We start from the raw sequence: 144,179 nt of genomic DNA, 5'->3' as shown, positions 1-144,179 counted from the left end.
CCACATGCGGACTTTGCACACCTTGCCCCGAACTACATGACTACTGGCTGCAGGTACACCGCATATTGGGCGACATTCTAGAATGTGACCTGCGGCCCATACCTGAGATTGCGCTGCTGGGATACGTTATTGAATTTCCCCGCACCACGCGGAAACTCGCTGCCATTGGCTTTTTGCTCGCGAAAAGGGAAATTGCTCTACTTTGGGGTTCCAGAAGACTTCCCACCTCCAAAGCATGGCCCCGCAGTCTGGCCCATTGCAATATCAAGAGTGTGGAATACTCCGCGCAGATCCCGACGGCCTCGCGCCCTGTGGATATCTGGGGCCTATATAGAAACTACATCAGCAGGTTAACACAGGCTGCACAGTCTCAGGCTGCGAGTTCTATTGTTCCGGAGGGGGTGGGATAGATACTGATTACCCGGCATGGGCGCATTGTTTGCTAGGTCGGGATTGTTTTGTTATTTTCTGCGCTGTGGTAGGGATGTGGAGGGATACTGCAGATTCCATTGTTGACGATGCCTGGAGAAGGGCTGTGTGGTTCCCTGTTTCTTTGCTTACTAGACCTCGAATGACAAGATTGTTCTATTCACATTTACCCATATACCACACCTGCATCCCACGAATGCCTATGCAGTCGCTATTACCCCCTTAGTCATGATTGATGTGTTGATTGTCGCTCTCTCTCTTGCTGGCATTTTTCTTTTTGTTGTGTTTTGAATTATGTATATCTCTTTGCATCATCCTCGCATGTGTGCGATTCACATACAGAACTGGAAAAAGGAAAATGAGGCTTCTAGAATGTGTTACACCATTTGTCATATCATTGGTCACGTCTTGCAGATGCTCATTTTGTATTGTTACTAATGAAGTTTTCAATGTAATTTACACACCATGTGATTGTATGCTTATATGGACCAATCTGATGCAAATAAAGAGATTTAAAAAAAAAAAAACATTTATTTGCAGTTTCTACTTCCTGTATTTTATTGTCTATCTTTCCCTGTAATCTCCCTCACTCGCCTTGCTTTTTTACCTGTTCTTACCATCTACAGAAGAATTGTTTAACTGATCGATGGAAAGGAATGTGGATCTGGAGTGAAAGGAGGGAGATTAAAGGATTCAGAACAGATTCTAAAACGTCCTGCGTGTCTTTACAGGCACAGTGTACCCGATAAAACCTACCACACTTTATATTCCAGTGCAATGCAGGGAAAAGGAGTAGTAGTGGTAAAAAAAAGAAATAATAACTTTGATTAAGTCTGTGGGACATAAAGAAAGACATTTATTGCTGCCACTCAAAGTAATACTCGCACCTTTTGTCTTGTCAAGCGCTATATAAATACAATTACAATAATTGAGGAGCCAGGTTTGAGTTCCGGAGCCGCGCTGGCATCCAGTGATTCTAGCAAGTTGTTTATCTCCCCATGCACACAAAACAGAACTGACTGTGTAACATTTTTGCAAGTAAAACGCTGTAATTGCCCAATGTCCCATTTGCACAGCATAAAAACTGTACATATAAATGTGATTGAGGCTGCAATGTGTTGGTTCCACAGAGCGATGCGCCGGGTTTTCCCTACGCAGTCGAGGGATGCGTCGATCTCTCAGAGCTGTTGTGGCAGTGATGGGAGGTTCCACTGTGTTGGGATCACTGGTAGCATTTTGAGTACAGGCCCTGGGTATATGGTATAACACATAACAAGGGACTTCTCAGTAATTCACAAAAATGTCAATCTAGAAAAAGCTACAAGTGCATTGTGTGTTTGTCAGTGTTGTGTGCCAGTGTATGCTAAAGAGTCATGTGGGTATATTAGAGATATTGTGAGAGTGCACTATTAACAATAAAAAAAAGCCAAATCTATGAGTTTTGGCACTGCTTGCTTTGATACTGCATCAAAAATAAATACCTTTTAGAAGCCATCACATTAGTCAGGAAGATACTGAAATGAGATATTTAGCATTATAAAATAATAACAAGCGAGAAAGTCAAACTATTGTCTGTGCCAGAAAGGCCCACAACTTATCTTCCGTATTTAAAGTCTATTTCAATTTGTACTCCATGTTATGTACATATGTTGAATGTGCTAGTAATTTTTCAAAACCATTGGAATAACGTGGTCTTTCTTAAAACCATTATATAATGACCTTGCACAGCTGCAAAGTGGAGTGTCATTTAAAGATCACAACAATTGTAGTTTTACTTGCCACGATACAGTTCCAACAATCACGTGATTCACCAGCTTGCTGTTTTGTTTCAAACAGTACCGAGTATAATGGGATGTTTGGGTGCTGCCATTGCCTACAAGAGGGTGAAGTCACTGGTTCAGGAAAAGGGCACTGTAAAGTATTTCCTTACAATGCTGAAAATCCAAAAGACCCACCAAGGACACTCTATACTATTGAATCTGATGTAAATGGTGACATCGCAAATATTGAGAGTGGACTTTCTGATTACAGTGTACGAGGAATCAAAGGTCCTATATGGGTCATGTTTCTGAAACATTTAGTGAAACCAAAGGATTTGTGATTGATTACATGCATGGTGTCTATAGTGGCATTATGAAATTGTTGATGACCATCTGGTTCACTAGAATATAAGAATCATTCATACTATTTTTATTAAAAAGTTTAAGTGTTAATGTCTATTTGAAACCGATGAAACCCACACTGGATGTTAGTCGAGTTCCAAGGTCAGTTGATGAACTACCATATTGGAAGGCAGCATAGGTTCGAAACGTTCTCTTTTTTTATGGAATGCTCGTGTTAAAACGTGTTTTAAATAGAACACCCTATTTACACTTTTGTGTACTTGTAAAAGCAATTCATAAGGCATTGAATTACATTACCTAGGAAGATTTAAATATAGCAGAACAGTGTTTGTGTTTGTGCAACTGTTTAATGGCTTATATGGAAAAAGATTTTTGACAATGAATGTTCAATTGGTCCATTTAGTAGACAGTGTAAGAGCAGAAGGGCCTTTGTTTATTGCTAATTGTTTTTGTTGTTGAAGATCTTAATGGTTTCCTTTTACATCATGTGTATGGTACAGTAGGCTTAGAAACACACATTCTAGATGCAGTAAATTTGATACAAGTAATACCTGTGTTAATGGAAAATCATTTGCCTCCTGCTAGTGCTGAGGGAGAATTTTACCAGATTATGATATGTTCATATAATAGAAATAGAAAACTATACTAAAAAATTGAAAATTGCATTTACAGTGTTGGTTCTACTTACCCCTTACAGCTTAACAGATAATAAATATATAACAGTAACTCAGATCACTCATATTATAGGATTTGGTGTAGTAGCCCCTAACAAAATATTTTTTAAACAAAGCAATCTTCTTGTTCACAGGTCAAATGACCTTGTATTCAGAAACCAAGTGTAATAAAATATGAAACAGAACCAGGAGTGTTTCCCTATGTCAAGGCCACTAGACTCATTCAGTGTAAGCAGGCAGACATGTCTATTAACCTGGCACTCATGGTTCCACTTAAGTATAAATCCTATGACACCAGGGAACCAGTTCATCTGATAGTAGTAGACATCACAGCTATCAGGATAGCAATTATAAAATGTGCCTGTTTTTACATTCAGGTATAAAATGAATCATTTGTAGGTGATATAAAGTTCTATTATATGCATGTCTAATCATATACCGCATTTGATTTGAAATCAGAGTTCTTAACCTGTGCTCCAGCGACTGCCGATAAAACATAATAATGTTGACCATATAATGAAGTGTTATATTGACATGTTAGTACCATATAGCGCAGCAGCTTATTTATTACATTGTCCTCACAAATAACATTTTCAGCTGTTACCTTTTGCACATGTTTGCGTGCAGGACAATGTTGGATTTGTTTCCTCAAAACTTGTTTACGCGCAACACTATCACAACACCCTGTACAAGGTTTTGTTTCGCACTATGTACAAATGTCATCTCTATCTTCATCCATGGGATGACAGTGCTATGTGCATATCCAGAACATCACTAATCTATACGCACATTGCAAGGATGCTCTCTATTAAAAGATGAGCATTGCAATAGATTACGAGAGGCACATCCGCTGACACCAAAGGTCCTTGCATGCTGAGACATCTCCACGCAGCTATCTGGCATCTCGTGAAGGGTGTCCAGTTCGTGAGCACGAGTGACTAAGCGAACAGTTCTGTACTTTTTCCATGATCCAAGGGGACAGGGCTGTCATGCTCAGTGGTTGCCAGAAACCATTCGCTCTCTGATAGGTTAGGGGGGATTACGGTGGCAATGTAAGCTAGCTAGTATAGAAAAGGCTAAAACTGGAGATCAGGCTAAATGCTATAAGTGTGGTAGCCTTGATTGTTTGGCATACAGTAAGAACTGTCCTGCTGCCAGACAGAAATGCAGAAATTGTGGGATCTTTGTACATTTTGCACAAGTATGCAGGAAAAAAATATGAGAGTAAAATATGTGGGAGAACTAGAAAACAATGCAAACAAATCTGATAACAGACAAAACGGAGGACAAGGGTTGAGGCAAACACAGAGACCGCACTTTGTCAGACAAGATTTAGGTTTGTACATGTTGTTTTAATTAATCAGGGATCCACGAGATGTTATCTTCGTATATTGCTACCTGTTTAGCAAAGAGAATGTCTTAAAATAATGACGGCGCCCCCCATGATCTTAATTTATTTGATGTCCGACAGATGTAAGGTAAACAAACTGCCTGCGCAATGTTTACTTCATTTGTATTTGGTAGCGAGATAATACACTGACAACTGTCATCGTGAGAAATTATATTGCAAATTTGAATTGACACCAACACTATACAATCGGGTCTGTCCAGTACTTCTCTTTGATTATGTGAAAGTAACCATTTGATTTTGTCACCATATTATCACAAATGTTTGCGTTAAGCATGCTTTGCTACCATTCGGTTAACCTTAAATAGGTCGTTTTATAATACAGACTTCATGTAGGATCTGAAATTTGCGTGCATATCTTAGGAGTGCATGTATTGCAAATACCTATATCTCCTTCTCTTCCTTTGGCTAATGAAGATTCCGTATCTCAAATAAACTGCGAATTAGAAACATAATTGAAACATATAACGATCGTCTAACAGAAAGAACCGCTTTTTCCAGGGTATACCTCTTCGATGCAATAATTACAAATGAAGTGCATGTTTCTAATTCTCATTTTTCTTGAAATGATACACAATGGGTCTTGATTACTGGAAATTAATAATGTGCTCAAAACATGGAGGTGATATGTGTACAAAGGCATTTCATTGGCATAAAGGATGCTCAAACAGTTTCCTTCAGTTTTTTATGGAGTTAGGGAATCTACAAAGATTTGAACATTTAATTAGTCTAAAATAAGACGCAGTTTCTAAAGTTCATAAATGTCGCAATGTACCTTTGTTAGTTAAGGGCGAAGTTGCTAAAGAATTGGAAAAGCTAAGGCATCGAAAGTAATCAAACCTATTGAAGCATCAGAGTGGATTTCTCTGGTGGTTATAATTGGTGAAGCAACGGAAAAATCAGACTTTGTGTGGACTTACGCCATTTAAACAATATAATTGTGGACAGGTTTCTTCTACCGAGGATTAATGAAATGGTGAGTTGTTTGAAGGGGGCAAAGTGGTTTTCCACTATTGACCTTTCATCAGCTTACCACCAGATCTCATTATCTCTAGATTCTAAAAAACTCACATCATTTATTACACCTTTTGGCTGCTATCAATTTAGTCGTATGCCTCTTGGCTTACCATTGGCTGCAGCTGTTTTTCAGCACCTCATATTTCAGTTATTCAACAAGGAAGAAGGTGTTAAGTTTTTTCAGGGCGATATTTTGATATTTGGCAAAAGTAAACTTGAACACGAGTCTAGGCTTCTCAAGGTGTTCAGGATTCTGGAAAAGAAAGGTCTCACCACTGAACACTCTAAAGGCAGCTTTGCAAGAGAGTGTTACATATTTTAGACATGTGATTGATGAGAAAGGAGCCAGACCTAAACCCACTCTTGTAACAGCTATTGAGAATGCATCCACACCATCAAACAAGGATGACATTAGGTCCTTCTTGGGTATGGCAGAATTGTGCGCGAAATATATTCCACATTGTCACTACTGATGCGAGCAACAAAGGTTTCGTACCCTTCTGTCCCAGGTGGATGAGAAGGATATGGAACACATTATTGCATACACCACAAGATCCTTATCTCTGTGTGAGGAAAAGTATCCTTATCTCCGTGTGAGGAAAAGTATCCTATCATAGAAAAGGAGGCATTAGCATGTTCTTGGGGTCTGGACCATTTTAAATCTTTCATATGGGAGAAGGTTTTTATCTTGAGATGCGATCAAAAGCCCTTGGTCAAAATGTTACCTTAAGAAGGTTCAGCCAATGTGTCTTCTAGACTGGCCAGAATATCAATGCATATGCAGAGCTTTACCTATAAGATTGTGTATTCTCCAGGAAAAGGCAATGTTGTGGTTGATATTCCTTCCAGAATGCCTGCACTGTTAAGAGGAATGGGAGGATGATAAATGCAACGACTTTCAGGTGGCCGTAATTCAGCTATTAAGACGGAGTGGGAGATAGAATTTCAAAAAGATAAGGTAGTGTCATATGGTTACTACGTTTCTATATATTGTGTTAAGTTAGCATGAGCTTATTAAATGTTTAAACGCAATATTTTATTTCAGCTTGAGTTTGCACACGGCACCTACTTGTTATTGTAGCTTTGAACCTAGACGAAAGATGTGATTTATTTGAGAATAATATGTTATTGCTTTAGTATCAGCCGTGCTTGGTACACTTGGTACAACTGTCTGCACACCGAGAACTGCACACTCTAAGAATAACCTAACACAAGGTTGCTGAAGGCCTGATCCTCGTACCACGTTAGACATAACACAAATAATGTTGCTGCCAACATTGGGCTCTACGCGGGTTTAAGATAGAGTTACAGGGAATGAATCGACACACTTGATGCTTCGCATGCAGAGAGCTGGTAGCTGTTGATGTGATCTACTCCTACTGAGAATTAGAGGTATGGGCCCGCCCAGCTAGAACCCAAAAGAGACCTTCTTAGATATAATATAATATACTGAATAGGGTGCGCGAAATATAGGTGATACAGAATTCTATAGATTTTTGCATCATAACATGCTATCACCTTTTGCTTATTATGGATTAGTGACTATGCTGCTAACTCTGATTTTTATAATATGTATGTTGATATTATACAAGATACTGCGTTTGAGAATGTTGCATTGAAAAAATAAACATTTCAAACTTGCACGTGTGTTTTTTGCCTCCCAGTTTTGGTTTGTAATGATTATATAACGAAAGAGTGTTCATGTGTTCCACGATACCTGAGGTACCCTAAGTTCATGTTCTGGATTGTCTAAGTCATTGGGAAGTAATTACTACCGATGAGACACTGTAGCTAGCTTGGTAAGGGGATTTCTGAAACAAAGGTGAGGTTTGGGTCACCCTAACTCACCCGGGTTCTAGATCTCTGTGCACAGTTCTGTGGGAGAACGGAAACCCTGCTACAGTAGTGCAAGAAGTAGTTCCATAGGTAATGAATGGTTGGCCTCGCAAAAATGCCCTTGGTAAAGCTGTGAGACCATTCTGGGATGTAAGATCGGAACTCACGGTTAATGATGGGTTTTTGTTAAGAGGAGAGAAAAGTATTTCTCCGCAAAGCTTGCATTCAGAGATTGTTGAATTATGGCATTCTGAAGTCACCAGAATCAAGTCTGTTTTGAAGAGCTTATTCTGGTGGCCTGGTCTTGACATAGTGGCTGAGAGAGCGGTAAGAGAGTGCAGTGCATGTGGTAAGGCAGATAAATCCTTGAGAACTTTAAGACCTCCGATGTGTGTCAGGATTATTTCAAAGGAGCCATGGGAAACTGACAATTGGAAGAGGTGTGGCGCAGCCGCCAGGGTGCCCGACTCCAGACTACAGGTTTCAAGGATCGATCATCGTTGCCTGCAGCAGGTTAGCCCAGCACCATGTGACTCTGGACAATAGCTTGCTTAATCTTCCAGAGGGCCCCCAGCGCGGGGAAACCACTTCGGAGGTAGCTGTGCGCTTTACAAATACTGGTATTTCATTTTTCATATCATGGGACCTGTACGTAATCAGTTTTGTGGTTCACAGAAGTATGTAATTGTACTCATGGACTTGTTTTCTTGTTTACCCGTTGTCAAGGTAGTAGACAGAGCTGATACTGAAGCAATTTTTGAGTCTTTGGATGAAATGTTCACTTCTGAAGGCATTCCTGCTTCTCTCGTAAGTGATAATGGAGTCCTGTCAAACAAAGCTAGAACTTACTTTAAGAGATTGGGCATTAGGCATAAAACCACGTCCTAGTACAATCTAGTGGGAACGGAATGGTGGAAAGATGTAATTGTGTTTTGAAGGTTATCATACAATTAGCTATGAGTGGATGTGAAGATTGGATCACTCAACTTGGCAAGATGGTTTGGGCCTACCGAATAACATGTACAGAGGCTACTGGGTTACCCCCCATTGTGATAATGTACAGTCGTAAAACGAGATCCAAGTTTAATCCGGACAGAAGCAAAATATATTTTTATTTTAAACATGGCACGAAACAACTCAAATTGAGGTAGGTGATTGGGTTTATGCTAAAAAAGCCCGTTTTGTTAGTAAAGGAGAGAGTGATTTTTTTATGGGGAACAGGTGGTTGAAATCTTGCATAATTCTGTTAGACTCAGGACTGAAGTTTGGAATCTTAAAAGGTGGCCAAAGAGAAACCAGGCTGTGAGAAGGATACTAATAGTTCCAGGGTAATTTTGATTGGATTGATGATGGTGCAGTTAATTAATCTAATTGCATTCCAGAAGGTAATTCGCCACCCCTCCTGGGGACACCTATGTTTTAGGGGGAGGAAAGGTTTCACCATCAGTCTTCTAATGGGTACGGTTCAGTCTTCTAATGAGGACACTGGGGCGGTTCCTTGTGGTGACCTAAGCCTAAAACAAAGATTGCTTAGGGAGAGGAATGCTCCTGGTTAAGGATTATGCTGTGAACAACTTGGAATTGTTTTTTTTCCGCAAGTTATGTATCCATTGTATTCCATTACGTGTTCATTGTATATTAAGGATTCCACTTTTATTTATTATTCCTTGTTCAACTGCAAAGGATTTTATTTTTTTTAAAGGGGGGGCGGGGGGAGTGTTGTGTTGCTTAGTTGCCAGAAATGCTTGGTTAGCAAGCATTCCTGGAATGTTTAGTATTGATAATGCAGATGCTTCTAGGGGTAGTTGGAAGGACAGTGGGAAGCTGGTTGTGTCCTTATGTGCTCCTCAGTTCAATAAAACAATTACTTGGAATTGCATCCAGTGCATCCTTGCAACAATAATCCTCGCCTCTGTGTCCTTAATAGAACTGAAACGTTCTTTCATGTTAACCAGGAAATGTTTCAGTCATCCTTAAAACATCAAGAATAATGACACCTACTGACTTCATCAGATAGATACTCATTATCAAGTCATCCTGTCGTACATGTTGTGTCAGCCATGGGACACTGGGTCATGTTAGTATGTTTTCTATGTTTATTATGCAGCGTCACCCAGCATCACCATGGAAACACCATTCTGTATATAGGTGATGTCACCGGTACTTGGTGACAGATGACAGCTGACACTCTTAACGCTAGTTGTTATCCCGCTACTGCGGGCCCTTGTTTGTTTAATAAATAATCTTAATTGCACCATACTATCTGTCTTCATTGGTGTATGCTACAATTGGCGACGAGGGTTGTTTCAACAAGGGCCAGCGGAAATAAATGAAGATCGGCGATGATTTGAGATCGTGGTCTAATTCATGAGAATAATTGCGGGAGAGAAATTGAAGGCGTCTAAACGGAGTGAGTACGCAAAGGAAGAGCAAGCGCTGACAAAAGAAAGCATTTTGAAGAAATGCTATTGTTCGGCAGCGCGTAAATTAATAAGCTCTGACTAATGTGCACGGGAAGATTGCGAAGAAGGAGTGCAGCGTAAATAATTGTGAATAAACTGAAGGCTATTAAGTCAGGCTGCAGCGTTGGGGAGGAGTCTGACCAAAAGTATTTTATAATCGGCGCGCTTCGTGACATATCAGCTGAGGCGTCAGTCAGTTACCTCAGCTGAGTCGCGTGAAGCATGCCGGTAGTGCAATCTGATTGGTAGGTGGATGCGCACGTCATCAACGTAAACAACGTGCGGCCATCTTTGGAGTTTTCCAGTCAGGAGATCGAGTGCATGAAACACAAAGAGCGCGCTGAAAGGAAAAATCGCGCACAAGTTAAAAGGATATCTGAGGAGAAGTGTGCAGGTGTTACAAGTAAGCCACTGAAATAAATCGGAAATAAAGAAAATTGGTCTACGACCTGTGCATTGGCATTATAGTCGACAAAGGAGAAAATAAATAGAATTTGGCATGGCAGAGTGTAACAATATATGTGCCCCTCCCCGTTTTCTGGATGAGCCCGGAAAACCCACTATGAAGTGGAAGAAGTGGGTAAGGGCTTTCGAGAATTACATCATTTCCATAGATGGGAAAGCTTTCGATGCTGAAAGGAAATGTTCCTTGTTGTTTGGACTATTGGGTAAAGCGGGACAAGACATTTTTGACAGTTTACCCGAGTATGAGAGTCCACCAGGAACATTCATACCAATGAATGAGTATCAGGAAGCGCTAAAAAGATTGGAGAGGCAATTTGATGAAGAAAATAATATAATGGTTGCCAGGCATAAATTTGCTCAAAGGAAGCAGCAGGAGGGGGAGTCTGTCGAAGACTATGTTGCATATCTAAGAGTTTTAGCAGTAGAATGCGAATATGAGGAAATGACTGATGTATACATAAAAGACCAGATAGTATTTTACTGCTACACGAGGAAGGTGCAGGAGAGATTGTTAGCTTGCAAAAGGCCAAGCTTGCAAGAAGTCATTGATATTGCTAGAGGTATCGAAAGATCCTTGACTTCTACCAAAGAATTGTCTACTACAGGAAATAACGCTAATGTATTTTACTTGCAGGAGAAGAAAAAGGGGATGGTAAGACAAATGAAAGAAATATGAACGAAAGAAAGGTGGGAGGTAAGCAGTTGTGCTGTTTTAGATGTGGTTCTAGTGAACACCTAGCTGACTTTAAGAACTGTCCTGCAGTAGGTAAAAAATGTATAAAATGCAAGAGGTATGGTCATTATTCCACCTTATGTAAAACCAAAAGGATTAGCAATAGCACAAGCATAAACACGGTAGGAAATTTTGATGAAGAAATGTGTGCGAATATCATGTTGTACATAGAAATGGAGGATGGGAAGATAAAGGGTCCCATTAGTGATGTAAAAATTGGGGAGGTTGAATTAAAGTTTACTGCTGATTCTGGTGCCCCAATAACTACTATATCTGATACCCTTTTCGAAGAAAAGTGGAAAGACGTGCAGTTGACTGAATCTGATATGAACCCAAAAGCCTTCGGAGAGAAGGATATAAATATGTTGGGGTATTTCATTGACACCGTAACCTTTAAGGGGAGAGTGATCGAGACAAAGGTCTATGTAGCAGAGAAGGGGAGAATACTTGTAGGATGGAGAGATTTAGCCCAGCTGGGGGTGGTATTGGTGCCGGGGGCAAAAGACCCTGTGATATTAAGAGAAGAATGGATGAACAGCATTTGTGTGGAGAGAGAAGAGAGTACATTGGGTACCATTTTGGAAAAGCATAAAGATGTATTTAAAAATGTAATTGGATGTGTAAAGGGATTCAGTCATGACATCAAACTAAAAGAAGGTGCGATTCCATGTAAGCACAAAGTAAGATCAGTGCCTTTGTCAGTGAAAAATGAGTTAAGGGAAGTGCTTGAAAAACTAAAGAGGGAAGGTGTGATTGAAGAAGCAGAAGAATCCGAATGGATTTCCGCTATAGTAGTATCAAAGAAGAAAAAGACAGGGGACATAAGGTTGTGTGTTGACCTGAGGTCGCTTAACCACTTGGCTGCTAAGGACTCTGAGGCTACATAATGAGATTTCCATTGAAATCAATGGAAACTCCATGACGAGTTACCCTTGTCATTAGCGCTGAAGAGGTTAACAAAAATATTGTAATAAACTGTCATCCCTTGCCAAAAATTAAGGACATTCTTCAGTCGACGTCCGGATCAAAATATTTTTCACTTATAGATTTAAGAGCTGCTTACCATCAGGTGTGCTTGTCTGAAAGGTCTAAACAACTAACGACTTTCATTACGCCATTTGGAGCATTTAGGTATGTGAGACTTCCTTTTGGTCTAGCATCATCTTCAGGAGTTTTCCAGAAACTCATGGATGTGTTGTTTGGGAAAATGAAAGGGGTGGAAGCCTTTCAGGACGACATTCTGTTACACTCTAAGACAGAAAGTGAACACATACAGTTGATTGGTATAGTTCTGGATGTGTTGAAAAACAAGGGCATGACAGTTGCAAAGGACAAATGCAAATTCATGACAAAAGAGATTGAATATTTAGGGCATGTTCTGTCTGCAGAGGGTATTTTGCCAAAAGATGATTTGGTTCGTGCAATAAGGGAGGCCCCTGAACCTAGAAATAAGGAGACCCTCAAGTCGTTCCTTGGCCTCAGTGAATATTATGCGAAGTTTATCAAGAAATATGCAGAAAAGGTGGAACCACTCAGGAGACTGCTAAAGAAAAATGTGAAATATGAATGGGGTGAGGAACAAGTTGATGCATTCAAATCTGTCAAAGAGGAAATAGCCAAAGCGCCAGCACTAAAACCATATGATCCGCAACTAGATAACATTGTAACTGTAGATGCTAGCAATGAGGGAATAGGTGCTGTGTTCTGCCAAAGGAAAGGAAATGAAGAGAACACAATCGCATTTATTTCCAGGAAGTTAAATGACACTGAGATCCATTACAGTACAATTGAACATGAGACTCTAGCCTGAGATTCCGTGACAATTGTAAGTGGTGTTTTCGACTCGTACGAATATGGTCGAGTCTGGTATCTATGAACCGCAAATGACGAGTTTAGTAAGTGTGCGCAGTTTCGCTGTGCTAACCTAAACCGTTCGTTTGTTTCGTGGGTTTCTTTATCCGAGCCCACGGGTTCCATCTTAGATACGGCATCCATTTTGTCTCTTGCCCTCAAGTAGCCAGCGAACGGACGGTGTCCGCTTCGCGACCCTGGGATTCCCAAGACGTTTGCGGAAGACACATGTTCCTTTGAAAGTGTCTTTATGACGAGGGGGATGATACTGTAAGGCAGATGGCCCCGCTCGAGACACATCTTGTCGTGCCGGTCTATTGTTTTAGCTGTGCATCTCATTAGGCGTATCCCTTTGATGCCTGTAGCTCGTGTTTCCCGAGGCCAACCCCCTTTTTACACCCTTTCCGATCTCCCCACTGTCCTGTCTTCCTCTGCACCTGTCCTTGTTCCTTCTTCGATCTGTTTATTGCTGATTGGAATGTACTAATGGTGGGAAGATGGGTTTTTACAGTTGGGAACTACCAAATGTTTCCGTACTTATGTTCCGGACCCTGAATACATCAAAGCGACCCCTCTCGGGGATAATGTTGGGAACCAAGTTGTAAACCTTTGTGTACCATGTTAACGTATGACAGAAATGTGTATAAAAGGAGCGACCTACAGTAGCAATTTGAAGCAGTCTCCTCGAACATACACACGCTGTACTTCCTGTGATTTCTGTGTTCCCTGCAGTAAATAAACCTCGAATCTTTGACGCCGAAGGAAGTGTCCCGTGTCTCTGTCACTTGTACGCCGGAACAGGTTACCCACGAAGGTTTTAGGTGTTGTCCCCTGGCACCGCTGGGTCTTAGAAAAACCCAGTCCTTCAGTTGGCGCCCAACGTGGGGCTGCATCAGCGGTACCGGTGCAAGCCCGACGATCGTGAGGAACTTCGTGTGAAATCTCCGAGGGAAGGTGCACCCCGCTTCATCGATCCTGTTGTCGAAATAAGTGGCCCGACGACTTTTCCCGCGAAGATTCCCGCCTCCTGACGGCTGCGACGGACTGCTGCCCTGACTGTAGACCTGTTTTGGCGCCCGGCGTAGACCTTGATACTGCGAGACGATTGACGGGCCTTCCTGGTGACGCCATCGATCTTTGAGTTAAGTGTTTGTGGGTCGCTCCCAGAGTCCTTAGTTGTGGTTGCTTAGTTGTTGCATGGTTCCATTGCATTTGTGGTTCTTAGTACTTGGTTCTTTGTTGTAATATTTGACGCCTGCAGACGCCAAAAACCGAGGGTTTTGTTCATTGCTGGGACTTGGTAAATCCCGTAACCCTTGAAGTTTGTGAAACTCAGCTAGTGTGCGAGATGCCTAGCCGTAGTACTTTGTTCAGTTGTTTTCGCCGTTGTGGTACGGATTCCCGACTGGAGGATTCATGTCCGATACCTCCGGTTGGAACTCCCACTTATGAGCTCTACAGCAAACACGGAATAGGTCCGATTACTTTTAATGAATACTGGATCCGTTATACCAAAAAAGATGGTGTCCTTAGTTGGCCACCTCATGGTAGTTTTGAGACCCCGATCTTAGATAATCTCGAGACTAAATTGTTTAAGAAAAAATCAAGGCCGGCCATGTTTGATGCTTTTCGGTTGTGGCGTAAAGAAGCCAAACAGAGAGAAATCAGACGTTTAAAACGTAGTCAGAGAGACGGTGTTGCTACCATTGTAAAGAAAGCAGAGCAGTTTCAGCGAGATAAGGAGGAAAAGGAAAAGGAAGTCTTTGATAGATTACAACGTATGTCTGTCGATAAGTGCTATCCTGCTTTACCGGCGGATACGGACAAAAAGGAGGATGGTACCGAGGACCCCTTAATGTCTTATCTCATGAAGTCACCACCTCCGTATGTACAGGGTACCGCAGTTCCTGTGGTTCCTCCTGTACCTGTTCCTCAACCAGCTCCTGTCCCTGCACTTCCCGCTGTCCCTGCTCCTCTATCTGCTTCTGTCCCTACTGCTCCTCCGCTTGTACTTCCTCATACTCCTGCTCCCGCTGCTTCTACTGTTCTGGTTTCCCCTGCTGTTCCTTCTGTTCCTGGTACTTCTCTTGTTACCCCTCTGGGCTATTCTTTGTCTCCGTCTGTTCGACGTCGTACTCCTTCTGTAGCTGCTAACTTCTTTACTTCTCTTGGTCCTATTCTTGAGTCCGCTGGTTCGGACGGTCCTCAAAGACGTAGTCAGCTTCCTGGTGGTAGGGAGCGCGACTCATTGTGTAATATGGCTATGGGTTGGGTGAGATGTCCTGCTAGGAATGCTCCACGTGCGGTATTGAAAACGTTTGAGCAATTCAATATACCGACACAAAGATTTGTTTTTGAAGAGATGTGCAAAGCTTTGCGTGACCTAATATCGGCTGACGCATCCGATGATGTGATGGCTGCCTTGACTAATCTACAGCTTCGGTTCTCAAGCGGAATGATCATAGGTACCAATGTTCGACGTGCAGTCGAGCAATTACTGTCCCTTCGTCCTACTATGATGCCTCGAGCGTTGTTTGTAGAAGACATTGAAGGACCGTTAGGAGCATCTGGTCAGTACCCCATGCGCGAAGTTCCACCAGTGTATATGCCTGGCGATCCTAATGCTAACCCCATTATTCTACCGTATTTCCAGAGAGTGTGGATACATCTCCCATGGAAACGATCGGAAGTGTTACAGGTTAAGCAATCTTTGCCTGACCCTCGCAAAAATCCTGCAGGGTATTATAAGGAATTGTCGCAGCTCGTAGATGCTACGATAATGAATCTTGCCGATATCGATATGCTGTTTGGCAATATCGTGCCGCAACCGGTATGGGCTAAGATTCGTCAGGAAGATCATGCAAACGAATTAGGTGGTGATTGGGCTACTCTCACTGCGGCGGATGCACGACAAATTGGTGGGGCTAAACCTGAACAGATTATTGCTGCTCTTCCTCAGAGAATAATTACCCTAATGAAAACTCTTATGCCAGCTATGAGGGTAAATTGGGACAAACTGTCCGCTTGCAAGCAAAAAAAGGATGAGAGTGTCTCGGATTTCTTCACGAGATTCGAGGAGGCTTTCATCTACCACAGTGGTCAAGATATGGGTACCGAAGGTGGTCAGAGGTTGTTTGTGGACAAATTTGTTTCCAATTTATTGCCTGACTTGAGCAACAAATTAAAAAATTCTGAAAGTGCGTGGGCTGTTTCTACTTCCGCTCAGATATTGGCTATGGCTCAATATTATGAGAATAGGGAGAAAGAGGAGAACGATCGTGCTGACAAAAAGACGAAAGAACTCAAAACTAAAGTGTTGTTACAACAGGCGTATCCTCCGCGTTCGAATCAGAATGATTCACAGCAACGTAATAGATCGCAGTCTCAATCGAATAGGTCACAACCACGAAATGATTCTTCCTCACAAAGATCGTCCCTAGGGTACAATCAGTGTGCCTATTGTAGACAAGAGGGTCACATAAAATTCAACTGTCCCGTTCTTAATGAGCGTAATGGTGGTAACACATCTAGAGGAGGTCGTGGTGGTTCTCAACAGACATCACGTGGTAGGGGTCGTGGTGCTCAGAACGATCGTTCCACTAACACTTCTGACTCCAATAATTGTTTTGATCAACGTGGATCGTCGCAAGGGCGATCTGCTCAGTACAATGTGGATGATTATTACGTCGATCAGGGAACTGACGACGGTAACTACTAGGACAGCCTTAGACAAGGAGAGGGAGTGGTATCAGTTCTGGTTGATCAGAGAGGGCCTTACGTCGCAGTTGCCACTTCGGGCGTCGTTGAGCCATTTCTGTTGGACACTGGTGCAGCGAAAAGTTCCATAATGCATTCGAAACTCCCTGGCGCACCTTTGTCTGGCTTAACAAATGTCTCCATTGGATTCTCTGGCGCCCCTGTTAGCAATCCAATTTCACGCCCTTTGCCTCTTACAATTGGGCCACGTGAGCTCGAAGCTCCGTTGATTTTAACCACTGGTTGTGGTGAAAATCTTTTGGGCCTGGATTTGCTAAAACGTCTGTATGCGACTTTGTATTGTTCTCCTGCGGGAGTGAAGCTTACTTTGGGTGAGAGAGTTATCTCTCCAATGTACTTGTCTCTCGATAAGCTTCCACCGGAATTGAGCTCTCTTCCTGCATCTTTGTGGGCAACAGGTCCCAATGACGTGGGCCTGCTTGACATCTCCCCTTATGTTGTCCATTTGAAGTCTAATGTGCGGTTGCCACGTATTCCCCAGTATCGTATTTCTCTTGATGGTGAACGAGCATTGTTGGCGATCATCTATGATTTGATCGAGAAAGACGTTATTGAGGAGACGCGGGGAAACGTGTGTAACAGTCTTGTGTTGCCTATTCTGAAACGAACTGATCCTTCGAAACCACCTGTCTATCGTTTTGTTATCGATTTACGGGAGGTAAATAAAATTGTGATTCCTCAGTTCCCTGTTGTGCCCGACATCACGGCGCTACTGACTCTGATTCCAGCATCGGCATCTTGGTTTTCGGTGATCGATCTGAAGAATGCATTCTTCAGTATTCCGATTGCTGAGGAGAGCAGAGACCTTTTCGGTTTCTCTCTTGGTGGACGCAGCTTCCGGTTCAAGCGTGCTCCCCAGGGCTACTGTGAAAGTCCATCGATATACAGTCAAGCCTTAAAAGGCCAGCTAGATGCGTTTATGTTGCCGGCTGGTGCAGCCTTGATCCAATATGTTGACGACTTATTGGTTGCTGCAGACACTCAGGACATTTGTAAAATTGCTACGGTGTCGTTATTGCAACATCTCTGTGACCTACATCATAAGGTGTCTCCTTCTAAACTTCAATATTGTTGTCAAGAAGTAACCTATCTAGGTCACTTATTGTCAAAGGAGGGGAGAAGGTTGACCCCAGAGAGAATTGCTGCGATTGCCCGGATGACTGTGCCAACAACTCAGAGAGATGTGCGTGCCTTTTTGGGCATTACGTCATACTGCAGACAGTGGATCCCGAATTTTTCACTGTTAGCGAAGCCATTGGTAGCTCTTACGTGTAAGGACGTTCCAACTCCTCTACCATGGACGGAAGAATGTCAGAAAAGTTTTTCTGAATTACGTGACGCGTTGTGTTCGGCCCCTGTGTTAGGTACCCCTGACTACAGTAAGCCGTTCACATTATACGTGCACGAGAGAGAAGGTTGTGCGTTGAGTGTTTTGACACAACCTTTTGGTGATAAGCAACGTCCATGTGCATATTTTTCCTCGACCTTGGACCCAGTAGCTAGAGCATTGCCGAGTTGTTTGAGAGCAACAGCGGCAGCTGCGGTGTCCATCCGACAATCAGCAGGATTGGTCATGGATAATATGCTTACGGTGATGGTTCCGCATGCAGTTGACAATCTCTTAAATCGTACGAAAACTCAGCACTTGACAAGTGCAAGATTGTCTGGGTACGAATTGACGCTTTTGGCAAGTCATATTCAGATAAAACGCTGTAATGTCCTAAACCCGGCGACTTTATTGCCAATTAGTACAGAGTCGGACGAAGTAACAGCTCATGACTGTTATTTAAGGACCGAGGAAGAAACAAAAGGTCGCGTGGACCTTAAAAACACTCCTTTGGATGATCCCGATGGGACTTTGTATGTGGATGGTTCATGTTTTAAATTACCGAATGGTGATGTCACGACTGCGTATGCTGTGGTAACCTTGAACACTGTTGTGGAGGCTGCGAGATTGAATCAAAATTCTGCTCAGGCTGCGGAGCTGATAGCTCTGACTAGAGCGTGTGTGTTGTCGAAAGGGAAACGGGTGAATGTGTTTACTGATAGTCAATACGCATTTGGCGTTGCGCATAGCTTTGGACGACTGCGGCGAGAGAGAGGTTTTATGACGTCGCATGGTACGAAGATTCAGCATGGACAACTTGTGAATGATCTTTTGGATGCACTTACTTTGCCTAAGCAGGTAGCGATTGTTAAATGTAGTGCGCATCGTAAGGTGACGGATGATGTCGGTCGTGGTAATGCGTTTGCGGATGAGACTGCTAAGGAGACTGCCCGGAACCTTAGCACTAGAATGTATGTGACGAGTTCGGTAAGGTGGCCTACAGAAACGAGTATGTGTGAGGATACTATCGAGAGTGTGAAAGCGATACAGAATGAGGCCACCGAGACTGAAAAGGCGAAGTGGAAAGAAAGTACGGGAAAGCTGGATGCGAATGGTTGTTGGATTGATTTGACGGAGCACAAGAGGTGGATGTTGCCGGACGCATATGTGCTAGCTGTTGTGACAATGGCACACGGGTTAGCACATATTAGTGCGAAAGGTATTTGTAAGTTGTTGTCCCCCGTGTGGAAGAATGATGGTATTACAAAGTGTGCTGAAAGATTGGTGAAGAATTGTATGATATGTATGATGTACAACCCTGGTAAGGGAACCCCTACACCCGCTGGCCATTTTGCACCCCCTTCATGTCTCTTTGAAGTGATCCAGCGAGACTTCATCCATATGGAGCGATGCAATAACCTGAAGTACGTTTTAGTTGTGGTTTGCGCATTCTCCCGATGGATTGAAGCCTACCCTCTTAAAGACAACACTGCTATGTCCACTGCGAAAATCCTACTGAAGGAATACTTTCCTCGGTATGGAATGCCGCGAATTGTATGGTCGGATAACGGAAGTGAGTTTGTAGGAAGTGTAATGAAGAGTGTGTGTAAGGGCCTTGGAATTACTCAGAAGTTCCATAGTGCCAATCATCCCCAGTCAGCAGGTTTGGTTGAAGGGTATAATGGCACCCTTAAACTCAAACTAGCGAAGATTCAGGCCACGACTGGTCTTTCTTGGCCTGACGCTTTGCCTTTAGCTTTGTTGTCAACAAGGGCGACTGTACACTCCCGAGTAGGGCTTAGTCCCTATGAAATAGTGTTCGGTCGTCCTGCGAATGTTTGGGGGGTCCCTAGACCAAGTGTGTTTTCTGATCTTGAGTACCCGATGTTGATTGATTATCTTTACGATCTGACTGCTAAACTGAGGTTAATTCATCAACAGGTCTTTGAAGCATTGCCGACGCAGACGGAGGGTCCAGGCCACCAGCTCCAACCGGGAGACTGGGTGGTTACCAGAAACTTCGCTCGCAAGAAGAATCTGGAACCTCGCTTCACTGGACCCTACCAGGTCCTCCTTGCCACGAGAACTGCTGTCCGCTTGGAGGGACGCAAACACTGGGTGCATGCCACCCACACTAAGAAGGTACCTATACTTTTACCGGCGGACTCGTGGGTGAGGAAGGGCATTGCTTCATCTGAAACCGAAGGACTGCGGACCTTTGTACCTTTTAGCGACGCACAGCCTGTTGGAGAGTCCTCAGTGCAGCAGAAAGACATTGTTGAACATTCATCATCACACGACTCAAGATCGGAACAATCGGCTGATCAACAGAACTCTGTTCCCTCATCGGATCCCTTGTTTGATGAACAGACACGTCCTGGAAAGAGGCGATACTTTTTGCGATCCAATCCTAAAGACTAATAAAAAGATTTGTTTCTATCCTTTTGAAATCTACGTAACCCCTTTTCCACGATCAGTCCAAACACACGTACTATTGTGATTTCTGTAAATATTGAGTTTTTCCACATGGGTTTTTGCTTCCACAGTTGAGAGACTTTTGTACATACTTGTATATAAACTACCTTACATTCAGGTGTACCGTAGGGCAGCGCGTGTACTTCCTTCTGGTTAGAAGGTCTTGACACTAGGTCAAAGGCCGTCGGTTCCTAGGAACTCCTAGGGATTGACTACTGCTACACAGAACGAAGTGCGTCAAGAAACGTTGCGGACGGTTTTAGGGAATGGCGTTCTCAAAAATTGTGGATTTGGAAAAAGCTCAGGCACAAAGATTCAAACTGCAACAAATTACCCGTACCAAATGCTTTATGTTTCAGGTGTTCCTCCTGTTTCTAATTGTTTCTTTGTTATTGGCGGGTGGGGTGTATTATATGATGTCGTACTTCTTATCTTCTGCCATACCTACTCCTACTTCTGAACCTAAACATACCTCCACTATATCCCCTCATTCCTTTCATATCTTACCCGAACACGAACAGGCTAGACGCGCAGAATTTCGAAATAATTCCTTTATTCAGCTCCTTCATCAGCACCAGTTAGTGGTTAACACTACTAATTGTTGGGTGTGTGGGTTAATGCCACATACAACGGAGAAGGGAATTCCATATCTGGTCCTTCCTTATAGTTCCCAGGGTTCAGCTCGAGCATTTCAAACAATGTTTCGAAGTGCACTAGATTCCTACCCCATTCGAGAGCCACGTTCTTCCTACCTCGGTCCTGGCTCGTATAACAAGCCTTTGGCTACAGCGATAGAGGATTTAGATAGGGATATCTATGACCCGTCGCTCATCCCAGAGGAAGAGGTACAAGCCTATAGGGTCCTGAGTAGGGTTGAGTATAGTGCGCTCGTGAGTGAAAAACAGCTTAGAAGCTCGCCCCCGATATGGGTCGTACCCCACCTTGGTAATCTTTGCTTAATGGGTCGTGGCCGAAGAGCGAGAGCTCGACTCGGAGAGAGTGCTTGCTCCGAGTTTTACATTCTGCCGATGTCCTCTTCCCCTGTGTTTCTGGCTGCCAAGGGTACATATTTTGTCTGTCATGATCGTGCATATACATGGTTGCCTTCTGACTTTGTGGGCTCATGGTATATTGCAAATTTGTTGCCTCCGACGTTCACTGTTGATGCAGACTATCACAAGACTAGAGTTGTGAAAGGCGTGATTAGCGAAGAAGACACTGCCGGTCAAGAGGCAGGAGACTTTTTCAAGGGTTTCTTTCCGTTTTGGGGACCTATGGTTAATAGTAGGAACCTGAGACAATTGACTCGAGTGGTGGAATCGACAGCTAATATCACTGCCAGTGCCGTTGGTAATATCACCACAGAACTTCAGGCGGATAGGCTCATGACGTTACAAAACCGTATGGTTTTAGACGTTGTATTAGCAGATCGAGGTGGAGTATGTAAGGTGATCCATTCGAGCTGCTGTATTTTCATTCCAGATAACGCTCCGACTGTCTATCAAGCCATCTCAAAGTTGCATAAGATCTCTGAGTCCATACACGTGGACGTAGGGGATTGGACGCTACTTGGGTGGTTTTGGGGCCTGATGTCGACTTGGGGTTGGAAGATTCTGATGATCATCGGAGTTGCTGCCGCGTTTCTGTTCACGTGTTGTCTTTGTGTGCAGTGTGGTCCTGCCTTATGTGGCCTCTGTGCTACAACGTGTATAAGACAGCCGCCTGTTACCAAAGCTGCTCAGTTGGATAGAATTATGTTGCAGCAACATCTAGACGGTTTGATGAATATCGAATATGATTCCGATTAGTGCTTGCCTACATGAGGGCAAAAGGAGCGTCTGAGGTTCCGTGACAATTGTAAGTGGTGTTTTCGACTTGTACGAATATGGTCGAGTTTGGTATCTATGAACCGCAAATGACGAGTTTAGTAAGTGTGCGCAGTTTCGCTGTGCTAACCTAAACCGTTCGTTTGTTTCTTGGGTTTCTTTATCCGAGCCCACGGGTTCCATCTTAGATACGGCATCCATTTTGTCTCTTGCCCTCAAGTAGCCAGCGAACGGATGGTGTCCGCTTCGCGACCCTGGGATTCCCAAGACGTTTGCGTAAGACACATGTTCCTTTGAAAGTGTCTTTATGACGAGGGGGATGATACTGTAAGGCAGATGGCCCCGCTCGAGACACATCTTGTCGTGCCGGTCTATTGTTTTAGCTGTGCATCTCATTAGGCGTATCCCTTTGATGCCTGTAGCTCGTGTTTCCCGAGGCCAACCCCCTTTTTACACCCTTTTCGATCTCCCCACTGTCCTGTCTTCCTCTGCACCTGTCCTTGTTCCTTCTTCGATCTGTTTATTGCTGATTGGAATGTACTAATGGTGGGAAGATGGGTTTTTACAGTTGGGAACTACCAAATGTTTCCGTACTTATGTTCCGGACCCTGAATACATCAAAGCGACCCCTCTCGGGGATAATGTTGGGAACCAAGTTGTAAACCTTTGTGTACCATGTTAACGTATGACAGAAATGTGTATAAAAGGAGCGACCTACAGTAGCAATTTGAAGCAGTCTCCTCGAACATACACACGCTGTACTTCCTGTGATTTCTGTGTTCCCTGCAGTAAATAAACCCCGAATCTTTGACGCCGAAGGAAGTGTCCCGTGTCTCTGTCACTTGTACGCCGGAACAGGTTACCCACGAAGGTTTTAGGTGTTGTCCCCTGGCACCGCTGGGTCTTAGAAAAACCCAGTCCTTCAAACCTGTGTGTGGGCTGTACACAAACTCAAAGATTATCTGTGGGGCAAGAGTTTCACGCTTGTGACCGACCATAAACCTCTTGTGTACATGATGGACGGAAATGGTCGAGGCAATGGCAACGCAAGTTCTAGGCTGATCAGACTTATGTCAAAGCTTCAGGAGTATAACTTCAGAATGGAACACATAAAAGGGGGAAAGAACAGTAGGGCAGATTGTCTATCCAGGTTACCGGTAAAGGGAAATATAGATGAGGAACTGGAGGACAACGAATGCGTGGTGGCACATATTGACGCAACAGTAATGTGTGGAGGATCCATAAATGATGAGGAATGGGAAGAATGTACAAAGAATGATACTGTTTTGGCCAAAGTGAAAGAGTATGTACAATCCAATTGGCCACATGTGAGGAATCTGCCAAAGGAGCTTAAAAATTATCAGCAAGTGAGCGATGAATTAACTCTAGAAAATGGTTTCTTGAAAAGGGGTGAAGTATTTGTGCCGCCATTAGGACTCAGACAGAAGATAATCCAGATGGCTCATAGAGGGCATCCTGGCACAACGGCCACAAGAAATGTTCTGAGAATGTACTATTGGTGGCCAGGAGTGGACAGCGAAGTTAGGAACCTTTTAGACAAGTGTGAGCAATGTCTGAAGTCAGACAAACATTGGAGAATGGAGAAAAATGAGCTGCAGATGGTGCAAATCCCTGATGGACCCTGGGCCAAAGTAGCAATAGATTTTGCTGGACCCTTCAATCTGCTACAAGATGAATGCAAATATTTAATAGTTTTAACGGACTACTACACTAAGTGGGTGTGTTATAAGTTTGTGAAGGTGGTTACAACCGAAGTGGTAATAAAATTTCTGGAGAAAACCTTTGAAAGAGAAGGGCAACCAAAAATTATAGTGTCTGATAATGGATCACAACTGGTATCACGAGTAATGGTAGAGTTCTTAGAAAAACGTGGTATAATACAGGAGAAAACACCTCTGTACAGCCCAAAGAGCAATGGTCAAGTAGAGAGAATCAACAGATTCTTTAAAGAAGGAATCCAGATGGCTATTGCGAATGACATGGATGTCAAGGAGTTTATTAAAGTAAAAATAAATGCATATAATAATACGCCCAAGGAAGCAACTGGGTTTACACCATTTTTCCTGATGAGAGGAAGGGTATGCAACAGTGTCATAACACCAAAAATAGGTGAATGGAAAGCAACAGCTGTTGAAGCAAGACAAGTATGTGAAAAAGAACTCAATGTGAGAGAGAGCATAATGTGTAAACAAATGAAGAATAAGGCTTATTCTGATAAAGTGAACAGAGCTAAAGATAAAGTCATAGCACCTGGCGATTGGGTGCTAGTAAGGAAGCCTGGGCTGGTTGGCAAAGGAGAGTCTAAGCTTAGCAGACCAATGAGAGTTGGCAGAGCGACTGGAGGAGCTGTGCTAGTTGAAGGTGAAGGATGGCGCAATAAAGACGATGTGGTAAAACTGAAACTTGGTCAAGAACAGATCATAATGAGAAGTGCAGAAAAAGGAGAAGGAAGCCTAAATGACAGTGTTCTAGAGTGGGATGATACGTCTAGTAACCCAGATAGGTCACATACCAGTGTCAGTCAAAGAGCATCTGATGTTTCAGATGAAGGTTTTACTAGATACTTTTCTGGTCACAAGGACACTGCTTTGGTTCAGGATGAGCCAAGGAGAGACAATGATGTGGAAGACAATGAGAGTACTGTAACAGGCATGTGTGATGTTGATGGCAGCCTAACCGGGGGACAGCTTTCCAGAACGGGCAGAGTGGTCAAATTGCCTACCAGGTTTAAAGACTATATTATGAAATGAGTTTTCAGGTTAAATGTTCATGGAGGAAGGGAGATGTCGTACATGTTGTGTCAGCCATGGGACACTGGGTCATGTTAGTATGTTTTCTATGTTGACTATGCAGCGTCACCCAGCATCACCATGGAAACACCATTCTGTATATAGGTGACGTCACCGGTACTTGGTGACAGATGACAGCTGACACTCTTAACGCTAGTTGTTATCCCGCTACTGCGGGCCCTTGTTTGTTTAATAAATAATCTTAATTGCACCATACTATCTGTCTTCTTTGGTGTATGCTACACATCCTTAAATTATCAGTGTAATGGCACCTTCAGAAGCCGTCAGATACACATTTTAAGTTTGCCGATGATTCAAGAACTTAATTATGTGAAAATGACTTCCAATGTAGTTGGGCGATCACTGGATGACTCTAGGGTGGCTTCTAGCAATCAGGTGTGTCCTGGGTATTCTAAATGGCTCGGGCCCTGCTCGGTCTGCCTCGCAGAGTCAAGCCAGACTGCTACCTTCCTTTTGACAAGCTCCTTGAATCAGTTCAGTCATGCAACAGAATACAATTTAAAGAATAATGAAGCCCGCAAAGGAGGTACTGCTTGGCGCGCGAGTGAACCGTTACAACTGAATGATAATGTTCTAGAGACTGGGAAAGGCGATATTTGTCTCAAGTTTCCTCTAACTGCCCCTGAGATTCGCCAGCCCGAAGAACGTGCGGATGAGGGTGGAGGGCTCCACCGTGGACTGCTAAAGGGCCGGAGCCACCTTCCTACCGACGAGAGGCTTCCCGTCCCCCTCCCTCCCGCAGGCCCGCTCCGAGAGGCTTCCCGTCCCCCTCCCTCTCGCAGGCCCGCTCCGAGAGGCTCCCCGTCCCCCTCCCTCCCGCAGGCCCGCTCCGAGAGGCTCCCCGTCCCCCACGCCCTCTCGCTTCCCCTCCCTCGGTATCTTTTCCTTTCTCCGCCCGCACGTTGCCGCCAGAGCCCCGTCTCCCCTCCCGCTGTATGTTTCCCCTTCCCCCTCTCCTACGGGGCAGGAGCCCGCACGCTGCCGCCTAGGCCCCGTCTCCCCTCCCCACGCCTCGCGCTGCGCCCGCCCGGAGCCGGACTAGGTGGAACTTTCTGCGGCTGCAAGCAACTCTAACTTAGTTCTACGTATTTCCGGTCTAAGACCCGCCCACCCCTTTAAAGCTATGCATCCAGTGACTGTAGCCCTCCAGTGTTTCAGCCGACCAATCCGAGAGCGGCAGAGCCCTGCGCATGCGTGAACCCTGAGTTCTACACGTCCCGCCCCTCTGTCACTTCCTGGGATGGGAATGAAGCCTGCAATGAGAGCCGAGGGGTGGAGGGAGCAGGTGAGGCCGGGGAGGGGCCTGGGGTGGAGGGCTGGGGCGGGGCTCCTTGGGGCGGGGGTCAGAGCGTCAGACACCGGAGGTGGCCTCACCAAGGGGCAGTCACACCCCGCATGGTGGCGGCCACTGCACAGTATCAGGGTGCGCAGAGCCGATGGTCAGGCTGGGCTGAGAGCCCCCTCACCAGTCTAGCCCTGGAACGGTTTGCCATTGAAGTATACAGCAGACATCACTGGTTATGATACAGTTTCCAAAATACAACAGCATTGACAATGGCAGTAGGCCTGCTTTTGTAATGAGAAGTGATACAAGTAAAGAGCATGGTAATGAATATAATAATATAAATATATATATATATTTTTTTCAACACCCCCTCCTCAGATACAGGAGGCACATACAATAAGAGACGGACTAAGACTCAGTTCAAGTCGTTGTCTTGTGACCAAGGAGCTCCGAAAAGTGTTTTTACTGCTTTAAATAAACAAAACAAGCTGAAAAGAATTGAGGTGCGGCCTGTCTCTTCTTTTATGTAACTCCTTGAGGGTATCCAGACCCTATGCACAGGGAGATGAAGTGATCTGCACCCCCCCCCCCCCCCCCCCGAATCACTGGGGGTCCGCAACAGGCACCACAGCCCCGTCGACTCTCCTACCGGGCGGAAAACCAGCAGATGGTCTTTCCCTCCGCCGCCCTGCCCCCCCCCCGGCCATGGTAATGTGGCGGGGGGGTTTACAGTGCGGGCGGAGGTTTTCTGCGGGCGGATCACCACCACCATACGGGCTGTGGCGATCCACCCGCAATCATAATGGGGTCCTTAGTTGGGTTGAAAATGATAATAGAGGGATAGAAGAAGGAAGAATCTAGAAAGGGTTTATTTGGAAAGCATAGTAGTTAGGAGGTCCTAGTAGTAAAATGAGGTCACATATGAGTCTAAGGAGGGATACACGAGGGAAGAATTTAGAAAGGGTTGTTTTTGACATCCTAATAGTAACATCAGGACCGGCTTTGGCCCTGGTGGCGCCCTGTGCGATAATGTCTGTTGCCACCCCCCTAATGACCACCTCTGCCACAGATTCCCTCACTAGCACCCTTTAACAGTGCCTCTCAAGTCTCCATAACCAGTGTCTCTCAGATTCATTTAGTTTTATAGCATCACTCACACACACACACACATTGCATAGAACCAATCAATCATGTATGTGTAAATCAGTGTATAGGAAATGTTACATCAGACAGGACTACAAGGTGTAGTGTAGGAGTGACATGTCATTGATACTGGTAGGCAATATATTTTGCGTCCTTATTCTGGAAAAGCACATTCAGAACTTGAAATGTAACACCATTGCTAGGGTTTCTCTTTAATAATAACAATTGTTGTCTACCCAAATTAAGCCTTTTCACAAGATTGGGATGATGAAAGACCAGGCAAAAACCATGTAGCTCTAACATATACCTTGCAGCAGCTCTTTGATGACAGTTAATAGCTCAATGTTCTATATTAGGATTTTGACTTATAAACGACAAGTAACAAAAGGAGCTCTCTTACAGAGGCAGTAATCCACTGACCTATTTACATTATATGCATTTCATTATCCGCATGGTGCACGTTCTTAGCAGCAGGCATCTTAACCCTCTGCACTACCTTAGTACAGAGGGTTAAAACTTCCACTAGACAAACCTCCTGTCTCGTCAGGAAGACGATTAATCACAGGAGTTATCGTGACATTTTAATGAATGCTTGATGATTGCTGAAGGCCAGGAACGCGGCAGCAGGTTCTTTTACAAAGATAACATACTTTAAAGAATGATGCCCCCTCCCCAAGTGAATGCCCGGTGCGGTCGCACCGATCGCCCGGCCCTGAGTAAAATTAGGATTGGGGTGATGCAAGGAGGGATAGAGGAAAGAAGAGTCAACTGTGAATTATGTACTTTTGTAACCTAATCGCTCCAACTTTAGTATGCAATGTGTAATATTCAGTAAATGTATACTCTGTAAATAAGTAACCATATCTGATCCTAAATACCTTGCTCTGTTGTAAAGTGCTCAGACACCTCTGAGTAAAGTATGCGCAATATAAAAACGCATACATAAATCCATTGGAAATCATAGTAGTAGAATGGTTTAGTTTAGTTTAGTTTATTGTACAGTTAATAAAATCTCACAATTTTAAAACGTACAAATGTTTAAAAGAAGTCAATGGCTACATTTAAAACGTAAAAAGAGCGGGTGTCTCACATATTTAAGATCATAAAAGTCTCATTTTGGATTTGATAAAGTCCTTTGGGGTTAGGGGGACAAAGTGCTTGCAGATTTAAGAGTCAAGGGTCTCCGGTGAGGTTAGCACTGTTGTGGTTTGGCTGGAGCTTCGAGTAAACCCTCTGGATGTTTCGTTTAGTCTGGTAGTCACTATGTCAAAAAATGTGTTATTCTGCAGTTTAGCTGCGTTTCTTCAGGATTAAAACAGAGCATCACAGCTTGCCTGCAGCTTGTTATGCCCTTCTCGTTCCATGGGACCCGTAGCAGAGAACGCCTTATATCCAAGAGGTTTGTGCAGATACAGATGATATGTATGAGGTCCTCCTTCCCAGAAAGACAGAGTCGGCAGCGGTTTGCTGAGTTTTCCCTTTTCCATGGTGCCAGGTGAGGTGCTATAGGTATGTTGCCGAGACGCATGTTGAGAAACTTGTTTTTTGTTTTCTGTGTGAGGCCCGTTGTTAAGTTCTCTTGTGGTTTTAGAGCACCGTAGCCTTTCAATACTGCCCATCCATGCGATCTCTTGGCTAAGGTGGCTTTATCCTCAATGGATGAAACCATCTTGGTGACTTTCAACACCACTTTTTTGAAGGTGCCAGGATCAGTTGATGACCCCCATAGGTTTGTTAATCCTAAGGTCTCCAGTGATTCCATTAGATAATTCCTTGCAGGTGAGTTGTCTCTGACGGACAGTTCAGTCCAGAGGTGGGCATTTAAGGATCCGCGGTCGAAGTCTCTGATTTTCCGCCAACTTTTTATGTATGCGCCTCTTCTCTCCACCGTTTGTTTCTGCAATCCGAATTCAAGACGGATTTGAGCGGGCGATGAGTAGGTGGGAAGATGGAATATTGCCCTGTATGCTCGACTGATGGTATTGTCTAATGTCGTTGCATCTTTGCCCGTGCATTAGTTGGGCTCCCAGTGGCTCATTAGTTGGGCTCCCAGTGGCTCAACTCGTCCTCTTGTGAGGGTATTCTGGGGAGACTCTTCTAATGGGGTTTTGGGGGTTGGTGGCTGGCGCCACTGTGTGGTTGCTTTTTGGGGGTCATTGCCGTTCCTGGTGCCCTTTTGTTGGGGACTGGACTGCCAGACCTGGCCTCTGTTGGGGGGAACTTTGTGGTGTTTGTCTTTATATCCTGCAAGAGGTTGCCCAGCATCATGAGTAGTGATGATAGTTTATCGATGATTGGTGAGCAGACGCAGTTTGTTCTTTCAATCTGAGCTAGTTTAACTAACTCTTGTCCTCTTTTTATGAGGTCGTTAAGATCTGCGAGTTTTCTGTCGATCCCCATGGTGGCCTCTGCTAGCTTTTGTAGGACAGTCAGTTGTAGGTCAAGTTTGTCTGATTGGTACTGAAGTGCTGTTGATGACAGCTGAATTGTGTTGAGTAAAGTTACCCAAAATGTGTTGACAGGGTCTCTAGTCCCCTCTGTGGCTGATGGAAGCTCTCTTCGCTAGTGCTGTTTGTTGATTGCTTGACATTGTATGCTGCCACTAGATCGCTCCATTCTTGTGATACCAAAAAGGTCATGTCCCCATTTACCATGATTGGAGATGAGTTTACGGGGTCGGATTTCGTTCCGTGTGTGGCGTGAGCCTCAGTTTCGCCTTAAGTTTTTACTTCTGCATTTAAGTAGGCTTTGTGTGCTTGAGGTGATACTGTTTCTTGGTTGTTTCTTACTTCTGCCGCTGCTTGCTGGATGAATGAGGAGGAATGAGTTGGGGATGATTGACAGCTTATTGTGTTGCTGCTGGGGTGCCCCGGGGACCCTTCCAGCTCTGAGGCGTATTTACTCTACGTGTCCTCCTTTGGCAGAGGGCTGTTTGGGTTTGACTCCTCGATGCCTCCCTTTATTAGTGGGGCTTGGCTGATGGCACCTTCTGATGGCATTGGCCTGTTAGCTTCTTGTGCCCGTTGTTCGCCAGCCCCTACTGCGCCACTGGTGTGATCCGTATTCACCCTTGGAGTCGGTGCCGTGTGTATTTCTGCTGCTGTTGTATAGCTTGTAGTTTGGGGCAAAGAGTTATTTGTGCCGGCAGGTTGCAGTGGGGATTGGAGGCCTGTGATAGAGTCTTTTGATGAGTAGATGGCGTTTCCTGTTTTTTTTAAAAAAAAGTGAACTTTGTGTACATTTTCGGCTGGTAGTTATATATTGTTTTCATTGGCTGGCCTGCTAAGTTAATTAAATTGTGGGCATTTTTCCTTATATAGCTTCTGGGTTGTTCTGGTGTTGGGGTTAGGCTGTGGTCTATGTCAGTTGGCAGACCTTCATTTATGCGAATGTTGGTTCCATTGGGGTAACTTTCCGGCAGGAGGGCTTTACTGGTGGTTTTGCCGGTTGCCTCGGTGCTGTTAGATGCTCGCTTGTTTTTTCCTGGTGACGCTGAGCTCGTGGCTGTGTTTTTTCTTTTGCGTTTAGTCAGTTGCTTTGTTGGAGGTTTTCTTTCTCTACCCGACCTCATGGTGGTCCTGCTGAGTATGTGGTCTCAAAGGCGTCTCCCCCTTCGTGGCTCCCCACAGCGACTCACAACAACTCGCGGCTGGGGTGGGTTTGCCCCCACCGCGCCGCACCTCGTCCCGCTCCTCGATGCCGACCGCTGGGAAATGTTTGAACTGAGCCCCGGCACACTGGTGCCTCTCCTCCTCTTCCACTCCTCCTCCTCCTCTCCTCTCTGCACCCCACGCCTCGGATCTTCAGCAGGTAAGGCTATTCCGCACACCCACGCTCGAGCTTCTCCAAGGTCCCGCTGTACACAGGGGGGGTACACTGCCCCCCCCCTGCTTGTCTGCTCGCTCCTGAGTGCCCAGCCCACAGCCGCCGATACCGTCAACCTCCGAGCTGAGGCGAGGCGAAGCAATGGCGGTGGGGCAGGTACTGCGAACAGCAGCTGTCGGGGTTTGACGGGTGAGGGTTAGCGGGTGGCGGTCTGGTGAAACAATCGGGTGAATCGGATGATGTGGCGATCTTTGGCGATCTTTGTGAGAGTGTGTGGGGATGGGAGCGGGAGTATTCGCTAGCCCGGTGGCGTGATCTGGGCAACCTCGGCATTCTGCGTGCTCGGCGGGTACGGGTGGGTACAGGTGGGTGCAGGTGCGGCTTTTCTGGGGCAGCTGGTAGATAAGTAAAATCGCTCCAGGGCAGTCACAGGCGGTCGGTCTCGCTGTGGGAGGGGGTTGGAACCAACAGCTCTCCTAGTACCTACTACCGCTCCACTACTAGAGCCAGCAATCTCGACGCCGACGGACGTCGCCGAATCCAGCTCAACACCGTGAGTGACGGCTCAAGTGTCCCGCTTCCTCGACGCCGGCCGCCGGGCCCGATCGACGCCAGCAGCAATGCCAGTGAGTAGTGAGTTCGGCTCCAGCTCCAAGGGACCTCGTGTCTGCACCGCTGCTGATCGCATCAACTGTGTGCCCTCTCGACGCCGTGAGCGCTGCTCACTCTTTGCAACCGCATCATCGACAACGACGCCTGCTGAGGCCTGATCGACACCGAAGACGCGACACCGGATTGCTCGACGCCGCTGATCATCGTGTGCTCCATTTTCCAAGGTACTGTTTTGTTGGGGGTCCGTGTGACTCCGGGCTCGACGTAGCGCTCCTCGCGGTCGACGCCGAACCTTTGGAATAACTTTGCCTCGACGTCGTGTAGCCCCCGTGTGGGTTACCTGGTTGCTAAGAACTGTGTTGCCAAGAAGAAGATTTGCTTTGATACTAAAGACTTTGTGCTAAAGAAGAAACTACCTTTGAACTATCATTTTTCCCTTCCCAGAGTATTTGTTAAGATTGTGTACATTTTTGTCGTTATTTGGTCTTGTGCTAAGCCTTATATAAAAATACTTATTTTTATAATACTACTGTGTCATGTCCATTTGTAGTGTATTCACTCTATTACTGTATGTGGTCATAATTGCTTAACACACAGCCTCTGAGATAAGCCTGTCTGCTCTGCCAAGCTACCAAGGGGGTGAGCATGGGTTATCGAAGGGTGTGATCCCCTTGCCCTGACTAGAAAAGGTGTGTCCCTATTTGTCAGAAGTGTATACCTCTGCCAACTAGAGACAGCCGGTTCTAACATTGGTGGCAGCGGTGGGATTTGAACCTTGCATTTATGACCCATGTGCAGTGATTAGTGTACGCTACGTAGTGAAAGCAGACCATAGCGCAGTCACAATCTAATTGGGAAGGATCCTATTTTTGGTTCTCCGCTTTTCTGAAGCTTGATTTTTTGAACACTGCCAGTTTTGACCATGAGTGACACCGGAGTCACTACCCCTGTTGTTGTTGTGGAGGAATTTGACAGAGCGAAGATAAACGACTACGGCTTGAAGGAGCTGAAGTCCTTTTGCAAGCAGTTGAAAGTGCCTACCAAAGGCATCTCGCGAAAAGAGGAATATCTCAAAGCATTGCAGGCCTGGTTGGAGGCCAGAGATCCCACTGATCCCGTGGTGGTACCGCCAGTGGAAGGGGATGAGGAAGCGCCAGCGAATGGGCCTGAGTCCTCTCCAGGAAGCAGTGTTTCCTCCAAAGGTCTTTCCCCTGAAGAACGAGAAGAAAGGGCGAAGGAGCTTGCATACAACATGGAAATGGCAAGGCTAAAGATAAATGGGCAGTTGGAGTTAGAAAATGCAAGAGGTAGAAGAGAAGCTGATTTGGAGACCAAAAGGTTAGATTTTGAAAGAGAGCTTTGGAGCGTGATACCAAGTTGAGGGAGTTGGACATCCAAGCTAAGAAGTTAGAATTGAATCCCTCTGGTGGCAGCATCCCATCTGGGCCTGCAGAAATTAAGTTTTACTTTCCCAAAGATGTGATAAAAGATTATCATAGGAACAAAGATATTGGTCAGTGGTTTAAAGCATATGAGTTAGCATTGTTGGCCCACCAGGTCCCTGAGAAGAATTGGGGAGCGGGGTTGTGGGGTCGCTTTGTGAATGAGGGGAGAGATACCCTGTTAGACATGCCTATTGCGGATAGGATGTCGTATGCTCATATGAAAGATGCTTTAATGTTGCGGTATGGCCTAACCCCCGAGAAGTACAGACAAGCTTTTAGAGAATGTAAGAAGTTGCCTGGTACGACGTGGGTTGAATATGTGTCTTATTTTTGCAGAGCCATGGATGGTTGGGTAAAGGGCAGCAAAGTGTAAAGTTATGAAGCTCTTTATGATTTGTTTGCTTGGGAGCATTTGTCTAATAACTGTTTTCCAGAGCTGCGCCAGCACCTTATTGATAGCAAGATATCTAACCCTAGAAAACTTGCTGAGGAGGCGGACCGCTGGGTTAGTACCAGGGTCCACAAGGGTCCAGTGGGAGACTCAGCCAAAGGTGGGCAGGGTCCCCAGCAGAAGAGTGGGGGGGACAAGGGTAAACAGAAGGAGTCTCAGAAAGGGCCCCAAAGTAATCCCCAAAAGAACCAAGGGAAAGGTTCCCAGCCTCCCCCTGAGAAGAAGCCAGGGGCCCCGACGGGTAAACCTGTTCATAGGGGCCCCCTAACCTGCTACGGTTGTGGGCAGGTGGGACACCGGTTTTATGACCCCCAGTGTCCCAAAAAGGATTTGAATACACCGCCGCGTGCACCCCCCCATCAGTTGGCGAGTGTAGCCCTGGGAGGGGAGGAGATGGTTGTCCATGGTGGGAGGGGTCCCGCAGAAATGTCCCTGGTCTCGCTAGGAGACATGCAAATGGTCCCTCCACCCCCTCTGCCTAGTAACATTAGTAAATATAGGCAGTGGGTGACCATTAATGGCCATAGAGTGGAAGCTCTCAGAGACACCGGAGCGAGTGTGACAGCTGTCAAGTGTCACTTGGTGTCCAGAGAGCAGGTGGTTCCCCACGCATTCTACCCTGTGATAGCTGCTGACAACTCCCAGAAAGAGTGTGAAGTAGCTCAGGTTTCCTTTGAATGGGGGGGAGTTTCAGGTACTCTTCAGGTTGCTGTGAGGCCCGCCATGCCTGTCGATTGTCTCCTGGGCAATGATTTAGAAGACTCCCCTTGGGCTAAGGTGGAGAGGGAGACGCACTTGAGAATGTTGGGCGTGCCAGAGTGGGTGTGTGCAACCACTCGATCAATGACAGCGAGTAAGGGTGTTGATGGGGCCCCGGAGCCTGAAAGTACGGCCCAGGACCCAGCTGTGAAGAGAAGAGGCAGGGGGCGCGGGAAACCGTCCCCCGTAGTTCCCGTGGTCCAGGAGGAGGTAGACCCTGAGGGGGATGCCCTGGAGCCCACAGGGGAACAAATTGCCGAACTGGGAGACCTGCCCGAGCTGACCCATTGGCAGCAGGATGGTGGTCCCTCCAGGGAGGAATTCTGTGCGGAACAGAAAGTGTGCCCTTCTCTTGTGGGCATGAGGCAGCAGGCCTCAGCCCAAACCTCAGGTGATCAGTCAGGGTCACATTTTGTGTACTGGGAGAACGACCTCCTGTATAGTGAGCCTAAGGCTGCTGAGCCTGGGTCAGCCCGTGTGCTGGTGGTACCCCAGCGCTTTAGAGCCTTCCTACTGGGTTTGGCTCATGACGTTCCGTTAGCTGGACATCTGGGGCAGGACAAGACCTATGACAGGCTTGTCACCCATTTTTATTGGCCTCAGATGCGTAGGGATGTAGACATCCATTGCAAGACTTGTCACACTTGCCAGGCAAGTGGAAAAAGCGGAAGGAAGCAGAAGGCTCCCCTCCAACCTTTTCCAGTGGTCAGTACCCCCTTTGACCGGGTGGGTATTGACATTGTTGGGCCCCTGGACCCCAAGACAGCCCTGGGCAACAGGTTTATCCTGGTCTTGGTGGACCATGCCACACGGTACCCGGAAGCCATCCCTCTCCGAACAGTGACGGCCCCCGTGGTGGGACGGGCACTGATGGGTGTTTTCTCCCGGATGGGGTTCCCCAGAGAGGTGGTGTCAGACCCGGGCACCAACTTAATTTCGAACTATATGAAGTCTCTGTGGAAGGAGTGTGGGGTAACCTACAAGTTCACCACTCCTTACCACCCTCAAGGAAATGTGCTGGTTGAGAGATTCAACCGGACCCTTAAAGGCATGATCATGGGTCTTGAAGAACCAATGAGGCGGAAATGGGACGTCCTCTTGCCATGCCTGTTGTTTGCTTACCGAGAGGTGCCGCAGAAGTCTCTAGGGTTCAGCCCCTTTGAGCTTTTGTACGGTCACCCGGTAAGAGGGCCTTTGAGTCTGGTCAAGGAAGGCTGGGAGCAATCTCCCAGGAAACCTCCCCAGGATGTATACAGCTACATGCTGGCCTTTCGGAACCAGACTCGGCGCTTCAGAGAACTTGCTCAGGCAAATCTGGAGGCCAGCCAGGAGGAGATGAAGCGTTGGTACGACCGGAATGCCACTCTGGTAGAGCTTCAGCCTGGTCAGGAAGTGTGGGTCATGTCCCCTGTGGAACCTTGTGCGCTCAAGGACAGGTGGACTGGACCGTTTAAGGTTGTGGAGAAGAAGAGCGATGTCACCTACTTGGTGGACTTGAAATCTCCCAGGAACCCCTTGCGGGTCCTGCATGTCAAACGTTTGAAGCCCCACTTAGAAAGGTCCGAAGTGGGCATGCTCCTAGCTACAGATGCTGGAATGGAGGAGGAGAGTGAGCCTCTTCCTGACCTCCTGTGTGCTAAAGAGCAAGACGGGTCAGTGGATGGTGTGGTCCTCTCTGACACACTGACCCTTGAGCAGAAACAGGATTGTTGCCATCTGTTGGGACAATTCCCGGATCTGTTTTCCTTGGTTCCGGGTGTCACTCATTGGTGTGTCCATGACGTTGACACCGGAGACAGCCCTCCTGTGAAGCACAAGGCTTACAGGGTGACTGACAAGGTTCGAGCATACATTAAGGAAGAGGTCTCTAAAATGTTTGCGTTAGGGGTGGTTGAGTCCTCTAGCAGTCCTTGGGCCAGCCCATTGGTCTTGGTCCCGAAGGCTGCAGCGCCTGGTGCTTCACCGGAACTTTGGTTCTGTGTGGATTACCGAGGACTCAATTCAGTCACGAAGACTGACGCGCACCCCATCCCCAGAGTTGATGAGCTCATCGATCGGTTGGGGGCTGCCCGGTACCTTAGTACGTTTGACCTAACGTCTGGGTACTGGCAGATCGCCTTAACTGATGGGGCAAAGGAGAGGTCCGCATTCTCCACACCAGATGGGCTATACCAGTTCCGGGTGATGCCCTTTGGGATGAAGAATGCCCCTGCCACCTTCCAGAGGTTGGTCAACCAGGTCTTGGCTGGACTGGAGGATTTCAGTGCCGCCTACCTGGACGACATCGCAGTGTTCAGCGCCAGCTGGGAGGAACACTTGCGCCACCTCCAGGAAGTGTTGTTGGCCCTGCGCAGAGCAGGCCTCACAATCAAAGCCAGTAAGTGCCAGATTGGGCAGGGTTCTGTGGTGTACTTGGGGCACCAAGTAGGGAGCGGCAAGGTGGCCCCCCTGCAACCCAAGATAGATACCATCCTGGCTTGGGCGCCGCCCAAAACCCAAACTCAGGTGAGAGCCTTCTTAGGACTCACAGGTTATTACAGGAGGTTTGTCAAGGATTACGGCAACATTGTGCACCCCTTGACTTCGCTGACTTCCAGGAAGCAGCCACGAAACGTGATCTGGACGGATGCCTGTCAAACGGCCTTCGACACCCTGAAAACTGCAATGTGCACAGCACCTATACTCCAGGCACCCAACCTCTCGAATGAATTTATTGTCCAGACGGACGCTTCAGAGCATGGCGTGGGGGCTGTTCTAGCTCAGGTAAATGAAGAGGGAGACTTGCCTGTAGCCTTCATCAGTAGGAGGTTACTTCCCAGGGAAACGAGGTGGAGTGCGATAGAGAGAGAAGCATTTGCTGTGGTCTGGGCGCTGAAGAAGCTAAGACCCTACCTGTTTGGGACTCACTTCCGGGTTCAGACAGACCACAGGCCCCTCAGATGGTTGATGCAGTTGAGGGGTGAGAATCCGAAACTGTTGAGGTGGTCCATTTCCCTACAGGGGATGGACTTTACGGTGGAACACCGCCCTGGTACCGATCACGCCAATGCTGATGGTCTGTCCAGATTTTTCCGCCTTAGTGAAGAGGACTCCCTAGGTCAAGGGTAGTTCTCCCCACATTTCAGCTGGAGGGGACACGTGTTAGACCTGACATCATTAGCTTGAGTCTCTTCTCCATTTTTTCTTTTTGCCTCCACAGTTTTACGATGTTTTGCTGGTATATGCTTTGGGCGCTGTGCCACTGCTGATCAGTGCCACAGCGCAAGTGCTCCCGATGTTAAATTGATGTATCTATTGTATCCATGTTTGGCCTATTTGGTTTACTGTCAGTCCCTAGTCTAGTGCACCAGGAGTGCCGGGGCTTGTAAATACAAATGCCGCTTGCAGCACGTGTTGTGCCACCCACAGGAGCGACCTCGTAAAAGAATGTCTACGGGTCGGTCATTGCGAGACCCACGTGCAGCCTAGTGCTGTCACGCAGGCTGCGCAAGTATACCTACTTGCCAGCCCCTCAAACCTTCCCTTGACTTCATGTTAGTCACCCCTATGGTAGGCCCGCGGACAGGGTGCATTGTAAGTATAAGGTAGGACACGCCTGACCAAGTTGGCATGTCCTAATAGTGAATTACAGCCATCTTCGTTCTTCACTATTGCGAGGTATTCTGCTCTCCATTGGTTAGAATGGGCCGCCGGGATTATTAATGCTATGATCCTAGCTGGCTCGGGGAGCATGGTGCAATGTTGAGTTTGGTATCCCTGAACTCGGGGTTTAATTACGCATCCGTTGGTGTGGATGGTTTTTGGACTCTGGGTTTGAAAATAGCACTTTTAGAAAGTGTCTATTTTCTTGTATAACCATATCTGGTTTCTGCTGGTCTTGCGTGTGTGTGACAGGAGCTGGGTGGCTCCACAGGTCTGGATGAGTCAGCGTGGGATGAGTGGGACATTGGCGTTGAGAGTAGGGGGAGAGTAGTTGCTGATAGTCTGCCCTGCCTGATACAATGCTGGCTCCACCTCCTGCCAAGCGGCTGATGGCTCTGTGCCTGCCATGGACGATCCTAGCCCCACCTCCTGCCAGGAGGCCGATAGCTCTGCTCCTGCCAGTGTCAATGCTGGCTCCACCTCCTGCTGGGCGTCTGAGGACCCAGCCCTGCGCAATGAATAGGCCAGGTGCTACTGCCTGGCTCCACCCACAACAGACCCAGGATATTGGGAAATTCCCCTGCATGGACAAAGGGATCAAAGCCGAAAAGGGGTATAAGAGAAGGACCCCTGAACCAAGAAATCAGATCACTTCTGACAAGGAACCCTGTAACCAAGGACAAGAGGCCTGCTGATCTAAGGACTTGCCTACCCCTTCTGCCAGTGTGCTGTTTGCTGGGGGGAATCCTGCAGTGCTTCTTTATTTTTGCCAAGGAACCAGGAGAGAGGAACTGTGTGTGTACTCTCACGCTTGCTAAGAAAATCTCCAAGGACTGGAAGAGTGCCAGTCTCCTGCTGAAGTCACAGGGCTAAAGGACTTCATCTGCTTAAAGTGCTATTTGCTGGAACCTGTGAATCCAGTACCTCTGAAAGAGCCAGCAATCTCGACGCCGACGGACGTCGCCGAATCCAGCTCGACACCGTGAGTGACGGCTCAAGTGTCCCGCTTCCTCGACGCCGGCCGCCGGGCCCGATCGACGCCAGCAGCAACGCCAGTGAGTAGTGAGTTCGGCTCCAGCTCCAAGGGACCTCGTGTCTGCACCGCTGCTGATCGCATCAACTGTGTGCCCTCTCGACGCAGTGAGCGCTGCTCACTCTTTGCAACCGCATCATCGACAACGACGCCTGCTGAGGCCTGATCGACACCGAAGACGCGACGCCGGATTGCTCGACGCCACTGATCATCGTGTGCTCCATTTTCTAAGGTACTGTGTTGTTGGGGGTCCGTGTGACTCCGGGCTCGACGTAGCGCTCCTCGCGGTCGACGCCGAACCTTTGGAATAACTTTGCCTCGACGTCGTGTAGCCCCCGTGTGGGTTACCCAGTTGCTAAGAACTGTGTTGCCAAGAAGAAGATTTGCTTTGATACTAAAGACTTTGTGCTAAAGAAGAAACTACCTTTGAACTATCATTTTTCCCTTCCCAGAGTATTTGTTAAGATTGTGTTCATTTTTGTCGTTATTTGGTCTTGTGCTAAGCCTTATATAAAAATACCTATTTTTATAATACTACTGTGTCGTGTCCATTCGTAGTGTATTCACTCTATTACTGTATGTGGTCATAATTGCTTAACACACAGCCTCTGAGATAAGCCTGTCTGCTCTGCCAAGCTACCAAGGGGGTGAGCAGGGGTTATCGAAGGGTGTGATCCCCTTGCCCTGACTAGAAAAGGTGTGTCCCTATTTGTCAGAAGTGTATACCTCTGCCAACTAGAGACAGCCGGTTCTAACAGTGGTCAACCTCGAATCTGGGGTACTGGGTTTGATTCTTGTCAATGACGTTGAACATCCTGTGATTCTGGGCAAATCACTTAATCTCCAGGTGCCTAAAAAAATTGAATTGTCCTCATGTCACGCAACTGGTGTACTCATGTAACGCTATGTAAAGCGCTCTGATACCTGATACCTTCGGGTAAAGTTCACGCTATATATAACTCTGTAAAAAAAAAGATATATTATTTGACTAGGATGAATCTGGTTGATTAATCCAACCCATGCTCCATCATGGTTAGTGTCAAATTGCGCCTAGATCCCAGGCTACCGTGATCATTGATTATCATAGGCACTGTGTGCTTGGTGGTGCTATTTCTACTTAAAACATAAACAATTCGTATATCTGTTTCCCCTCATTTGATTTTTGTAATGTTTAAAAATTAAATGTTACTCTATTTTTCTAATGCCTTTGGGGAATTTTATAATTTTGCATTTCAACTTTTATTGCTTTTATAGTACTGCATATATACTATACATTGCGTTTAAGTTAAGCTTGTCTGCTCCGTGCCATAGCTACCAGGAGGGCGAGGTTAGGTTTATTTAGTGACTGTAGTTGTTCACCCTTACAAGGGTTGTGATTATTACATGAGGTGAGTACTTATCCCGTCCACTTATAACTCAATTTCTTACACCCATGTTTTATTTTGTTTATAAGATATGTGATGCTTCGTTCGCTAGAGTAAAGATAACCCCAAATAACTTAAAACTAGTTTTCCTTTCATATTCCTATCTATAAGCTAAGCATGGATGGAGTCTGTCTTCTTCTTCAGGTGACCGTCACCTTCAAGGATGTTGCAGTACATTTCTCAGAGGAGGAGTGGGATTGTTTGCAAGAATGGCAGAAGGCGCTCTATAGGAACGCGATGAAGGAGATCCATGAGGCCCTCATATCCTTGGGTAAGTTACTCTGTCTCTGTCACTGAGACCTTATTTTCATCATTCCATTTTCCCTCGGTGCACTACTAATAGTTTAAAGAAAGGGCCAGAGGTTGGGTGAGGACATTGCACTTATGGAAGAGCAACGTGCTTAAGGTCTGTGGAGGATAACCCTTGTTAGCATGTAGCAGGTGAGGTTATGCAAAAATAGATGGTTGGTGCCATGCCGTAAAATCAAGTTGAGGATTTTAAAAAGAGCTTTGTATTTCATCCAGAGATACCTGCCCTTGTGACAGAAAGAAAGAATTGGGTATATGTCTGTGAAGATTAATATCTGTGCTGGTAGCCTCAATGATAGTTTTGGTCAGAGGGAAGATTGTACTCTGTGGGATGTTGACTAGGATGCTCTTGCTGTAATCAAGCTTGCTTATGGCCAGCATGTTGATCAGACATGTTGCAGTGTGGAAGGTAAGGTGGATACATTTTCCATGTCCGGTGTTCAGTAAGCCTGACATCAGTGAAAGCAGAAATGCTGAAGGATGCCAGCCTGATGCTGATGACATACTTCACTCTGATTTTGCTTGTTAAGTGTGATTCACCAGTGGGGGTGGAGGTTGGAAGAAGGCAGAGGAACCAAATAGTCAGGAAAGAGCATTCTGAAATTGTGGAAATACTTTAGTCAATGTGGAGTTGAACATAAAGGAACATAGGTCGATTCTGTACCGGATGGATGGGAAGGACTCACAGATTCTAAGTTGTAGGGGCTACATGAGGGACTGGGCGTTGAAGAATTTCTCAATGTAGTTGCTGAAGAGGTGTTAGTAGATACTGAAGGAGCTACTGCTCTTTGAGGATGATTTGAAATAAGGCAATGATGGTATTCTACTCACTAGATGAGACACCTTTTGAAGAAAAGCGCATTGCACAAGTATTACTATGTGTAACAAAATATAGGGAAAGATACAGAACCCCATTGAGAAATGACATACAAACCAATGGAGTAAATGAGAACTGTGTAAAATAGGGATGTTACTTACCTTGCATACTTTTACCACAAGTATAGCTTTACCACGCATGCCTTTGCGTTGTCATGGCATGCATGGTAAAAGCATACTCGTGGTAAAAGTATGCGATGTTATGGCATGCGATGTCATTGACATTGTGTACTAATACCCGCGTTGTAATGGCATGCTTGGTATTAGTATGCGAGGTAATGACATACATTCTTCTTCCACAGGACATAATGTCCTTGCCACTGGGCATATGTGCATACAAACTTCAGATCTGCATCTGAGTGAAGGAGAGGCAATCTTGAGCATCGCCCCTACCTATTCCATGCATTTAGCTTGTATATGGGGAGTATGGGGTCTTCACATATCTTCCTCGCCCAAGGATCTGGCAGGTACAAGGCTCTGAAAGAATATTAGGAATCATCATGGCACAATCCTTTCTTAGACTTTCAGAGTCAGCCCTGTACCTTTAGACATTCCTAATTGCAAAGCTGAATCAGCACCTATGCCCTCCTTCAATCAAACTTTGCATCTGCTTGAGATATATTGGGATCCCTACACCTGCACAACAAACTACTTCCACCCCTACACTGCCCCAACCCAAAAACACTGCCACACTATTACACTACCCACACTACTCCCACCCCTACACTACCCTAAACCCTACTACGCTACCCACACTACTCCTACCCCTACACTATTCCCACCCCTACACTACCCTAAACCCTAATATGCTACAATAAACAAGCACTACAACACTACACTACCCTAAAACCTAAATCACTACACTACACAAACACTACACTACCCTCCCCAATACACGACAACAAGACAACACACACTAAAACATTTTTAAAAAACACACACACTACACAAACATTAACACACTATTTTTAAACTACCCTAAACCCTACAAAAGTAACCCCCACCCCATGCACAAACCCCTTACCTCTCTCCTATCCAGCATCGACGTCGGATCCGGCTTTCTCCTTCCTGCTTCCTTGACGTCGTCGTGAGGAAACAGCCTAAGTTTCCTCACAACAAAGTGAATAGCCGCCCCCGCCATTACACATTACATTGCATGCATTGTAAAAGCCAAACAACATAATATCAAAACAACTTTACAGTTGAATAACTGTCCCAACGGGTGGGATAATCCTCGCCTCCTTGTCCTTAATAGAATCTAAAAATCTTGTCGCGATAGCTAGAAAATGTTGTATTCTATAGCAGGACCGGAGGCTTCTGATTATGCTGGTTCAAAGCTCATCAATCACAGCATCAGAAACATGAGAAATAGGTTTGTAATAAAATACTTTAAACATTGAGTCCGACGACCAATCACCTGCTTTAAGAATGTCCTCCAAGCGGGACCCTAGTAAATAGGCTTTAGAAGCCGTAGCTCCTCTAGCGGTGTGAGCGCCATAAACAGAAACATCAATGCCAGATTCAGACATAATCCATCTGACCCACCTAGCTAGAGTAGCAGCAGCGACTGGTTTGAATGGCTTTTGTAAAGAAATAACAACTGACCCAAAGGGTCCACCCTGTGAGAGATAGTTCGTTCTTCATACATTTTTAAACACTGCAAAACACATAACTTGCTATTGTGTGGAAAAGCAGGATACTCCACCGACCTAGACATGGTCTTAGTTCTTCTCGTGATAATGAAGGACACACCCTGTGGAGAAAACATCCTACCAGCTAGATCTAAGGCTCTAACATCAGACACCCTTCGACATGAAATAAGACAGAGCAACATGGTAAGCTTTCCAGAAAGCTGCTTCAAGGAAAGATCACCATTGTCGGGCCAGGATTCCAAAAGCGTAAGAACTTTCGTATTATCCCATAGCGTGGAATACCTAGGCTGAAGGGGGTTAGCCACACGGCCCCCTTTAAGTAACTTACATACCAAGGGATGCATCCCCACAGGCTTACCATCAACATGATCGTGATCAGCAGAAATAGCAGACCTGAAGTTATTAACTGACCTGTAAGCCAGTCCTGATTCAGCGCATTCCAACAAGAAATTCAGTACATCAGTTATAGATGATCCCACAAGATCCACCTGTTTTGAAAGGCGCCAACCAACTCATCTCTTCCAGGAAGCAGAATATCGTTTCCGGGTTGAAGGAGCCCACACCTGTTGCATAAACCTGGCAGCCGGCTGTGAAAGTCCAACAATGCTGTCATGTCGCTGGAGAGCGTCCATGCCATCAAGGTTAATTGGTTCTGTAGGACCAAGGGGTGGCATGACCCCACTGGGTCCAGGAGAAGCGTCGGGACTGTCGGGAGCAGGAAGGGAAGGTCCACAGACAACTCCAACAGTGTGGGAAACCATGATTGAGTCGACCAAAACGGGGTCACCAGGACCAGAGAAGCTCCCTGGCGCCGGACAAAGGCCGCCACTCTCGGTATCAATGCAAACAGAGGAAAACCATAAATCCTCTGTTGCCCCCAATGTTGTAGGAATGCATCCGTTCCCATCGCCATTGGGTCTGGTCTCCAACTGAAGAACTGGGGAAGTTGGGCATTGAGGCGAGATGCAAACAGATCTATCTGGCAAGGACCTCGCATATCCATGATCTGCGCAAAAAGCGAGGGAAGAAGCTTCCAATCGCTGAAGTCCCTCAGAAACCGGGAGTTCCAATCCGCCACTTGATTGAACTTCCCTGGACGATACTCCGCCACTACAGAGATCCTGCGATCGAGACAAAAATGCCAATACTCCGTCACAATGTGCACTAGCATGCTGGACCTCGTTCCCCCTAGACGGTTGATGTATCTCACCGCCGAGACATTGTCCATCCGAAGCAGGATGCAACAATTGCTTTTCAGCGGTGAGATAGACTTGATGGCAAAGGACCCTGCCAACAACTCTACTCAATTTATGTGCAGTTTTAGTTCATCTGCTGACCTTTTCCTCCTGTGGTAAACTCTCCACAGTGAGAGCCCCAACCCCACTGACTAGTGTACAAAATGAGGGTCCCTGTGAACTGCATAATCATTATTCACATTTATTAAAGCAATAGTAATAAGACAATCAACACACTGTAAATTAATCACAATGAGTAAATAATACAATTTATAAATGTTGGTAACAGTGCCCCAAAGGAAAAGAAGTGAAATAGCGTGATGCTGTGAAAAAGAAAGGAAGATTGAGAAATGTTAATAGTCGTGACAAATAAATATATCCAATTTCATTAAGAATTAAACACAATAATCGGCTTCAGGTCCCTGAGCCAAAGAAAGGGTTCATAACATATCCCATTATTTATAAAAATTGTCTATATTGACACTGGTATGTAAATATCCAAAGAAATGCGGGCGGTGTCAACTGAGGAAGAAAGGAGGTAGCCGTCGACGTTTCGACCCCATGCTACAGCAGTAGGCGTACTTGTGGCCTTACATCGGGGTCTTCATCAGGACAAAGGTGTAAACGGGGTGCACTACAATTTCATGGTTCGTAGAGGTATTTTCATACGATAACTCCAGGCAAACTTAAAGCGCAACACGCACTGGTAGCGGGCACACGGCAGGGAACGAAGCGGGCAGGGAAGGCCTTGCTCCGGTCCCGAGACGAATAGGAAGCGCAGCGCATCCTGCGTAGCAAAAGGCCCGAGCCCTGAGGGAAAAAACAAACAGAAGCCTAAAGGCAAAGCATAAGCAATTAGGGCAACATACACATATAATCAAAAAGGCATATCATAAACCCTTAGCAATATATGTAATCACAGAACAATTCATATAAGTAGAGAGGCACTTATCTGGGCTGCGGAGCAGCAAAGAAAGAGGAGGCAGGATTAGTGTCTCTCTAATTTGTATGCTTGTTCATGATGTGATTGGACGTTATATTGGAGGCGTGGTTCAAAGCCTCATGGATATTGTAGTTTTTTACATATGTAGTTTTACTTTCTTTGGCTGCTGTGTTTTGCAGTAATGAAATGAGAAAGCATAATCAGAAGCCTCCGGTCCTGCTATAAAATCCCACTTTGGAATGGAAAGCTCCAGGACAATCAAGAATCATCCAATTCAGCAAGAATCATCCAATTCAGCATTTCAACTTTTCTGAAACGTAGGATGTTGCTACCTGCCAAGACTTTGGTATCCATTCCTTTTGAGCGTTATACCATCCACTGGGAGTTGTGTGATGTTACCAATATTATTCTTGCACTGGACAGTTGCCTAACGTAAATGATGTTTCCAACAGGCTACGCAATTGTGAACCAAGACATCCTATTCCGGATTGAACCAGAGAAGGACTTGTCCTTCAAGAACAACCAGGATAGTGAGAGGACAGCAGAAAGCAAGGGGCCGTTATCCATCACAAGTAAGATAGGCTTAGTTTGCAGCAAAGCCTGATGTAATCTACTTTTTCATTGTTTAAAATAAAATTAGTAATCCATCCAAAAAATCTGATCAACATAACCGATGTAATGAAAAATGTATAATTCATCAAATTACTTAAAGTAAAGTACTTGGGCTAAATCAAGATTACTTGTATACCTGTAAAATCTGTATCCAAATCCTTGAGGTAAGACATAATAAACTAGCTTCTGATTCAATGGTTGCAAATGTCAGAAAAGTAGTTAATTCTAATATATTGCTTCTCTTAAGCATAGAAATTTGTCTCCAGAGTATTGTCTATAAGGCATAACCAGGATGAGCACAACTTAGCGCTTTCTTTTTTTATTGACTTTTTTTATTAATCAAACATTTTTTGCAACATTAAACATTCCATATTCATTTAAGGCCCTAATATGCACAGTTGCATTGGATTTATACCATCATTATGGTGATAGATTTTTACAGTGTTTCACATTAATTCTGTTGATCATTTAAATCAGTGTCTTCGGACTGGCACGTCAGGTATCGTATTCTAATTTGACAATATGATAATTGTGAATATTACATTGCTTTGTATTCTTTAGTACGTCCCAAAATCCAGGGCCATCTAACCCGCCTTCGTCCCTTTAGTTCCTGACGCCTGACCTGTTCTCTGTCTAGGCTCTTGGCACATTCCTTCGCCTGGGGGTTCTCAACAGCACACCATACCCATCAGGCTACTAGCAGAATACCCTCTGTGCCATACTCTGCATGCCCCATGGCTTTGGGCATCTTGCAGGGCAACTGTGTGGCAGCAGCAAAGTCAGTGGCCCCCACCTGATGAAGGTCAACCATCTGCAGGACCAGTCTTAAAAAGAACCAGGGGGACCCCCAGCACATCCATCCTTCTACTTTCCCTCAGAGAGTGCAAAGGGGCCACCGCCACTGGCCCTGGAGAAACACTCCTAGTCACTGGGTGTCAGCTGCACCCACAATTCGTTAGCTTCATCCTTGCACTGGTGTCATGTGGCTTCTCCTTTCATTGCTCTGGTGCCATTGCTCCCATGTCCAGAGAAGTCTCAACAGTGTCTAACTTGTACAGGGGTTTTTACATAGGGAGGGAAATTTTAGAAGGTAGTCATGTCTGTCCAAGCCTAGAATGTCCCATTATCACTCCATCCCTCCTCCAACCCTCCTACATAGCATTTTGGGGTAGTTCACTATGGTAGCTTGAGGTGATTTGTTGAAACACATACATTGAGACTCTCAGCCCTGCCCCAACTACCATAGCTGCGTGATCCCTGCCTTCAAACAGTTCAAAGGGGAGCCCATGCTGGGATTAGCTCCAGATATCTAGCTATGCTCCTTTGTTTTTTTGGGGGACTGAGCCTTCTCAGGTCAGGTGTAGTGTGAAAGGTTATTAGCATATGAAGATTCTATCTCCAACTTTTATTTTCCAATACTAGGAACATGCCCAAGCACTATCAAAAGGATCTATTCTGTATGAAAGCCCTTAATCCTATTGTCGGTGATCAGAGTAGTTAACTTGGCCCAGTATGGGTACAAAGGCTTGGAATCTAATTATGAGCTAAGCCAGAGACATATGACAAATCTCCGAATGCAATAGGGAGTGCAGATATCACAAAAATGACTTTGGTCTGCATTTGAGGTATATTAGCGTAACAGTTTGACACAACATTTTCTTCCTGAAATGCATATTTGTATATATGTTTTATTCTTCCCCAGGCTACCCTGCTGTTAGTCCTGACATTTTCTTGAGGATTAAGCAAGAAGAAGAAGAGAAGTTCGGGTACAATGAGTCACCAGAGGCAGGAGAAGGTTATAGTCATCCTAACACAAGTAAGTGTGAAATTATGCAATCGTTTTGCCCGGCCTGCTCGAACTCCCATATGTATTTCCTTTCACGCGTCTTTAAGAAAAAAAGCAGCAATTGCCGCATACTATTGCGTACTTTTTCTTTGAGTTTCTCGTAAATACCGGCAGGCAATAATACTTTCAATATTTTCATAATGTCTGGATAAGTATAATCACCCATGAGTAACATGTCTTTTATTTCACGGTGAAAACCTGCTGGATCCTTATCATGGCTGGGTACTAATTTTTTCATTTCCAATAATTCTATTTTAGTTATGGGCGTGTACACAAACACGCGTCTAAAAGTATTATCATCATTCTTAACTGGGTGCACTTCTCGTAAGGGATTCTGTCTGTCTATGTAATACATTTTTCTTTCCATAGAGTGTGCTGACTCAGGCTGTGGACACAGGAAGGCACTATATCTGTGCCGATGTTCTAGAATTACTTTAATTAGATCGGTACCTAGACCTCTCCATTTATTCATGAGTAGTTCTACTAATATATCAGGCAGGGGACCTGGATCGGAATGTTGGCTTCTATACAATATGAGTAGATGTTGTATCATATACATACCAGCTAAACGCTGTTCGCTTGGTGACATATTTAAAAACGTGTGTGCTAGCGCATCATCACTATATTTTTCAGAACTGTCAGCCCATTGTACTGCTGACCTGGCTAATTCTTGTTCGTCCATAGAATCGAGTACATGGTACCCCATTCGTTCTCGAAGTCTATTGTCAGTGGCCTGGAATAAGTGTTCAGGAGTTCTCGGATTAGACATGGCTGCCTGAAAAATTCTTTTACTTTCTGGACGTACTGGACGCATTGAATTATTAACCACTTGGCTGCTAAGGCAATATTTTACTCTTTATTGAATTTCCATTGAAATCAATGGAAACTCCATGACGAGTTACCCTTGTCATTAGCGGCGAAGAGGTTAAAGGATCTTCCTTTACCTGCATAAGCTATCATTTCTCTAGCTGGTAATTGTACTTGTCCTGTTGCCGTTTCTGGTGTTTCCTCCTCCCCTGAGGATTCAACTTTGTCTGAATCTATTTCTGGTTCTGGCTGTCTTATTTCATGTATTTTTATTACTGCATTTCTGATCCTTCGGTACATGTTTTCTATACAACTCTGTTTATCATGGTTCCCGTCTGCTATATTCTGACCCCATCTATTAAGTGCTTTCATTTCTTCCGGGTTTGCACCCGGCCTATCTTGTTCTCTTATTAGGCAGTTTATAAAAAACCGTAATATCTTGGCTTGAGTGTCAACTTTTTGGTAGGCCATGGCCTCGCCAATACTTTCAGGGCCTTCCCCTGTTTGAACAAAATGATATATTCTGTCTAGATGATCAACCATTCCGGGTAGTGTCAATAAAAAGTTTGTGACTCGTCGTAATCGTATTGATGCGAGCATCATTCTGTCGTCATTCTTTTTACCAGGTACTGGATCATATCTACAGTCTGCGAGACGTTCTTTATATATGTCATAATCGGCTGATTGAGGTGTACGTTGCTGCGCTAAATCCCTATAAGTCCATCGGTGTGCTTGGGGTGGCGTTTGGAAACCTGTCGCACCTCCTACCGCACCTCCTGAGGTGCCGGATCCAAAAGGATTCGTTGGGTGTAAAGTGGGGAGAATAGGTGCAGGAGGAAGAACGGGCGGAAGGTGTTGATCGGCAGGAGGAGCTTGTTGCTGTAGAAGTGGGGGCGGATTGTTTCGGGGCGGAGTGCCGTCAGCGGGTGGCGCCTGGACACGTGAATCTGTATATGCGGGAGCTACATCGTCTAAGTAGGATGAAAGGAAAATGTCCTTTGCGGTCTTATGGTGTAATTTAGTCGGGAGCAGTGGAGGTGGCAGATCTTTTGGTACTTCTGGGGTGGCTTTAGGTAAACCCTCGGTCAGAAGAGGATACATACCATTCATAAGGGTGTTTCGTTGTCTGTCTACTTGTTCTGTTTTTACTCGAATGCCTTCCTCAACTAATACATTTTCTCGGGCCTTGTCTGAATCCTCTCTACTTTTCTCTTCTTTTCTGAGTGCTTTTTCTGTGCGTCTATGCGATTCTTTACGCCATAATTCGATGGCATCTTTTTGTGACTGTCTGGCTTTCTTTTTCCATAATGCTTCTTCTACTCTCATGATGCAATCTGCATCCCATGTCCCAGCAGCGGGCCATCTCTGATTCTCTGCTAGATCCTTGGTGTAGTCCACCCATAAATCAAGATATAATACGGCATCTAGGCCATGTTTGTGGTACATAAAGTACCCTGGAGTGTCCCTAGGTGGAATAGGAACAGCTTCCTCGAGTACCCCTTTTCTGGTTTTTATCTGTCTTAATTTGGAGAACAGCGGCATCTTGAACCCTGATACTTGATATTTACTTGGGACTCGAACACAGTTAATACAATAAACACAATAATGAAGATCGAACAATCACTCATACCACGACATTTAAAACCACATTAAAACATTTTCAAAACGAACAATAATAATTAGAATAAAACTAGCTAACTGCATGATACTGGATGTACTGCTAAACAGTACAGATACACCGCTAAAAACAGTGCATACCGGGTCTGTGTACCCAAACCCGTCTTGACCGGCACAACTTAATGCGCACGTCTAGATGCGTCCCCAGCAACGGTACTCACCGGGAAGCACGGAACAGAAGGCCTCGGAAACTCGACACTGGACTGGACTGGACTCGACTTGTGACGCAGATACTTCGGAACTTCGGAACCTGGTGGGCCTCCGTATACCTCGGATCTTGCTCTCTCTCAGCTAGGCTCTGGTCGGGATCCTCCGCACTCCTTACCGCCTCGTCTGGGTGTTGATCGCAGCCTCAGTCACCTCCGTTGGCCTGAGGGAGATACAGGAAATCCTGCGGGTACGCGTAGTTGTCCGTCCGGCTGTGGCAGGGGGCTAGGCCTGCAACGCACCTCCGGCGCGTAAGGTGGGGGAGGGGTCCCTATTCGGGCGCCAATTATGTGGTAAATTTTAATTACCTATACTTAATTTATGCGGTAAAGTTCAATAAGAATAACTCAGTCAAAAAGGAGAGACAGAATCCGTGGTATTTGAGGTTTTAAAAGGGGTTTTATTCCTTAAAAAGGAATTGGTTATATGGTTCGAACCATGGCAAATCGATTTCCGTTGCCACTAAGGCTCGGGAAAGGATAGACAATACTTTATTGACAAGTTAACATATATATAGTCAATGCATTACAATAATGACAGATGCAGGAGGCGTAACAGCTGAGAGGAGAGATAAGAATACACATACGTAATGAAAGAGGCGTTACAATAGGCGTGCATGAGGGCAGGTACTAGAAACGTCATTATGTGATGTCACCGGTGGGTGGATCCACAAGAGAATCCTGCAGTATCAGCAGAAATATATGGCAGAGATGCGCGCGCAGCAGTATGACGTGTGATTGACGTGGGACTGGAGGGTGAAGGGGACTTGACATTTAGCCTTACATGAGGAGACAGAAGTCTGGGGTGTCAGAACAACCCAATCCCAAATCGTATCTAATATCTTGTGTTTAGGGAACTGTATTATCTGAAAGGAAAAGGTCTCTCGGGCAAAAGGCTATTCTATACTGACTGCTAGTGCGTGCATATGCGTCTACGTGTCTGCATGAGATGCGAGGGGGCATGGGCCTACCATGGTAACAGGAGCTATTAATTACTTTGCATGGAGACAGTAGGCCGGGCCCTTTGCTCTGCAGCTGGAAGGATGTTTTCCTAAACTACCAGACAGGAATGTATTCTCGAGGAGCGGAACAGATAACCCGAAAGCAAAATACCGTTTTGTCAGGCAACAGGCTGAGCCAGGCACCGTTAGCCGTGCAGGGAGTAAGACAAAGGTCATGGATACAGATGCTCATCCAAGCTGGAGCATTCAGAGGCAGAAAGCAGGAAAGAACTCTATGACAGGAATCAGGGCCTAACTCGCCTGAGCCAGGGAAAACGTGAAATGTGCACCATGAAAAGACGTTGGCAAGGCACACTTAGGAACGGAATATCTGACCCATTCATGGTGGATCTGAAAGAGGACATGTTAACGTTGGACGCAAATGTATTTGCGTCTTCATAGCTGATACAGGAGGGAAGTTACATGCACTTTAAGCTCGTACATGGAGACGGTGGGGTACACGTTAGGGAACATTTCTGACCATAAAATTTATATTTCCTCATTCCCTCCTTGTTCCCTAAGGACCCTTCATGATATATCGATACTCATAAGTCTGTCAATCTGCTCACGTAGTATCATTTGCTCTTCTTTCTTCTTATGACGTTTAGAAAGAGAATTTGAATGGGGAATACATGATGTGGCGCACAAGCCGCAAATCGCCGGCCCACATTGTAGACATAGGCAACAACTGAATACTATGAGAAGGGCTATACCTAGGAAGGATAGGATCTTCCATCCCCAGGCTGACAACGTAGTCCAGAACCAACCGGACCAAGTCCAGGTGCCTGGATTCTGGTGTATCTGACTTGCAATTTTATGAAGACGAGTAATGGCTCTATATACTGATGGCGCGTTTTCTGGAATGAAAACACAGCAACTCGAGCCGATGACTCTACAGGCTCCGCCCCTATCGGCCAGGATGACGTCAAGGACGAGACGATTTTGAAGAACAACAATCCGCATCGCAGACTGCTCCTCTGTTAAGTTACCTAGGGCGGAAGTAGTCTCATTCACTACTGCTTCGAGGGTTCTAGTTAACTTACGTATCAGTTTACTATTAAAGACAGCACCTAAGTAGGGAAAGAAACCTTTATTGAAGTCTGTGTATTGCTCCCATGCCGTTTCAGTATAGTCGACAATCGGGAGATCTCTCTGGGGTCTATTGTGTACTAGATGGGTATTCCTATGATAATCAGGAGGAGCTAGGAAAACAGGTGGCAAAAGGAATGCAATGTAACAGGTACCATCCCAATCTAGAGGTAAACGTATATATGCGGTATGACCACAAATGAAGTAGGAATGTTGTGAAGCTTTAAACGCAGACTTGCCCTTATCACTAAATTCGATCACAGTAGTACATTTACTATGACCCAGGTGTACTGAACCATTCTTTCTAACACATAGTTCACCCTTGACTGGTAATACTGACATAGCGGGCAAGACTGGCTCGGATTCGGATTCAACATTCAGAATCATGAGGTTAAGTGTAAAGTTACCTAATCCATATACTTCATTTTCTAGGTCAGTCCCTGTCCTTTTGGGGAGTCCTTCCTTGTCAGGGAAACATACTTTATGCAGAACTGTATTCAGGTTTCCCCATACCCAGTTGCCCTTGTAAACTACTGTATTTGAATCTAAAGAATTAATCAAACTGAACCATGCGCAGCAGGAACCATTATGTGTGAACGGATACGGGAATAGAGGCAGAACTCCCTTGTATTTCTGGTAGGGAGGGAGTCGGCCACATATCCAACAATTTGTAGCGTTGCTGGTCTGATGAGAGTGATGTAACATACTAATGAAGGTGTTGTTGCGCAGCGCAAGTCTGTAGGACAACTCATGCGGGGGTAATTCGCTAAAGGAATGTTCGGCAGTGACGTTGAAAGCAGAATGTGCACGCTTGAAAATAGGGTAATAAATGTGCAGTAGGATACTTGCAGCAATACTCAAAAGACTTAGAAAAAACATAATCAATAGTGTCACTATACAGTGACTACGAAGTGATTTACAATATTCATCTTTCTTGAGCTGTTTCTGTCTATCTCTCTCTCTATTTCGGTCTAGGGGATACATGTCAGAAACTAATTTAACCGATTCACCTAGGGGAGGACTTAAACAATTAAACTGTCTGACTTGCTAGACCTTAATTTTAGCTTATATTCTTGCGAAGCGGTTTTCTCAACCAGGGGGAGTTTTGAGTCAGTCTGTGGAGGAGGGCAGGGCTGAGAATTTAAGTCAGAAGGCAGTCCATGAAATTTCTTTATGTGGCTCGAGTGCAGCCACCCTTTCCGGCCCTCAACCTTCACAGCCGTCCTCGTCGTCAGAAGTACCAATTTCGGCGTTTGCCAGCGGGGCTCCAGCGGGCTCCGTCGGTCGAAATTTCTTATGAAAACATAATTTCCAGGAACCACTTCATGGGGCTTCACGTCGGTGTTGTCGGGAAAGGCTGCAGGTACCTGTGAACGACAAGATTGTAGTGCAGACATCAAGGAGGCAAGGTAATCTGTCAGCATATTACAATCAACATCCGTTATTTTACGAGGTATAGGCGTCCCCCACATATTTGTTGGCCTACCAAAGACCACCTCATACGGGGATAGCCCTGATCGAGAATGTGCTATCATTCTCATGTAGAAGAGCGCAACTGGCAAAGCTACTATCCAGTCAACGCCTTTCTCTCTGCAGATTTTAGCAAGTCGAATTTTCAGAGTCTGATTATGGCGCTCCACGAGACCTGCTGCCTCGGGATGCCGGACACAGTGGAATTTCCACTGATAGCCTAACAGGAGTGTAACTTGTTTCACCAGCTCAGATGAGAATGGCTGGCCGTTATCTGAGTATACGATACGGGGCAAGCCGTACCGTGGGAAGAATTCACGAACCAGCTGCTTGGCAGTGGTCGGAGCAGTGTAATCTGGGACTGGATATGCTTCTGTCCATCGGGAAAGTGCACATACAACTACGAGGACATATTTGAATCCTCGACAACGTTCCATCTGGATATAATCCATCTGGAGGACTTCAAAAGGGTGATCGGGAGGATGGAATCCACCTTGCTCTACAGGAATGCTTTTGCCTGGATTGAACTGACAACAGATCATGCAAGTACGCACTTTCTGTTTAGCTTCTGCTCGTAAGTGTTTGTTGAACCAGATGTGTTGAATACTGTCTAGCATAGCTTTTTCTCCTAGATGTGCGGGACTGTGTACTGTGTCGATGATAACTTGAGCCATAGAGTCGGGGAGAAACCATGTAGATTTTCCCTTCGTCATCCATCCCTGATCTGTTTGGATCCCTCCTAGTTCAGTCCATTTCTTTATTTCATCCGGTGTGGCATGTGTCTGTATGTCAATTACCTCATGTGCGGGATCCCTAACTGTCATGCAGTGAGTCGATGTCGGAACTACTGTCTTTGTCAGGTCAGTTGCGTGAGTCTGAGCTGTGTGCTTAGCTGTTCGGTCTGCCAGGTCGTTACCCTGGGAAACGATATCAGTGACTTTTGTATGTGCCTTGCACTTCATGATGGATATGGCAGTAGGCAGATGTATTGCATCTAACAGAGCTTGAATGAGGGGACTGTGTTGAATGTTGGCACCGTGAGAAGTTAAATAACCTCTCTCTCGCCAGAGGACTCCGAAGTCGTGAACGACTCCGAATGCATAACGTGAATCTGTGTATATGTTGACTTTCTTGTTTTTGGCTTGAATACAGGCTTGTGTCAGAGCGATGAGCTCTGCAGCTTGAGCTGACAGGGTGTCAATACAATTTGTTTCTATGACTTCAGTGTCTGTCGTGACTGCGTAAGCGGCCACTAACTCTCCTGTACTTGTTCTCATGCATGAACCATCCACATAAAGTGTCAGGTCTGGGTCTGGTAATGGAGTGTCTGTCAAGTCTTGTCTAGGCTTCGTTGTAATAGTAATTACTTCAATACAATCATGTGCCAATGGGTCTGTTCCACTTAATGGCAAGAGTGTAGCAGGATTTAATGTACTACAGCGTCTGATCTCTATGTGTGGCTGAAACAATGTCAATTCATAACCTGTCAGTCGTGCTATAGTCAAGTGCTGGGTCTGTGTTCGGTTTAAAAGAACTTCCACGGAGTGTGGAACTTGCACTGTCAACTGATGTCCTAACACTATAGAATCACTTTGTCTGATTGCTAGAGCTGTCGCTGCAACTGATTTCAAGCACGCAGGCAGAGCCTGGGCTACTGGATCTAATGTGCTAGAAAAGTAAGCACACGGTTTGTGTGAACCTGCTTGTTCCTGTGTGAGTACTGACAAGGCAGTACCTTCGCGTTCAGTAACAAAAAGTGTAAAAGGCTTATTGTAACATGGTGTTGCTAAAACAGGTGCTTGACATAAGGCTTTCTTTAAGTCTTCAAAAGCTTGTGTATGTTCCTGAGTCCAAGGGAGGACAGTCGAAGACGCTGCCTCCTGGGTTGTCAACTGAATGAGTGGCTTTGCTAGAAATGCATATTGTGGAATCCATTGTCTGCAGTAAGAAGTGAGGCCTATAAAGGCCCGTACCTCCTTTTGTGTTTTGGGTCGTGACATATTTACAATTAACTGGATGCGATCAGGTGTGAGCTGTCTCCCCCCTTTGGACAGCAAGTGCCCAAGGTAAACAACTTGCTGAACACAGAATTGTAGCTTCGAAGGGGACACCTTGTGCCCCTTGTCGGCCAGGAAATGTAAAACCGTCAGTGATGCTTTTTCACATTCAGGTTCGCTTCGGGCGGTGATCAGCAGATCATCGACATACTGAAGCAGGGCGGTGTTAACAGGCATGTGGATACTGTCAAGTTGTCTTTTCAGTGCTTGGCTATAGATGCTGGGGCTTTCTGTGAATCCTTGAGGTGCGCGTGCAAATTTGAAACTTCGTCCATTTAAACAGAATCCGAACAAGTATTGGCTTTCTGGGTCAATTGGAACACTAAAGAAAGCGTTCTTCAGGTCAATTACGGTAAAGAACGTTGCTTCTGGATCGATAGCTGTCAATAATGAAGAGATATCTGGAACCACGGGATATTGTGGTACAATGCATTTATTCAATTTGCGCAGATCAATAACTAATCGATAAACTGGTGGTGCATTTGAATCAGTACGTTTAAGAATTGGAATGATAGGAGAATTACATACATTGGAGTCGGTTTCCACGACCACTCCTTGTGCAATGAGCTCGTCAATGATTTGCAGTAAAGCCACTACAGCATCTGGGAGTAACTTGTATTGTCGCATTCGTGGTAATACCACTCCTGCTTTGAGTGTGACTCGATATGGTGTAATGTGCATACAACCTACATCAGTGGGGCCTTGTGCCCATAAATGTGCAGGGACATTCTGTAATCTGGGATCCATATCTCTCAATACATAGTGACCTTTAAAGTCGCGCAAGAATAATCGTACTCCTTCCGGAGAACAGCATATTATAGCTCCTAGAGCTTTCAGTGTTTTTATACCTAACAAGTTTTCTGGGCATGATTTTGTAAGCAATAAATCTGTAGTCCGTGTCAAAGGACCAACTGCAAGAGGAAGAGGTTGCGATACTTCGTTAATAATAGGCTTTCCTGAAAATCCAAGGGAAACATTCTGTGAGCCTGAGAGGGGTGCCCCTGGAACCTCGTCGTGACTGATGGTCGTCCTGCTTGCCCCTGTATCAATTAAAAACTTTCTGTCTTTCCCTAATACTTGACTATGTACATAAGGACCCTCTTGATCTACAGGAACCTCAATAAGAGGCAAGCCAACCTCCCTCTCTAGGCTGTTTCATGTGTATCGCTGATAATCGGGGTAGTCATTTTGTGCATATTGGTACATCTGTTGTGTCGTGTTTTGTGTTGCGGTGATAGGCTGTGGCTGTGGTACTGCTACGGTCTGTTGTGAAGCTGACATAGGCGGTATGTTCTGTATATTCTGGGGTACTTGTTGTTAGGCTTGATCTTGTCTAGGTGGACGCGGTCTCTCCTTGGTCTTACCCGTGGAGATATTGTGTTTCAGAACTGCACAATCGTTTATATAATGACCTGGCTGTTTGCAATAGTTACATGTCCCTTTAACAGGAGCCGTCGAATTACCTGGCTGTGTTGCACCCTTTTTATGACCGTCAGCTGGAACTGACTGGGCAACTAACATTTTCATTTTCGTGTCTTTCATACGTCTTTGTTCGTGTTCTTGTTCCTCTCTAATTCTATTCTGGTGGTACTGTAACATTTGTAACATTTGTGAAGGGGTATTAGCTTGCCAAGTGCTCTCGACTTTCAGTACTCTGTTCTTAACCTGGGGCAGGGAATTCTCGACTAATTTTGTTACAAAAAGATGTGGGTACGATTCGCTACTTGCTTTCAGGCCGCTGTTAATACCAAAACATTTTTCAAATCGGGAATAAAAATCACTAGTGTCTTCATCAGGTTTCTGTTTGCAAGCTGAGATTGCACCCCAGTCTTCCTTTTTCGTAGATAATAAACGTGGCAGTACTTGTACTAACAATCCTGGCAATGCTTTAACTTTGTCCCCAAGTCCTAGGCCTGCGACTCGGGTATTTTCTTCATTTTCTAATGCAGCCCAATCAATCTTTGCGTCTCCCACCTCCCATTCTTTTTCTTTGAGTTTCTCGTAAATACCGGCAGGCAATAATACTTTCAATATTTTCATAATGTCTGGATAAGTATAATCACCCATGAGTAACATGTCTTTTATTTCACGGTGAAAACCTGCTGGATCCTTATCATGGCTGGGTACTAATTTTTTCATTTCCAATAATTCTATTTTAGTTATGGGCGTGTACACAAACACGCGTCTAAAAGTATTATCATCATTCTTAACTGGGTGCACTTCTCGTAAGGGATTCTGTCTGTCTATGTAATACATTTTTCTTTCCATAGAGTGTGCTGACTCAGGCTGTGGACACAGGAAGGCACTATATCTGTGCCGATGTTCTAGAATTACTTTAATTAGATCGGTACCTAGACCTCTCCATTTATTCATGAGTAGTTCTACTAATATATCAGGCAGGGGACCTGGATCGGAATGTTGGCTTCTATACAATATGAGTAGATGTTGTATCATATACATACCAGCTAAACGCTGTTCGCTTGGTGACATATTCAAAAACGTGTGTGCTAGCGCATCATCACTATATTTTTCAGAACTGTCAGCCCATTGTACTGCTGACCTGGCTAATTCTTGTTCGTCCATAGAATCGAGTACATGGTACCCCATTCGTTCTCGAAGTCTATTGTCAGTGTCCTGGAATAAGTGTTCAGGAGTTCTCGGATTAGACATGGCTGCCTGAAAAATTCTTTTACTTTCTGGACGTACTGGACGCATTGAATTATTAAAGGATCTTCCTTTACCTGCATAAGCTATCATTTCTCTAGCTGGTAATTGTACTTGTCCTGTTGCCGTTTCTGGTGTTTCCTCCTCCCCTGAGGATTCAACTTTGTCTGAATCTATTTCTGGTTCTGGCTGTCTTCTTTCATGTATTTTTATTACTGCATTTCTGATCCTTCGGTACATGTTTTCTATACAACTCTGTTTATCATGGTTCCCGTCTGCTATATTCTGACCCCATCTATTAAGTGCTTTCATTTCTTCCGGGTTTGCACCCGGCCTATCTTGTTCTCTTATTAGGCAGTTTATAAAAAACCGTAATATCTTGGCTTGAGTGTCAACTTTTTGGTAGGCCATGGCTTCGCCAATACTTTCAGGGCCTTCCCCTGTTTGAACAAAATGATATATTCTGTCTAGATGATCAACCATTCCGGGTAGTGTCAATAAAAAGTTTGTGACTCGTCGTAATCGTATTGATGCGAGCATCATTCTATCGTCATTCTTTTTACCAGGTACTGGATCATATCTACAGTCTGCGAGACGTTCTTTATATATGTCATAATCGGCTGATTGAGGTGTACGTTGCTGCGCTAAATTCCTATAAGTCCATCGGTGTGCTTGGGGTGGCGTTTGGAAACCTGTCGCACCTCCTACCGCACCTCCTGAGGTGCCGTATCCAAAAGGATTCGTTGGGTGTAAAGTGGGGAGAATAGGTGCAGGAGGAAGAACGGGCGGAAGGTGTTGATCGGCAGGAGGAGCTTGTTGCTGTAGAAGTGGGGGCGGATTGTTTCGGGGCAGAGTGCCGTCAGCGGGTGGCGCCTGGACACGTGAATCTGTATATGCGGGAGCTACATCGTCTAAGTAGGATGAAAGGAAAATGTCCTTTGCGGTCTTATGGTGTAATTTAGTCGGGAGCAGTGGAGGTGGCAGATCTTTTGGTACTTCTGGGGTGGCTTTAGGTAAACCCTCGGTTAGAAGAGGATACATACCATTCATAAGGGTGTTTCGTTGTCTGTCTACTTGTTCTGTTTTTACTCGAATGCCTTCCTCAACTAATACATTTTCTCGGGCCTTGTCTGAATCCTCTCTACTTTTCTCTTCTTTTCTGAGTGCTTTTTCTGTGCGTCTATGCGATTCTTTACGCCATAATTCGATGGCATCTTTTTGTGACTGTCTGGCTTTCTTTTTCCATAATGCTTCTTCTACTCTCATGATGCAATCTGCATCCCATGTCCCAGCAGCGGGCCATCTCTGATTCTCTGCTAGATCCTTGGTGTAGTCCACCCATAAATCAAGATATAATACGGCATCTAGGCCATGTTTGTGGTACATAAAGTACCCTGGAGTGTCCCTAGGTGGAATAGGAACAGCTTCCTCGAGTACCCCTTTTCTGGTTTTTATCTGTCTTAATTTGGAGAACAGCGGCATCTTGAACCCTGATACTTGATATTTACTTGGGACTCGAACACAGTTAATACAAAAAACACAATAATGAAGATCGAACAATCACTCATACCACGACATTTAAAACCACATTAAAACATTTTCAAAACGAACAATAATAATTAGAATAAAACTAGCTAACTGCATGATACTGGATGTACTGCTAAACAGTACAGATACACCGCTAAAAACAGTGCATACCGGGTCTGTGTACCCAAACCCGTCTTGACCGGCACAACTTAATGCGCACGTCTAGATGCGTCCCCAGCAACGGTACTCACCGGGAAGCACGGAACAGAAGGCCTCGGAAACTCGACACTGGACTGGACTGGACTCGACTCGTGACGCAGATACTTCGGAACTTCGGAACCTGGTGGGCCTCCGTATACCTCGGATCTTGCTCTCTCTCAGCTAGGCTCTGGTCGGGATCCTCCGCACTCCTTACCGCCTCGTCTGGGTGTTGATCGCAGCCTCAGTCACCTCCGTTGGCCTGAGGGAGATACAGGAAATCCTGCGGGTACGCGTAGTTGTCCGTCCGGCTGTGGCAGGGGGCTAGGCCTGCAACGCACCTCCGGCGCGTAAGGTGGGCTAGGGGTCCCTATTCGGGCGCCAATTATGTGGTAAATTTTAATTACCTATACTTAATTTATGCGGTAAAGTTCAATAAGAATAACTCAGTCAAAAAGGAGAGACAGAATCCGTGGTATTTGAGGTTTTAAAAGGGGTTTTATTCCTTAAAAAGGAATTGGTTATATGGTTCGAACCATGGCAAATCGATTTCCGTTGCCACTAAGGCTCGGGAAAGGATAGACAATACTTTATTGACAAGTTAACATATATATAGTCAATGCATTACAATAATGACAGATGCAGGAGGCGTAACAGCTGAGAGGAGAGATAAGAATACACATACGTAATGAAAGAGGCGTTACAATAGGCGTGCATGAGGGCAGGTACTAGAAACGTCATTATGTGATGTCACAGGTGGGTGGATCCACAAGAGAATCCTGCAGTATCAGCAGAAATATATGGCAGAGATGCGCGTGCAGCAGTATGACGTGTGATTGACGTGGGACTGGAGGGTGAAGGGGACTTGACATTTAGCCTTACATGAGGAGACAGAAGTCTGGGGTGTCAGAACAACCCAATCCCAAATCGTATCTAATATCTTGTGTTTAGGGAACTGTATTATCTGAAAGGAAAAGGTCTCTTGGGCAAAAGGCTATTCTATACTGAATGCTAGTGCGTGCATATGCGTCTACGTGTCTGCATGAGATGCGAGGGGGCATGGGCCTACCATGGTAACAGGAGCTATGAATTACTTTGCATGGAGACAGTAGGCCGGGCCCTTTGCTCTGCAGCTGGAAGGATGTTTTCCTAAACTACCAGACAGGAATGTATTCTCGAGGAGCGGAACAGATAACTCGAAAGCAAAATACCGTTTTGGCAGGCAACAGGCTGAGCCAGGCACCGTTAGCCGTGCAGGGAGTAAGACAAAGGTCATGGATACAGATGCTCATCCAAGCTGGAGCATTCAGAGGCAGAAAGCAGGAAAGAACTCTATGACAGGAATCAGGGCCTAACTCGCCTGAGCCAGGGAAAACGTGAAATGTGCACCATGAAAAGACGTTGGCAAGGCACACTTAGGAACGGAATATCTGACCCATTCATGGTGGATCTGAAAGAGGACATGTTAACGTTGGACGCAAATGTATTTGCGTCTTCATAGCTGATACAGGAGGGAAGTTACATGCACTTTAAGCTCGTACATGGAGACGGTGGGGTACACGTTAGGGAACATTTCTGACCATAAAATTTATATTTCCTCAGGCTTGGTATTGTTTTTTGCATTACACAAAGTCTGCCAGTTGTATAGCCTTGTAGCACGTTTTGTAGTGCAGTAAATTGTCATGGTTTCTGGGTTACCGCTGCAAACAGTCTGGTTCTCCTGGTCATGATTTCCTATGGATAATGTGTTCTAGTCATATTCTTTTGTTCATTGAATTATGTGTTTATGATTTTGGTGTTTATGGAATAAGGGCCTAATTTGGTTTTCAGCAGACAAGTTACTCCATCACAAACATGACAGGTATCCCATCCACCGCATTACAAGTGCATTATAACCAATAGCACTTGTAATACAATGGGTAGGTTACCTGTTCTGTTTGTGACATAATGACTTGTCCGTGAATTCTAAGGGGCTGATTAGGATGGAGGATTTTCCGCATCCTCCGGGCCGGCGGAAGCCACCGCCGGCCTGGAGGATGCGGAAAAGCCTCTGCGGACCCACCAAGACCCACCGCCACATTAGGATGGCTGGTGGGTCCTGGTTTCCATCCGCAGCTTTTCCGCCGTGGCTGGCTTACAACCGCGGCGGAAAAGCACTAATATGGTGACGGTGTCTCTCAGACACCGTCAGCCAGATTAGGATGTGCTTGGAAACATGCTTTTCCGCGGCGGCTTTTCCGCCGTGGAAAAGCATGTGTAACTGCACTGCGGGGGCCCGTTGCGGGCCCCCTAGGTGAAGTGGGGGTGGGGGGTGCACATGGGGGGTACCTATGGTACCCCCCTGCATTTGTATGCAGAAAGCGGCAGGCACCGCGCGGTGCCTGCCACTTTCTACATACAAATGCAATGCGTTCATTTTTAACATTGCTGCGGGTGCAGCTTGAAGCTGCACCCGCCGCAATGTTAAAAATAGAGGATGTGACCGCCACCCTGGCGGTCACATCCTAATCTGCACAGAGGGAACGCCGCAGCCCATGCGGACGTTCCCTCCTACTCAGGGGTCGCGGACGTACTCAAGTCCGTCCGCGATCCTAATGACCCCCTAAATCTGGCCCTATGTCTGAAGGGCTTTGTCAGTTGCATAAGCATCTTCTAGGTCCCTAGTCATGCCTGTTGCTCGGTGGATAGAGTTATGTGTGTGTAGTGTTTCTTGGTGGTGGGTGCTTTTGGCTACTATGAAAGTTGACTATTTATAATAGGTGGGAAGAACTGGATATTTATTGGATATGTTGTATATTGTTCATGGAGTATAATGTTGGAAAGTGCTGCTGCAAATACAGTTATGGCCAACTACATGGCAAGTGTGTACTGTGTTGGATGTATGACAGATCTTTTATCATATTTTTTCCGTTGGATGTTAGTGTGTGTTTTTCTTATTGGTATCCATTTTTGATCTGTGCGGTTGGGTGGTGGTGTGTATTGTTTATAATATATGCTTCTTCTTGTAGATCCCTTACCTTCCAAATATGCTTAGGTTTCACTGGTGTGACTCACCATGACCTTACAATTTACAAAGTGAATCATGGTGCAAAATTGGTGCATGCCTGAATGCGTGTGTAAAGTTTATTTAGTAACTTTAATTATGGAAGGTGGAGAAACGTAATTGGGCTTTTTGTCCCTCTTGTACAAAGCATTAGCAATTCAGAAATCAGTTGCAAACTGTTTTGCAAACGCTAAATTAGGAATCCTTATTCACAAGTGTTAAAATAAGGATTTCTTAAATGTTCACAAGAAACTGAATATTTAAGGAATATCAAAATAAATGTTTGCGATGTGTTAAATATGAATTGCCCTTTCTGAATCGTTATTTTATGTACAAACCATTTTCAAATTGTGAATCGGAAAAAAAGCCAATTGGCATGTGCCAAATGCTATCAAGTGAAAGCAGGTGGTAACCAGGTGGCAGGTATAAAAGGCTGTTCAGCTAGGACACTGGACCCAATTGTAAATCAATGGGCAGTGTTAGATCACTCTCTCCTTCTTTATTTGGAGAGGGTAAATGTCATTTACATTAAATGGAGGTCTAGTGAGGCATATTGCTGCGGGTGACCAAGGCAGGGGTCATGGTCACAGAGGGCGCAGAGTTGCGTTTCCAAAATTGTCTCTCGGATGTTTTCCAGTGGCTTAACAAAAACCACTTAAAATGTAACAGTGCCAAGACCGAAATCATTCCGCTGAGCAGAGATCTATCTTTCTGCCCGAAAGAGTGGTGGCCCGTAGGATCTGAGGCCCCCCCCCCAGCGCGGTACCTTCAGCACGGAACCTGGGCGTGCAATTCGATTCATCTCTTTCTTTCGATGACCACGTCAGGATCACTGCTGGACGTTGTTTCGCACTTATAAAATCCCTAAAAAAATTCTTTGCTCTCCTCCCCATTGCAGCTCGAAAATCAGTCACGGTAGCTGTAATACTCTCCCGCCTTGACTACTGCAACTGATTAATGGCAGGAGTGAAAAAGTCCACCCTAAAAAAACTGCAAAGCATACAACATGCAGCTGCCAGACTGGTGCTGGGACTTCCTAGAAGGTCATCAGCTTCAGCGGCGCTGAATACCCTCCACTGGCTACCTCTACACAAAAGGATTCTTTTTAAACTTCTCCTCACTGTCTATAAAACCCTGAAAAACACAGGACCCCATTATTTTGCAAAGCGTTTTACACGTTACAACCCCTCGCGATGCCTGAGATCCTCCGGTACAAATCTTATCATTATTCCAAGATTTAAGTACAAAACCCGGGGTGGGAAAACCTTCACCGTACTGGCAGCAAGGGCATGGAACAACCTTCCAATCAATCTTAGACTAACTGATAAGGAGAGCCTTTTTAGAAAACTCCTAAAGACATGGGTGTACCAACAACCAGACACCTCTGTATTGGCAGCCATCTAGTCTCAGTTTCTTCATCACGTTTCATCTTCTACGCAACCACCCCCTGCACGTCAGCCAAGCGCCAAGATGCTCCCTTGGAGCGAATGTCTGCGCTCTATAAATATCCATAAATATCAAAATATCAAATATCATGGTCATACACAGTCATCTCATTTTAATGATGTTAACGCCAGATAGGGATCAAAATGAACTTGGATTGTATAAAGTCTTTTCAATTTAAAACCCATCTACACCTTTGGCTAATCGACTGCTCGGTCCACACAGACCACTGTGGTTTTGTTTCTCATAGGAGCACTTTCACGAATCTGCAGAGGTTCTCTTATGTCCTTCATCCCATTAACAGTTGCGGCTAGACGGTGCCCTTATTTCATTAGATATCACAAAAGCTTTCAATACCATTGGATGATCATAATTGCTGGAGGCAATGTGCATGGATCCCAACTTCCATAAATGGATGTGGATTGATCAGGGTGGATCTGTTCAATTTTGGAATATACTTCTGGTATCCACAATCAGTAAAATGGCAATAGCCAACAGCGTTCTCCTACCTTGCTGCCTGTACGCATTACAAAATTGGATGTATCCTATCTAGAGGTCAACCTTTAAACTCCAAGTTGTCTCCTGATTTTCCTGATTTCGCTAGTTTGGGTGAGTAAGAGAAGTAGAGTTTACCTGGAGACCCTAAATGTAGGTAAGGTGCCAGAAGATCTTGTTTTTCTAGACCTAGAATTCTAGTACATCGCAGCCCAGCTGCATCCAAAATGGTATACTGAGATGGACAACTGGGAGAAAAGTCTTCTTCATCATGATATCAACACATACCTTTAACAGCATACCTCGTGATGGAGGCACTCCCTAGCACTGCCCCACAGATAGTACATCAGGTGATGTGTACTTGGGAGGCGGCAATAAAAAAACTTGAAACGTCCATATTTTGCTTTATCACTACAGTTACAGTGGCTTATACTATTTACTAATATAGAGCATATGTTGTCTTTGGCCTGATGGAAAGAGAGATTTATATCTTATTGACTCATTTCTTCCAATCGTTTTGGACTGCAAGAGTATCTACTTAGATATGAACCGATTCCTGCAAGGCACCAAAATCAGTAACACAACGAGAGAGACATGGACAAACTTCCCAGAGACACCTCGGCCACCTGCCACGCGGTAGGTCATTCTGGAGAATGAACTAGGCTGGCACCTGATGTCTCGCATATAGAGGGCTTTGAAGACTGATTCACTTCAGATTCTGCTTTGAGCTCCAGGCAGATGGGAAGATGACTTGCAAGAACCATTCTCTTATTGAGAGTGGGAAAAAGGCCTGCTTCATGATTCAGGAAAGTTCTAGTAACACCATGTTCAAATTGATACACTTTCACCTTCTGCACTGAACCTATTATAGCCCTTCCAAACTCACAGCATCTACGCCACCTGATCTCCTGCTTGCTATAGATGTAGGAAAGGCAATGCTAACTTATAAGGACAGTGACCAATATTGGATTGGCGGAGTCAATCTTGGACTATTTGCTGGGGGTCAGTCACTAAGAACCACAACACCCAACATTGGTTTGCAGTAGTATCTTATCTGTTGGGTAAACGTAGACTAGTGATGCATTGGCTCACCTCCCACACTCCCATAAGCGGCATCCTGGATGCATGACATTGCAGAATGAGTAGAGGCAGAGTACTGATGAATGAAAGAGGTTAGAACAGACGACAAAATGATGGCTGATTTGTTGATATAGATGAACATGATTAATTAATCGGTAGACCCTCCACCCAAGTTTGGGTTGCACCCTAAGGAAAAGGGAAAATCCACTGCCACATACTGACCCCCTACAGTGACTCAGGGGTCTCCACTAACTTACATATAATGTGGAAATACACACCAAGTCAATGTGCTTCGATAATGGATATCAGTGTCCAAGCTGTGATATAATGCTGAATTACTGTTTTCCTTGAGCAGTGTCTTATCCATATCCAGCGGTACAAAAGGGGTGGTGATGGACGGAGCATATGAATCAATCAAACACTCACACCCAGTCAAAAGATCTGGGTTTAATCCATCACCGTTCTTTAGCCCACACTGCCACCCCAGTTCAGATATGGCTATATGCAAATCAGTCTGACCCTGTGCCTCATGGGAACAGTCCAGCCCGAACTGCCAAGCCATGTCTTCCCTGGACCGGAAACAAGCTTCCGAGACCGGTTTCTGGCATTCCAGCCGTCTTCAGCCCGGCTTGCTTGAATCCAGTGGCAAAGTGAGCAAGGGACTCACGTCTGAGCATACCCTGCCACACTTATGGCGGCCAAAAGCAGTAGAAAAGGGGGTGGTGATGGACGGAGCCTCTGAATCAATCAAACACTCACACCCAGTCAAAAGATCTGGGTTTACTCCATCACCGTTCTTTAGCCCACTCTGCCACCCCAGTTCAGACATGGCTATATGCAAATCAGTCTGACCCTGTGCCTCATGGGAACAGTCCAGCCCGAACTGCCAAGCCATCTTCCCTGGACCGGAAACAAGCTTCCGATACCGGTTTCTGGTATTCCAGCCGTCTTCAGCCCGGCTTGCTTGAAATCAGTGGCAAAGTGAGCAAGGGACTCAAGTCTGAGCATACCCTGCCACACTTATGGGGCCAAAAGCGGTACAAAAGGGGGTGGTGATGGACGGAGCATCTGAATCAATCAAACACTCACACTCAGTCAAAATATCTGGGTTTAATCCATCACTGTATCCATATCCAAGCAAATGTGTACAGATGATGTGTGTTGGAATGGGAGGTAGGTGGCAGAAGCAGTGGGGATCTTACTGAGAGAAAATCTCCTGATAGGACAAAGCTTGGCTAATGTAAGTTGTACTGTTAAAATCGAATATAGAAATGCAATGAAAAATGTAATTAGCAGACAGAATATGGAAAGAGCCTATTAGTTTAATTACAGCTCAAAGCTGTTGGCATCTAGAGAAGCGAGTGCTTGTGTTTCTTGTACAGGGAGTGCACGAAATTGTAGTATAAGTTGAAGGGGCAAGAACCCATCTCAAATAATAATTGCAATTCTTGTCAGGCAGAAATAATGACGTAACAACATTTGGGAGAGGGGGGGGGGGGCATTTGCATTACCATTCTAGGCAGCCCCCAGCCCTGAATTTTGAAAAACATTTACCCCTGGTAGCTAGTGGGCTTTCTGCCCCGACGAGGCATATCAGGGGTGATTGCCCCCATCTGCCTCCTGGGGGGCAGAAAGTCTTATTCCTTCTTTGGGTGGGTAGGGTGGTGGCTTTGGCATGCCTATCCTTGGCAGCCTCAACCCCTGGCGTATACAAAAAATCTCTGGCGTCTAGGGTGCTTTCTTCCCCGGGGGCAGATTGGCTGCTTGTGCCCCATGTCCCCCTGGGGGGGCAGAAAGGCTGTCTGGGAAAATTAAATGGGGGAAGCAAAGGCCCTTGCCCAAGGGGCAGCTCTCCCCTCCCTGGTGGCTAATGGGTGGATCCCTGCTTGGGGATTGCTCTTCTGGGGTGCAATGACGATAGCACACATCATTGCAAGAAAATCACAAAACAAGCCTGGGAAGGTTTGGGAAGCTCTTTCCCACCTCCAAAGGCAAACAAAAAAAGGGAAATCCCTCTGCTGTCTGCAGCAGAGGTATTTTCTGAGCATGTGCTCATGATGGAATGGTTCCACTATAAGCACAGGAGCACTGGTGCTTATGATGGAACCATTCCGTCATGAGCCTCCGAAGGGTTAAGTACAACCAGAGAGATGAATTTTTAAAGTGTTAATTAAAAATAGCACCAAAATGCACAAAACACCAACTGCAGTTATCTGGTCGCACTAGACCAGGTCGAAGTCAAAAGTTAACTAACTGCAAAGAAGTGTTGGTCAGATGCCAAGTTTGTCCGCGTGGAAGTCTACCTTCTGATTCTGAAAAATGTGTGGAGAAAAAGTGGTTGTTGACCAGTTGTTGGCAGGGCAATCTGGATTCGAAGCAGGGCTCAATGATTTAGGTTGCTGAAGAATTGGGTCCTAGTATGGTCATCAACAAAGGTTTGCAAAGGTCTAAGCGGGCAAAAGACAACGTCTTTGCATAGAAGGCCTCAAGATCTATCAGGTGCTGCTCGGCTTTCGTTCCAATGATGATCTCTCTACGGACATAGAAAACTTTCTGGAACCAATGATTCGACATTGACGGCCGCAGCTTCAATGGCGATCCTGGTCTCCGTCGGTTCTCCAGGAAGAAAGTTGGCAAACGTTTCTAAGTCTCACTTCTTGCAGTTTGGAGACAGGGGGAGTACAGTCTAACACCAGCCAAGCATCCAGGCCCTGCGGTGGGGCACCACTTGGGGGATAGGACTCACTCAAACAGAGGCCACCAGCAGGGGTCAGGGAAGGTCCATTCAGAACTGCCCAGCTGGGCAGGTGCAGGGAGAGAGGCCTCTGGAAGCTTTTTGTGTCCCTGTAGCTCAAACAGGAGATCAGCCAACTGACCCTTGGAGTCACTTCTGGACTCTAAGGTTCAAGGCAGGGAGGTTAAACCTCCTTAGATTCTTCAGAAAGCAAGGCATTCCTTCTTTTGACTCTTCATAGGTCCAGGAGTGTTCTGGAGAGAGGTCTGTGGGGTCCACTTTTATGCCCTGTGCCAGCCTGTAAGTGGAGAGCAAGTCTTTGTCCACTCCCTAAACCGGTTCAGGTCATTTACTCCCCTCCCTCTGGGTTAGATGCCAGTCTGACTAGAGAGAGAAAAGAAAGGCAGGCCTAGGTGTGAGCTATGTCTGCCAGTGATAAGTTAGGCATCGGTTGAAGCCCAGGAAGGGTCTGGAAACAGCCCCAAGCAATCCTGTCAAGTGAGGATTAATTCCCATCCCTCAAACCGAGAACCCCATGTCCGCTGTCTGGGAGCAGTAAACACCTCACCTCAGGGAGCCATTGGATTAGCTCGCAACTGGATACTAGCAAAAAAGGCATTTTTAGGCAGGAAAATTGCAACTTTCTAATAATGCCATTTCCAAAATAGTAAAGTAAAATCCAACTTTACCATTATGGTGGCATTTAAATTACTCTTAAATGAGCCCTTGAAACATTTTTCTAGCTGAATTTAGTGCTTATTAAGTAGAATACTGTAAACCAGTATTAATCTATGGGAGAACCAGCCTTGCCTTAGTGAAAAGCAACTTTAAAGGTGTTTCTCTTCCAGGACTGTTAAAATTAGTAATATACATATCCGACCTTTTAACACATGCAACCTACTCTGTGGGCTTTTAGGCCTACCTTAGAGGTGGCTTATAAGTATTAGAAAGGAAGTTTATTTAAGCAGTTTAAAACATCACACCCAGGCTGCAGTGGCAGGCCTGGAAATGTGGTACAGTGCTATTGTAGTTGCGTGCAGTGCTTAATTTGAGCCAGTGCTCAGTACCTGTACCTAATCCTTGGCACCAGCGCTTATAGCACCAGTTAATGAGACACTAATTTAGAAGGCACATGCTTTTCCCTAGAATCACAGAATGTTGAGCCACGCAGAGACTCGAACCCGGTTCCCCAGCTCCGAAGTGGGCGGCTCTAGCCATTAGCCAAGTCCTCTCCAGAATTATAAGTGCAAGGCTCTATTCAGGAGGCAGTTTGCACCAGCACATTTCTCCTTTTAGTGCTGCCTCCTGAGGAGTGCCCGGCACTTTTTATTTTACAAATTAACCAGTAGGTGGCACAATATTTACTGCAGCCCAATAGCAGCTTTTAAATTCCAGGCCTAGAGTACAGGTATACCAGAGACGTATATGCAAATTAACACCAACCACCAATTAAAGCCAACACAAATAGGATTCAATACAAGGCCACCAACGTCCCTGGTGACCCTGAAGGAAGAGCCTCAATGAAGTGGGATTCTCCTCAGGCAATGTATTTTAAAAATAAATATGCTCTTTATTTTGTAAAAATTAAATTAACAGAGCATCGATTTGATTGGTGCTGAGTGTGCAGATAGCCTTCAAACCACTCAGTACCAAGCAGCAATTCAGAGGTTGCGGGCAGGAAGGTAACAAAGTATGGGTTTTAACCGTAAAGTTTATTTATATTTAATACATTTTTTATGAAGTGGCTGGTTTCATCTTTATATTTAGGATTAATAAATATTTTAATAGAAGATCATGCAGAAATCATACAATCTATAGGTAATAAATGTGTAGATACCCAATGTGCTGTGGGCTAGCCCAAAATCATGATAAGCTACCCAGCCATCCTGTGTCTTAAGGGGGCGCGTGCAAACCAGCCATAGACTGAAAGGCGACCACCAAAAGCTCATTTCCCCATGTGTATGAATATCAAGTATGTATGTGTGGGGGATGCAGTTGTGAAAATAGGTCTTACGAGACAGCTAATGTCTGTGCCGAGACCTAAGAAAATTAAATAACCTAGAGTATGTATTTATAAAGTATGGTTCTTGATGCAGTTCCTAATAATTCCTTCTAATTCATTAGGCTCTTTGCACTATAGTTTAGAATGCTAAAACACTGCATGACCATTATTATGCCTCCATCTCCCAGACCCTGATATTTTAGATTACGAGAGGCCTTATATTTAGTGCCTGCACAAACTCCTGTTTGCACATGGATTGGAATTACAAGTTTGGTGGTAATTAACCACACACCCCTGAATTTTCTTCAAGTGAAAATGCCTCGTAAAATAGAGCTACATGTGGATTTAGGTGTTTCGAACATTTGCATGCTTTGCCCCATTTTAAAGGACTCCACTTATTACAGGGCTTAATTATCACACATCCTAAATTCCCAGTCCCAATGGTATCAAATTATAAAAGGTTTGATTATATCCTGAATTTAGTGACTCATAATATGATTATGAGTTAGGAGGTATACGAGGCATGACTTTCGCAGTAGCATCAGTCTCTTTAGTAGATGAATGATCATGAGTGCTCTCCTGTTAAATTCTGACGGGTTAATTAGCACATGCGATTTTTAATGCATGGTCCTCATTACAAGTTGGCCACAATTTCTCATACGTGTGGTATCTCCGGTTACCTCACATTTCAGAACTATACATTTTGCAATGAAATGGCATCCTTTAAGAAGTTTCAGCAGGTCAGCATAAAGCGCCAACTGCTGTCATCTGGTTGCGCTTGACTGGTACCTGGGTGCAAGTTAAGACCAGCCACGATGATGTGCAGACCGAATACAGAAACCAGGTTTAACCCTGTCAAAAGTTTTACCTTCTCTGAAATGGAAGTCAAAAATCCTCAGTGGGGTAAGGCGGAGTGGAGCAAAGCTGATTGTAGCTGGAGAGGCCTCCATGACGTTGGATAGCCGCTGGTTAAGGTCTGTTGGTGAAATAAATTCCAGTTAGAGGTAACTCTGAGGAGTCCTCGGAAACAGACACTTTTTCACCCTTGTTTGTAACGATTATTATTTGATCTGAATTGCAGCACTCTTAGACTAGCATCACTTTCATTGGATGAGGTGAACACCTTTGGATTTGCATGGCAAGTTGCTGTAACTTGGGCAGGTAAAGTAGTAGGATTGGCATGTTACATTAAGCTTCTGAGTGGGGCTTAGTAGAAAAGCTCTTTCTACTATGTAGTAGAAGATATGCACGCATAAGTCAAATACTGTATTTTGAGCTGACCATCTTAGTGCTGAGAGATGTTACAAACTATGGTGCTGTGCTGCAGAACAAGGGGTAGAACTGCAATTAAGAAATCTCAGTCATGATTATTTCAGGTATGTTCTCTTCTGTGGTAGACCGTCTGGCCTCTGCATCTGGTGCTTCACTGAATGTCAAGCAAGAACACCCTGAATACTATAAATTGGAGGAAGACTTCTATTCCAAACCTCTGCAGGAGCCCCAGAGGAGAAATGGTGCACACTGCTACAACCCAGGTGAGTGTGGCCAAGTGGTGGAATGTGACCTTCAGAGGTTAAGCTTCATAAATGAAAGATGACCCCCTCACGTGGCCAGGAGTTTGTCTTTGCCATAATGTTTTAATGATGTTCTCCATTTTATGGTAATTTTTGTGTTCCATGTTTTTGGTCAATGAATATATATTCCATGGAGACTTGCATAGCTCTAGCTTTTGTCCAATTCCTGTTCTGACAAAAAATACTATTCCCTAACCTCTAACTTTCAAGACTGCCGTCACTGTGTTTATTTCAGAAAACACTGTGTTAGCTTTTTGTATATTAAGAACAATGTGGGTGCATAAACAATGGTATGTTTTGCAGAAGTTAAAATAAAAGGAATACAATATATTTTTTAAAACAGTGATAAGAAAGAACTGAGCATAGCCTGGCCAAGATAAATCATGGCTGCAGGAGGACAATGGCATTTAGACCTTGCAAAGATGCAGGAGTCTTTCTCTGTTCTGATGCCCGCATGATGTACAATCGATCTCTCATTGACAGCCGGTTCTGGCCTTTAAATCCTTTTGTAGGAGTGGTGATTGGATGCAGCGTCATTCACCAAAAGTCATAGCAGCTGTACATAAAGTTGTAGATGTATTTGAGCTACATGGAAAATATGTACAAGTGTACAGACATTCATGTTTCTTCTGTTTGGCAGGCATCCCACAATGTCCATTAACGTGCTATAAATCAAGACTGACTGAAATTATTTATACGCAAGGCAGGATTAAAAGTTGAGTTAAAGGCAATGGGGCAACCCTGTATTCCTTTGGTAAATGTCAGTGTAAACAATAGTAGTTGTGTCAGAATTATTTAAAACATATCACATACAATGTATCTAAGGGTCTGCTATCAAACCCCTCCAGGTATTCAATACAGTATTAGAAAAGATCAGAGTCTGGATTGGAATATGATACCTAACTTTTCAGATAAAGTTAGAATAACATTCTTTACACATTTTAGCAACATTCTAGAGGGTACTCCAAAAGTTAAGCATAAAAGGCGAACACGCAGAGCTCACGAGTTGTGAACAGAGTGAGAACAAGGGAACCAAAACAATATAAAATGCAATGTTAAAGCAAATGGCTGCTATTTGCATAGTTCATATTAAAGGGTGTTTGTATACTTCGTTATCTATATCCAGTGAAGCAATATCCTTTAAATGGCCATCCGAACATTCTAATTTAGTTGGTGTTTCGACCCTTAGTAATTAGTTAAGTGGGGTCTTCATCAGGAAAGTAAATAGGCTGCTCCCTCCATCAAGTGAAGGAGTGATCAAAATCAATTTGAATCCAACCTAAAGAGGATTCAGGAAAAAGCCACTTAAATATATTCAGTTGCGCACTGAAACAAATGCATCATCTAGTTGTGAGAGGTACCAGAAACTTGACGATGCATTCATTTGAGCATGCAATTTGGAGATTCAGTTCACTGATATGAGTGGGAGATTAAGCCACTGTGGATACAAAAGAAATATACGCTGATAAGTATTAGCAAATATACATTTCTCCTACTAAAGGATAAAAAAATAGAGTTAGCTCTTGATTATTTTATTTAAAAATCACATTTTCTAATGACATTATATTAAGAATAATCTGGGACTATTTCTACCTCTAAGTAAGCAGTTGTAAAGTTATCGGAAGTGATTCTGTATTTGTGTGAGCAGAGTATCTTTCTATTTGAGGAATTTCTATGATTCAGTTATGAGTTTTTGGGGATGTTCCAGTTTTCTGTTTCCTGAGTAGTGATCTTTTTTGTAGTCATGACAGCGTAGAATTCACAGTTTTTTGTTTAAACTAATGTTGACCAGGTGAAGATGATAGTCACTGGCAAAGGCTGCCCTTTAGCTCACTCTATGGACATATACAAAAAAGTGCTTTAGGTGCCTTGATAACATAAACATCTAAAATTAGCTGCTAGACTTCGTTTTACTTTTTGTGTGGCGTGTGATATGGTTAGAAGACTAGCCCTTGTTGGGTATATGCCCTTTGTAGACTTGTACAAAGCTTTGAGGCATGTCTAGGGACTTTTTACCAGACTTGTGGTCTGGCCATCTCTAGCTCTGATTCTCAGTCTGTTCTACATTTACACATACTATGCAGAATATTGAAAATTATTTATGTGTGTTGAAAACATTACTGTATTTAAAATCATTTTTTAAGCCAGCTCTACAGCACTTAGCGATACTGTATCGTTCCCTTTCAGTTACATTAAATAAATAAATAAATAATATTTATAAAATGCAGAGCCTCCAACATAAGGTAATTCCAAATTTCTGATGCTGGCAGTAACCATTAACAAATATGGGTGTTAACCAAATATGGCATCAATCCTTGCAACATCATCTAAGAACCTAACCTATTCCATCAAACCTATTTATTCGGCTATACGATCAATTGGGGGAAGTCGGTGATCTTCCTGCTCTCAGGCCCTCCACCAAGAATCCCGACCCGGTGTCCCGCTTCTATCGCGGTGGACAGGTTTAAATACCTGGGACTCCACATCACCAGGGACAGGCCGACCTATAGGGTAGATCGATGGGCCATGCCGGGTGGTAATTGCGAGCCCCTGCTCTACGCTCGAAAACAGGGAAAGGATTGGCCGTCCCATGCCGTCCCATACTGAGGTGGTGGTTTAATGTTGGAGGGAGGCCAATAAGTTCTTGGGGTGGTCGGGCTCCCTGACGGGTAGAACCCCCCTGTGGCATGGAGACCAGCTGCGGGAGGTGACTCACTTGACAGGGTTCCGGGGTTGGAAACTCATAGGGATAGAATACCTGGGAGACGTTTGGAAAGGAGAATCCCCACGACCCTTTGCCTACCTTAAAAAGGAGTACGACCTGCATGACTCCCAACACTACAACTACATACGCATGACCATGCACTACTGGCTCATATAATGAGCAGCACGTCTATCCCAGAGCATTCCCCCATGGAAGACAGGTTACACCTGGACCCGATAGTAGAGAAGCCCACCTCCACAGTATATCGCAAACTCATAAACAATATGGCGGACCCACTGATGACACTGCGAGAGAGATGGGTGGGGGACATTGGAGACTTGGAGGATGACGACTGGTAGGAAGCCCTACAGAGCCCACGGGAGATAGCAATCCGCTGCAGGTTCCGGTTAATACAGCTTAAGATCCTGCACAGAGTGTACTATCCCGCACCCACCTATATGCTTGGGGGAAGAGTCAGCCGGCCCTCTGTGTACGGGGATGTGGGGAGGAGAGCACCTTCTTTCATATCCTATGGGAATGTACTGAGATAGTTCCCTTCTGGGCTAAGGTAGTCGACATAATGAAGGCGATAGTGGGCTCATCGGTCCCGCTAGAGCCCAGATGGCTACTTTTAATGATTAGAAGTGACTGGACTAGGCACAAGGAAATCTGGCTGGCACTGGCGGCAGGGGTGGCAAAAAGGAACACCGCAAGGGCCTGGGGCTCGCGGACTCCACCCCAGTGGGACCAATGTGTGTGAGACATGGACTGGTGCCAGAGGGCCGAGGAAACCATCTACAAAAGCAGAGGATGCGCCAAGAAATTGCGGAAAATTTGGGGCCATGGCGGAAATACAGGGAGAGAAGGGGTGGTCTGGGATTGTAGCACCAACTGTCATTTGTCTCACTTGTGCCATCAAGGGTCCGTTATTGTCCTGTAAATTGTGATCTCACTGCATGCACCATACTAAATGTCCTGTGTTGTTTGATGATATGAGCCATGTTAATAAAAAGATTTCCCCAAAAAAACCTATTTATTCTTCGTCATCCATAGGTACTAGACCTGCCATAGTTGTAATTGAAGAAGAAGGGTTGGATTCCATTGGCCTTCAGGAATCTGAGGGATCTAAGTCTCCAAGACGTCTGAACAACTGTAAGTATGGGGTATTTTAAACTTTGTGTAAGGGACAGTTATGTCGCGAAATAGTCCTTCTGTGCTGTGACTGACATTCTGTGCTGTGACTGACAGGCGAAGTTACCGCAGCAGAGTCTGAAAGCTATCCCACTGCTGATGTGGAAGGACACAAGCAGAGCACTACATTTCACAGCCAGCTGCAGTTCAGGAAAGCGACTCTCCCTTCAACGTGCGCAAGAGATGAAGCAGGAGAGATGCACAACAGAGATTATGAACGGATTAACCAATGCCAACACCATGCTGGTAAGACACTGTTTGAAAATACATGCTCTAAAATAAGGCTTGTTGGCAGCACATCCCTACAATCTCATATGGGCACATTTGCAGAGAATAGAGTCTTGATTTGCAATGAGTGTGGGAAAACCTTCAGGTAGACCTCTGACCTCTTAGCTTATATCCCACCACTGTATTCCCTCAGGAGACCAGCTAAACAAATATATAAACTGTGAGTAGAGCTTTACAAAAATATTGTGTCTTATTGTTCGCCTGAGAACCTAGCTGCAAAGACACCATTTAAGTGCAGAGATACACAATTCAGACATGTCAGCTCTTGCCAATCACCAGAAATATTTTTCTGCCCTGTATCCCTGGGCCACCGGTACAACGTTCAACCCTCTTGGAGTGTCAAATAACCCACACTAAATAGCAACCTAATAAATGTACAGTACAATCCTCCCTCTAATTACCACCAGAAAAAGAAAGCCAACCTTGTAAAACTGTGGAGGTATATCACTGGCATTGCCTTGGATGTTCCTGAGTAGGAAAGGACTACTTGCAATAACAGTAGAAGGAGTTGCAAGTAGAGCTCTATTAGAGAGAATTAAAGCTGAAGCATCCTTTAAGACAAACAATTGCTGGTTTTAGTTGTCTCTTATTATTGCAATATTGTTATGTATTATCATGGCATATCATTGTCTTGACGTTTCTCATGTGTGTACCCTTCGAACCGATGCATAGCTGTTTCCTGGAACTTCTTGCTTTAAAGACTGTCTTCCTCTTTGCAATTCCATCATCTAGTCACATAACCATACCAAGGACCAACAAGTGGACAATCAGATTTTTGTGTAGTTTTCTGGGGTGAAAAAAGGGAGGGCTATGTAGAAAAGGACCCAGTTTAAGCCGAGAGTGCTCTGTATTATGATCTGCTATGTATTGGTCAAGGTGAGCCCCCAGTAGGTCTGAGAACCCCTTTCCAAAGGGCTATGATTGCTTCCACTTCATTTGCACACAAGACCCTTTCCTTGATATTTCCAGGCTGCAACGGGGGCTTCAGTGCATACATTTACAAAGCATTACAGCTTTGGTAGGCAGGTCTGGCGGGAAAGAAATTTCACCCACACGGACTGTGAGAAGTTGGCCTGATATGTAGTGTTTCCAATTCTGGAACCACTTTGTATCAGTCCAAACAATTGCTTATGGTGTCTGGTTGTAAGTCAACCTTGTAGACAAGCTATCCTAGGGGTAGCATGGACTAAGCAGCCTTGAAGGCTTCACTTAAGAGGTCGTGTTAACGAGCTGTTTCACCACATACAATCCTGTAATACCAAATGAAAGGACACCACACAAGTATATATTATAAAAATATATGTGTTTATTTCTAAATTAATCCCCAGTACTCTTTATGAGGAAAGGGGCACAAGCGTTAAATCAAAAGCACAGTATAACATACAAAGTTGCACAATTATGGATGAGGGCGGGTGGCCACTCAAACCATATATTAAAAAAGTGGTATAAGAGATACCAATCGAACAGTGGTTAGGCCTAGGGCCTAGAGAATCGCTGGGAGCAGTCAGGACTAGCAATGCTGAAGTCGGGAGAAGCCCGCGGGATTCGGGTGCAGCACGTAAAGTGCGGCTTGCACCAATGCAAAGTCAATGGTGCGTAAAAGTTACACAAAGTTAGTTTAAAGATACTTCCGCTGAACCTAGAGGAACAAAACTTAAGACACAGACCCTAGAGGTGTGTACCAGTGTAGGGACACCGGCGTTGCAATGTTACCTCACCCACAGGAAGTGGGTGCACAGGGTCGAAGTGGCGTTGGGTTTTGACACGCAGGTTCTTGGTGCTTGGAGCTGGAGAAGCTGCAGGCGATGGGAAGCAGAAGTGTCCGGTGTGATCCAAGGGTGGATCGAAGTCGAGATGAATCTGAAAGCAAAGGGGACAGAGTCTGGGTCACTCAGCAGTGACCAGGGTGGAACCAGGCAATGTCGGGCGCAATCAGATGGTTGTCGAGAGGCTTCTCTCCGCTGTCACGTGGGCTCTGGGGCATCTGCGATGTCCAGGAGCAGGCCACGATCTGTCCCACGCAGGCTCTCGCCGTCAGCACCGTCGGCTTCAAGATTGCAGAAAACAGCACTTGGCAAAAGCAATCCACGCGGAACCGGGAGATTGCTTCTCACTCAGACCAGGAGGGTCAGAGTGGGGGCTCCTTTTCACAGGAGCTGGTGCAGATCTGGAGCAACCAGAAAAGCAAGTCGTTTTCAAGTTTTCGTCGGCACAGGGGCCACAAGCCAGCTGGCAAGTGACCGGGCCAACGCGTAGAGCCAACACAAGCAGAAGGGACCCACGTAGCACTCGTCGAGTGTGGAGGGGGTAGCTTTGGTGCAAGTGTAGCTCAGGGTTGGGGCTTCTCAAACCCCGGTGTACAGCTTCGAGGGTCACTCGTGGGCTGCACGGTCAGCGTCTCGTGGCCTTTTCAAGATGGCGTGCCCCACGCTTCCGGTCGCCTCCACGGGTCTCAGCTCTGCAGGGACTGTGGATCGGGCTGGGAGAAGGCAGGCAAGCTTGATCTCGTCGATCTCTGTCGCTCGAGTTCCGGCGGGAACTGTAACAAAGCAAGGGTCGAGGGCTGGATGTTGCCTGTTTGCACAGGGTGGTCACTCCTTGACCACAAGGGAGATTTTTCAGTCTTCTACGTTGAGTAGGATGTCGAAGGGTCCAGAATTAGTTTCTTATGTTTCTTCAGGATGATCTGAGTTGCATTGGCACTGCTCCCACTCTTATTCCAATCTGAGGGGTGGATCTCCTGCTAGGTCCCTCCCTATGGGTGGGACCAGGAAGGGGGGCGGTTACACCCCCTTTCCTTTGTCCAGGTCACACTGGAGCTGGGGCTGGTGTGCCCCAGAACCGGCTTGACCGGATTATGCAAGGGGAAGCCTTGTGCTCCCCAGGCACTGTCTGGTTTCTTTCAAACCTCCCTGCTACAATCCACTATCTCCTGTCTGGGGTGGTGTGACACCTCCCTGTGACAGGAAAGCCTTTGTCCAGGCCTCCTCTGCTTAGTTTCGGTCAGCAGCAGGAGGTCAGACATGTGTCTGTGGCAGAAGCATCCATTTTGTGGATCTGAGGCTCTTTTAAAAATCAACCGCGTTTTAGCAAAAGTAACATGTCGTCCCCTCTAGAGGGGTGGAATGCTACCCCCGTCGCCAGGACTGGCGAGGGGGTAGTATTCCAATTCGTATGACACCTTACACGACATGTTTTGATAAAGCCAAACCAAAGTTGACATATAACCGCGAGGATTATAATGCACTTAATAGTATATGGTTTGGCATTATCCCGAAACAGCTAAGGGAATTGGTCCCGACAGCTACAGACAGGCTCAGCTCATGCTAGAGCACCATCTCACATTAAACCACGCACTCTGCCTTCAGGATTGTTAAGGCCTGCCATAGGAGTGGCTCACAGGTTTATATGTGTCCCAATAGGTTTAGATATAGGCATACTATATCTAAGCAAGGGGTGATTACACCACCTTGCCCCAGCTGAGTGATCAGCCAGTTGTGTCAATTTTAGATAGCCAGCCAGGGGTGGCAAAAGATATGCTGCAGCCCCTGGTAGGCCTTGGATCCACCTATGCCCTGGGCACCTATAGTGCTCTGTACAGGGGTTGATAAGGTGACCCAAGCCAATCTAGTTATGCACCTAGGGTACATGGAATCCATTTTACAGAGAGAGCAGATAGCCTGGGGCCCTGATTAGCAGGGAACCAGGCCAACTAAGTCAAAAACCAGCTAAACACAAGGCAAAAAAATCTGGGGTAACCATAGTCAGGTAGCCACCTTCCTACACGGACCTGCAAGACTTTTGGTTAGAGTTTAGTCAAGAGACTCTGCCCCTGAGGAGGTATTGTTTTGGTATCTCATCTAAGATGAGTAATCTGCAGCAGTTAGAATTATCCTTCAGTAGAATACGTCAATTACATTTGGTAATGCTCTTTCTGGTGAATACTCTAACTGCAGTGTCCTCACCCCCCTCCCAACTCCCCATTCTATGGAGTGACCTCATTTTAACACCTATTGACGATTGTTCACGCTTTGTATCTGAGAGAGTGGAGATGGAGAAAAAAAAGAATCAGGTCACTGTAAATGCAGCTCCTTCCAGGGTGTTATTGAGTCACTGTGGAGATGCAAAATAGCTACTAGTGGCATACAAGAGCACTTCCATGGAAAGGTTTTCCTGATCCAGTCTGGTGCTTGAGGAGTATTGTATGGTAATATATAGAGTGTCCACCAGAAAGAGCATTACCGAAGGTAAGTGACTTGTTTGATTTGTTTTCTTGGCCTGAGTTAGTAAATCTTCAGTGGGCGCCAGATGTTTCTCTTCCGAATGTGGGATTAAGCAGTGAAAATTAGTAGAAAGTGGATTGGGTATCGTGCCATAGCCGGTTCACTGACAAAATATCGAAATCACAAATATTGTGGGAGCTAAATATTGTGTCAAAAATATCTAGCAAAAAATATAATAAACCTATACTCATAATGGAAATAACAGAAATATCGAAAGAAATATCATTATACACTAATATCGAACACAAAAATATTATTTTTAATATAAACATAGTAAACATTAAATATATAAAAGAGATTGAGATGGGGAGAAAGATCTTTCTCACACTTGGCTCCCTGACTGAGGAATTCCTTACCCAAAGAAATGGGATTGATAAGAGATCAACCCCGATAACTTCTCTTCTCCCTCACTTCACCTCTCTTCAGCGCTGGGAAGCCCTCGGGCAGCCATGAGCTCTGTAAATCCATAAACATAAAACAGTTATATAATGTAATTTAAATATCTTTAAAGAATGTAAAATTGTATATACTTTTTATACTTTTGTTTAAAAAACTCATATTTACATGTTTATTTCAACGTATATAATTTAAAACTATTATTCAAATAAGTATAATGTATATTACAATTGACTAAATAAGAAATTACACTTGACAAAAAAATATATTACATATTACAAACATTAATAAAAAAATATTATAATGTTAAATACACAGAAACATCATAATAATATACATTTAAACAATATAAACAAAACTATAAAATTGTAGGAATAATACATATACTATTCCTACTCCCATCTCTGCAACAGTAGGTGAAAGCATTGGACTCAGGAGAGGTACAAATTACTATTTCCACTCCATTCAATGTAACAGTAGGGAAAGTCTTGGATTGCGGAGGGGTAACATTTTCTATTCCCACTCCAGTCAGTGCAACAGTAGAGAAAGCGTTGAACTTAGGAGGGGTATAATTCAATATTCCAACTCCAGTCTGTGCAACACTAGGCAAAGCATTCACTCAGGAGGGGTTGAATTCAGTATTCCAACTCCAGTCGGTGCAACAGTAGGGAAAGCGTGTGATTGCCAAGGGGTAAAAAGCACTATTTCCTCTCCAGTCGGTGCAATAGTAAAGAGAGAATTGGATAGTGGAGGGGTAACATTTACCATTCCTACTCCAGTTTGTGCTGTAGTAGAGAGAGAGTAGTTCACTTAAAACAACATATTTTAACTACTACATAAATTAAAAAGCATAACACAATTAACAAAAAACATAATAAATGACTCAATTTTTAAACAATAAATAACCATTTTTAGGTCGAGCCTTGAGCCAGCGCGCAAGCTAGCACGTGAATTTATGAACCCACTAGTATTCAGACAGGTAAAACTTAACGTCCTTACAATGGCATAATGTAATTTGCAGTGAAACTCTTAAGCAAGAAACAAGCAACAGATTGTAACGGGAGCCATCTTTGTAGTGTATCAGTGGACCCCTTGAAGCAGTGCTTTAAATGTAAATTTAATAATGTAGCTACTCACTATTTAGAGCATTTGTTTTCTCCTGAGAACTGTCAGCACTCTCCCTTTAAATGTATTGCAGCGGGGGCGTGGCCAAGATGGCAGGGTGAGCGGATGCTTCCTCCCGTAGCTCCTCTGGCCCGGCTCAGCTCGAGCCCCGTTTTCTGCGCTTCTCTCCCCCCGCAGCTGCCCAGCGGGTGAGAGGCTTGTGCCGGAGCTCCTGGCGCACACATTGATACCACTTTGACTCTCATCGCCCCGGAGGAAGTACTTCGAAAGTTTGCTCAAAGATCGAAGCACGGAGGAGAGCCTAGGGGGCGGAGCGAACTGCAGTGCTGTCCAGGCGCCTCGGCTGGGCCTGGTGCTGAAAGCTGGCGATCCCGAGGGATCGGACCCACCGCGCTCCGAGGAACAACGGAGCCCTCCATCCGGTGTCTAAGTGGCCGGTGTCGCCGAGGCACAGCGGACTTTGGACCCGAGTTGGCGCTTTGGCCCCTCGCTAGCGACGACGGCACACGGTGTGGTGCGGACCCCCGACTTGGAGGCGAAGGCCGAAGGCATCCTCACGGCGGCCGGCCTATATGGGCCCTCCGGTGACATTGTGGGGCATTGGCTACGGACTTTCTTTGATTACTGTGCCCCGGGGGCCGCCGGTGGTCCTGCCGGCCCAGGCCGCTCTCCCTGGCCCCGCCCTGCCGCCATCTTGCCCCTGAAGAGCTGGCGCTGGCGACCTCCACCCGTGCCTCTGGCGGGCGGGTGCTCACTTTTGCCTCGGCTCTCGGACTAACTTCCCGAGGGGAGTACTACGGAAGGACCCTAACTTTGGCCCCCGGTCACCACCCTGGCTGGGTGTCGCGACTGGCTTTGCCCGGGCTGGACCGCCATTTTGTCGCTTGTGACGCAGCACCCCTGCTTTCGGTGCGGACTCCACATCTGGTGCCCACGGACGACTGGGCGCCTCTGCGGCGGCCGGACTTGAGCCTTACCCACTGCAGCGGTCAAGATGTCTGGAAGAGGAGGCTCGAGGAAGGGGGACCGCACCCTGCCGGACATGCTTGGCAGGGCCCAGCAGCTTCGGGACAGAACACAACCGTCGCCGGGATCCTCCCGGGCCTCGGCAGACGCCACTGGAGGCGAACCGCCGGTCACGAGGTCCTTTATGGAGGACTTATTTAGCTCCCTCAAGGAAGACTTCCAGACCTTAAAGAAGGAAGTGGCCAGCGAGGTCCGCGAGGTGCGCAGGGAGGTAGAGGGCCTCGGCGAGCGAGTTGACACGGTGGAAACAGCGGCCCAGCGCCGAGATGAAGAGATAGTTCATCTTCAACAGGACGTTCTCCGCCTCCGGGAGCAATGTGTCGAGCTCCAGGCCCACTCCGAAGACCTCGAGAACAGGTCCAGACAGAACAACATCCGGGTGCGGGGAGTCCCGTCTGCAGACGAGGGGACCGATTTGGTGGCCTATCTACAGGACTTGTTCCGTGAGATCTTGGGGGAAGATACAGATTTCCCGATTCGCATCGACAGAGCGCATAGAGTGGGCCGACAGCGCCAGTCATCGGCGCCCCCCCGGATATTTTGGCGCTCTTGCCCGACTTTCCTTTGAAGGAGCGCATCATGGCGGAGGCCCGAAAGAAGCAGCCTTTAACTTTCAGGGAGAGGCCTGTGGCGCTCTACCAAGATCTGTCCGCCATCACGCTGCAGAAGCGCAGGTCCTTCAGGATTGCCACTGACATTTTGCGTGAACATGAGACGCCCTACTCCTGGGGGCACCCCTTCCGTCTGATCTTTAGATGGAATGGAGCGCTCCACCAGCTGCGCTCCCTGCAAGACATTTGCGGAGTATTGGGACTCACAGCCACGGAGGAGGACGGTGCGATGCCGTCGTGGAGGCGCCCAGAGAGACGGAGTCGACGGAGATCGACGAGGCGACAATCACCGGCGAGTGCGAGTCGCCCTGATTCCCCCACCATCAGGGCGGATATGGCGGAAGCTTTGAGAACGGCGGCCAGGAACTTGCCTGACTCCAATGGCGTGGCCTTGACGGCCTAACTTCACTCCGGGGGGAGAGATTCTTAGCCTCTACGATGCTGGGTTGGGGCCGGGGGTTGGGAGGGAGCGGTTTGAGGTGAGTGGCTGAACGTCCACTTGGTTGGTTTCTACGGACTTGCCCGTTCGGGCTTGACTGAGACAATCGGGTGTTTCTACTTGTTTTTGGTTTTGGCTAGTTGCCATGAGTATGTTTTGGGAGGGTGTAAGAGTTGTTTTGTTGTTGGGGGGGTCCCGTCCGATGTTGCCCATGCACACGCTCGGCCTGTCTTGGCCTTTCCCGCGCGCCTGCCCCATGCGCCCCCCCCCGCTGATCCCTTGCTTGCTACATAGCGCTTCTGTTCCCCGGGTGGGATGCCATCCTTAAAGGTAGTGACCCTTAATGTTAAGGGTCTGAATAATCCAGTGAAACGCAGAGCGGTCCTATCCCTGTTGGAGGGGACGCAAGCGGACATATGCCTTCTGCAGGAGACTCATCTGCTGCCCAAGGATTGCCATAGGCTGCGCTCTGCCAAGTTCCCCACCCAACTCTTCTCCTCAGCGGCGACCAAGACTGCAGGCGTAGCCATTCTTTTAGCTAACTCTTTCAGGGGCGAGGTGCTGTATAAGTATGCCGAACAAAAGGGGAGGCTTCTAGCATACCGCATGCGACTTGGGGGAATTGCTTTCACGGTAGGCTCCGTTTATAGCCCGAATGATCACCAGGATCGCTTCCTGGATTCCGTATTGGTGGACGTCACTGCCTCGCCCGATCGCCATGTTGTCCTGGGGGGAGACCTGAACATCGTCTTCGACTCGGCTATGGATAGGTCTGCACAACCCTCCCCGCAGACGGGGGAACTTTCCCGCGCGGTGCAGGACCGGATTGCAGAGATGGATTTGCACGACCTCTTTCGCGCTATGCACCCCACCGATAGGGACTATTCCTATTTCTCCCACGCGCACCGCACTTACTCGCGGTTAGACTACCTCCTGGTGAGTGGCCCGCTACGCACGGCCGCCACGGCGGCGGACATCGGGGTCCTGTCCCTGTCCGACCATGCGCCGGTTTCCGGCGTTTTCGCATGGCCTGCGGCCTCCCCCTCTCGAGGGTTGTGGCGGCTTCGTGATACTCTTCTACATAAGAAGTCTGTTGTGAAGCGCGTAGGGGAGGTCATTCAGGATTATTTGGTCCACAATGGCAACTCCGACACGTCTCAGGCGACGCAGTGGGCGGCCTTGAAGGCGGTCCTCCGGGGGGAATTCATCTCCATCTCCTCGGCCGAGAATAGGGAGAGGCAGTGTAAGAGGGATGAACTGACTGCGCAGGTCAGAGAACTTGAGCAGGTTCACCGCCGCACAGGGGCTCCTCGAGTTTGGAGGCAGCTGAAAGCGGCGAGGAAACTCCTGTCTGCACTGGACCTAGATCGGGCGGAATATGCCGCTTTGCGCCTGAAGCATGCCTTTTACACGGGGGGAGACAGGTGTGGTAAGCTCCTGGCCCATCGGCTCAGGGTTGCACAGCAACGTAATGTGGTGAAGGAACTAGTGGGTGCGGACGGGGTTACTGTTTCTGGTGACGCGGAGGTGGCGGACTCCTTTCGTAGCTTCTACGAGGCGTTATATGCCGCGGAGCCCTCCTCACCGAGGGACGCCGAGGACTATTTGGAGTCAGTGGCCCTCCCGGTGTTAGAGCCCGCTCAGGCGGACCACCTAGAGAGGGACATCCATGTGGAGGAAGTCATCTCCGCTATAGCGCGACTGAAGCACGGTAAGGCCCCGGGCCCGGATGGCTACACGGCCTTGTTCTATAAGACCTTCTGCTCCGCTGTGGCACCAATCCTGACTCGCCTGTTCAACTCCTTCTCCGAACCGGGCGCTATCCCACCGGACCTTCTTGACGCGACTGTGTCGGTCATTCCGAAACCCGGGAAGGATCGGACCTTGTGTGGTTCGTACAGGCCTATTTCACTCTTGAATGTTGACCTTAAGCTCTACACGGGGATTCTAGCGTCCAGGCTTGGACTACACCTGCCGGGCCTAGTGGAGGCGGACCAAGCTGGCTTTGTACCCGGTAGACAGACGGTTGACAACACCAAGAGAGTGACGCACATACTGGAAAAGGCCTCACGCGTTCCGGGGGAGCGGATGTTGCTGTCGGTGGATGCGGAGAAGGCCTTTGACAGAGTTCATTGGCCGTACCTTGAGCTGGTTCTCAGGAAACTGGGAATCGGCGAGAAGTTCCGCACCGTGGTCTTCAACTGTTATAAAAGACCATCAGCGTCGGTGCGGGTCAATGGGCACAGCTCTGGCAGTTTTGTCATTGAGCGCGGTACGAGACAAGGCTGCCCCCTCTCGCCGCTTTTGTTCGCCCTCTATATGGAGCCGTTTGCCCAGAGGATTCGCAATAATCCTGACGCTATTGGGGTTAAGATGGGTCAATATGTCCATACTGTCAGCCTTTACGCGGACGATGTCCTGCTGACCCTGGACGACCCCAGGAGGTCACTCCCTGCTTGCGTCCAGGAACTGGACGCCTTTGCACGTGTGGCCGGCTTTAAAATGAATATGGCCAAGTCGGCGGCACTGGACGTGTCGCTAACCGCGGACACCAGGAGAGACCTTCAGCGTCTTTTCCCCATGCAGTGGTCCTCGTCTACGGTGCCATACCTGGGGATCCTGTTAGCGCCCTCGCTGCCTGAAATGGTTACAGCTAACTACTCTTCCCTCAGCAGGAAGATTAAAGAGGAACTCGGCCGATGGAGCAAGGGCCTGCTTTCGTGGCTGGGCCGTATCGCAGCGGTGAAAATGACGGTGCTGCCCCAGATCCTATACCTCTTTCGCGCTCTACCTCTCCAGCCCCCTATGGGTTGGATACAGCAAGCGCAGGCTGACATCTCCCGTTTTGTGTGGCAGGGTCGCAAACCACGGATGAAGAGGGTTCTCTCCACGCTTGCTCCGGAGGTGGGGGGTCTTGGTATCCCGGATCTCCGGAAGTACTTTCAGGCGGCGCAACTCCGATACTTGGTGGAGTGGAGCAGGTGGGAATCCGACAAGCACTGGCTCTTTCAGGACCAGGCGGTGGCGGGCCGTACCCTCCAGGAGGTTCCATTCCTGCGCCGCGCGCATCGCCCGACTAATCTTTATGCCTCTTATGTCACCCGGGTCCCCCTGCGGGTGTGGGATGCGGTCTGCGAGCCCCGTGAATTAACTACCTTCCCCTCACCGTTTACACCTATCGTTGGTAACCCAGACTTTGCCCCGGGCTTAGAGCCGGGAGCTTTTTCCCACTGGGTGAGTGCAGGCTGCAGGGCAATTTTCCAGATTTACGGGCCGGAGGGCGTGATTTCTTTCCAACAACTCCGACAGGACTTTGGCCTGACGGAGATGGACAGATTGCGCTACATGCAGGTCCGACACTGGGCTCTCCAACCCCAAGTGCGTGACGTCGCAGCCCGTCAAATCACACCTTATGAGCGGTGGCTGGTGACCCGGGCCTCGGACGCCAAGCTCATTACCGATCTGTATAAATTCCTCCAACCCCCGACGTTTCACTATCACAACCCGGGGAGGGAGCGCTGGCATAGAGAATTGGGCAGGACACTAAGCCACAAGGAGTGGGATAAGATTGCATATCGGGCGAGGCATTCTGCATACCACACTGGGCTTACGGAGACCTTTACTAAGGTGTCCACTTATTGGTATTACACCCCGGAGAGGCTATATGAAATGCACAAACATACTGACAAGGGATGCTGGCGGGGCTGTGGACAGGAGGGTACCCTGTCGCACATTCTTTGGGCTTGCCCAGTGCTGACTGCTTATTGGAAGGAAGTCTTAGATGAGGTAGATAGGCATTTCGAGATTGAGCTGCCGCGCTTCCCAGCGTATGTTTTGTTGGGCCTTCCCAATGACCTAATGTACCCGCTGAAGTCCCGCAGAGGTAGACAGATTGCTATTGCGCTAGGCTCAGCGGTCCAGAATATCCTTGTCCACTGGCGCACCCCCACTGTCCCCTCCATTACTGGTTGGCTACATAGACTCTGGCAGGTATTGGGTATGGAGAAGATGTCGCTTACAGTGGCTGGGAATGTAGATCAGTTCGAGGAACTATGGCAACCCTTCCTGGCGCTACTGTCCACGGAATTCCGGGAACTCACCTGCCCGAGGTACCTTCGTCTTCTTAGGCTGACGCCACCGGCAGCCCCGGCGGATTAGGACGAAGAGGGAATAGGGGATTAGGGGGCGGGGGTAGGCTGTTTGGGGCGGGTTATTCTACTACGGGCCATTGGACGGAGGGGTTGGGGTATTGTTTCCTTTCTCTTTTTTTTTTTCTTCTGGGGATGGGGGGCTCGAAGGGACTGAGTTGAGTTTTGTTGGATCGCTGTAAGCTACTCGCGCTCAGCTTTGGGTGGGGGGTTGGGGAACAAGAGAGGGTTATGTGCATTGCCTTATTGCCTTACAATTGATGTCTTCCCCTCCTGGACCTCCGACCTCCCCTTGATCAGAACGGTTGACACACGCTTCTTTTTCTTTTCATGGTGTTGTATGTAACCTTAACCTCCTACTCCCCCTTCCCCATGTTCCTTTTGTTTCAATAAAAATGCTTTAAACCTAAATGTATTGCAGCAGTGCTGAGAAGTGCAAGTAATCAATACTGGCTACCAGCTCATTTAAGCACTGCCGTGGAGGGATAAGTTAACTCAAGCATGCACTATGCATGAGAGGGGTGTAGAAAAATATTTGCAGTAGGAGAAGTATACTCTGAGCCATTATATAGTAAACGCAATATTGTGATTCATTCCAGTGTCCCATTATACTACACTGACGCGTTTTTTAAATTAAAAATATTTTTCCATATTTAAACGCACTGCATTCTTATTTAAACATGTTTTTTATTAGAACTGTTGTATCCTGATCTATAATTAATCAACGTATATAGGTAGAGAGATCCGAACCAGGCATATCCTGACCTTCTTCGCTCACTGAATTGTGCATTTGCAGTGTGCCCCATTCGTCTTTTTTCCTGCCGGAAAGAGGTGCTTCTATGTGTCCTATTAAATTAAAACACTGTAAACGAAATATGAAGACCCGTTTTAAAACGTGGATGGAGTGTGTATTATAAAAGAGTCACCTTTTCTGAAAGTGTGTGCATGTACTTTTGTCTTCTCTGTGTATTTAGCATGTTTTATGCCTTACCAAACTATTTTATTCGCACATGGAAGCACATCTACTTGGATTAGTATGACTTTGCCCTGAGTCCATGCAAGAGAAAGTTATTGTTGTTATCTCTCAGCCTGAAACCTGCTCTACAGCAGTAGTCAAGGGCGCTAGGCAGCAGGACCCAAATGTTTCCCTTGTGGTTTTTGTGGTAGTTGTCATGTCAAGCTTGCTGCACTTGGGGTTAATTTGTCTTCCAGGTGTTTTATCTTTCTCGGCCTGTGTGCCTGAATGTAAGAACTGACAAGAACGTCTGACAGGGATTAGGTATGTTAGGAGATGGGGAAAATAGTTTGTATGTTTTTTGTAAGATAGCAAAAACATCCAGATGAACTCTGTTCATGTTCCGTCTGCCTTGTAAAGAGCGCCCTCCTCACCCTTCTTTATTATCATCTTATGTGTGACGGGCCCAAAATTATTGTAAGCTTTTAACTACATTTCACCTCTTTGTAAGGAAAAAAGTGCTTGCAGTGTATTGGTTTTGTGAGTGTGTCTTTGCCACCTCCTTCACCTACATGCGCCATCGTACCTGCCTGTCCTTTCTGGTAGATTAATTTTAGGATCCGTTGAGTAGTGGCTAGCCAATGTACCCTGGGACTGGGTGAAAGAATGGAACTGGGCCCACCGACAGCTGTTTGAATTGTGAAATACAGCAATAAATAGGGTCCCTCTCTCTTTGGTGCCCCAGTGCCTCTGCACCTGATGCACCAATGAAAGCTACGCCCCTGTTGGTGATAGAAAAGCACATATGTAGCCATGTTGCAATTCTTGGGTGTATTGAGATTCTGTAAGAAGCAGCACATTACATATTTTTGCACTTTAAAGTCTATTAGATTCTTTTAACTTGAAGGTTTGCCTTTATTGTCTTATTTTCATGAGGAACAGTGCAACGGAGACGTCAGCCTGAACATTAAACTAATCTGTGATATCAGACCAATTGTCTAAACATACACCATTTTGTGCAAATGTAAGCACTTGAATTGAAAAGAAATAAAGGTTCCTGCAACATGGTTGGCAAAAGAGTAACTTAGTCTTGTACTGGTCAGATACCTCCATAACAGGTCTGTCCAAGCTATCTTAGTAGTGCATTCTTATGCTCTGGCGGGCATTCCCATGGTGCAGCAGCACCCTTTGTGCGCACGATTTGAAAAAATGCATTGCTGCCACTCCACACGTCAAAATACCATTCCACATAATTACACACCATTATATCCAGTCCCACTCCATATAATTCCTAAACGCTCAATACCACATAATTACTATCCATATATTTCAAATAGCTACCATACCACATGATTCCACTACATAAATTTACTCTACACCACACAATTCCACGCCACACAATTTGTTAACTAATTCCTTAACTAACAATACCAATACCAATCCAACTCACATTATTCCACTACACACCACATACATACACTCCAACATATAGGTAAAATCCATTATCGTTTAAAATGCCAATAGCTCTAACTAAAGCAAATGCGAGAGCTATTGCATTCCTTTTTGGAGCACAAAAGTAAAAAAGGCACATGTGTCATTTCACATGATAATGCATGCATGTGCTTACAAGTTCCCAAAGGCGAAACCTATTGGATATTCCAATGCTTGTTACATTTGATATCACTTAAATAACTTCCTACCCTGTACCGCTACAAAGTAATCAACACACACCTAAAATAAATCTTAAACATATAATTGCAAATTTGACTTAATTATCAATTAAAAATAGTAATTAATTCATGTAATAATTATATTTAATTAACTCCCCACCCTTTATCCTTACAAACCCAACAATTTGCATCCAATATCCTAATAATTATCAAGGAAAAAATCAGTAACAATTAACTAATAATAAAATAATTGACTTTAATTACCTTCCCAACCTTTAGCCCTACAAACACAATAACCCGCACCCCATATGTAACTTAAAGAATGACTTCATTACACAATTTACATAATATCAATTATATAATTTTTAATAATTACCATGAATTATTATTATTATTATTATTATTTTATTATTATTTTAATCCTCATTCTCCTCAGACCCCAGTTGACAAAAAAGTAGGGTTTGTTTACCGTTGCTCGGTTTTAAGGAGAAGTAGGCGATCGAGATGTACCCGAGGCGCAATGTCCACCTACCGGTATACAACAGTCCCACAGAACGTCACTGGCTCCTTTTTGGGAAGGGATGGTCTAACTCTCTTCCGGTTAACTATAGCCAAAGACTGTTTATGTTGGCCTACTGAAGATGGAAGCTGGGAGAGGGGCCCAACACAGTCAGAGAGTTTCCAAAGAGGCCCAATCATAGGATCCAAAATTATTTAAAGACAGCAAACATAACAACTCAAACCCCTAAATTATGCTCCACAAAAACTAGTGCTGAGACCAGTTTAATGAACAATCATATAATGCTTTCTTCTACCCAAATCAATCTTAGATGTTTTATTTAGGGAGGAGAGCCATTCCGCATGTGTGGGGGGTGTAACTTATACCCATCTGTTACAAATTTCTCTCTTGTCCATCAGGATTGCATAAAAGAGGAACCCCTAGCATGGCCCATTACCTCACTAGCTATGCTAAAGATGATCAAAGCGAGATACATTTGGACTGAGAATCCCAAAATGTCAGCTAAAGTTGCCCCTACTTTCCCCCAGTATTATGTTATCACTGGGCAATCTTTAAGCATGTGAATGTCTGAGACATTTACTAAATCGCACTTCTTGCAGCTGACTGGGGGACCCTTGGCTATTTTAGACAGTCTTAATGGAGATAAGTAAGCCCTGTGAGTAGTAAAGTAATGATTCCTCTAAGCTAGGCTGGTTTTACAGTAATAAACAAGATGGTAAAGGAAGTTTGTCACAACTCTTCCCATTGTTCATCTGGCAAGGAGGCTCCCCACAGTTCTTTGGCTAACTTAAAATCTCCATCAATAGCTTTCTCTGTGGACCAGTAAAAGAAGGAAACCTCTTTCTTTGACACCGGCCTTGACACTAATAGCTCCTCTAGGGTATTTCCTATCCCTATAGGTTTTTTAAAGTTCTGAAACCAACTCTGCAGTTGTAAATATTTAAACCAGGACATACCCTCCTTCAGCCTGTTGTGGAGTGACGACCATGATATAAGCGAACAATCCAATCCCAAATCACTCCACACCTTTAGTCCCGCTCTTCTAAGTGGTATAGCTAGTTTGTCTTTCAGGCAGTCTGGAACCCCTAGAGAATCCCACAGGGGAGCCAAACTTTAGAAGTAATTTAGGCCAGTGCACTGTTTAATTCTAGCCCGAGCCATCTCTAGCAGGACTTTCAACCTGATCTTTAAAAAAAAAACTTCTGATCTCCATATTTTAAAAAGAATCCCTCCTGCGTCAGCCTCACGCCCCTTAGCATAGCGGAGAACATGACCCCCATCCCTTAGTGAGCTGGGGATTTCAACAGCATTCTCGAGTGTACAACTGGAAGGCCCATGCATAGTACTGTAGGTCGGGGAGAGTAAGACCTCCTACGACTTAGCTTCTTCCAAGCTATCCTCGTGGCCCTATAGGCCGATACAAATTCGTTGATTGCTTGCTGAAGCTTGTCAATCGTCAGTTTTTCAAAATGTAAAGGAATAGTGTTAAACAAAAATGTGATTTTCTGTAATATGACAATTTTAATCAAATTAATCCTCCCCAGAATGGTCAGTGGGAGATGGGCCCAAGATTTCATAAGTTTCTAGCATTCCCTAGAAACGTTTGCCAGGTTAGTCCCTGTGATCTTATCAATATTCTGGACAATCCTGACACCCAGATACCTTATTTCACTCTTGGTCTGGTATCGGCACTCTGGTAGGTTCCACAACATGTTCTCTGTTTTTTTCAGCATCAACCTCGTAGCCAGAAACCTGCCCAAAGTGTTGTGCCAGCCTAATAACCTGAGGGAAAGAAGCCTCCAAATCAGATGAGAGGATCAGAACGTCATCTGCATACTCATCTCTCAAACGCTGAGCAAAAGGCTCGATATACAGGTCAAAGAGGAGCGGGGAGAGGGGGCAGCCCTGTCTGGTTCCCCTTGTGATCTTGAAAGTGTTGGTCAATTTACCATTTACCAGGAGTATTGCTGATGGATCATGGTATAAAAGCTGGATGGCTCAACAGGATTTCTCACCGAAATTAATTTTTTCCATTACTGCCGAGAGATATACCCAATTGACCCTATCAAAGATCTTGGTGGCATCTAGTGTCATTGCTGCAAGAGGGAGTGAAAAGGAGGAAGCCAAGTCTATTGCACTGATAAAATCATAGGTAAGATCCGACATGTTCCTACCTCTCACAAAACCCTTCTGATCAGAATGCAACAGACCGCCTGCTACGGCTTCCGGCCTGTCTGCCAGTATCCTTGTGAAGACATTATAATCTGTATTCAACAGTGAAATGGGTTTATAAGACCCACAGTTCACCTGATTCTTCCCTACTTTCAGAATCAATGAGATAGTGGCTTCTCCCCATAAAACAGGCAACCTGGCACCCTCCAATAGTATCTTATTAAAAAGTACTGTCATGGTCAGGGTTTTCGCCTTCCCCAACGATCTATACAATTCAGCTGGGAGCCCATCGGGCCCTGAAGCCTTTCCTCTCTTGCAGGCAGAGATGGCCATCCTGAAATCATGCTGGGATATATCTATTTTTATCCACTACGTTTTCTTCTTCGTATAGCTCCTGAAAGAAAGCGAAAAAAGCATCCCCAATTTCTTTGTCGGTGGATACAGTGATGGTCTTATCCTCGCTGTCAATTTGCTTTATCAAATTTCCCGTCCTATCAGACTTAGCTTTCCATGCTAAGAGTTTGCCATCCCTCTCTCCATACTCAAAATGGGCAAGCTTACTAGCCTCCCATCTTTTCGTGATCCTTGTCTGGATACTGGTATCCAACTGATCCTTTAGACTGCCTAATTTCACCAGATGTTCTTGGTGCCTTGCATGGCCAGTCTCCCTATTCAAGTTCGGCTCTACAACCTTTATCTTGGACTCCATATGAACCACCTCCTCTCTGTACGACCTGTTCTTTTAGCACACCCTACTTGTGATGGTACTTACCTCTTAAAAAAGCCTTCCAAGCATCCCACACCACTGAAATCTCAGTCAAACCAATGTTTGTGTTTAGAAAACACTCTGCTTCGTGGGATAGATACTTGACTTCAGATTCATCCAGGAGTAAGGAAGGTTCAAACGTCCACGCCTTAGAATGTTCTTTCTTTCCCAACACTAAGTCCATCCATATGGCTGCATGGTCTGACAAATAGGGAGCCAGATAGCCAATATCCTTGATTTTACCCCTTAGATCGTGGGTAACCAGAATGTAATCGATCCTTGACTTATGGCCATACTTGCTGTTGTAGAAAGAAACTCCTAGCTGGGAGCCTAACCTATCTCTCCAAATGTCACTGAGTCCGGTCTGTGCCATCATCATTTGAAGATGCGTCTGAGACTTGGACAGTGCATTTGCTCTACTGCTTGGAGACTTATGTAGCTTAGGGTTGAGGACTGTATTAAAGTCCCCCGCCATTATAATTGGTTCTGGAAATTCCAAGAGATTTGAGAAAATTGCTTTCAAAGAGGAGGAGTCATCTTGATTAGGACCATAATAGGCTACCACCGTCAGTAAAAAGCCTTGAATAGATAATTTGGCGATGACCTACTTGCCACATGGGTCAACCATTGAATTTAATATACACGCGTTTGCTTCTTTTTTATCAAAATAGCTACACCCCTGATGTTTGCACTCTGATCAGAACTAATAAGGTATTTCATTCAATTTTCCTTCCTAAAAATTCCAGACATTTCATCTTTTAAAAGATGAGTTTCCTGAAGGATAATGATCCGCGCCGGAGAGTCTTTAAGAAACTGCAAAATGTTCGCCCTCCTAGTTTTCACTCGAAGGCCATTAACGTTCCAGGATAAAAACTGGATAATACTCATGGAGGTTTAAACACGAGAACTTTAAGGGCCAGATGTAGGTAATCCTAGATTACCGATTCTTAAATACAGAATCATACCCATTCGATATTTAAGAACAGGCAAATGGGATGTAGGCAATTTTTCTTTAAAAATTACCGAATCGGTAAGTTTCGGTAATTACCGAATCGGTTTTTACCGATTCGGTAATTGCCATTCATTCCTAGAATGTCAATTACCGAATCGGTAAATACCGATTCGGTAATTGGGGGAAACATTGAAGGGTGGCAGGGTGTCACTTTGACACCCTGTTGCACCCCTCAATTGTGTATGGGTGCACATGTTGCAGACATACATGCCCTAAGGGCATGTATGTCTGCAACATGGCACTGTTTGAAAAGCAAAAAAAATGCCTTTTCAAGGGTTTTCATTATTTACCACCAACTTCTAGTAGGTGGTAAATAATGAATCCTTAACTGAGGAATGCACTAACTTGAGTGCTTCCTATATCCTGGATTCGGTAATTTACCGAATCGGTATGTTAAGAATTCGGTATTTTACCGAATCCTTGAATTACCGATTTGGCAAAATATAGAGTCCTTGAAAAATGCCACCTACATCTCAAAAACCCAATACCGGTCGGTAACGGCCGAAATTCGGTAATTTCGGCCGTTACCGACCGGTATTGGGCGACCTACATCCGGCCCTAAGTATGCTGAATCTCCCAGAGAACCGACCCCCAGACCAAACGTGACAAAACTAAACTGAAAGTCGAATGAGAATTTTTTTTGTTTTTTACCCCACTGCTTCCCATGCCGTGCTCCCCCCTTTCCCTACCACACCCCCTACCTCACCGTTCCCCCTGGAGAACCCTCCCCCATTTACCTGGACTGCTAGTCCAGATTCTGCCCACCAGGGCAACTTACCGTGTCCCTATATGCTCAAGTACTACAAAAAGGCAAGAGATAAAGGCCTTGCGACCCTGTCCCCAATTTTACACAGTTCTGCCTCTCTAAATGTGACCCCATAAACCTAAATTAACTGACAAGCCAGTATATCATGCCTCTTTCTCTAGCGTCTGATTTCACAAGGAACTCATGGCCTCAGGTAAGATTGAGACCTCCCCCAAGAATCTAGGGAACCTAATATAAGTGACCTGTGTGAGACTCCATTAGTAATCTGATTTGTAGCTTTGCCCTGACTATTCAAAAGCTCGTCTGCCTCCTGCACTGAATTTAAACTATACATCTTATTATTATGCATAACTTTTAGGAGTGTGGGGAATTGTAGTTGGGCAACCGCACCAAGTTTCTTAAAATTGTCAATTTTCTTGCCCAACTCCCATTGTCTGTGCAAAGTAATGCGGGCCAGGTCAGATCCAATTTCGTAGTCGAAGTCTCTGGGTTTCAGAGACTTCTGCTTTAAAGACACAGTTAAGGATCTTTTCCTTCAAGGAAAACGTTTATAAGGATCTTTCTCGGCTTTGTCCGATTGGGATTTTTCCTGAAGGGATCCCTGTGAAACCTCTGTATATCCTTCTTCAGGTCCTCCCCCTCCCTTCCTTCAGGAACATTCAAAAGACGCAGATTGTTCCTCCGTGAATTATTTTCTAGCATCTCAAGCCTGTCCCGGAGCATCACCTTCTCTCTCTTGAGCAATGCAATATCTGATCTAGCCGCTCCCAAGTCATCCCTAATTTCTCCCACTGCATTTCCCAGAACCTCTGTCCTGGAGTTTAGGAGATCGATTTTCCTCTCCAACGATTCGCCCAAAAAACGAATCTCCCCCTGGTTTGCCTCAGAGACAGGAAAACCCTTCTTGATATCTGCCGAGAGGGAAGAGAAAAGTGCCGCCAGGGAAGCCACTGAGGACCCACCACTTCACTGCTCCTCAGAAACATTGCCTTGCTCTGTGCTGTTGTTATTCACTGTGATTTAACAGCCTGAAATTGCTTCTCGCAGAGAGACAATATTTGTGTTCGAGGCCTTAATGTGGGACAGTCCAGCATTTGCAGATACATTTTCCATTTTGAGTAAAGTTTGTAAAACCAGGATTGGGCCACCCCTGCCTCTATCCTCTCAAAAGACTCAAAAGAGGGGGTTAACTCAAACTGCTCTTTCAAATGCTTCCTTAAACTCACCCCGCTTAACCACGTCGAACACTAGTGGTTGCACTTTGAAATATACCCGCAAGGAAGGTGTAATCTTAATTCTAGAGTCCAGAGCTATTACTTTTTTAAAGCTCCTGGCTTTAACCTCGCAATGCTGAAAAGTTGAACATCTACTATTGACCACTGTAACTGGGGTTGCGCAAGCCTTCCTCACCTTCTCCTGGCTAATACTGTCACTTATACCCGATTTCCTATTCCGGGGATTTTTAGTATTTTTACCTTCAGGCTTTACTTTTGCCACCCCCTGTGCCCACCACTATGTCTCTTGCCTCTCCTGCTACCTTTCGTTATAGGCTCTGTGTGCACAGTATTGGTTATAAGGGTACTACTAGGATTTTTTTCCCTCCTGCTGACCCTCCTGTACCTGCTCCAAATGATTTTGTTGTGACTATGGCTGCGGCTGTATGGGAATGAGCTCCAGCTTGCTACCCTCAGTAATCAGCGTAGCGTTGGCGGGGCTACAGTGGGATATACCCCTCTTCCTGCCCCCCGGACCTGTTCTTGCTGCAGTAATTGTCGTTGCGGCTGCGGGAGGGATTGCCAGGGTCCTCTGTCCTCATTGACCGAGAGCAGACTCGATTTCTTTGAAGGAGCAGCCTTCTCCAGTGTGGGAAAGAGTCATCCTGTACTGCCTCTGCCAGTATCGACCCGGGGAATCCCGCGCGCTGCGGCTCTGTGGCCCCTCATCAGCTCTAGGGCAGCAGCAGACTAACGCGGCAAGTCGGCAGACGCACCAACACACATCAACCAGAAAAAAAAACGGAAAAGAGGCAGTACTCCACTCTGGGACAGCAGAAAAGTAGAGAGGTAAGTGGAGAAAAGATCCTTAAAGCACACTAACAAGGTGCGCAAGAGAATACATCACAGGTCTTCCTCGCCTTGCCTCACATCAGAAGCGGGACGTAAGTGCCTCTGCCGGCAGCAGCAGCTCAACTAGGGGCCGCCATGTTCCCCTACCCTTGTCCGTCCTCGGAATGTTAACTTGCCCACCATGAATGATTAATTATTGTAATTAATTAATTTCTTTCACACCCTTTACCTCTACAAAAATCACAATCCACACAAAAAGTGTTAATAAAATATTATTGTTGTTACACAATTTACATAATTAACTATCAATGACATAATTAATATTAATTACACATTATTAAATCATTATTATTAAATGACGTCCTACTTTATACTCCCATCATACCACACAGCCCACACCTCCAACTTGACGTAATTAAAAAAAGAATTACACAATTAACATAATTATCAATGAAATAATTAATAATATTTATAAATAATTTACTTCCCACCCTGTACCCCTATTAACTCTACAACCTTCTACGGCACTAAAAATACAAATAAGCTATCAAATTATATTGAAAAACAACTACGAATTTACTAGATAGATAAAAAAAACATTAATGATAACTGTACAATTATAACATTTGCAATTAAACTATATACCAAAATACATAGGAATAATCAAAAAAAATAATAAAACAATATTAACCCCTTCCATGCGCAGAGAATTGTCTCGCTGTGCGGTCGTTTTTAAAAGTGGGCGGGATTCAGACGGCTCCCAGCCGTCCTCCGCACACGCCCACCATGACACATGACAGCCGGGGGCCGCCATGAGCATGCAAGGGGTTAACAATATTTTGCCCACCATGACACATGACGGCCGGGGGCGGTCGTTCATGAGCATGCAAGGGGTTAACAATATTTTTTGTAAATATTATTAACAACATAGGTATTTTCATCATCGATATTAACGACATCTATATTTTTACCACGATATTCTTGTCGATAATATTTTCACACACGAGTTTTGGGCACGATGATATTTAAAACTCAATATTTCTGCTCCTTGATATTTTAATATTTTGTCTGAATACCATAATAGGCACCATAGGGGAAGTTTTGCTAATTAGTTTGAAGTTCTTTGTCCAGTGGTTTGTTCAGGGGAAAGAGTTGCAGCAGGCTAAGAATAATAATCTTCTCTGTGTAAGCATGGAAATGGAGATAATGTAGATAATGGAGGCTTCTTGAGAGTAAACATTTGTGTTCAGTTCAGCAATTAGTGATGAGCCTCAATAAGAACAGGAAACATATAGTGACCAAGTGTCATTTGTAGCTCACCTATTTATAAGGTCCTTAGAACAATGCAATCTTCAACCGTGTAGGGTATATCAGTTTCAAACCTTTTAAATGAAGAGATACTGATCTGCGGTGATTAATACCTTGTCAAAATGTCACAGGAGGTATTTATAAAGTACAAGTAAAGTGTTGTAATGTTAAGTGATAGTTCATAGAGCTTGAAGGGATAACATGAGAGATTCAAACCTTCACACTTAGGAAGGGTAGAGGACCACTTATGCTAGTAATGCTGCTAGAGGAGGACAGAGATTAGGTCAAAAAGGGAAATTGCCCTTTATCACACTCATGCAAGGACATACTTTCTCAAGAAAAAATCGCCAGCAAACTTTCTGTCTCCCCTGTATTCAGCCTAACTGAGGGACTAGAGTACATGTCAGGAGAGCAGTTGTATGTGCGTGGTGACTGCACTGTCAGGAGTGTGTCCCCTGATTACTTGTGGTGACATGATTAATCTCGTCCCAGGTAACCACCAAGACTTTTTGTGATATAAGATATATGAATGTCACGCCAATATAGCAACAATATATGAATAGTGCCAACCCACGTCCTAGAGTGTCTGTGTATTTAGTTATTGCACATACATACAGAGGCAAAATAGCCTCATATCTGTATATAGAGATCTTGTTATTATTACATTAAAATGAAAGAGACATATGGGATGTTTCAATAGCATCAATAGTTTGTATTTTCTCCTAACACATCCCTTGCTTCTAATATTTATGTAAGAGCTACTCATATTTCTGGCGTCCACCTGGGAATGTCCTTATCCAGTTGTAGGGTGAATGTACCCAGTCATCTTCTGCAGTCTCCGGCATTTCAGATTCAAACCTTCAAATGAAGAGATACTCATCTACGTTCAACAATACCAGTTAGAAACGTAAGGTACCCAGGAACTCTTCTACAGACTAGAACATGTCATACTGAAACCTTTTAAATGAAGAGATACTCATCTATGGTGAACACTACCTGGTAGAAACGTAAAGTACCCAGGATTCTTCTCTAGTCTAGGGCATGTCATACTGAAACCTTTTATGGTTTAAATGTTTTTATTGATTTCAAAAAGGAACCCTCAAGATCAAAACTGTGCAATCGGGTAGAGTCCATTATAGACATGGGTTCAGTATTCAAGGTGGAATCAGTTAAGTGCTCGTACATGGTATGAAAAAGGTAAGAACAAGCAAAGGAAAATAGAAAAAACTAACCCCCCTATCCCAGGAACCCTCCCTCCTTCTCCTGTACATTGCTCCCTGCCCCCCCCTAACCCCCACCTCTCCTCCCAACTGTGCAGAGTCCTCAATGATTTACTTAACAGTTCGTCTTCCCTGGTTCAGTGAGCCTCAACAATCTAAGATATCTGGGACATGATATTTCCCGGAATTCAGCGGTCAAAAGTGACATGAATGGTTACCATAGGTCATCATATTTGTCTCCGTCTCCCGCCATAGTGAGTGATAGTTTTTCCATTCCGAGCACGTGCCATAACCGGTGCAGCAATCCTACAAAGGAGGGTGTGGTGGGAGTACGCCAATGTGTGAGTATGTTTTGTACTGCAGAGCCCAGTGCGATAGCCATTTGTCTGCCTCTGCGTGATCGTAAGGGGTAGGTCAGGGAATTGGGAAGACCTAATAGTATATAGGCCGGGAAGCGCGGGAGTTCTGTCTCAAAATGCTTGTCTATTTCATCCAGCACTTGCGCCCAGTAGGGTCGAATCTGTACACATTCCCACTACAAATGCACCAGGTTGCCAACCTGGCCACAGCCACGCCATTAGTTCGCCTCTCGGCTGTGGTCCATCGCATGTAGCCTTTCTGGGATATAATACCAGTATGTCACCACCTTCGTGAAAGTCATTGTGAGTCCCATATGATATGCAGAGTGTCGGGCCCTGTAATAGATCCCCTCTCATTCTTTGTGGCTAAGGGTCCTACCCAGTTCTCTCTCCCACCGCTCCCTACCCGGGTTGTGGATGTGCGCCTGTGTAGTCTGTAACATCTTGTAGAGGTCGGAAATGAGTTTGGCATCTGACGTGCGGGAGATGAGCCATTGTTCGTATGGGGATAAGCGTAAATCCTCGCTTGCGCGTACCTGCGGTTGCAATGCCCAATGCCTCACTTGGAAGTAGCGTAACCGTTCGGTCTCCCGGGGGCCATACTACTGCCTAAAGTGGGAAAACGGGACAACTCCCTCCACTCCATATATGTGATACAAGAAGTGGCAACTAGCAGGCATCCAATGTGCAAAAGTCTTTCCCACTGCACCCGGGGCAAAATCGGGATTGTCAACCAACGGAGTGAGTGGAGTGGGGAAGGTTGTAAGGCCGTGTGCGATGTTAGTGGCATCCCACACTTTTAGAGGGACCCGCGTTATATGCGAGGCATACAAGTTAGGGGGCCTGTGGGGCTTGCAGAGAAAAGAGATTTCCTGCAATGGTCTTGCCGCCACCGCCTGGTCTTGAAACAACCAGTGTTTCTCTGATTCCCATTTACTCCATTCGACTAGATATCGCAATTGTGACGCTTGATAATACAGGTGTAGATCAGGAACGCCCAGTCCTCCCAGCTCTGGGGTAAGCGTGACCAACGTTCTCTGCATTCGAGGCTTCCGGCCATGCCAGATAAATTCGGCCAGGTCAAATTGTGTCTGCCGGATCCACCCAGCAGGCGGTCGCAGAGGGAGGGCATGGAAAAGGTAGAGGATCTGGGGTAGAATGACCGCCGCGATCCTGCCTAACCAGGAAAGAGGGTAGTGTCTCCACCGGTTGATCTCACTTCGGACCTTCCCGCGGATGGTGGCATTTTTGGTGGTGACCATAGTGGGGAGCGAGGAGACCAGTTGGATCCCTAGATATGGGATTGTGTCCGTCGCCCATTGAATAGGAAACAGGCTCTGCAGTAAGCCCGGGTGTGAGGAGACAAAGACAGATCCAAGGCTATCGATTTGTCTGTGTTCATTTTGAATCCGGCAACCCGTGCAAAGGTGTCCAAATCTGCCATGCACACTGGCTAGGCTGTCGTTGGGGTAGCTAGTGATATCAGTACATCGTCTGCGTATAGACTGATTTTGTGGATGTAAGCACTAAATTTGATCCCTGTAATTGCTGGATTTTGTCGCATTTTCTGTGCCAGAGGTTCCATGTACAAGGCAAAGAGGAGGGACGATAGCGGGCACCCCTGCCTCGTGCCTCTCTCGATGGTAAAACGAGGGAAGGTTTCCGCTATCTCAGCGTCGTCTGAGACACAAGTCCCATCAGTCCTGACAATCTCTTTAACCCCTTGTTGCTTACGGGCCTCTTGTAGCCTGTTGGCCAACAGCCGGCCACACCTGTCGCCCCCAGTATAGGAAGCGTGTTCTAGGGCCGCAAACTCTGCCCTGTCTTGGTCAAGTGCCGCCAATTGGTGGCGCACGGCCTTAAGCTGTCGCCACACTCTCGGAGCTCTTGTCCTCTGGTGCATCTGCTCTAATTCACGAACGCATTGTGTGAGCTCATCGCGCTTGCACTGGCGTTCCCTGTTATCAGCCGTTGAGAGGGCAATAAACTCCCCCCTAACTACAGCCTTCAGAGCAGCCCACTGGGTTGCAGGGGTCGTATCTGGGTTGGCATTTTGAGAAAAGTAGTCGTCAATGGTGCCTTGTATGCGTTTCACAACATCAGCCCTGTGTAAGAGAGTGTCCCTAGGACGCCATACCCTGGAGGGGCGCGACCCGGATGGGAGAGTAAGAGTGGCGAGCACCGGGGCGTGGTCTGACAGCGAGGCTACCCCCATCTCAGCTGCGGTTGTGAACGCGCGCACGGGGCCCGAGAGCAGTAAATGATCAAGTCTAGCGTAGGTCTTGTGTGCATTAGAGTAATAAAAATATTCCTATCGTGGGGATGGAAACTGCGCCAAAGGTCGTGGAGGTCTAGGTCGTGCAATTGTCCGAATCCCTCTGCAGAGAGTGCGCCTACCTGGTGAGTGCGCTGGCTGGATCTGTCCAAGAGATTATCAAACACCAGGTTTAAGTCGCCCCCTAAGATAATATTACGGTCCGGCGTGTCTGTGACCTCAGTAAAGTAAAGCCCTGGCTTTCATTCGGGGCATATAGGGAGGCAATTGTAAACGTGAGACCGCCTAAGGCGAAACGATATGTCAGAAGCCTCCCTTTTTAAGTTCAGCACTTTTATGCAATACCTCCCCTTTGAACCGCTGTGCAACCAAAATTGCCACTCCCGCTGTCTTGGTAGAACAGGAGAAGAAGAACTGAGTAGGGAACTTGCGGGACCGCAGCCTATGGCATTCTTGCGCCAGCAAGTGGGTCTCTTGGAGTAAGCCTATGTCAGCCTGTGCATTCTCTAAGCAGGACAATACCACCCTTCGCTTTAGTAGGTTATTAAGACCCTCACATTGAGAGTCACAATCCTAAGGGTGGTAGCATGCATAATCAGTAATCCACTGGGTCAGGCTAGTGCTTGAAGACCTGAGTGTAGTGTCATCGGTGCAAACAAACTCTTGAGTATGGAGAGGCCACCTGTACATGTGAAGCTATGCTAGCAGTGGGTAGAAGTCAAACTTGGAGCACTGGACACCCTCCCTCCGCCCCCCTACAATTCCCAAACAGCAAAACCTGTAAAGAAATCAAAAAAGAACAATACCACATAGTTTATCAACCATAGTTGATCAGTAAAAGGATATCGAGGTGTGGTAGCAACAGGAAAGTTCTCTCACTCCCGCCATTGACCAGGGCCGTACGGAATCAAACAATCGGCCGGGTATAGTGTCCAGATTCAGCCGTGCTGAGTGCTGGAAAGATCTGTGGAAACAGCCTCTAAGGCCGACCTCCTGCCCTCCATCACTTCCGCGGTTTGGTGCTTCCTGAGTCAGCGTCTGCGGCCTGCTGCCACCACCGGGGCCTGGATTCATCCGTCCCCTCCTCGAGGTCCTCGTCGCCACCTTCAGACACCGGCAACTAAACACCCAGCAACCTGCTAGCCTCCGTCAGAGAACGCAGCTGGTATAACTTAATGTCTATGCGAAACCCCAGCCTGAACGGGTGGCTCCAGCTGCAGGTTATATTACGCTGTTAAAGGTGCAGAGTGATAGGCTTGAAGGTTCTCCTCCTCTGCAAGGTGAGAGCGGATAGGTCTTGATAAAGCACAGGGGAGCTCCCCTGAAACTGTAAAGGATGCAGCTGCCGTGCTTTTTGGAGGATGGCCTCTTTGGTGCGCAAGTCTTGGACACAGACTAGTATGTTCGGTGGTGCGGCTGACGTGGCTCTCGGGAGTCCTACTGTGTGCACTCGGTCCAGTCTCAGCTCTGTCTCCAATGGCCTGTCAAGTGTGATTGAAAAGGTTTGTGGAGTAGGAGAAGAGGTCCTTCAAGGCCTCATCGAGCTTCACCCCCGGATGCGTATATTGTGGCGCCGGGATCTTTTTTCCAAGTCCTCGACGTGTGCTTGGAGGTCCACGTGTTGGTCATGGATCCGGAGGATCTCCTGTTGCAGAGCCGCAATCTCTGTGTCCTTCCCGTCACTTTTACCTTCCAAGTCCGCTGCCCTTTCGCCAATACCATCCATCTCCCGTCTGACCTCTCAAATCTCCGATGTGAATTCTTGCTTGAGGGTATGGATATCATCCCGTAGGGCGGGAAACATAGATTTGAGGAAAGACTTAGTAATGGGCTCCGATCCATCTTTGGTCCCTGGCTTCGGGCCCGAGGACCCCGCCGATGCAGTGGAGGCCATGGAATCTACTTGTGTTTTGAGAAACAAGTCTTTAATGGTCTTATCTTTCCTGTTTCTGGAGGAGGACATAGCACTCTCCGGCTAGGCTCAGGTAAGGCGTAGATGATCCCCCTTTGCCGCTGTCGTTGGCCCTCCTTCAGCAGGTATCGCTAGTTAAGGACTCCTCCGGTCCACAAGAGAGGCGATAGGCCGGGCCAACTGCCAGCCCTACTGCTCCCAAGCTGCTCAATATGACTATGATGCTATATGGTGCTCCACATGATGACTGGTACTACTTAGCTCCCAAACACACAATGTCCTGTGAAGAGTCTCCAGCTACGTACACATTTATTGCTGCAACCTAGAGATTTATAACTATAAACTATTCCAGTCCCGCCGTGAGGTGATTGTGTTTGTAGAGCATGTGCACCATTGATAATAAAAATGTCTCTTTTTGTGTCTAGGTTTTACAGCAAACCATCCATGCAAATCTTTATGTAAACAAGAGGAAGAGGTCTATGGTTTAAAAGAGCCACAGCCTGAGGGGTCAGAATATACCAGCCACCCAAGGCAAAGTGAGTATAATGGGTTTCTTTCAGCTTGATAATCTGTTGATATATTTAGTGATTTGCTTGTGATCTAGTCTGACTGCATTTCCTCTCAACAGTGGATATCTCCAACGACCAAAACAAGACGCCGTTTGCTTTGTGTATGGAAGAAAATATGCCGCAGAAGAATCTTCCTGGAAGGCGCCACAAGCAATTTGTCAAGGATTTTAACTACATGGTGGACTGTAATATCCTTGCTAGAACTCAAACAACCACAGAAATTAAATATAAAGTTCATGATGGAGAAATATCTAAAGCATCCTGTGATGCACCAAAGCAAATTGTGCATCGATCAAGCATGTATAAATGCCCATCCTGTGAACGATACTTCAGTGACAGACCAACTTTACTTCTGCACATGAGGATTCACACAGGGGAGACCTTTTACACATGTCCTGCCTGCGGGAGATGTTTCAGTGACAGACAGCTTCTGCTCCTGCATCTCAAAGCTCACATCAGAGAGAGGCTGTACATGTGCACAGAATGTGGGAAAAGCTTCAGTCACGGTTCTAACCTCAGGTTTCATCAAAGGATCCACACTGGAGACAGACTATACAAATGTCCAAATTGTGCTAAAAACTTTACAAAATTGTACTACTTGAAAGTTCACCTTAGAACACACACCGGAGAAAGACCGTATGTATGTACTGATTGTGATAAGAGGTTCAGGGACAACTCTGCTCTCACAAAACATCAGAGAATACACACGGGAGAGAAGCCTTTTAAATGTAATGGATGTGAGAAAAGCTTCAGGGATAGCTCAACCCTCAACGTGCACCAGCGAATTCACACTGGGGAACGGCCTTATAAATGTACTGAATGTGAGAAAGGCTTTGGACGCAAGACAGCTTTGACCAAACACATGAGTACACACTTTGAAAGGGCAATAAACCAGTCATCTTACAAACATATTGCCCTCCTACCACATAATTAGTGATGTGGAATGGATAAAATGTTCACAGTGCTTTTCAGTTAGACTGTTGGAAAATCACGTTTGTGAGAGAAATTGTCACATGATTCTTGTTTTTGTCCCACGAGGTTCCCACAATTTTATCTCCCAAATCACAAACTTTTTAAATAGTCAACCCAATTCGTACTGTTCGAAGAGCGTGTTTGTCCTGGGAAAAACATTCTGTTATAGTTAAAAACCTCCAGATTTTTGGGTAATTTCAATTTTTCTGTATATGTGATGGGTGTTAAGGGTTCATATGTAATTTATTTATATTATTTATATTTATAAGGTGTAGTGTGGTATAGAAGGTGCATGCACAGTAGTGCAGCATCTTGTTTCTTTCTAAAGCCCTGAAAGTGATGGCAAGGCAGTGCCACTATTTTTGTTATTTTCGACACCCTCAAGGAAAGAAAAGAACTAAGGAGAATATTTTTTTTGTTGCTATTGTTAAGACCTTATTGTAAAGCGGAGGCGAGGTAAAGGTTAGCATTTTTTGCTTACCTTTGTTGACTTACATTGCTGCTGATATCTGTGAGCCCTGAAATTCACAAACCCAGATAAACATATTAAATACAGCATGCATTAGCTCTTCTATCTTTATAGCTGTGTATGTAGCTTTTACCTGTGATTGATTTAATGATCATGATCGTGCTATGGTTAAAGTATGAGTAGGAACTTGAGCACAAGGCTGCTTTTAACTTCAGCTATCTACTACATCAATATTATGAGAACTAACACTTTCTATGGCTATAACATAAAGAGTGGTAGTCTTTATTCTTAACCAGAAATTCGACTGGCATTTGCTAGTTATGTCCTGTAGGCATCCCTTGTGGAATTCTTTTCATTACCTATTCTGAGCCAAACCAGTCTGAGAATTTAAAAGTGCATTAAAAAATGAAAGAAAACTTTGCAGTTCCTACCCACAACCAGTGTTTAATTTTTTTCATTGACTGAGCTGTTATCTGTTCCTTCAAAAGTTATCTTCCCCTAAATGAGATAAAATGCATTCAAGAGGCTGAGAAATGTGGGTTCTAATGAGTTTGTAAAGTAGGAATAATCTGGAAAAATAAAAAAAGACTTTGCTGAATGTGTAAATGTGCAAGACTGGACATTTTGGGCTTTAGCAAAAAGAAATTGTGGCAAAAATGGCATAGACTAGGTCAGAAGAAAACTATTTAATCAACCGTTAAAACAGAATTAACATATTTTAAACATGTACCTTAAAAGTGATATTTTTGCATATGGAACTTTTTGCTTCATCATGTAAATGCAAATACGACCTTTACCCCTGCACGCTATGGGGTCGGGCGTCCAAATTCCCAGCTACGCACAGCAACTATGTCATGACAAGTTGTCATTTTAAGTTAGGAAGACCTACTGGCTTTGTCAAAGGGCCAGAGCACCAAAATATAAAGTAGGTGTAGTGGCTTTATCAAAAATTCAAACACAAGGAGATGATGGACGAAGGGCTGAAACTTTTCAGACACTCACCCCCAGTCACAGATTTGGGTTGAATCCATCATCTTTCTTTAGCTCACCTCACCACCCCAGTTCAGAAACAGCTGTATGCAAATCAGTCTTGACTCTGTGCCTCATGGGAACAGTCCGGCCTGAACTGCCAAGCCATATCTTCTCTGGACCGGAAACAAGCATCCTAGGACCGGTTTCGTCTAACAGCCCTCATCAGCCAGGCTAAGTTGAATCCAGTGGCAAAGTGTGCAAGGGACCCACGTCTGGGCATACCCTGCCAACTTAGGGTGAACAAAGCAAACACAAGGAGATGATGGACGGAGGGCTGACACTTTTCAGACACTCACCTCCAGTCACAGATTGGTTGAATCCATCATCTTTCTTTAGCTCACTTTGCCACCCCAGTTCAGACACAGCTATATGTAAATCAGTCTGGACCCTGTGCCTCATGGAAACAGTCCAGCCGAACTGCCAAGCCATGTCTTCCCTGGACCGTAAACAAGTTTGGAGCTAAAAGCCCTCATCAGCCAGGCTAGCTTGAATCCAGTGGCAAAGTGAGCAAGGGACGATGGATTTAGGCCCAGATCTCTGTACTGGGGTGAATGTATGACATTGTTCTGCATTCTGTCCATCAATTGTTCTTTTTTGGCATTTATCAAAATGTCCCCAATAACTATAATTAAATGTATATTTCATAAATGCGAATATTGCAGTGTTTAATAATAGTGATTCTCACGATATTTCCATTAAACCATTTTTATAAAATAAATTAATATGTCTTTTAAGTGTGTTTGCTACATCTCTCAGGCCATAATGCACAGTCACCATTGTTATACCTATACTCCAGCTAAAGACCATGCAGCTCAAGTTTGCTGTTCTTTTAAAAAATATGGTAAGCTCTCCTGGGGTCAGGGATTAAATGACCCAAAACACTTGCTATGTTTTTTTATTAATGCTGGGGTTCTGCTGCACTTCCAGCTACCCTCGACAGCATTAAAAAATGCTTGATGATATGCCTGCCCCTTCTAAGTGTTGCACCAGGATAAAAAAATTTAACACAAAATCCAGCACAGGGCATTGTGGAGTGCTCCTAGTGGAGCAGTAAATAATACATTGGTGGTACCTGCCGCTCATTTAATATTTATATATATTTTTTCTTATTTTTGGGTGTCCTGGGCCCCCTAGGACAACCACACCATAAACAAACTTTTGGGCCTTAGGAGGTGCCTCAGTGCCCAGCAACCCAGGCCAGCTCCAACTACAACCTGTATAGTGGGAGCCAGCTGCTAGTTTCACCGTGGGTGCCGATCTGGGGCACCCACAACATAACAAATCGTTGGGGCTCTTGGGGGGCTTCCCAAGGCCCCCTGCCAGCACCCTTCCTGGGTGCCAGTGAAAGCCAACTCCAATACTTTGCACCCATCTGGGCTCGGCACCTTATTTCACTGCTTCTTCCCGTGCTGGAGCAAAGTTGTTGGGAATGCCTGCACTCTATCGCATAGGAAACAACAGTGTCCCGGCCAACATGTGTGGCTCTGTGTGATTTGGTAAATCTGGAGTAACACAAGTTATTGCCTTCTGTTCCTCTGCCCCAGAGAGGCGTTACATGGGTGGAGAGTGGGCATTCCCACGCATCAACCCATGTATTTTGGTGCATTCACAGATTTACCAAGACAAGTAAACCTGGGATTGCGTCAAAATTGTAGGCCTTCCCGGTGGAGGCTGAATGAGGAGAAATATCTTTATTTCTCTCAGTTTTTTCTTCTATGTATGCTGCATTCTGCAGTTAATTCAGAGAGAAGAAAACACCTCCAAGGATTGTTCTTGTTGAGGAAGGTATCCCTTCTTGCACAAAAACAATGTTGTGTGCAATGCAGGAACCCTTGCACCGTGACTCAAGGTTGCCTGCGTTGGCACTAGGCAGCACGTAGTGCGCCAGCGCAGTTAGAGAGCAGGAATATTCCATACATTAGAAAATATTACACATTCCTGCCCTCTCCATTTGACGCAGTGCAACAAGTTGCCTTGCTGTGTTGCGCTGCCTCAGATACTGTTAAAACTGGTCCCCAGTTTGTCTGGTGTACTCCAAGGTCCTTGGGTCAGTCTGCAGGCAGAGGTTGCTGTCAGTGAAATAGAATTAAAATTCAGCATTACATGCATTTTTACACCTCACATTCAGAATCTCTATTTCTCAAAATCATTAATCTAATTATTGTTTTACATCTAAGCTAAACAGCCCCTTGTCCACATTTCAAAATCGCTATATAAATTTATTTGTCCAGCTATTTCCAATTTATTACAGGCGTGAGCTGTGGTTTTTCTCATTACAAGAATCAATCTATATGAAAATACCACCTTTTGGGACTTTTTTTGCTAAAATGCCACAAGTTTCATAGACTCCGAGAGAAAAAGAGGAGATTTCTTTGGTGTGAGACATTATTTCTCGCTTTGGATATTATTTCAAGATATGAAAGCTTTTCTCATCACCGAGGAAGTGTTATCTCATCCTCTGGAGCTCACATACCTTTAGCTACCAAGGTTTCACTCTGCTCATGTGTGACATGATTTCCATGTTCTCAGTGTGATCCTCAGATATTTCAAGGCCTTATGTGTGACACGTTTAGTGACACAAGTGCAGCAGAGCAGCCATGTCAGTGTACCTACACACATTTTCCCAATTCACCTTTTTGTAAACTGTAATGCTGTGTGAATGGACTCAAAATAACTGCAATGCTCCTCAAGTACTTATGCCTGATCTGTCGTCGTCATCCCTTGTCTAACACAATGGCTGAAAGTTTATATCGCTAGAATTAACTATGTTAAGGTAATTGCCTTACAGTGGATGTGTGGGCTCACAGTCTGAGAATACTACCAGAGTTCCGCTAAATTTGGTAAGGACAGTTTTTTTTATAGCGCTTAGAAATGGAAGACGTGCTGTATCAATCACTGGCAAAAAAGCAAAGAATTATTATATTGTGAGTCATTTTTCACATCACAAGTATTTCAGGTTATGAGCCGTGCATATTAAAGCTCATGCATCAATATGTGTGGCTCATGATTACATCATTATATATACAGTGATTAGCCCACACAGCTTATGTTTAAGGTACATTTAGAGCAAATACGGATACACACTGACAGAGGGTGTTGAAATAAATGAGGAAATTGCATACTGTGTGTAGCCAAGATATGATATGAAATGATATGATATGATATGATATGAAACCTGGCTGTTTAACATCTAGAACCTGAACTATTCAATGCATTGGATCATCAGCGCCGGAAAACCCTTTGTTGGGTAGCTGTAGCGCTATACAAATGAAATAAATAAAATAAATATAAATAAATATCAAATTTAATTTAGTCATACCTCCTTATATATCACCATCCCCTCCCTCCTATTGTCAGCCACCTGCATGTGCTCCCTGGTTAATTTCAGAGTGGGAAATTCAACTTCAAAATAAGTGCTGTCTTGGACAAGAAAGACCCTAACAATGGTATTCTTGCCATAGTCCCAACTGATCCCACTCTTGTGAACTGTGCCTTATCTCCTACTGATGAGTGGAGACCATGATCTATAAGTGAGGTTTATGGCCCAAATTGTATGTGTGTGTGTGTGTGTGTAAACCTTACTTAATCATGACTAAGTAGCCGGGTCAGAAAATTAAGCGCAGTAAACACAATTTAATTCTGATGGATACTTCTACCTGTAGATTCTCATCTAACAATATTCCACATTCCAGACTGGATCTGGAAATCTATGACATAGCTCTCCTGCACCAGAAGGGGCACTTGCTCTGCTTCGATGTCATAAGTGGAGTGGTGGTGAGGTTCCGTGACGATTTGAACCCGTGTTTTCAATATTGTCGGAAATACATAATATTAGTATCAGCGAACCGCAAATGATCCATTTAGCATACCCTGGTGTTTTCGCTATACTACGAGCAAGAGCACTCCTGTTATGAACACATTTCTGATCTACCCACGGCATCCATCTTAGATCATGGCCGCCATTTTGTGTTCCTTGCCCTCACATACGCAATAACCTCTGATCACTTCATTTCGATTAAGGACACGTAGCCTTAGCCGGAGATTCACCTCTTTCATGACACGTGCACCTTAAACCAGATCACGCTGTAGCTGCATGACTCAACAAAGGCCGCCTCCTCTGCCCGAGGCCAGCCCTGCTAAACTGGTCTTCGTGTCCATTGTCCTGATCATGATTAGGCGGCCGAAGCCGGTAGCCTTGCCCATTTACAACCCACAAACATCTCTTATCCCGCTTTCCTATCTTCTGCACCTGGCTCTGCTCCTTTCCTTCTGGGCCTTTATTAGGGGGAGGTAACGAACTTTACGATGAGGCGGTCCGGGTCTTGAATGCAATATTGACAAGGGATTGTGATGGACTAGTGGGAACCCCTCTTCGTGATGTTTGGCATCAGATATTATCGACAGTTCCTGTGTAACGCCAAATATTTATTGTTTTAGGACACAAAGGTTTGGGAATGTACTAACCTGTGAAATATTTGCCTGGAGCACAATTTTTAGTATATAAGGAGCAACCCTCTATGTACAAATCGAACAGGCTCCTAGACACTGCCCATGTGTAGTTTCTGTGACTTCTGTGTCCCTGCAGTAATAAACCTTTGGTCTTTGACGCCACCATCGAGAAGCCCGTGTTTCTGTTCATTTGCGCACCAAGGCAGGTGGAACTCCGGGGTCTTTGGGTGTTGTTCCCTGACACCTCTGGACGGAACCAAAAAGTCCAGAACTCCAATTGGCGCCCAACGTGGGGCGACGTCATTCGGTACCGGTCCAAAAGCCAGAAGAGTTCGAGAAGCTTCGTGTGAAGATTCCTGAGGGAGGCGCCCCACTTCATCGATCCCGGCATATCGCAAAAGTGGCCCGAAGTTCTCTTCCACGAGGGTTCCCGTTCAGGACGGCTGCAGTGGGCCGTTGCCTTGACCGTCGCCCTGTCTTGGACCCGAGGTGCAGCCCTTAGTACAGCGAAACGTGACGGGTTTCTCCTTGGTGACGTCTTCAGTGCCTCAGTTAAGTATTTAGTGGTAGCTAGCTGGTTACTTTGTGAGGGTTGTTAAAAATCCTTGATTGGTTCTTAGTTTGGTTTGGTTTCGTAGGATTATCACTTTTTGTTCTGGTCACGATAATCTATTTGGTTCAGTTTGGGTATCGATACATTAGTTTGGTTTTGGTAGGCCTAAATTCTTGGTTCAGGTGCACATATTTGTTTTGTGTTTTGTTTGTTTTGTGTTCCGGACTGAAAATGGTAAGTCGGAGAAATTGTATGTTGTCGTGCTTCAGTTGCAACAGTGACTCACGGTTGGAGGATTCCTGTCTGGTTCCTCCGATTGGGACTCCCCTTTATGACTTATATTGTAAACATGGTGTGGGTCCTATATCTTATAATGAGGTGTGGGTCCGCTACACCAAGAAAAACGGTGTCCTTAGTTGGCCACTGCATGGTAGTTTTGAGCCCGAAATTCTTGATAATTTAGAAGCGAAATTGTTTAGGAAGAAAGCCCGGCCGGCAATGTTTGATTCTTTCCGTTACTGGCGAAAAGAATCCAAACAGAGAGAAATGAAGAAATTTAAGAAAGAACAGAAAGAGAAAGAAGAGTTGACTCTAGAGCAAGCAACCAAACAGCTGCAAGATAGCGAGTGCGAGAAGGCTATAGAGGTGGCCATTAGAGAGCATAATTTAGCGATTGACAAGTGCTACCCTGCCTTGCCATCGAAAACAGCTAGGATACTAGAGGATCCCGAAAATGATCCTCTGTTGTCTTATTTGTTACGGTCACCTCCACCGTATGCACAAGGTGCTACGGCTCCACCTGTACCGAATGTTCAATTGCCGGTTGCTGGACAACCTGGCATTCCTGCTCCTGCCCCTCAGAATCAAGTTCCTGTACCTCCTGTAGTGAATGTGAATGTTCCTACGGCTCCTCCTCTTCCTGGGTTGCCGACTTCTATACCTGTATCTGTCTCGCTTACACCTACTACTTCACAAACTATTTTTCTCGATACTCCTACTGCTTCGCTATCTGTTCCTACTTCCACTGTGTTTTCTACGTCTGCGAGTGTGTTAACTCCACTTTCTGTACGTCGAAGAATCACTGATTCTGTTACTAATATACTGTCTCCTTTCTATAAAACTTTAATCAAGACTCCTACTTCTGACTCTGTTCAGAGACGGAGTCAGCATCCAAGTACTGAGGAACGGGGAATTTTAGATTCCACGGCTCTCAGATGGATTTCGAAGAGTAGGAGATATAGTACGAGAGATGTACTAGAAACATTTATGCAGTGGAAGGAACCAACGCAGCGGTACGTCTTTGACGAGATGTGCTCGTTGTTACGTGATGAAATAGAGGAAGATGATGTTGAATCGAATTTAGAAGACTTAATTAAGGTTCAGAAAGAGTTTGCTGCTGGAATGATAGTGGGTGAAAATATAGAAGAAGCAATGGAACTGATCTTAAGTTTTAGGAATGATCCATCTCTTTGTTCACCGAGAGATTTAGAAAAAGGTAAGACGAAACTGAGTCGCCAATATCCAATGAGGGAGGTTCCTCCGATTTGGCGCGATGCTGTGCAAGCTGATGCTGTTGCTGGTATTGCGGCCGCTCCAGCGCAATTCCAGAGAGTGTGGATACACATTCCGTGGAAGCGAGCTGAAGTGCTAGCAGTGAAACAGGCCTTGCCAGATCCGCGTAAAAATCCTGCTGGATATTACAAGGAATTAACGTAGACAGTTGAGGCTTGTATAATGAACTTAGCCGACATCGATATGTTATTTGGGAATGTAGTTCCTCAACCAGTGTGGGCTAAAATTCGTAGAGAGGATCATCAAGTTGCCTTAGGTGGTGATTGGGCAGCTATCACTGCAGCGGATGGTCAGCAAATAGGTGGTGCAAAACCTGAACCCCTAATTGCTAATCTTCCAGGTAGAATAATTGACTTAATGAAGACCCTGATGCCAGCATTGCGTGTTAATTGGGACAAATTATCCGCATGCAAGCAAAAGAAAGACGAAAGTGTCTCTGACTTCTTTACGAGGTTCGAAGAGACTTTTGTAGATCATAGTGGTCAGGACATGAGCACAGAAGGAGGACAGAGACTGTTTGTCGATAAATTTGTGCATAATTTGTTACCTGAATTATGCAATAAGTTAAAAGATTCAGAGAGTGCGTGGGCTGTTTCTACAACTGCGCAAATACTTGCGACTGCACAGTACTACGAAAATAGGGATAAAGAGGAAAAGGAGAAATCAGAGAAGAAAACGAAAGATTTAAAGACTAAAGTTCTTTTGCAACAGGCGTATCCGCCTCGCACGAATCAGTCTAATATGCAACAGGGTTCCTATCAGAGGACAGATTATAGTTCACCGAGGCCTCAATATCAGTGGAACCAATGTGCGTACTGTAAGAAAGAGGGTCACTACAAAAATGAATGTCCGATCTTAGCGCAAAATAATGCAGCAGCAGCTCAGAGAGGTCGTGGTGGTTTTGTGCAGAATTCTAGAGGTCAAGGGCGAGGTGCTATGCCTCCACAGACGAATGATCGTCCCTCCAATCACTTTGATCAGAGAAATGGACAGCCTGCCCAGCAAAATAGATCTCAGCAATATCTTGTTGAAGACTATTGTGAAGCGGATGAGGGATTTCAGCAAAATGGGTACTAGGACAGCCATGGACAGAGAGAGGGAGTAGTATCAGTTCCAGTAGATCAGAGTGGGCCTTATGTCGCAGTAGCAACATCAGGTGTAGTCGAACCGTTTCTGTTGGATACTGGTGCCGCAAAAAGTTCTATCATTCATGCGAAACTCCCTGGCGCACCTTTGTCCGGCTCAACAAATGTTTCCGTAGGTTTTTCAGGCGCCCCTGTTTACAACCCGATATCTGGCCCTTTGTCTATTTCTGTTGGACCATGTCAATTGAGAGCACCCTTGATTTTGACGACGGGTTGTAATGAAAATCTGCTTGGTTTAGACTTGTTAAAACGACTATATGCGACATTGTACTGTTCTCCAGAAGGGGTACAGCTTACGTTGGGTAAAAGAATCACTTCTCCGATGTACTTGTCAATGGATGCACTCCCGCCAGAGCTGCGCTCACTCCCTGATTCTCTTTGGGCGACTGGTCCTAATGATGTAGGCCTTTTAGAAATACCACCATATGTAGTCACTTTGAAAGCAAATGTAAAATTTCCAAGAATTCCTCAATATAAAATATCTAGTGAAGGAGAACGTGCACTTTTATTGATTGTGCAAGATTTGATTAAAAAAGGTGTGGTTGAAGAAACTAGAGGAAATGTTTGTAACAGTCCTGTACTACCGATTCTGAAACGAACTGATCCTACAAAACCTCCAGTGTACAGGTTTGTCATTGACCTTAGAGAAGTTAATAAGATTGTGGTTCCGCAGTTTCCTGTGGTTCCCGACATTACTGCCTTGTTAACATTGATTCCTGCTACGGCCACTTGGTTCTCAGTCATCGACTTGAAGAATGCCTTTTTCAGCATTCCGATAGCTGAGGAAAGCAGAGATATTTTTGGCTTCTGTCTAGGAGGTCGAAGTTTCAGATTTAAACGCGCTCCACAGGGCTACTGTGAGAGCCCATCTATTCATAGTCAAGCATTAAAAAGCCAGTTAGATTCCTTTGTCCTTCCTCCAGGTTCTGCCCTAGTACAGTACGTAGATGATCTTCTAGTGGCTGCCGATGACAAGGAAACTTGCAAAGCAGCTACAGTTTCGTTATTGCATCACTTGTCTAATCTGAATCATAAGGTGTCACCTTCCAAGATGCAATACTGCTGCCAAGAAGTGACCTACCTAGGTCATCTCTTGTCAAAGGAGGGAAGGAAGTTGACCCCAGAAAGAATAAAAGCAATTACGCAAATGAGTGTTCCACGCACACAGAGAGAAGTACGTGCCTTTTTAGGTATTACCTCTTACTGTAGGCAGTGGATCCCGAATTTTTCTCTTTTAGCGAAACCATTGGTAGCTTTGACTGGGAAAAATGTTCCGAGTCCGGTGCCATGGTCTGATGAATGTCAAGAGAGTTTTACTGAATTACGAAAAGCATTGTGTTCAGCTCCTGTATTGGGTACACCCGATTACAGTAAGCCATTCACGCTCTACGTTCACGAGAGAGAAGGTTGCGCGTTGAGTGTCCTGACACAGAAATTTGGTGATAAACAACGCCCTTGTGCGTATTTTTCATCAACATTAGATCCGGTAGCTAGAGCGTTACCCAGTTGTTTGAGAGCTACAGCGGCAGCTGCGGTTTCCATTCGACAATCTGCTGGTCTGGTGATGAACAACATGCTAGTGGTTATGGTTCCTCATGCAGTGGATACACTCATGAATCGAACGAAGACACAACACCTTACTAGTGCGAGACTATCTGGTTACGAGCTGACATTACTAGCGAGTCATATTCAGATTAAAAGATGTAATGTATTGAATCCAGCAACGTTGTTGCCGGCTAATCAAGAGTCGAGTGATTCCGAGCCACATGATTGCTGTTTTAAAACGGAGGAAGAGACAAAAGGACGCATTGACTTGAGGGATACTCCATTATCAGATCCAGATGGTACGCTGTATGTGGACGGGTCATGTTTTAAATTGGAGAATGGTGATGTGACTGCTGCCTATGCAGTAACGACTTTGAAGACGATTGTGGAAACTGCAAGAGTGAGTCAGAATTCTGCCCAAGCTGCAGAATTAATAGCTCTAACGAGAGCGTGTGTTTTAGCTAAGGGAAAGAGAGTGAATATCTTTACAGACAGTCAGTACGCATTTGGCGTGGCCCATAGTTTTGGCCGTTTGTGGAGAGAAAGAGGTTTCATTACGTCCCATGGGACTAAGATTCAACATGGTCAGCTAGTTAACAACTTGTTGGAATCTCTAACCTTGCCGACTGAAGTTGCGATTGTTAAATGCAGTGCTCATAAAGCAATCACGGATGATGTTGGTCGTGGGAATGCTTTTGCTGACGAAATTGCTAAACAGACAGCTAGAGACATAATGAGTAGAATGTATGTTGCAACGTCTGCAAGATGGATCGCTGAGTCTGGAATGTGTGAGGATACTATGGAAAGTGTGAAAGAGATTCAGAAAGAAGCAACTGAGGAGGAGAAACGTGTATGGAGAGAAAGTACGGGCAAGTTGGACTCGAATGGGTGTTGGATTGATTTGACTGAACAGCAGCGTTGGATGTTGCCTGATGCGTATGTGCTTGCAGTGGTGACAATGGCGCATGGAGTAGTGCACATAAGTTCTAAAGGTATCTGTAAGATGTTGGCTCCAGTCTGGAAGAATGATGGAATCAGTAAGTGTGCAGAGAGAGTGGTGAAAAATTGTATGATATGCCTGATGCATAATCCTGGCAAGGGAACTCCAACTCCTGCTGGTCATTTCGCTCCTCCTTCCTGCCCTTTTGAAGTAATTCAGTTAGATTTCATTCACATGGACCGCTGTAATAATTTAAAATATGTCCTGGTGGTGATCTGTGCTTTTTCCAGATGGATAGAAGCGTACCCACTGAAGGACAATACTGCCTTATCAACTGCCAAAATTCTTCTCAAGGAATATTTCCCTAGATTTGGAATGCCACGGATTGTATGGTCAGATAACGGAAGTGAGTTTATAGGGAAAGTTATGCAGAGTGTGTGTGCCGGCCTAGGGCTGAAACAGAAATTCCACAGTGCGAACCACCCCCAGTCAGCTGGTTTAGTGGAGGGTTACAATGGCACCCTCAAACTGAAGATAGCTAAAATACAAGCATCCACGGGTTTAGCCTGGCCAGACGCACTTCCTTTGGCCTTGTTATCAACGAGAGCAACTGTACATTCTAGAGTGGGGCTTAGCCCTTATGAAATAGTCTTTGGCCGCCCGGCAAATATCTGGGGTGTGCCAAGGCCTAAGGAATTTAGTTCTCTAGAATATCCTATGTTGATAGACTACCTTTACGACTTGACTGCTAAATTGAGTCTTATTCATCAACAGGTTTTCGATGCTTTGCCAAAACCTCCGGAGAGTCCAGGGCATCAGCTGAAACCGGGAGAATTTGTCGTCATCAGGAACTTCGCGAGGACAAAGAATCTTCAGCCACGCTACGTCGGTCCTTTCCAGGTCCTACTTTCAACGAGGACAGCAGTTCGTGTGGCTGGACGCAAGCACTGGGTGCACGCGTCCCATGTTAAGCGTGTCCCTTTGCCGCTTCCTTACGACGACTGGGTGAAGAAGGGAATTGGTTCCTCCGAATTTGAAAGCACTCCGAAGTTCATCCCTTTCAGCGATGCCGAATTAATAACTGACACTCCAAGCTCTGACTCTCCTTCAGAAAAGACTCTTTTGAACACTGAACATTTGTCTCCAGCATCAGAAGAAACTCTGTCATCTGCGAACCTGAACACTGCAACAACTACCAGTGAAACACTTTTTTTCTGATCAGACAGTACCTGCGAAGCAGAGATATAACTTGAGAAGCCGTAATATGGACAAATAAAGCAGGCAACTGCATACTGTGATGTTTTGAAATTTTGAACTTTTGCATCCAGCCAGGAAGTTTGCTATTTGTTTTTATTGTTTTAAAATTGCCTTGCCGTCTGGGTAGCCGTAGGGTCGTGGCTGTGTGCCTAGTTGGATTTGCAGGGGTCTGACACAAGGTCGATCTTTCTGTTGGTTCTGGGAACTCCCAGGGCTGATAGAGGCATTTTCATCTACGTACACATCATCAGTGGTCGCGAGCGGATTGTAGAAGATGGAGCTTCCTGCGCTGCAACGAGAAAATGTGATTTACGTTCGCAGAAACAGACTTTATAGAATTTTTCATAACAAATGCTTTTTGATGCAATGTGTCATTACCTTCTTGATTATTTTAGCAACATTGGTGGGTGGAACTATTTTCAGTATAAATTTGATTTTTGTGCCAGTTACTACAGTACCTCCCCTTGATCCTGCTATTTCTACTGTTTCTTCTATACACTCTTTTCACTCGTTTCCGGAACATGAGCAAGCCCGACGCTCAGAGTTCATTAACAACACTTTTGTACAGCTCTTGCATCAACACCAACTAGTAGTTAACACTACAGACTGCTGGGTGTGTGGCTTGATACCCCACACTATGGATAAAGGTATTCCCTATTTGGTTTTGCCTTTCAGCTACAATGGATCATTTCAGGCCCTTCAAACCATCTTTGCTTATGCCCTTGAAACCTATCCTCCACGTCCACCACGTTCCACTAAATATAACTCTGCCAACAAAGCTTTAGTCCAGGGAATTATTGACATGATTAAGGATGTCAATAATACTCCATCATACCCTAGAGACGAACTGTGAGTGTATTTAAGTTGGAATACTTCAGAATATCGCCTTAGTTTAGGAGAAAGCAAGCGTAAAAGCTCAACTCCAATCTGGGTCGTACCACACCGAGGTCAGGTCTGTTTGCAAGGTAATGGGAGAAATCCAAGAGCTCAGCTAGGGAGGAGTGAGTGCGTTGAGACTTATGTGTTTCCGGCTAACTCTTCCCCTGCCTTCCTTACTGCTAGGGGTACCTACTTCATTTGTCGAGACCGGGCATATACATGGTTACCTGCTGACTTTTCAGGTTCATGCTATATTGCTCGATTGTTGCCTCCAACATACACTGCTTCATCTGATTACCACAGAACCAGAGTAGCGAGAGGTGTCTTCAGCAAGGAAGATACCGCTGGTCAGGAAGCTGGAGACTTCTTCAAAGGCTTGCTTCCGTTCTGGGGGCCTATGGCCAATAGTAGAAACATACGTCAGCTAACACGGGTAGTTGAATCTACTATTACCGAAACTGCTGGTGCCCTTAGTAATTTGACAGCTGAGCTTCAGGCGGATAGACTCATGACGTTGCAGAACCGTATGGTTCTAGATGTTATACTTGCAGATCGAGGTGGGGTATGTAGAATGATCCAATCGAGCTGCTGTGTCTTTATTCCTAATAATGCTCCAACAGTCTATGAGGCGATCTCTAAGCTACACAAGATCTCCGACTCTATACACGTAGATAAGGGAAACTGGTCCTTTATGGAATGGTTTTGGACTCTGATCTCAGCGTGGGGATAGAAAGTTCTAATGGTCATTGGTGTCATCTTGGTATTCCTATTCTCATGCTGCCTGATTATCCAGTGTGGTCCCGCTGTGTGTAGTCTTTGTGCTGCAACCTGTTTTAGAAAACCACCTGCAGTTGGAGAAAAGGCGCGAGAAAGGATGATGATACAACAGCATGTCACTGATCTGATGAGTATAGAACTAGACTCTGACATAGACTGAGTAATTGCCTATGTAAGGGCAAAAGGAGGGTCTGAGGTTCCGTGACGATTTGAACCCGTGTTTTCAATATTGTCGGAAATACATAATATTAGTATCAGCGAACCGCAAATGATCCATTTAGCATACCCTGGTGTTTTCGCTATACTACGAGCAAGAGCACTCCTGTTATGAACACATTTCTGATCTACCCACGGCATCCATCTTAGATCATGGCCGCCATTTTGTGTTCCTTGCCCTCACATACGCAATAACCTCTGATCACTTCATTTCGATTAAGGACACGTAGCCTTAGCCCGAGATTCACCTCTTTCATGACACGTGCACCTTAAACCAGATCACGCTGTAGCTGCATGACTCAACAAAGGCCGCCTCCTCTGCCCGAGGCCAGCCCTGCTAAACTGGTCTTCGTGTCCATTGTCCTGATCATGATTAGGCGGCCGAAGCCGGTAGCCTTGCCCATTTACAACCCACAAACATCTCTTATCCCGCTTTCCTATCTTCTGCACCTGGCTCTGCTCCTTTCCTTCTGGGCCTTTATTAGGGGGAGGTAACGAACTTTACGATGAGGCGGTCCGGGTCTTGAATGCAATATTGACAAGGGATTGTGATGGACTAGTGGGAACCCCTCTTCGTGATGTTTGGCATCAGATATTATCGACAGTTCCTGTGTAACGCCAAATATTTATTGTTTTAGGACACAAAGGTTTGGGAATGTACTAACCTGTGAAATATTTGCCTGGAGCACAATTTTTAGTATATAAGGAGCAACCCTCTATGTACAAATCGAACAGGCTCCTAGACACTGCCCATGTGTAGTTTCTGTGACTTCTGTGTCCCTGCAGTAATAAACCTTTGGTCTTTGACGCCACCATCGAGAAGCCCGTGTTTCTGTTCATTTGCGCACCAAGGCAGGTGGAACTCCGGGGTCTTTGGGTGTTGTTCCCTGACACCTCTGGACGGAACCAAAAAGTCCAGAACTCCAGTGGTGGCTCACCCGGGGCTCAACATCAGTTCTTTTTTTTCAATGCTTTTTAACACGGCCTGGAGCTTCTCTCCACAATTCTGAAGTGAAGAGATTTTTGCTCTTCAAAGGTTATTTGCCGCACTGCTAGGAAAATATGCCTCGCAAAAGAAGTCAGGGTTCAATCCCAGCCTCAGGCGGATGTCCTCTATCCACTAGCTCTCGTTTGGCTCTGTGACACATTTTTGTCCGTTTAAATGTAGCTATCAGCAGTGGCCCAAAGCAACATTAGGTTCTCGTGAACAAGAAGCGAAGGCTTTGAAACACTTTGGCTGTTATTTTTTCGATGCCTTTGAGGAAATTAAACACGTTGAAGTAATTTGAGTCCTGGCTGTCTCTTTCCTTTGGCTTGAACATTGTGGGGAAGGAGAAGAGTGTGAAGAATATATGTGTGCATATATATAGATACAAACATACATGCATTCATAAAATGGTTTTGCAGAGCAGGGTCTTTAATTTCTCTATGTTCACTGAAATTATTGCTATATTATTCTATGCACATTTATTTAGAAATATGCATAATTCCCTGCAGGATCCCACATTTAACACAAGAGATTTTTTAGGTCTCGTAGCGAAAACAGCGCGTAAGCGCTGTGTCTCGCCAGAGATCTTTTGTTACTGACTCAGCTTCCCAGGAGACAGCACCTGGCGCGCGCATCTCGCAAAAGGCGATCGGCGCAGGCCACGCGTGCGCGAACGCGCCCGTGGCTGTCTCCTGGGAAGCGCAACAAACATACACAGGCATACTTCCCCCTGCACGCATGCGCACACACAGAGACACACACACGAGCGCACATACACGCACACATACAGAGACCCCCATCGCACACACACACACACCTTCCCCTGCACGCATGCGCACACACATACACAAGCACACATACACGCACGGAGAGACATCCCCCCACCCCTCCCACCCCTCCGCCGTCGCAACCACAGACACACACACACGCACACATACAGGCATCCCCCCCTCCCCACTCACCGGTCACCGGCACTCCGGACTTGTGCAGCCTCCGACCGCGGGGCTCTCCCACGGTGCTCCTCCAGGCACTCCGTGGGCGCGGGCTTCACAAAACGGAAGTCCCGCCCCACGATAGGTTTCGTTTTGCGCGCGCACTTCCACTGGCCAGAAACTTGAGCACGTTACGTGACCCGCGAGTATTAAGAAACAAGATAGGGGGGGACAGCAATGGACCACAGCGCTGCACTACAAAGTAAGTGGGCACGGAAAGCTGGGGCGGAGGTAAGCCGAGAGAATAAGCTGAACCAACAATTGATTGTTCCGGCTTACAGTGAGAAAGATTTAATGTCTACTCCAGGCTCAGACTCGGTAGGCACAGGATGGCTACAAGACACTGCTGAATCGGCAAGGTGTAGGGAGAAAAAAACAGTTCTTTCGAACACCGTGGCTGTATTCCTTATTTATTTCACAGTCCAGAGTGATCCAGCGGACGATAATGTTTGCTCCTCCGTACAGAAAGGCATTAAGGGCACTTTGTACCACCAATGTGTGAAGTTACATGTACGCGATTGGCACGCTCGTAGCTCGCCTCTTGTACATAACCTTTGTTGGCTCTGAACGCGAGCGAGAGACTGACTCACCTGCCACAGCATTTAGCGGCTGCACGCCCCGCTGCTCGTTAAGTGGGCGGGTTTCACAGGATCAAAACAAGTGATGCCGAGTATTTACGGAGTATGTATATAGGAAATGGTGTTGCCTATCCAGCCTCGTCTGTATGCGTGCCTAAGAGCCCAGCCCTGGCAGGAAACACAGTCTTCGAGCCCTGTTGAATGGGATTAGTGCTGGTAAATAGCTCTGTCACCTAGGTAAAATAATCCTAACTTTACTACGCAGCAGTCTGGTCTCCCCTGTTTCCTGAAGGCGCTCTATGCAGCTGTGACCACTTTCAGTGCGACAGGTTCCCTCCCACCTTCGGAGAGAGGCTGACCGAGGAGATTACCTGCCGAGGGAGGTCGCCAAATGACACCTGGGCAGCGCCTAGGTCTTCGCTCCTTTCACAACCCGAGTAGGTGACCAGTAGCTGAAACCTTAAGCACGAGTTTGGGTCTGTGGGGCGGGTCCTTTCTGGTGCCTCTTCCTCTGTTTTTGTTTTCCATGACGCGTACTTCGCTTTTCATTTTCATTATTGCTATTCAGTTCTGGGCTGCTCCCTCAGACGCTGAGTAATGTGTACAGAGGTGTGCTCTGTAGGTGAAGGGAGGGAACAATAAAATGCCATGAGCAGCCCCTGGGGGCCTGGAGAGGAGAGTTTGAAACCGGAGAGTTTCTGCACGACCATGTGACCTGAAAGGAATTCCAGCTTCATATAGGAGATACCATGCAGGCGTGCCGGTGGTGAGTGTTTTACTCTTACACTGTCCATATATGGCCCAGGGCGGTAAGGCTATTCCACCAAGACTTGGGTGCCAAGTAACACTACTGCAAAATGTAGAATGGTGAAGCAATACGTCCAAGAAAGACTACACATGCTCAGTCCTCTGTGATGATGTACATTTACCCCACTCACATAGGGGCTCAATGCTGTTGCTAATAAAGGAGTAATCCTTAAGGTTGCAGACGGAAATCTGAGCCAAAATATGCTTGCTTCTAGAGACCTATTTGGTTTCGGAGTACTGGAGCAGGTTGAGTTCCAGTTGGTTCCCTTACTAATGCTTGGTCTCAGATACTACCAAAACAAGCATTTGCAATGCAATTGGTCTCGCAGCATTAAAGTTTGAGTTACTGGCATTGTCTCTGACAATGCTTTGCATAACTTTTTTGTTAATTTACAATTGGTATATAAACATTGTTTATGAGTGGTTAGCTGTTGCTAACAGACACCCTCACAGACCTAGAGCACTGCACGGCTCATATACTCGAATTTGCACTGAAATCGGAAGGCTGCAATGCTGATTGAATGCATAGGGCCCAGGGCCCATGCACTCCTGATGTGCAGTTGAGGCCTACCTTACAGAGGGCCCCACCAATTGTAAATTAAAAAAAAAAGTTATGCAAAGCATTGTCAGAGACAATGCCAGTAACTCAAACGTTAATGCTGCGAGACCTATTGCATTGCAAATGCTTGTTTTTTATGGTAGGAGCTTCCGTTTGGTGTGACCAGTATTTTTACCAGGGTTGACTGGCAGCCAACGAAATCTACCAGTCAGTTCTTGTAGCCTGTGTGAATTTCAGCATATTTTATTATAAATAATGCCCTATAAATTCAAAGATCTCGAGAAATATAGCAGATTTGCTTCACTTTTCAGTCTCACAGACAGCACCTGCTAGGGAGCATGTGGATCAATAATAATATGCAGGTCAAGTTGATGTCCCACCTCAGGATGGGTGGCCACATGGATTTTCCCTACAATTTGTTGTGACTTGAACACAGTGGGAGTACCCCAACACCTCGATTATCTCTCCCTGGTACCCCCAGGATAAATTTCTTTGGGGAGAAGAGAAACATGTGGCTACTCTCTTTCCAACAACTTCTTACGTACAATGGTATATAAAGAGCCCGAGTCCACCATGAGTTCCAACCATTTGTCCAAAATCTGGAACGATGCCTTAGGTCGAATACTCCTAACTAGATCGAATAATCCTAACCTCTTCCTCAGAACCAGGAAGCACCATCAATACCCGATCTTCGTTCTCATCTTCCCATATAGAATCATCAGTGACAGCCACATGAAAATTTGCAGACTCTTTGCATACCCGGGCATGATGTCCTAAGCCCACATTTCCTGCAATCCTTGTTTGAACCAAAACACCACTTAAAGTCACTTGAATGATACGTGCTTCCACACCTAGAGCATCCTCTATATCTTGGCCCTCTCTGGGCCTTATCATCAAATGTACTAGTAGTAGCTTTAAATGGTTCCTCCTTTTTCCCAAATGCAACAACCTCTCCTTCCACAGTTTCTTTCCTACTCATTTCCTTCATGCACCGCTTTGACTCTTTCACCTCCTTGGCAATGGAAATGGCATCCTTCAAAGAAGGATTCTCTGCTGCCCACTAATGCTCTTGTGTTTTTATTACTAAAACACTGAACTTGAAGCTGATTTCTGATTAACTCATCAGTCATTTGCCCAAACTTATATTTAATAGACAGTTCTCGTAAACCTGAAACAAACTCATCCAGAGATTCACCTGACTTTTGCTGTCTACTGTAAAATTTGTTTCATGGCATAACAATGTTTTCCTCCTTGGCAACCTTTTTTCTAAACACAATTTAGCTTCTTGGAACACATCCTCAACAGGCTGATTGTCATTGCCTAACAGATGGGGTAAATATTTGAAGATATGATACACTTCTTTGCCAATTGTGCCCAACAACGACGCTTTCTAACACTCTGGAGTGAATTGTAACCCATCCATAGCAATGATGTAATTATTAAATAGATCAATCCATTCTTCCCACTGCATGGATGGTTGACCCTGTTTTGACAGGAATGGGGGTGGGATCACTATAGAGGCATTAGCCATAATGTAAAAACAGAAGGCAAAGAGAGATTTACTTGAAATAACACATCTGTACCACGGTGCTTTCTTCTGCAGCTACGTAATCCTAATCCAAACAGAGAATGTCTCGCATGGCTTTTCCTCTAATGAGTCATGTGATAAGAGGCATACCTCCCTCACAGCAAAGCCACAAAACGACTCCGCTGCGACGTGTGGACAAACACAGGTAGGCACTGAGAAAGGCTGAACAATTTAGCAGGACAATCTCGATGGCAGGCACACAGCTAATTCTAAAGTTGGGCAGGCATCACACGAATGAGAGTTTAACACTCTCTCTGCCCACACTGAGAAAACCGCTAAGTTGGTAACTGCTGACTGCGCTCCCAGCACAGCTGTTACTTAGTTGCTTGCGATCCACAGACGGCCCAGGGAATACTCTTTCTCCACCTAGTCACAACAATTTAAACAAAACAGAGGGCGCTAGGTGGCGCACTAGTGTGATGGCCGCACTAAAGTGAGGCTCCCGCAGCCCAGTGTATTTATCCTTTAATTAATCCTGCTTATTGACCCCAAAACTAGCCACCGAGGTGATCAGCAGGCAGAGGACTCTCGTGTGCAGGATCGGCGATAATTTGGAGCAAATCGCGCTTCTACTGACCGAGTTGTGCCGAGTGGAAGCCGGACCGACAGCAGACGTGGAAGTCCAAAGGTGGGCAGGCTGGGATACGTGTGCTGCTGGGGACCGCGGCGGCAGTGGCGGAGTATATGCCTGTTGGCGGGAAGAAGCGGCTACGGAGGCTGCCCCGAGAGTCAGCATAGCAGCGGAAGGAGAGCAGTGCAAGGAAAGAGGCCCAGGAGAAGCGTGGACGCTGAGGTGCTCTTCTTTGAGCGGTGGGGCGATTGCAGCGACATCAGAACACGGAGGGGTAGGGGCGGGCGGTGCTACCCCCCCTCACGAGGTGAAGCCGTTTGGAGTGAGGCGCTGCGGGGTGAGAAAGCGGCGCAGTAGTGACATCAAAAGAGCCGAGGAATCAAGACTGCCACCGCGCCCCCCTCGCTCCACTGCATGACATGCAGACAGCAGGAATTCCGACGTGGGAGGACACAGATTGTGGCCAACAGACACTGGTGGAGTGGGGGTGTTGATGCGAGGTGGGATGCCCCCCACACCCCCCTTCCACTTTATTGAGACCTGGGAGGACATCACTGCATGAATATGGCCACCAGCCCACGCTGATGAAGCATATGGAGGCGCCATCTTAAGAGCACATAGTAGAGCGACAAACACAGCAGCAATTGTAAAATACATGGGACAAGCCACTGATAGCGGAATCAGCTACTAGAAGGTTCACAGGCGCACTGCACCCTACGGCTGTGTGGACACTCTCCAAAGAAGGGTGCCCGTTGGTGCTTGCCGGGGTGCCCAGTGTGAGGGGTCTGTGCCCCCCTGGATAGATTGGTGAGAGAGAGATACCAGCACTCAGGACGCGACGGTGTAGAGGAGGAGCTATCTCGGCGATATCCAGCTATACCTTAGCACTCTGCACGTGCGCGTAGTGGACTGTGGAGGAACTGTGGTAGGTGCACCTGTGCTCAATCGATCACTGAACAGAACTGACCCCCATCGGAGTACTGCCTCAGAGTGCTGGGTGACGGGGCGAAGACTGGGGTATCTATCCATAGCGGAGGCAGGAAACAGCCACAATCTGCTAGAAAGACGCGGCTGCCCTAGTACTAATGTGGGGAAACCAGACACGAGGCAACCAAAACTGAACTTTGACGCTGCAAAAAAGACTGGCCGCAACCTGCAGCCCGATCAAGAACGCAATGGAGACAAGGACACTCAGAATGGCGCTGGGACCCCAACAACGGTTGTACAGAGCATACTGCTGGAGGTCAGGCAGGGCTTTGCCACTGTCTTGGACAAAGTTGATCATATGTCATCGTGCATGGATGCCATAGCGCACAAGTTAGAGGGACATGAAGAGCAGATAACAGAAACGGAGCGACGCATCTCGAACTCTGAAGATGCAGTGTCTGGGCACACGACGCAACTGGCCGGCATGGAACAGTTATTGCGGGTGATAGCGGCCAAGAATGAAGATTTGGAAGCGCGGGCAGTCGGCATAACAACATACGCGTGGATGGAATACCGGAATCCACCAGCACAAGGAGGATGGAAGAGTACATAGAGAGGCTACTGCAGTCGGCGATAGAAGCGGAATCCTTCTCTAGTCAGTTTATTGTAGAACGCGCCCACAGATCGTTGGGACCGCGTCAGCCTCCTGGGGCCGCCCCACAGCCCATTATAGCGAGACTTTTGAAATATAGAGATCGAGATGTGGACTGCGAGCTGCACGTAGCAAACAGACGCTGTCATATGAAGGGAACAAGATCTCCATATATCCAGACTTTACGCCCATGGTGCAGGAGGAGCGGAGAAAATTCCTGAATGTCAAAAACAAGCTGAGGAAGGCACAAATAGACTATGCATTATTGTACCCGGCAAGACTCAGAGTCATGCATCAAGGCAAACACAGATTTTTTACAAAACCACAACAAGTCGAGGAATTTCTCAAGCATGTAAAAAGCACGGCCAGGTCGGATGGAGCTGAAGATGCGTCACAACGTTCTAGATCAGCAGGGGCGGAAGAGGACGACTTGCTGTGAGGCCTGAGCTGTCTGCTTGGACGTGATTAACGTATCAGTTTGTTTCCTTAGCTAGGTGAATGCATAGTAGTGAGATTTGAACTCTGTTATAATAGGAGAAATGACATAATAGGGTCAATAGGAACCTATATCAGCACATTGGGCACCCCGGACTTTCATGGGGCCCGCACACACTGATTGCAGTGGGGCTCTTTGGGAGAAGGGTTTTAGTGAGGCCACCTTATAATGTCCCCCAAAGGGTATACCCCACATGATGATTGTTGCAGGACTCAGGCAGGACTCAAGGCCTGAGGTTGGTTAAGGGTTGAGTTGGGGATAGGGAGGGACGGGAGGATAAAAGATGCTGGCAAGTTGGGTCTGCTTTAGTGGGAGGGGGTAGGAGTGGGGGAGGGGGATCCGATGGCAAGAGGGAGAGAGTTGGGTTAGGGAAGTTACTTGGTTTGAATGGTGTTTAACAAGTCGAACACAGATAGTGACTTTTGTGAGTGATGTGAATTTCGCAGATATGTTGGTTCACAGTAATCGAAAGAGTATTCCAGGTTTTTGCTATGATGGTATGTGTGGTGCAAGTGACAAACACTGTAGAACACAACGATCGAGGGAGACCGATAATTGTAAGACTAATGGTGATCCTACAGCACTGAATATTATTACGTGTAATGTTAGGGGCCTAGGTGATCCACGAAAAAAAGGCACATATTTGCCTTCTTTGACAGACACAGAGTACACATAGCACTGCTGCAAGAAACACATTTTGCACCGCAGAGATCTACCAATTTCGCTAACAAATGGGCGGACAACATGCTCTTCTCATCTTACTCGTCTTAGAGGCACGGCGATCCTTGTGAAGAAGGGAGTGCCATTCAACTGTCGGGCACCGAAGGAGATCCACAGGGCCGCTATTGCTTGATGTGGGGAAGACTAGGTACTGAATCTGTCATGCTGGCCTGTTGCTATGGCCCGAACACAGATGACCCGGACTATTTCATTTCGCTATGGGCCAAGATTTTTAAAGCTCTGGAAAGGGAATTGGAAGTGGGTTCAAACTGTGATGCCCAAGCAAAGTTTCGCACAAAGCTTAAAGAGTATATGGATATGGCACAAAGGGAGGTAAGATTTTGGGGCAAATACTGGGTAGCCAGAAACTATGGGGAGGGAGAAAGACCGGACAAGACACTGGCACAATTAGTAAGGAAGCCCCACTGCGCTAAATATGTCTTAGAAATTGAGGATCCTGAGGGGAAGGCCTATAGAAACACTACCAATATTTTAAATGCATTTGCGCGCCTTTATCAGAGGCTATATACCAGGAATAGGGAAGATGACCTGGATCTTGATATCTTTCTGGGGGACGTGGCATTGGGATGGCTTTGCGATGTACAAAGGACATTTCCATATGCCCTTTTTGAGTTGGACGAAGTCAGAGTGGCAATTATGGGCATGCAAAATGGAAAGGCCACAGGGACGGACGGAATTCCGGTGGAATTCTACAAAACATACTGTGAGGATGTGCACTCCATGGACGATGTTTCGGGACAATTTCCCCCCTTTCTATCCCCGTCTCCCCTTCTGTATTCACAGCCCGGGCGCGGAGTGGACTGGCCCTTTAAAGAATCCGATCGAGCATACCAGGTGACTGAGTCACGTGGTCCGGAAGACTGCTATTTCAAAGGTGACGCGAGGGAGTTACGGTGTTCACTGGGACCACACATCGCGAGCCGGGAGGAGACGCCGGTGAGGACCTTCCTTATACCGCCAAGGGAGAACACAGGGACGGAGCCTGACGACCTGAAGACGACGTCCCCAGAAGAAACCTACGACGCTGAAGAGCCGAGGTCCGGAACAGACGGGCAGCCAGACCCTACCTGGCAACACGAGCATGCCAGCCACGGCCACCGGGGGTCGTGGCTGCACAAGGTACGAAACAGACTTCAACTTCCTTGGGGTCGGGGACCGGAGGACGGAAAAGAAGGGGGGGAAGTGGGTGGAACTCAGTAGCTAGTGGCTTAATGGTGCAACTAGGGGCGCTTCTGAAATAAGCCGCACACACACTGGTGAAGGTTCGGTGAAAGCTACCCCTCACTTCCCTTGCTTCCTGCGCCGTTTCCATGTCCAAACCCCCTACCTGATGGCTACTTTTGTTCTATTTTCTTTTCCCTTCATGGTGTCTGCGCAAGCCTGTCAAGCCTGCGAGCCAGGCCGGAAGACCGTTGGGTTTGGAAACCCGAGAAGGACAACCGAGTGGGACAAAGCTGTGTTCCCAACCCCCTGTTTTACTTTGGATTTAAACTACATCTCCCAGAATTCCCCGTTTCTTTTTGGACTACATACCTAACATCCCCGAATCCTTTTGCCTTTTGACTGTTAATAAATCCCTACAAAATAAGCCACCTCAGTTGTCCTGGTCTGCTTCTCCACTGCGCTACACGTGGTGTCAGAAGTGGGATTTCAGTCGCCTCACCATGGAAAATCTCATTCAACAATTAATACGAGGCCAGGAGAAGCTAGAATGGGCGGTAGAAAAGCAGATGACTTCTGCCCAGGCTGACCGGGAACTTATGAAAGACGGTCTTGCTAACCATGCCGAACAAATGTTAAAAGTAGCAGATGACCGTAGAGAACTGACCACCCAACTACAAATACGGGCGGGAACCGGTCCGAATGTTTCCTTGCAAAAATATGTCACTGGAGAAGACCCCGACGCGTTCCTTCTCAACTTTGAGAGAGCAGCAAGGGCATCAGGGTGGCCAGAAGCAAAGTGGCCTTTCTTCTTAGCCCCTCTTCTCACAGGAGAAGCACAGGCTGCGTGCCAAGTTGCCAACCCCAATGGAAATACCGCATATGCAGAGATAAAAGAACTAATATTGGATCACATGGGTATGGATGCGGAAGCCTATAGGGTGAAATTCAGAAAAGAACGAGGTACTCCCACAGACAACCCCAAAACCCTTTATTTCAAATTGAAAGCTGCTGCTGACAAATGGTTAAAGCCTCAAGCAAATTCAAAGGGAGATATAATGGCTATGATTTACCTTGAGTAAGAGTAATCAACTGAGGGGGGAGGAGGAATTGTTGTCCATTCATTTCCCCATTTCGATATTTAGGTAATCAAGTGGTGGAATGGACACTTGTAACTGCTCAACCTTTGGTTAGCATGGATCACCCTCATAAACGCTATGTCGCTCGAATGCGGTATATTACTGTACTCCGCCTCACATTAGCGTTGTGGCATTGTCATTGGATGTCCAATATCGTGCTGTATGCCAGCCTCACCCAGAGGCAACCTCAGATTCTGGCAGCAGTGTCCAGAGAAAAATGATAAAATATAAGGGAAAATTGTGTTTAAAAAACAAAACTTAACCTAAAAGGACTTTATTAGAAAGAGGTTAAGTCTGTCCTTAACCTCTTGGCTGCTAATGACAAGGGTAACTCGTCATGAACTTTCCATTCATTTCAATGGAAAATGAATGGAAATATTTTTGGTGCCATAGCACTGAAGTCGTTAAAAGGAAAGGTGGGTATAGATATGAGAACAAGTTACTGGATCTCACTGTACCACTTCATGAATAGCGTCGACATGTTTCAGCTCCCTAGTGCCCAGCCGGGTCTATGGAGCCTTCGTCAGGACAAACACACATAGATTACTTACACCACTTGTGTAGTAATTCGCAGTGTTGTATTTAACACTGAGTTAATTGCTCTCAAATCTTTTTTGAAGATGGGTATTACCTCAACGGGGGTCAAGGACACCGTTGTGATTATGAGCCGCACGTGTAGTGTTGTCCGCTGATTGTGCTGACTCTGCCCCCGTTGAGGTAATACCCATCCTCAAAAAAGATTTGAGAGCAATTAACTCAGTGTTAAATACAACACTGCAAATTACTACACAAGTGGTGTAAGTAATCTATGTGTGTTTGTCCTGACGAAGGCTCCATAGACCCGGCTGGGCACTAGGGAGCTGAAACATGTCGACGCTATTCATGAAGTGGTACAGTAAGATCCAGTAACTTGTTCTCATAGCTATACCCACCTTTCCTTTTAAGGACAGACTTAACTTCTTTCTAATAAAGTCCTTTTAGGTTAAGTTTTGTTTTTTAAACACAATTTTCCCTTATATTTTATTATTTTTCTCTGGACACTGCTGCCAGAATCTGAGGTTGCCTCTGGGTGAGGCTGGCATACAGCACGACATTGGACATCCAATGACAATGCCACAACGCTAATGTGGGGCGGAGTACAGTAATATACCGCATTCGAGCGACATAGCGTTTATGAGGGTGATCCATGCTAACCAAAGGTTGAGCAGTTACAAGTGTCCATTCCACCACTTGATTACCTAAATATGATTTACCTTGATCAGTACTTGGAAGCCCTTCCCTATCCCATCCAGAGGTGGCTCAAACAACATAAACACCTCAGTCCAGAACAAGCAGTAGAGATGGCCACCACTTTCTACCGGGCCCAACCCAGAGCCCTACCCTGGGACAATGAGAAGACCAGAAAACCAGTTACAATGTTGTAATAAGTAATAATCGAAGGGCCGTTAAATGGGCGTACATTCTTGAGAGAAAAGACTTGTTGGCCAACATTTATTCCACATTTGTGAACTCATTTGAGTCCTATAATATGGATGAATGTAAACCTGGCGAATTTATTGGACTACACAAATCTTTTTGTAAAAAACTGTTTGATCTTATTACTAAAAAACCTAGGAAAGGTAACGGGTCGGCGAATACAAAACCTGTAGGCAAACCCTGGTTTAACAAGGAATGCCGAGTAGCCAAGACCGACTTGATCAATGCGGTAAAAACTAAAAGCTCTGTAGAACTTAAAGCAAAAAGGAAAATTTACAATAAAACAATAGCCACCGCAAAATCATCCTGGGACGAGGAACTGTGGTATAGTATGTTATCAGCTGCAAAAGCTAAAGATCACAGGCAGTTCTGGGAGTTAGTAGCCAAAGGGAATAAGCCAGACAAAGGCTCAAGGGAGGTTTTCCTAAATGAAGCTATATGGGTTGATCATTTTACAACATTATATGCAGCCCAAATTACAGAGGAAAAGCTTACGGCAAACCCAAATGAAATAGTAACCCAGATAGAGGATGTTGAAAACCCATTGGTAATCTTTGATATACAAGAGACCGAAACAGCAATTGCTTCTATGAAGCAAGGGAAGGCCCCGGGTCTGGATAAGATCCCTGGTGATCTTTATAAACACAACATGGAGATCTGGGTACCTTATCTAAATCATTTGTTTAATGTCATCGCAGCGGGTGACCAAATCCCTGATACATGGGATGGGGCTGAAATTATCACCATTTTTAAAAAGGGGGATAGAGGGGATCCAGCGAACTATCGCCCCATTAGTCTTTTAGACATAACGCAAAAAATTTATGCCAGACATATCCTGAACCGCGTAAATACGTGGTTGGAGGAAAACCTGATTTTATCCAAGTATCAGGCAGGGTTTAGGGAAAGGACTGGGACCATCGACCAGGTATTAAGGCTATGCTGCTTGTATTGGAAATATGTCATCATCCGCAGAGGTAATCTATATGTTGCCTTTGTAGATCTACGAGCAGCTTTTGACCTTATCCCCCGCGAATTATTGTGGAAATCACTGAAAAATCAGGGGTTCCCAGATGAACTATTGAAATTAGTGACTAGGTTACACCAGAATAATTATGCCAGGGTAAGATGGGGCCCTAACGGTGAACTTACAGATGCAATCCCTATTAAAAGGGGAGTACGCCAAGGGTGCGTGCTGGCACCTACACTTTTCTCCCTCTATGTAAACGATATTGCAGTTTATATGGAGAATTGTGACAATGATTCTCCTCGCTTGGGGGGGGAACGAGTTCCGCCCCTCCTCTTCGCGGATGACACGATTCTCATTTCTCAAACTCCCCGGGGCCTACAGATTTTACTAGATAGGTTCCAGCAGTATTGTATCACAAAAGGGTTAGAAATTAATGTAAAAAAGACTAAATATATGGCACTTAACCCTCATAAAGGTTTTAGGAAAAACTTAACACTGAATGGAGAAAAACTTGATTATGAACTAAGTTTCACTTATTTGGGGGTGTTATTAGATTCATCCTTAAGTTGGAGACCCCAATTAGAAAAATCCAAAATTGTGTTTAAACAAAATTGTCTACCAATATTGAAAAGGCATAATAACTGTGCAAACAAATCAGTCACCCCAGCGTTAGAACTCTTTAAATGCAAGGTTCAGTCAGCGGTTCTGTATGGGGCTGAACTTTGGGGACCCGTATGTAAAAAGACTTTCGAAATCTTGGAGAACAAGTTTTTAAGGGGATTACTAAAGGTTCCCAGTAACACTCCACTATTACCCCTACTCCTTGACATGAACATACGGCGTACTGACCTGCATGCAATATTAAGACCATTATTGTTATGGGTCAGGTTGTGAATTACCCCAGAGCTAACTGAATATAAAAATGGATTGGTTGAAGTTTTGAAACTGGACACGAGTAACAAGATCCCTTGGTTTAAACACGTTAAAAGCTGGTTAACAAAATTGGGTTTATCCCATTTTTGGAGTCAGCCGGAATCATTGAATGTGTCCTCAAAGAAAATAGTTAAACTTTCTTTTTGGGCCTTTGTGAGTCATGATGCTGTATATGTTCGAGCACATGGCCCTTTAACCGAAAAATTTTTATTGGTGAAAAATGTAGCCCAGTTTGAAATGTTTCTTGATGAGATTCAGCCACCATTAGCGAAAACCTTGTACTTAAAGTATAGGTATGGTATACTAAGAACTCGAGAAACCGAGTCAAAATGGGGAACGTTAGTAGTGATAAATGTACCCTATGCACAAATAATGCAAGAGAAGACACTCTTCATATTTTGTTTTTCTGTCCAAGTTATGTGGAAACTAGGAAAAAATGGATAGTGCCATTGTGCCGTAACATTGGAATAACTTCGCATAAGGAAGCTGGAAGAATATTAATTACGGACACTAGTCAAGTAATAGTGTTTGGTATCAGTAGATTCCTCCTGGCAGTAAAATTCATTAGACAAAAACTGTCACTGCCATTTTAAATGTCTGGCTGTTATAATCCAATTTAATCCTTTTTTAACTGTGTAAATATTTTAAACTTTTTTAAATTATATTTATTGATGTGTGTTTCAAGCCCACTCCCGTGATCTAGCTGTGAAGGCTCAGGGATAGTATTTGGTAAAGCACTAGCACTTTTTGAATTGCACACTTTTGTATACTGTTGACGATAATGTGGCCACGTATATGATGTATTTTGTATATATATTATGTGTTTTGTATATCTTTTATGATGCAATTGCAACGAAATAAAGATTATTGAATTGACAGAGACCATGCCAGGGAAAACAGAAACAAAACAGTGAAACCACCGGTAGAACCCATAAAGCCCCGTCCATTTCGACTGGAACCTCCTCCCTTACGCAACCCACAATGCTTCGAGTGTGGAGAGTGGGGATACATTGCCAGAAATTGTCCTAGGAAAAAACCCCAGGAGGAACCCATGGACATCGGCTGCATTCCACGTTCCATCCTGTACTCTACAGAATTAGGACCTAGCTTTCACGTAAGTGTCAGAGTGATGGGGGTACCTATAAAAGCCTTACTTGATTCAGGCTGTAAACAATCCGTAGTTCTCCAGTCGATAGTTAGTCCATATAAAAGCAAAACCAGAGACACAGTGCCCATAAGGTGTGTTCATGGGGACGGCAAGGTATACCCTTTGATTAAACTCCCTGTCACGCTTCACACAGGCCAAACCTTGGAGATAAGCGTTGGGGTTGTTCCCACCTTACCAGAACAAATGATCATAGGTCAAGATAACCCTTCCTTTTTGCACCTACTGGAGGAAAAACTGAAGAGAGCTAGTCCCTCTGTCTCTCCCCACCGCTCCTATTTGACTCAAGCCCCTTGGTTGATTGACAAAAGCTTTAGATATGCTCAAATAAATGACCAAACACTGAAGTCCGCTTGGGAACAAGCCCAACAAAATCCACAGGCAGGGCCGATCTCATACCCTTGTTTTTCACTACAAAATGAACTGCTGTACAGGGTAGGGAAACAAGGGGACTCGGCACAGCTCGTTGTAGCCCAAGCATTCGGAGAACAAGTTCTTTTCTTCGCACACTCGCACTTACTGGCAGGGCATAGAGGTGCACAAAAAACTATCCAACTGTTCTTACAACACTTCTATTGGCCTGGTATATTTTCCCTCGTCACCCGCTTCTGTAAGGAGTGTGAGGTTTGCCAGCGAAAGAATCCTTACAGACCACCTGCAGTTCCGTTGCAGCCTCTTCCCATTGTAGGTAATTCATTCGAAAGGGTTGGGATGGACCTCATAGGGCCTCTCCCACGCACTAAAAGAGGTCACATCTACGCACTAGTTGTGGTAGACTATGCCACGAGGTATCCCGAGGCCTTTCCGTTACGGACTCCTACAACCCAAAACATATCCGAGAAGTTGTTAGAGCTGTTTTCTAGAGTAGGTTTCCCTCGTGAAATCTTAACGGATCAAGGGACCCCCTTTGTTTCAAAATTGATTAAACAATTTTGCAAAACCCTAGATGTCTCTCACATAAAGACGTCTGTATACCACCCACAGACAGACGGATTATGTGAGAGATACAACTCTACTCTGAAGTTAACATTAAAAAAACTCCTGACCGTGGAAGGCAAGGAATGGGACATGTTGCTTCCATTGGCCCTATATGTAGTAAGGACTCAGGTTCAGACCAGTTTAGGCTGCTCTCCGTTTCAGCTGCTGTATAGGAGAGAACCCAGGAGTCTTTTAGAGATCACTAAGGAAGTCTGGGAACAAGAGAAGGAAGAGGAAACAAAGTCCTTTCTGGAGTATACTAAAGGTCTTCGCTCTAGACTACACAAACTCAGAGAGTTCGCTGATTCTAACCTAGAAAAGGCACAAGTGAAACAACAAATGGTGTACAACAAGGGAAAGAAGAGGCGACAGCTCTGTGTTAATGATTGGGTATTAGTCCTTCTGCCATCTGCCGTAGGAAAAACAAAGTCAGGATACCAGATTGTAGAAAAAGTCGGTCTTACTTCCTATAAGATAAGAGTAGGCCCAAAAAGGGTTCAGCTATATCACATAAACCTTCTAAAGAAGTGGCTGGGTCCCCCTCCCTGGGTTGCCCAGACAATAGACCGACCCCCACCGATTGTGACCACTGTCCAACAGTTGGTTATCAACCCCGACTTGACCCCCGAACAGAATAATTGGCCTTCATGATACCCTGACCCCTTTTGAACACATCTTTTCTGATTTGCCCGGAAAAACCAAGATGGCAGAGCATGCTATACATACAGAACCCGGAAAGATAGTAAAAAAAAAACCCTACCGAATCCCAGCTGCAAGAAGGCAGGCCTTTGAACAAGAAGTAGAAAACATGTTACAGTTAGGGGTCATAAAATCCTCCACCAGTGAATGGTCCTCCCCTATAGTTCTCGTGCCAAAACCGGACGGGTCAGTGCATTTTGTAATTGACTTTCGGGCTGTAAACACCATCTCAAAATGTGACGCATACCCTATACCGAGAGTTGATGAACTCATAGAGAAACTAGGGGAGGCCCAGTACATCACTACCATCGACCTTACAAAGGGCTATTGGCAGGTGCCCCTTAAGAGGGAAGATCAGGAAAAAACGGCCTTTGTTACACCCAGTGGTCTATACGAGTTCACGGTCTTACCTTTCGGTTTACACGGGGCACCAGCCACATTCCAGAGGTTGATGAATCAGGTATTGTAATGGGAATGCTGATTTTCTGTCCCGTCTTCCTTTGTTCCCCGATCGTGAACAATCTGGGGTAGGGGTGTGTGAGGATGTGCACTCCATGGACGATGTTTCGGGACAATTTCCCCCTTTTCTATCCCCGTCACCCCTTCTGTATTCACAGCCCGGGCGCAGAGTGGACTGGCCCTTTAAGGAATCCGATCGAGCATACCAGGTGACTGAGTCACGTGGTCCGGAAGACTGCTATTTCAAAGGTGACGCGAGGGAGTTACAGTGTTCACTGGGACCACACATCGCGAGCCGGGAGGTAACGCCGGTGAGGACCTTCCTTATACCGCCGTGGGAGAACACAGGGACGGAGCCTGACGACCTGAAGACGACGTCGCCAGAAGAAACCTACGACGCTGAAGAGCCGAGGTCCGGAACAGACGGGCAGCCAGACCCTACCTGGCAACACGAGCATGCCAGCCACGGCCACCGGGGGTCCTGGCTGCGCAAGGTACGAAACTGACTTCAACTGCCTTGGGGTCGGGGACCGGAGGACGTAAAAGGAGGGGGGGAAGCGGGTGGAACTCAGTAGCTAGTGGCTTAATGGTGCAACTAGAGGCGCTTCTGAAATAAGCCGCACACACACTGGTGAAGGTTCGGTGAAAGCTTCCCCTCACTTCCCTTGCTTCCTGCGCCTTTTCCATGTCCAAACCCCCTACCTGACGGCTACTTTTGTTCTGTTTTCTTTTCCCTTCATGGTGTCTGCGCAAGCCTGTTAAGTCTGCGAGCCAGGCCGGAAGACCGTTGGGTTTGGAAACCCGAGAAGGACAACCAAGTGGGACAAAGCTGTATTCCCAACCCCCTGTTTTACTTTGGATTTAAACTACATCTCCCAGAATTCCCCGTTTCTTTTTGGACTACATACCTAACATCCCCGAATACTTTTGCCTTTTGACTGTTAATAAATCCCTACAAAAGAAGCCACCTCAGTCCTGGTCTGCTTCTCCACTGCGCTACACATACATAGACCTGATGGCCCCCATCTTACGTGAGGTATATGAGGAATCGCTGGAGGTGGGTAGTCTACCGGCCTCTATGAGGGAAGCTCTTATAATCTCACTGTTAAAGCCAGGCAAACCGCCGCAACCTTGTGACTCCTATAGGCCATTATCTCTCCTTAATTGTGACGCGAAAATATTGGTGAAAATAATTGCCACCCGGCTGAGCCTACTAATGGAAACGCTGATCCTTCCTGATCAGTCAGGATTTGTGCCATCTGAAGACACTGTTTACCATACTGAATAATGTATCCCAGGAACTACCTATGGCGGCAGTGTTTTTAGACGCCACTAAGGCCTTCGACTCTATTGAGTGGGACTACATTTTCGGGGTTATGCTCAGGATGGGCTCCACCCCCCTCTTTCTATCATGGATCCAGCTCCTATACCATCAACCGGAAGCTAAGGTGCTGGTACATGGGCAGTCCTAACCGCAGTTTAAAATCACTAGAGGCACCCAGCAGGGATGCACGCTATCCCCTTTACTCTTCGCAATAGCAGTGGAGCCGCTGGCGGCAAAACTGCGGCAGCACCATAACGACAAGGCCTTGAAGTGTAATCTGCGCCAAATACTTATATCCTTATATGCCGATGATATCACGCTCTACATCCGAGACCCGCAGCAGAATCTGAACCCAGTGCGGAGGGAATTTATAGTGTTCGGGAAATTATCGGGAATGCAAATTAACTGGGGGAAATCAAGTATTTTCCCACTGACAACGGCCACGGTTCGCTTCCCACTTGACTATCCGTTGGAGTGGTATGATGAGGAGCTGAAATGCTTGGGGATACGGGTCACTAGGGACAGGGAGGAGCGTATGAGGTTGAATTATGGAACGGCCATGACCCAAATAACGGACTGTATTAACAGATGGATTGCTTTGCCGCTTTCAATGGCGGGCAGAGCGTCACTGATCAAAATGATAATACTCCCCCAATTGCTATACCTTTTTCTAAATATCCCATATTACCCCTGAGCCTTCTTTTTCAAGACATTCACATCTGAACTGACAAGACTTGTATGGGGTGGTAAGCAGCCGCGACTGAAGTGGAGTGTGAAGACCAGGCCCTACTCACAGAGAGGGTTCGGGATCCCAAACTTTGAACTGTACTATATAAGTGCGCAAGCCCATTATGCCTGGTTTTGGATAGAACTGCCACAATATATGGCGCACGTTGCGGCGGAGCACTGGTTGGCACATCCAATACCTATTGATGGCGTGATACAAGAAACTGTGAAGCCTAGAGAAAACTGTGAAGCCTAGAGACAAGATGCCGAATACTTACTTGCACGATTACAGCGTGACAACGCATTGGGCGAATGCTGGACGTTCCCATGATCTACTCACCATTGCTGCCTCTCACCATCCGACTATGCCACTATTGCAGGAAGTCATCTTCCATAATTTTAAAAAACTTACACATGTTAGCAAGTGGTTGGACTTATACCATGATGGCCAATTTCGTTCCCTGGAGCACATGCTTCAAGACACACCACAGACCCCAATGGATACTTTTTAGGTTTCGCTGGGGGACGGAGCTGTAAGCTCCGCCTCCAGAGAAATCTCTTGATTTCAGTATAGTGACTCTGGAATACGCCCCCCTGTCCCATTGGCTAGCTCCATAAATGGAGGCTAGCCATTGGAACAGAGAGGCGTCCGTCATGGCCGGACCAGATTCGGGGGCGTTCCCGAGAATCTTTGGCTTTTGCCTACGTCATGATACGTCAGCCAAAAGCCGGGAACGCCCCCGAATCTGTTCCGGCATTGCCAGCACCCACCTTCCTGCTCCGGCCGTCTTCTGCGTCTCTCCTCCCCCTTTCCCGCCCCCTCCCGCAGTCAGTCCGAAGCGCTGTGCTTCCCCCTGAGCGCTTTTTGTGCACAGCCGTTTTGCCCATGAAAATCACCGCCGCAGCCCCGGGGCCGCGGAGAAGCCGAGGGAACCACCGCTGACGTCACCCGGGAGCCGCGCTGCCATTGGTTCAGGCTACGGGAGGCTCGCCGGGTGACCTGCGCGGTGATTGGCTGCTGGAGTGAGGAGAAACCAGGAAGCGGACGGGAGGCCACCCCGCGCTCCTGCCGGGAAGAAGAAGGAACCGTCCTCCGGCGAGGCTCTCCCGAGGAGAGAGCCCTGCCACCGTCACCCAGAAGAGCCCAGCGGAGAGGAGCCGCCGCCGCCTCAGACAACCGGTGAGTGCGGGCGGGCTCCTGGTCGACGGCTCTATCTGTCTTATGCTTGCTCCGATTCAAGGGCGTTTTTGCGTTTTCTTCTCCTTCTGACGT

The 144,179-nt window shown here is 45.8% G+C and overlaps 1 protein-coding gene across 2 annotated transcripts; it reads left to right on the top strand.

Moving 5' to 3' along the window:
* Positions 1-26,471: 26,471 nt before the first annotated feature.
* Positions 26,472-109,213, top strand: LOC147709714 (uncharacterized). 2 transcript variants are annotated; one of them, XM_086928214.1, is made up of 9 exons: positions 26,472-26,519; positions 40,998-41,124; positions 46,321-46,440; positions 48,183-48,296; positions 73,217-73,354; positions 77,151-77,249; positions 77,346-77,534; positions 107,031-107,141; positions 107,234-109,213. In XM_086928214.1, exons 1-9 carry the CDS (start codon positions 26,475-26,477, stop codon positions 108,106-108,108), a joined length of 1,818 nt encoding a protein of 605 aa, XP_086784340.1. In that variant the 5' UTR covers positions 26,472-26,474; the 3' UTR covers positions 108,109-109,213. The 2 variants fall into 2 exon arrangements, with proteins under 2 accessions (XP_086784340.1, XP_086784341.1); XM_086928215.1 differs by lacking the exon at positions 46,321-46,440.
* Positions 109,214-144,179: the final 34,966 nt, after the last annotated feature.

Source organism: Lissotriton vulgaris, chromosome 6, assembly GCF_964263255.1.
Source record: "Lissotriton vulgaris chromosome 6, aLisVul1.2, whole genome shotgun sequence".
NCBI lineage: Eukaryota > Metazoa > Chordata > Amphibia > Caudata > Salamandridae > Lissotriton > Lissotriton vulgaris.
This window is presented reverse-complemented; position numbering and strand designations above follow the sequence as displayed.

Bases quoted from the DNA above. Each gene is read 5' to 3' on its own strand.
- LOC147709714 (XM_086928214.1), top strand. From the start codon at position 26,475: ATGGGAATGAAGCCTGCAATGAGAGCCGAGGGGTGGAGGGAGCAG. The intron at 41,125-46,320 runs GTAAGTTACTCT...TGTTTCCAACAG, and splicing joins TGAGGCCCTCATATCCTTGG to GCTACGCAATTGTGAACCAA. The intron at 73,355-77,150 runs GTGAGTGTGGCC...CGTCATCCATAG, and splicing joins TGCACACTGCTACAACCCAG to GTACTAGACCTGCCATAGTT.